This window comes from Triturus cristatus, chromosome 12 (assembly GCF_964204655.1).
Source record: "Triturus cristatus chromosome 12, aTriCri1.1, whole genome shotgun sequence".
NCBI lineage: Eukaryota > Metazoa > Chordata > Amphibia > Caudata > Salamandridae > Triturus > Triturus cristatus.
Window position 1 is genome coordinate 75589448 of NC_140595.1, and position 144179 is coordinate 75733626.

Below are 144179 nucleotides of genomic sequence, written 5' to 3' on the forward strand. Positions count from 1 at the left end.
CGCAAAGATCACTGTTCTTCATACCGCCCTATTGCTCTGCTGAACTTGGACGCCAAATTGTACTCCGGTATCCTGGCCGCCAGGCTCAATCCCCTTATGGCGGCATTGGTACACCCCGACCAATCGGGCTTTATTCCAGGGGCAGGCAAACCCACGACAACACGCGCCTTATTGTACACCTGATAGAAAAAGCCTCCAAAAAGCGTTTGCCGGCTCTACTAGTCGGTCTGGATGCAGAAAAAGCATTCGACCGGGTGGATTGGGGTTTCTTATTCTCCACCATGCGGCAGATGGGCTTTGCAGACTCATTCATTGCAATGCTTCAGGCCAACTATCGGACTCCCACCTCGCGCGTCCAAGTCAACGGGACATGTTCGGCTCCTTTTTCCCTTTCTAGAGGCACGAGGCAGGGTTGCCCCCTTTCCCCCTTTTGTTTGCCTTGAGCATAGAACCCTTCGCGCTGGCCATACGTCACAACCCACAGGTATCGGGCATACCATTTACGGGGGAAGAACACAAGATATCCCTTTTTGCGGATGACGTTCTCCTCTCCCTCACTCGACCATCTACTTCACTCCCGACTCTCCATGCAGAGTTGCAGCGCTTCGAACGGGCAGCGGGGTTCAAGATAAATTTAGACAAATCCTATATTCTAAACCTCACGATACCCAAGGAAGAGCTCCCGAGGCTGCAACGGAGCACGACTTTCCAATGGGCGACTAACTCACTCCAATACCTGGGCGTTCAGCTTACTCCGTTAGTGGAGGATTTGTACAAGGCCAATTTCCCCCCCCTTCTGGCTCAAATTAAGGCTGACCTAGTGCGTTGGAAACCGCTATTTATCTCTTGGCTGGGGCGCATACACTCGCTTAAAATGACGGTATTGCCGAAACTACTGCATTTATTTCAAGCCCTCCCCATTGAGGTCCCCCTCTCCTTCTTCTCGACCATGCGCTCTCTCTGTTCCCGTCATATCTGGCAGGGGGGAGAGCCCGCCTGTCCTATTCCCTGTTGCGGAGGCCCCGCTCTGCGGGCGGAGCGGGCCTTCCCGACTTCCACCTCTACTTTAAGGCGGCACAGCTGCGAGTGTTGGTTGAATGGTCTAAAAGAGAGTCTGATAAACATTGGTTACATATGGATAGGTCGGTTGCGGGACGGACAATCTGGGACCTGGTATGGCGCACCAAACAAGATAGGCCGGATAACACGTACATTAGTTTGCCCACCAGAACGACACTGCGGGTCTGGGATGCTATCTCCCATGATGATAGATGGACCACTTTCCCTTCCCCTAACACACCCATCCACGGGCATGCAGCCTTTCCACCAGCGCTCACCAGAGGGCCATTCAACGCCTGGGAAGAGGGGGGATGCTTAATGATTGGGCATTTACTTAGGGGCACTAGGATGATGACATTCTCGGAATGCAGGTCTGACTTTCGCCTTCCGCAAGCTGAACACTACAGATATCTCCAATTGCGACACTGGCTCCAGTCGTCTGCAGTGCAGGTGGCGATCAGCAGGCCCCTGACCCCGTTTGAAAAATTCATACGATCCAACACTACCATGAAGGGGGCAATTTCTTTCTTATACAGTCATCTTCTGGCCACTGCAGTCTCCCCGAACCCACGCTTCAATGTTAAATGGGAAGAGGTGGTGGATAGACCTATTGAGGAGCGGGAGTGGGAGGCCCTATGGTCCGACATCACAAAACACAACCACTCGATAGAACTAAGGGAAGCACACACGAAAGTGATGGTGGATTGGTACCCATACCCAGCTAAACTGAGGCGCATTTTCCCGGGCACCTCAGACCGCTGCTGGAGAGGGTGCGGGTTGCTGAGTGACTTTCAGCATATCTGGTGGACTTGTCCGACTATTCGCCCATTTTGGGAGGAGATACTAGCACAAATCAAGACTATTCTGGGCTACCCGATCTCCACCTCCATTGATACCGCACTATTGGGCCTTAGAGATCCCTCCCTGCGCTACCAAACCCGAGCAGATAAGGCCATTATGTGGCTTTGTCTAGGGGCGGCGAAAGTGGCTATCGCCGCCAACTGGAAGAAACAAGCGGCCCCCACGACCTCGATGTGGCATTCCCGACTCTGGAGGTTTCTGAGTTTGGAGAGATTGGCGGATATTTTTAGAGATGACGGCGCTGCGTTCGAGCTCAAATGGGGACCGCTGGTGACATTCCTTTCTCGGGGTCTGCCGGCGGCTCTTTGCCCGCCCCATATTAGGGGGTTGCAGCTGTTTCAATTGTAGCCCACTGAGGCCGCCACTGGTGAGTCCCCCTGGAAATCCATCTCGCAGTTAATACGCTGCCTAGGTGAGGAGTTGCCCTGGCCCCGCTCTTGGAGGGTCCGTTTCCAGTCCTGGTCCTCCGGGTTCCCTCCCCGAGACTCTCCTCTTTCTATCTTCCTACCATTCTCGCTTTCCTTTCTGTTCTTTCTTTCTTTTCCTCAACTGGGTACGTGGGGTGGGAGGGGGTGGGACTTTGGGGAGTTGGGTTTCCTATAAAACGAGTTTGATGCTCCATGGCGCGGAGGCTGCTTGAATGGACAATTCCTCTCTCAATGAACTGTGGACACTGGACTATTAGATTCTATGTCTTGCTCATTGGGGATCTCCAGGGCATGGTTGTCGGGCTTGCTTCGCCCCCTTTTTCGCACTACTGTACCCCTACATTAGCGTCTGTTGTTATTGGTGAAGCTTGTCTCTTCCACTTCCGTGTCTGGGGGGGAGAGTTCTTTGATCACAACTTGCCAGTCCATTCCGTTGTATCAAAGACGTCATGGCTTGTTCTTTCTTTCTGTTGCCAATAAATACAATTTTGACAAAAAAAAAAAAAGAGGTGGTGGGGAGCAGATCAGTCTCTTGTTCTTGCTCCCCACAGATAGGGTCCGCGGCCCGGCTGCGGGCCCATAACCTTTCTTTCTTTTGTATTACAGGTTGCTGCGTTCGGGAGGGAGGAACGTCTTATCTGTGGTCCGAGACGGTGGCTGCGTTCGGAGGAAGGCTTCGGTGCGGTTTCGGTGCGGAGCTGTCCTCACAGTGGTGCAGGCGAGTCCGTAGTCGGCGTGGTATTCGATGGTCAAAGGACCCCGTAAAAGGCGGTAAGCGCAGCGGTTCGTGGCGGGGGCTCTGCGGGCATCGGAGATCGTACGTATCTCTGTAGTGGCAGTATTAGGCGCGTAATCTCAGGGGTCGATTCCCGTTGCTTCTAATTCGGCGAGTGTCGGGGCTTGTGAGCAGCTGTGCAAGCACCGTATTTAAGCGCCGTAGTTAAGGACGCATAGGACGCGTATCGGGGGAGCGTTAAGGACGCATAGCAGAGGAGCGCATTGTGGAGGCTGTTTATCATCGGAGCACTGTGGCCTAATGGTTAAGGTTTGAGAATTCTTCTCTCAAGCTTACAGGTTCTATCCTCATTGATTCGTTTAAGTGAGATCGCGTGTAGGGCGTGAATCATGGTGATCTAATGTTTAAGGTCTGAGTTTATACTCGCAAGGTTACAGGTTCACTGCCATTGATTCTGCTCAGTTAGAGTGTGGCAGAAAGAAAAGGGGGTCTGGTCTTGGACTCGTACCCGGGTTAGGGGTTTCACTCCCAAAATTTTGCACGTTTAATGTGGGCTCAGGTGTAAGGTGTAGGCAATAGTATTTACCCCAGTAGGGTTAGGTAATATCTAAAAGGCGTCTGTATTTCACATTGGAATTTCTTTAATATTCCCTTTATTAACTGTTTAAGCATCCTATGTGCAGCGGGTCTCTCCCTTCACCCTTAATTGTCAAGGCACTGTTACTCAGTGTGTACGGAGGGCAATAGAACTGTTCTCCTAGTGGGAGGTTTATAAGCTAGCGGGACGTAGCGCAGCGCCACTGGTCTTTAATTTTGTTTCCACAGCTTCACCAGTACGGGAAGGACAAGAAGGGGCAAAGTTCCAACAAACCCGCTGGTGTTAATTGAAGGGACACGTCGGGGCGGCACCGGCTAGCCAGCATCTCATCGCTTCTGGGAGCCATAGAGGGTTTGAGCGGGCGGCTCACCTGAGCCTACTGGGTTAGCCAGTAGGTCGTGGCTCTGGTTGCATGGGTGCAAAGGTTGGCTGGTGGCTGCTGCTTCTACAGGTAAGGGGTGACACAGTCACCTATCTGGGGCTACGGTTACGCGAGTAGGCAGGTCCCATATACCTCTGCTAGCCATGGCCCCTCTGGTCCGGCAGCACGGAAGCGATCGCGCACGGACGTCCTGCTGGAGGCGTTAATGCAGCAAGTCCAGGTAATTAGGCAGACCCTCAACAGGTTGCAGGATAAGGTGGAAGGTCCTGAGGTCCCAGAGGGGAGGGGTAGGCGGCCTATTGTACCACCAAGACACTACTCACCGCCAAAGAGGTACAGGCGCAAGCCAGGGGGGAAAGGGGCAGCAGTCCCACCAAGACGTGAGCCTACACCCGCGACAAGCCCCCAGGGTGACCCAGTCCCACCGGTGGACACGCCGGCCCCCGTGGGCGAAGGGGGCCCAGGGGATGCTGTGCCAGCAGGACCCATTTTGGAACCCACTATCCCTCCAGTGGAGGGGGCGGGCGGAAATAATCCACCTGAACCTGACATAGCTGCCAATTTAGCGGTAGTCCTCCCCTGGCTGGAGACGGTGGGAACTGGTGTCACGCCGCAGGGGCGACAACGGGCGGGGGGATGCCATTGAAAGGGCAAAGAGACTGATGGCTGAACTAGCAAAGGGGAGGCCAGGCGAAGTGCCGGCAGTACCGGCAGGGGGCGTAGAACCCGTTGCCCCAGCACCGGACCCCGGTGGCGAAGTGCCGGCAGTACCGTCAGGGGGGCAGCGCTCATTCCCGCAGCACCAGCCCCCGGTGGCGAAGGTGTCCGGGAGAGTAGCGGCGACGGGAAGAACACAGACGCGGGCAAGACGGCTGATGCAGCAGCACCAGCAGGTACGAGGGCAACACTACCTCCACTAGGTTTGGGGGAGCTGCACTCCGGGTGGGAGCAGTTGGGGCAGCATTTGTCAAAGGAGACTAAGGAAAGTATCTGGAGAGGGGAGTACGTTAGCATGTTTTCACACTTGATTGATGAGGCAGACAGGGAAGAGGCGAAAAGGAACAAAGAATGGACACACTACAAGGAATGGTCCAATATTGTCCTGAAATACAGAGTTGAAGAGAACTTGGCCAATTGGATACAGGGTTTCACTATATTCATGGCTGTCATGTTAGAGCGTTTCCCAGAGGTTGGATCAGAAATGGCGTGTTATCAGAATAGGATCACAGTTGCCCACGCTACACAAGGTGGGGATGGGTGGAAAGAGTATGACAAGGAATTTAGAAGGGCGAAAGCGCAGGATCCAACCCTAAGATGGAGCCAGACAGACATGTTTATTCATCTGAGACATTTGGTGCAGGGCACAGTTGAGACTGGGCGGGGGCAGGTGCCTGACGCAGTGCGGTCTCAGCCCTTTAAGACAGGCCCCGCTGGTAACACGGGGGGGGCGTTCACGAGTAAGGCAGGGAGCAATAGAAAAAAAGGCGTCTGTTTTGACTTTAACAAACAGACCTGCAGTAGAGCACCAGGCACATGTAGGTTCAAACATTCCTGTGGTTACTGTGGTAATGCATCCCACCCAGAGTCCAGGTGTCACAAAAAGTCCAGAGGCAGATGGGAAAGAAAGAAGAATAGCAACCTGCTACTAGGGAAGGCTATTTCTCCTATTAACATTAGCACTATGATACCTTGGTTGGAGTCTTACAATTGCCACGAGGCAGCCAGGACGATCAGGGAGGGGTTTGTAGAAGGCTTCAGGATACCAGCCTTGGGTTACAATGGGGTGGCGCATTGTCGGAACCAACTGTCAGTGAGGTCCAATGTAGGGATAGCAACAGCAAAAATCCTTAAGGAAGTGAGCCTGGGTAGGGTGGCCAGCCCTTTTGATAACGTCCCAATGAAGGATTTTGTGTATTCCCCGCTAGGGGTAGTACCTAAGAAAGCGCCAGGCGAATACAGGCTGATTCACAATCTTTCTGCACCAAGGGGGAGTTCAGTGAACGATGCCATCTCTGACACACTCTGTAGCGTGAAGTATGCATCTTTTGACCAAGCGGAAGACATGCTTAGGTCTTTGGGGCAGGGGGCTTTGCTGGCAAAGGCGGACATTGAGTCGGCATTTAGATTGCTGCCAGTGCACCCCGCAGATTTTCACTTACTGGGTTTCCAGTTCCAGGGGAAGTATTATGTCGACAAATGCATGCCAATGGGTTGCTCAGTGTCCTGCGCCTATTTTGAGAAATTTAGCTCGTTTTAGGAATGGGCATTCAGACGGGAGTCAGGGCATCGCTGGGTGCTGCACTACCTGGACGATTTTCTGTTTCTGGGGGCACCACAATAGGGGGAGTGCAGGTCAGCATTGTCAAAATTCTGTACTTTGATGCAGGAGTTCGGTGTGCCTTTGGCACCTGGCAAAACAGTGGGCCCAAGCACAACAATCAAATTCTTGGGAATTGAATTAGATTCTGTCCAAGGAGTCTCGAGGTTGCCTGCTGACAAAGTCAGGGATTTCGGGGCGGCTCTGCAGCACTGCCTCAGGAAAGAGAAGGTTACATTGCACCAGCTACAGCAGGTGGTAGGGCAATTGAATTTTGCTTTCTCTTGCGCTATAACGCATGCCATGTCAGGCCTCAGGGAAAAGCATCACCACACCACGCTGTCCGGCGAAGTGAGGCAGGACATGTTGATTTGGAAGACATTTTTACGCGATTTTAATGGGAAAGTGGTGTGGCCCAGCCCACCTAAGTCCAGCCCGGAGTTGGGCCTCATGACTGATGCTGCAGGTAGCAAGGGTTTCGGGGCCATCCTGGGGCGCGAATGGATAGCTCAGCGTTGGCCAGACTGGTGGAGGGAATCTGGAATCACCACCAACATAAGTTTCCTAGAGCTTTTTCAAATTCTAGTGGCACTGATTGTGTGGGCAGAGGTTTTAAAGAATCAGTCTGTGATATTCTGGTCCGACAACATGGCAGTAGTAGACTGCGTGAATAGCCAAACAGCCAAGTGTAGCATGATACTGCGGTTGTTGAAGGAGTTTGTGTTGCAATGCATGAAATTGAATGTCCTTTTTAAAGCTAAACACGTGCCAGGTATTCTGAACCACGCGGCTGATGCACTGTCTCGTTTTAAAATGCAGGCTTTCAGGTCGCATATTCCAGAGGCAGCAGTGCACCCATCACCTTTCCCAGAACATCTCTGGCAGCTTGGTGCTCCCGAGTATCGAACCTCGTGACAGCGAGCCTAGCATCCAGAACCAGGAGTGCCTACGAAGGGGCGTTTGGGTCTTTTTGCTTGTTCTTGAGGGAACAGTGGGAGCACAAATGGCAGGACCATGAATCAGTAGTTGAATATCTGGTGTACATGAAGGAGCAGGGGCGCACGGTTGCAGCGGTGAGAAGGCATATCTCAGCCATATCATTTTTTGCAAAAATGAAAGGAAAGGGGGACCCCACAAAGAAATTCATAGTACGCCAGGCGCTGAAAGGGTGGCAACGCTTGCAGGGAGGGCAGCCGGATGTCAGGCGACCCATAGGTTTCGAGACATTAGGGAAGTTATTGGGGTCTCTGCAGCAGGTTTGCACTTCCTCAGACGAGGTCATTTTGTTTCAAGCTGCATTTTGCATTGTATTTTACGGGGCTCTTTCGGTAGGCGAGCTAGTCGCCAGGAATAAGGAAGATTGGCTGGGGGGCCTGCAAATGGGACACGTTAGCATCAAGAAGGATTCAGTGCTGATTTCCATCCGGAAATCAAAAACCGATCAAGAAGGTAAGGGTGAGAGCATAGTATTACACAGAGCAGGGAACACACAATGCTGCCCAATTTACAGGCTTGAGGTCTTTATGGCCCAATGGGCACGCACGCAGGGAGGGCCTCTCCTGATACATGGGGACGGGACACCACTCACGGTATTTCAGTTCAGGAAAATCATGCTCCTAGCGTTGAAGAGTGCCGGGCTAGACCCTGCCGATTTCGGGACTCATTCGTTTAGGATAGGAGCAGCCACCGAGGCAGCAGCAAGAGGGCTGGGGGACGAGAGTCTCAAAAGGATCGGTAGGTGGTCCTCTAATTGTTTTAAGAGATATGTGCGGGTGCACATGCTCTAATACGATGCGACTGTCCAACTGTTAGGTGCACAAGGGGGTTTTCCCACCTTTTTTTCTCCCTGTTACTCAGATATGCTGTACTAGAAACGGTCTGTAAAACATGGTATGCAGATCCGACAGATATGTTGCGATAATTAACCTATCTATTTTTATAGAAAGGCAGCTCTCTTAAATTTTATTATATATATAAATTGAACAAGAATGATGAATTTGGACCGCAACATATCTGTCGGATCTGCATACCATGTTTTACAGACCGTTTCTAGTACAGCATATCGGACCTCTGAAAACACGTGTCCTTGGTAGAGTTATAGACGCATGAAATACGTTTAAATTTCTTTTTGTTCCGGATTCTGATATATATTTAATTAAATAGACATAAAAAGATAATTTGTCAATAACCAAAAGCAAAAATTGAACTTTCGATGCCCTCTTCAAATAAATGATGGGGGAATGTAATATTAAAACAACACATTCTAAGATGGCACTCCATATGACGAGCCTAACCTTCTCTGAATGCCGTAGACACGTGACCGGACTCCGTAGCCTTTTAAAGATGGCCGTGGACCACAACGCGAATATACTTTGGTGGGAAGAACAAGCGCCTGAAATTATCCCGGGATTATGACTTTCAAGTAAGTGACCCTAAGGCCGCCTGTCTCTCGAACCTTTGATAATGGTTTTTTGACTCACAACGAGACGGACCCGCTTTACGATATAGGGTCTCGTATAAATAACGGTTCAAACAGTCTGAAATTATCCCGGTATTATGACTCTCAATGGTTTTTTGACTCGTAACGAGACGGACCTGTTTTACGATATAGGGTCTCGTATAAACAACGGTTCAAACAAATGAGAATATAGAGTATAACATCCTCCAATCAGCTACCTTTCTACTTATTTAAAATAATGTATTAAATTTCCTGTAGAGCTCTGTATGTCTTGCCCTATGAGATCAGGGAGTATATGATAATTTCTCTAGAGTATGAATTCCAAGTATGCCAAGGGCTAAATTATAGCCTCTCAAGTACTTAATACCATCCATAGTACAACATATTACAAGAACACAACCTGAACAATTTCTCTGGCATCCATACTTATTTCTCCCTTCTTTTTCTCTCCCCTTTTCCTCTTCTCCTTCTTCTTTTTTTCTTTTTTTCTCTTGTTTTATTCCGGCGCAGATATTTGACCTACTGTATTGTGCAGTGACTCTGAACAGTGAAAAGTGAAGCTAATATGCTATGTTGCATCCTTGAACATTAAGGTATACAACTGATTTAACACATATGTCATATTTGGTTACACCTACCTTTCTGAAGCATGATCAAACCATCTCAATTATGGGAATGATATAATTAATCCCTCTCCAAAGCCTGAAAGCATGTATTATATGAACAGCACCTGATTCTATAAACATATCTACAAATACTATATTGTCACTAAGGTTGCCTATTCTTTGAATTCAACAAGGTCCTCGTATGTTAAAATAATACTCTCACCAAGTGCCTTCATCACTGTTACACCTGAGAAAATACTAATTCTTTCCCTTATGTGAATAATGGGAATATTTCTCCTTTTCTTTCTTCCCCCTCACGTTCATTTGAGCACTTTTGTAGCGTCACTACTTTGTTTTTGTATATCACGGTTGCTTTATTTACATACCACCGGGTGACATTGGATAACTTTGAGATCCTAAACCATCTAATATTGTTTCATAAATATCTTCTTTCAGCCTTGAGAAAGCCCTGGCCCGATACTGAGCCATAAGGGTGAAACACGTGTCGGCTGTTCACTTCTGCTTCAAATATGCCTGTTCGCCTTATTTGAAAAATTAAGAAAGAAACAATACAGAATACAATCCTGAATGATTGGATTATCTGAAACAGAAGTCTTTCGTTTGAACAAATAAAATAATAATTTGGATTTATTAATCTATATTGATTTTCTTCACTTTTAAACTTAATTGAGAAGGAGTGAATTGACTCACAACTGAATGCATGTACTTTTTTGAGACCATAGAGGTCCAGTGTCTTGAGTCAACCTCCACAAGAAATAAGTCACATATAAATCGGGCAATTTCCTCCAGAATTGGGATCCCTGGACCTTGGTATTTCTGCAAGGCACTTACCCCCCCTTTTTTTTTTGTTTCATCGTCAGTTGCAGTTTCTTCATCCTGTGACTCAGGAGAGGAGTCTGGACTCTTTCGCACTCACAGAACGCAAGAGCAAGCAGTAGTACGGCGGGCGCCGAGTTACGGACAAACAGCAAACATGGTGGCGCAAGTTCACTCTTCGCACCAGGAGGAGCAACATGAGTGGCTGATAGGGCACTCATATGTCTGACGTTTGAAGAATTTCTTTTCAGGAGCTTCCAAGACTAGGACCACTCAGCTAGGGATAAACTTATCCTTTTTCGGTCAGGGTGGTTTGTGCGTAGGTCAATTCAGGGAGTTGGTGAACCGAGCTTTGAGAGCAAGTACGGGACCACCGGCAATCTGGATCCTGCACTTGGGGGGTAACGACTTGGCCCGTTTAGGCAGGAGAGTGTTGGTCGAGGATCTCCTCACAGAAGTTGGGTGACTAGCAAGGCAGTGTCCCCAGTCGATAATAGCGTGGTCACACATGATTCCCAGGTCGCACTGGAGGGGAGGTGAGTCAGTGAGAGCGTTGAATTATGCGGTAAAGCGGATCAACAACAAATTTGATAAACTATTTAGGCACCCTAGACTAGGGTCCATAGGACACAGATACATCAAGGGGAAAAAAAATTCTTCAGGACGGGGTGCACCTCTCACATAAAGGGAATCAGGCTTTCATAGAGGACATCCTAGCTTGGGTGGAGAGCGTAAGGCGCAGTGCATGACCTTAGGAGGAGAGGGGGAGACCAGGTAGTTGGGCAACTACGCTGGCCTGTGGCGGTAAGGTCATGATTGGTAAGCATAGTCTTCGGTCCTCAACGGTCAGCACCATATAACTCCAGGGGGTAGTGACAGCCGGTAGGTAGGCTGTCGGGGTGCACGCGCATGCGCATTAAGGCACCACTATGCAGAAGTCTGCAGCCCCCACGTAATGGAGTGTAAGGCACAGGACGTAGGGGGGGGCCCGGGGGAAAGTATCCATCCGATAAGCTGTAACCCCCTGCGCAACCTTATTAGTACACGGGGACCGGGGAAGCTGCCAGTCATTGACTTTGCCGTAGGCTCTAGATGGGACACGCAGAAAGTAAATAACATGTATTGATAGATTTACGGCAGGAGTGTCTTGTGTATTAGACTGTGTTAAGGTTAGCCGTGGAATATCTGACTATCAAAATGTATCTGTACTTTCTGCGTAAAGTTTCTGTATATAATGTTTTTAATTTGTTTTGTTAAATGTTAATAAATACGGCCGGGGGGGGGGGTTACTCACCCCTAATCCAAAAAGTAAAACTATCTGTGTGGTCTCACAAGTGTTACACTGAAGGGGAGGGAAATGTCATCCATAACCACAGGGTCAGTAGTTAAAGTAGGGGACATGGGTAAGTACCAGACCATATATGAGGTGACTGAGAGCTGTAACTGGTCCCTGCGAGTGTGGTAGGTGCGGGGTGCAACAACATTAACGCCGTCATCTGGGCCAAGAATTTCAAAACACCTGGCCAGTCGATTAAAATGTGTTTTGATATCATCTCCTCTGCTACAGCGCCACTCACGCCTGATAGGTAAAAGGCCTCAGTGTCTGTTAAAAATAAACAAACACACTACCAAAATCTGTTTGAAAAGAAAACAGATTACTTCAAAGTACCCATGGTTTGAGCCGCGCTCTAATTCCGTCCGTTGTGGTATTTCCTGGACTCCAATGGAAAGACAATATTTGATAAATGCGCAGCCCATATTCCAAAATGTCGGTCGTCTCCCCCAGCAGCATTGTCTCTGGCAAATAAACAACGTAGGTGAAGTCTGTAATACGGTCAACTACCTCAAAAGAGCAGGAATTATTACCAGGTGACAGGACAGGCAGAAAGAATAATGTGGGGTGGAAAAGCAATCAATTTGTTTCCTCAAGTTAGAAAGGACCCCCAACTCTACAGTGGCATTGAGAGAGAAGAGTTATGATTTAGAGGGAACGTTCTCGATCCCAGTGTGTTTTGTGTCGGGAAGCGTGTCTGTCTTTGCAACTAACAGCATGGGTGCACTAAAGGAGGTGGTGTCACCGGCTGGTGCTTAAAGAAAGCAAATGCGTGTCGTGCTACCGCTGAAGTGCGAGCAATCACAAACTAAATATAAATCTGAAACCACCAGGCCTTAGCCCTTGTTCCTCCTCTCCCATAAGGCATCCTTGCGTAATCCTAGAACGATCGCTTAATTTCACTGTGCTTGAGCCGGTAAAACGGCACAGCAAGCCAACCTCCCACTGCAGCAACCTGCAGATACAGGTCTGAATTCCCGCAGGTCTCCCCCGCCTTTCATCAATCGGAGGTCGATGAACTGGCCTCAGAGTGATGGGTTCATAGCAGTACCGTTATTTATAGCACTTTGGACCTGTAATCCTGTATCTGCACTAATAAGTGTCCTACAGATGCTACTGAATTTTAGGAGCTTAGAAGCAGTGTTACCTACAGCACTAAGCGCCGTGTGGTACAAAAACGTGCTATTGGGGAGGGAAGGAGGGGGTCGGCCAGGAACTGCCACTTATGCTTCTTTAGCAGATAGTAGGTAAAAGGAAATATGTTCACATGCGTGCACCGTTATCATACCATAATACGGATGTTCCTCTTCCGTGAGGCGTAAAAAACCGTGAATAAATCAATAAGCACCTTTCCCTCCCCCGGAGGAGTGAGGGGTTGTCTCAGGGCTAACATGCCATAAGTGTTCACATGACCGGGCTGGAATGACAGGCTGGGGTGGTAGGTGAGCGTGGGGGCGCTGAGACCCTGCAGCTGCTGCAGTCCCCTGGATGGAGCAGGCTGTGCATGTGCAGGGAGGGAAGGAAGTCATTAGGGCCGAGGAGGACAGTTTGGTGCTGCTGCAGGATTTCCGTCCAGGTTTTCCGGAGTGGGAATTTGCCGGTTCCTAGTTGTGTCTGGGATTGTGGAAGCCGCTTGGCTGTGTCTGACAAGTAAGCGCAGGCAATAGTGTCCTGGGAAAATGAGGAGGTGTCAGGCAGGGGAAAGCCCTCCTCCCTGTAGGGAGACCATCGGAATTTAGGAACATGAATCGGGGAGTTTGCGGTTCTCCGATTTCAGATCTGGACTCGTGATCTGACATCCAGTAGAGCAGGAGGTGACAGGGTCTGCCTTTGCCACCCTGAGAGTGGGCTTCTGAAACAGCTTCCGCTGGGCATGCAACGCGCAAAACAAAACGAGTGGTGCACGCGTGTGAGCCACAGCCAGTGCGAGAGGTGTTTTCTTGGCGCGTTAACACATAGACACGCCCACTGCCCAGTGTGAACAAGCCCGCGAGTGGTGCGCGCGAGAGCGAGCAGCAGACCAGGCCATCTGTTTTCAATTATCGCGCACTCGTCTGGGCACGATAATTGGAAACAGATGTCGCCCGTGCAGGTAACCGCAAGCATTAGGCCATGGGCGGAGTAAAGGCGGGACATGCACCCGCCTTCGCCCAATTGCGTGCTGTCTTTGTTAGAAAGATGCACGCTAAGGCCAATAGCCTGTGACAAAAACAAAAGCACACGCACAAGCGTGTGGTCAGATTTATGAAGCCCTTATATAAAGTCTCGCAGCGCATGTACGCTGTGCTAGGCTCGACCTAAAAAAGGGCACTAGTCACACCCCAGATAGCAGGGAAAGAAACTAGTGGAGTAGTGTAGGCCTTCCAACTGGCGTAAGGGAAGGGGAGCTGCTCCTCCCGGGAACCATCAGTGCCTACGACCACTGGGCTTAGACGGGCTGCGAGGGGATGGGGCTTTAGACAAGGGAAGTTAGGGAAGCATAATCCTCCACACCCTCCCCCACCCCCAGGGACAAGAGGACAGTCCCCCCCCCTCCCCAAAGGTCAGACCGACATTGCCAGCCCCCTGTAGGATATTAAACAGGCCCTCTCATGGGAAAGGAAAACAAGCAGCTGCCCCGCCTCTGACAGGGCGCAGAACCGCCGAACAGCAGGTGAGACACAAATCCCACTCCCTGCCCACTAGACAGCAGAAACCAAGTGACAGTAAATTCTGAGAACGGGTCATTTCTGTACACCTGACTCTGTGATATGATACGGAATGGGGTAGCAGTATGGCCATGAAGACTGTGTCAGAGGTGGGGAGGGGAGTGCCCATACTGCTGGGCGTGGGAGGCGAGTAGAGAGAACTGCCATGCACCTCTGGGTTGAGTTTGTAAAGCACTGGGAAAGAGGCATGGAACGATGGGACTAGCGCCTTACACCTGCAGGATAATGGAAGAAAGGCCTGCTATATACCTCTGGTAGGGGATATTGTACACCTGGAGTTGCATACATAGGGGAAGTGTACATACAGTTGAAAACAATGTCCTTCAGTGGGGTACAGATAAGTACTACATGACGCTAAAATTATGCCCCATCCCGGAAAAACTTTCTGTGGACGCCCATGCTTCTGACAGAGCCTTCCTACCTGTGCAGCCTCGAAGCCTCTGGAGAGTCAAGCTTGGTCGGTGAGTTAGAAGGCCCCGTGGATATAAGGTCGTACATGTCCTTGTGATAATGGCAACCCCTGTTGTCAAAAGTGCCACCTAGTAGAAGTTCTCTTGTGGTAAATGGCCCCCAGTTTTAAAATAATGACAAGTGTGTCTATGTTTAAAGATCGTGGGTGGTAAATGTTCCAGTGGTAAAGGTTGTGTTTGCAGTACTTTTACAGCCTGCGTGGAGAACATGCAAAGTGCGCCCGAGGCGGCTGGCCAAAGCGTCATGTGCACTTTAGCTGCTGCCACTACTCCTACCCCTGTGATGCGCGGGGAGTCCAGCCCCGCCCGCCTGGCTTCTGCTGCAAGCTGAAATGCAAGAAACAAAATGATAATAACGAATGTTATTCACATTTTATTTTTTTGCATTCATCTTGCAGCTGAAGCAGTGGGGCGACACTTCTCCGCCTTAGCGAAGGAGTCGCCACTGACACCCATGAGTGTGAAACATGGGTGGAGAGTGTATGAATACTTTTCATGCGTGAGATAGGGTGAGCCCGCAGCCTGTTGTAAACTTGACTGAGTAGGCACCGGGGCCCATTTAGGGATGTCCATGTGCTGATAGCAACTCAAAAGCAGGGGTGCTGTGAGGTTGTATTAGCCCTTTGTTTAACCTGGAACATAACAGAACTGTCCCCTTGAGGTGCGCTGGTGGGTCGGAGTGACGTATCCTCTGCATTATTATCTCCAAACATCCCATGTAACGTCCCTGCCCTTACCCCAGAAGTATCACTTTAGTAAAGTTTCCGCGGCGTGTGAAATTCCACACGCTTCCAGTTGAAGTCTAACCCCCTGTGGTGTTTAGCACACTCCCGGCTCTGTCCCTTCTTCCTGACTCTGCTTTGACCTTGCTGCGATGAACGCACCAAAACACAGAAAATGGCCCATTCTGATGCTCTCTTATTCTATCTGCTCTGCTTGGAGAAGCCCCTCGAAACTTGTGCACGGCTCAGAAAGTGGTTGGTCGGCTGTAGAATAAATGCTGAATAGTTAACCTGCTCTGGCTGCCAGGACACTTGAGGACAACTGTTGCCCTCCATCAGGACTCCTGCCTGGCTCTTCCAATGTGAGGTCCTCAACCAAAGAGGGGGTTCTCTGTGATTGAGAACTGGCTTGAGGACCAGTTGGAGTGCACTGACAATTTTTACTGTTTGTGCGTACCTTGCATTACCCAAGAAGAGGGGCTAGGATTACCTGTTTGTCTATGATCCTGTGGCAGGAACATGTTATTAGTGTTTCAGGGTGTTTGAATGCAATGTGTGTTTTATCAGAGGGCATTAAATTGTTTTTGAGTTCGTTTTCTGATACATTTTTCAGAAATAAATGTGGAAAATGATTTTGTTCTGAATTCCTTTATAATGTGAAATAAACTGAAAAACGTTCTTTGTTAGATCGGATTTTCCTTGAGTTCCGTTAGGGATTGCACAGGCAATGCTGCAGGCATGAATCCTGGAGCATGAAACCTGCAGCATGAAACCTGGAGCATTAAAGCTGGAGATGAAACCTGCAGCATGAAACCTCGACCATGAAACCTGCAGCATGAAACCTGGAGCATTAAAGCTGGGGGTGAAACCTGCTGCATCAAACCTACACCATCAAACCTGGAGCATGAAACCTGGAGCATGAAACCTGCAGCATGAAACCTGGAGCATTAAAGCTGGAGATGAAACCTGCAGCATGAAACCTCGACCATGAAACCTGCAGCATGAAACCTGGAGCATTAAAGCTGGGGGTGAAACCTGCTGCATCAAACCTACACCATCAAACCTGGAGCATGAAACCTGGAGCATGAAACCTGGAACATGAAACCTGCAGCATGAAACCTGGAGCATGAAACCTGCAGCATCAAACCTGGAGCATGAAACCTGCAGCATCAAACCTGGAGCATCAAACCTGGAGCATGAAACCTGGAACATGAAACCTGCAGCATGAAACCTGGAGCATGAAACCTGCAGCATCAAACCTGGAGCATGAAACCAGCAGCATGAAACCTGGAGCATCAAACCTGTAGCATCAAACCTGGAGCATGAAACCAGCAGCATGAAACCTGCAGCATGAAACCTAGAGCATCAAACCTGCAGCATGAAACCTGGAGCATCAAACCTGCAGCATCAAACCTGGAGCATGAAACCTGCAGCATCAAACCTGGAGCATCAAACCTGGAGCATGAAACCTGGAACATGAAACCTGCAGCATGAAACCTGGAGCATGAAACCTGCAGCATCAAACCTGGAGCATGAAACCTGCAGCATCAAACCTGGAGCATCAAACCTGGAGCATGAAACCTGGAACATGAAACCTGCAGCATGAAACCTGGAGCATGAAACCTGCAGCATCAAACCTGGAGCATGAAACCAGCAGCATGAAACCTGGAGCATGAAACCTGTAGCATCAAACCTGGAGCATGAAACCAGCAGCATGAAACCTGCAGCATGAAACCTAGAGCATCAAACCTGCAGCATCAAACCTGGAGCATCAAACCTGCAGCATCAAACCTGGAGCATGAAACCTGCAGCATCAAACCTGGAGCATCAAACCTGGAGCATGGAACCTGCAGCAGCAAACCTGCAGCATAAAACCTGCAGCATCAAACCTGGAGCCTGAAACCGGGAGCACAAAACCTGGATCATGAAACCTGTAGCATGAAACCTGGAACATGAAACTGCAGCATGAAACGTAGAGCATGAAACCTGCAGCATCAAACCTTGAGCATCAAACATAGAGCATCAAACCTGAAGCATCAAATCTGGAGCACCAAACCTGCAGTATCAAACCTGGAGCATGAAACCGGGAGCATCAAACCTGGAACATGACACCTGCAGCCTGGAACATGAAACCTGCAGCATGAAACCAGCAGCGTGAAACCTGGAGCATCAAACCTGCAGCGTGAAACCTGGAACATGAAACCTACAGCATGAAACCTGCAGCATGAAACCTGGACCATCAAACCTGCAGCATGAAACTTGCAGCATAAAACTTGAAGCATGAAACCTGCAGCATCAAACCTCGAGCATCAAAATTGCAGCATCAAACCTGAAGCATGAAACATAGAACATGAAACCTGCAGCATGAAACCTGAGACCTGAAATCTGGAACATGAAACCTGCAGCATCAAACCTGTAGCATGAAACCTGCAGCATTAACACAGGAATCCTGAAACCCTTTCAGGACCACGTGTTAGTGCTATAGTTTTCCTGTCTGCTGCATTACGCTCATGCTAATACTGTGGTTTTGGCACACTTGTGCATTACTCATAAGAGTGTGATAAGCAACTGCTCAGTATGGTATAGTACTGTTGTTTTATTCTTGTTTTAAGGATTGTGAATCTGAAGTGCACTTAGTTTCCAGTAATGCCCCTTTATTCTTCCGTCCCATACAGATATAATAATTCATTGTCTTATACATGTAGAGTGCCAGCTGCTGACTTTCCACATTTCCAAAATGGTGGAATAAGAAGGAAACTATTTCATTATTGAGCAGAAATTGACAGTGCATGGGATTTTGACACTTATTAGTGTGGTTATTCACATAATCAGATAGTAAGTAACCTATCAGTCTACATGCTGTTACCAGGCACAGGAAAGACCCATACTGCAAAACTTTACACATGAATATTCAAAGTAAGAATCAATGTTCGGCTAATTGTCAATATTGCTCATGGATTGGGTGGCAGAAGAAATAGACAATGATATGGAGGGTCAGGGAACATGCAAGGAGGCATAGGAGTTAATGTTAAAAGAAATGAGAAAAGGGTCTGTGGTGCAGAGAGAAGCAGAGATGTATGTGATTAAGGAATACACAAGTGAGAAAAGCTGACTGGCTGAACTACAGGATTCGGGCAAACTCAAAGACAAGTTTGCATAGATAATATGGTTGATGGTGCCTGAAGATAAAGGTATGAAACCAGTGAAAGTGAAATAAGTGCTTTTTAGGGAGGCATTTTGAGAGTTCTTGGGAAAATGTGGTAGGCAGGAAGCTGTTGCATGATAAGGATCCTGAAGACCAAGCATTTATGTCAAGGCCTGTAGTTTCATGCATAATGATCCAGTTTCTCTTTCTCTCCTGCTACTCAAGCCAATATCTACAAGCCTGAAAAAATCTTTGTATGAAGCAGTCAATTACAATAGGGACAAATCACGAAATTATTGACACTTTTGTACTGTTTGTCCTAGGTTCCAGAGGGCATCATCTGTAGCTCAAAATATTTTTGGCCTGCTATAAATGTAAACTTTCCTCGAAGGACTCCATCAGAGGCATAAATCATAATCATAAAGGGGGAATTAGATATATTCAACAATGACTTAGAAGTGTTCAATCTGGGATATTAGGCAGCTGGACTTGGCTTGCACCGAATCCTGAAGAGTATTTTAAATGCATCAGGGATCTTCATTGAATGCCTACACACCTCCGAGGCAGACTCCTTTTTTGACTTACAGTCCCAACTCTAATTTGATTCCTTACTCATCCAATTATGACCAGCTCTGATGAAGGCCTCATTAAGCCCTTCGCTGCTCGGCCTCCCCCTCCCCCGTGCTTGGCCTTTGTTTGGCTATATGGGGTTGTTCGCGCTTAGGCCCATGTAACATTTTGACCACATAAAGTATCCACGCCAACTTTGTGTGTTTTTCTTCCAACATCATGGGGATTCTAAAGGTAACCAGGGTTTGTGGATTCCCCTGGAGGGGACCCAGAAATTGGCCAAAATACAGCTAGATTTTGGGGGGGGATATGTGAAAAAAGTGCTGCAAATGAAAGTGTCTTTTATTTCCTGGAAATGGTATCAACAAAGGGTTTGTGGATCTGAAATCACCATTTCCCAGCTTTCAGAGACTGACAGACTTTTGTCAGAAAACCAACATTTTTTCACAGTTTTGGCATTTTACTTGGACATAGCCTATTTTTCCAATTTTTTGTGCTTTCAACCTTCTTCCCATTAATGGTAGAAACAGGTATGAAAACAATAATGGATCCTGGAAAGCTATACATTTTAGAAACGTAGCCAAAATTCTGAATTCAGCAAGGGGTCATTTGTGTAGATCCTTCAAGGTTTCTTTATAGAAACTAACCGTTGAAAATAGGAAAAACTGAAAATGAGTTGAAAAAAACAGTCATTTGTGCCAACGTTTTCATTTTGTAGGTGTATCTGGGCCAGAGTTTAAGTTTTAAGTTAATTAGGATGAAATATCCAAATCAATGCAGAGAGATCCGATGATATTAATCATATATTCGTGCTTTATTCGTCAGGTAGGAAAGGAAAAGAGATGGCACACCCAACACGTGTTTCGCCCCCTAACAAGCCATCAGGCCTAGGGCTTCCTCAGGGCTGCACATAGGCAGTGTTACAACATAGGTTATTTACAGAGGATTCGGTAAGTCATGTGCACATATTACACAAGGTTGTGGGTGGTAGGGAAAGAAAAGGGGGTTTAATCAAAGGAAAAGTGAAGGAGGAGAAAAGAAAAGAAAAAGGGCAGAGTTGAGGTGCGAGAGGTGAGCGAAAAATTATTTGCAGGAAGTTAGTGTGATAAGAAAGGAGAGTATATGGGTGGGGGATTAGCGGAAGGTATAGTGGAGGTGAGAAGGAGTGTGTTAGAACAAATGTGAAATTGTATTAAGTAACAGGGAAAAGACAGGAAGAGTGATTCGGGTATTGGTCGTAAGGAGTTATGGAGAAGTTTGTTTAGTTCATAATTTTACCAATTAGAATGCGTGGTATGTTAGTCAGAAGTATCAATAAGTGATGGGGAATAGATATGTAGAAAGTAACATATAGAAGAGACAAAAAATATTAATCAGAGAAGTTTGGCATTACAGAAAACCATGTCATACAATACAAATGTTGAAAAAACACGACAATTTTAGGAAAGTCATTTTAAACCATAATAACATCAGAGAAGGAAGAAAAGCAATATAGTGTAAATTGTCAGAGGGCCCCGATATGAGGAGAGTGCGCGTATGCGAGACAGAATGAAAACAATTACAGGTTTACAAAGTGCATGTTTCAGGTAACATAGTCATAGAGAAACATTTTTTGAAGGTTAAATTATAGGACGAGCGGTCATTTAGGGAGAGAGAGAAAAAAAGGTTTGCATATCGTATGAGAACAAGATGGTCAAGAGAGCAAGCATATTAAAGACGAGTCAATGCGGGTTGCAAAAGGTTTCAGGGTGAACATGCAATCAAACAAACGCAGGTAAAACAAAGCATATAGACATGAGTATAAATAATTAGCCACATTTGAAACCAGCGTTATGATTAAATGTTCAGTCAAAGACAGAAATATCAATTGAAATCAATTGTAAGAAGCGAGCATATATTTACAGTGTAATTGTAATTGCAGTGTCAGGGGCAGCACGGTCAGGTATAAGATGGAAAGAAGGAAATCAGCATTAGTTTCTTCTTACTAAAGCTTTGGTGGAGAACGTGGATAAAAAGGGGCGTGATGCAGTAATCAAAACGGTAGTGAGACGGTGATTAAGGTAAACCGAGAGAAAGCGCGTCATCAGAAAAGTAACCTCGGGCTTTAGGAGTTGGATGGATGCAGTATCATGCAATAACTAGGTTTGAATGTAATTATAACACGGATTACACATTGGTAGGTGCGGTCTAAAAAGGGAAGAATGCATGTGGTTATTAAAGTGGAACTATGCCAGGATGTGGAAGGTGCTCATAGTTACTCGACACACTGTAAGTCGTGAAGTAAGACGTGAATGCCACACTTAAGAGAAATATGGACATAGTCGGGGAGTGTTTAAAGCTAAAAAGTGCACTATGCTAAATAAGTGAGCATAGTCGTAGAAAGTGCACAGTAAGAACAAGAATCCCTTACCGGGTAATCACGTAATGGGGTATCTATGAAAGGATTGGGTTTTGTTAACCCAAGATTCTCCGGTCTCGGCTAATGCCAGATTCGGTGAGTTTCTGCGGCTTAGGTCGTAATGTGAAGCCGGAAGAAGCAGGCATTGATAAGGGAGTCGCGTGTGAGTACTTCCGGGTGGCAACCCGGAAGAGACGAGGTTCTAGCGCTCTGCGCCATATTGGGATGGTGTGATTAACGAGAAAAAAAAAAGAATGACAGGGGGGTGAGCGGGAAGGTATTAATCAACCACCATGTTAGAATGGGAAGAAATGTCAGAAAGAAACGGACAGGAAGGTAGATGTATTTAGTAGAAATCATAATTAAGAATAAGGTATTACCTATGGAAATTTATGAGTATTCGGCATTTCTTGGCATATTTACGTTACAACTGACAGAGGAAAATAAGAAAAATGGCACATTAAGACCCAATTGAACATATTGACGCAAACTTATGGTGTAGTATGCGTCTTTGGCAAGGACCCATACCCGAAAATAAGGCATTTTAAGAGAGGCAGGTTGTGTAATCTCCGGTAACATAGGGAGAGCCTCGGGTAGAGGGTATTTAGAAAGGTACAGAGGGAAAGTGGGGTGGTGGTGTCCTTAGGCTGAAAAAGGCGGGCTGTCAAGTATGTAGGAGCAAAGAGCAGCTAATCATCTCCTAACCATACATGCATTTCCGCATCTTTGTTTAGTCCCAGATTTGTAGTTTTGTAATTCATGATCAGTTCACTTTCGCGTCTCCGTAGTCTAAGTTCGCGGTTTCCCCCTCTCTTGGTTTGGTGTACAATCTCCAAACCGAAGAAACAGAAGTCCTTTTTGTGAGGGTGTCTGTCTTCAAAATGTTCAGTAAGAGGGGGGCCAGAAGTGTGTTTATGGATGTTACGATAGTGTTCCTGAATCCGGAACCGTAATGGTCGGATTGTACTACCGATATACGGAAGGTTGCAGGGGCAGATTATCACATAGATGCCGAATTTACTATTGCAGTCAATCCATTCTTTTACAATAAATTCCCTCCCTTGCGTTTTCACCTGTAACTTCTTCTAATTATGACAGATGTTTGAAAGCAATATACCATACATTTGCTGGACCTCTCTGGTTGTGCGGATATATAGGACTTGTAGGTTCACCAAGAACCCGACGAACCCAGTGCCAAAAACTGAGCAGGTTCTTGCATTGGTTTTTTGTTATGTACCCAGTATATAGCAAAATCATGTGGGAAAATATATACAGTGAAAAGTCGGGATGAAAGACACCTATGCATTTCTGAAATTGGAACAAAATATAGAGTTTAGAAACAGTAGCTATTTTCACATTTCGAAAATTGTGAGTACCCATACTAGCATGAGAATTATAGGACATTTTTCAAAGTGACTTCTTTTTATACATTGTCTTTCATTTGGAAAGCAGAAATGCATCAAAAGTCAATAGGTAATAACAGTTGCTCTACATTTCTGCGTTTCCCTGAGTCTCCCTATACAAATGGTACCTTACTTGTGTGGATAGGCCTAATGCCCACGACAGGAAACGGCTCAAAACGCAACGTGGACACACTTTATTTTTACTGTGAAAACTGACCCTTTTTTTGCAAAATGCCTAGCTGTAGATTTTGAACCCTATCTCTGCCGGCACCGAGGTAAACCTAGCAAACCTATACATTTTTAAAAACTAGACACCCAGAGAAATACAGGATGGGGTAAATTGTCTGGCTCTCACTAGGTTCTGTTACCCAGAATCCCTTGCATACCTCAAACTTTGTAAAAAAAAAAACATATTTTCCTCACATTTCTGTGGTGGAAAGTTCTGGAATCAGCCTGGATCCACAAAACTACACCCACCTCACATTCCCCAAAGTCTTCCGAGAAAAATGGTACCTCACTTGTGTGGGTAGGCCTAGTGCTAACGACAGGAAACGGCCCAAAACACAACATGGACACACAACATTTTCACTGTGAAAACTGACCCTTTTTTTGCAGAGTCCCTAGCTGTTGATTTTGAACCCTAGCTCTGCCGGCACCTAGGGAAACCGAGCAAACCTTTACATTTTCAAAAACTAGATACCCAACGGAATACAGGATGGGATGACTTAGCAGGCTCTCACGAGGGTTTGTTACCTAGAATCCCATGCAAACCTCAAACTTTGTAAAAAACAACACATTTTCCTCACATTTCTGTGGTGGAAAGTTCTGGAATCTGCAAAGATCCACAAATTTCCTACCACCGAGCGTTCCCCCAGGTCTCTCGATAAAAATTGGTACCTCACTCGCATGGGTGGGTCAAGTACCCACGACAGACAAGGGCCGAAAACGTATTGAGGAGACATCAAAATTACCTATGACAAAACAACCTGGTTTTGCAAGGGGGGTCACCTGGGTTTTTGGCCCCGGGCTCGGCAGCCATCTTTTGAAACCTACCAAATTTCTGAAAACTAGACATCTGGGGGAGTCTACCGAGGTATGGCTTGCATGGGCCCCCCAACATTTTACTACCCAGAATCACCTGCAAACCTCAAATGTAGCTGAAAAAATCTAATTTTTCTCAAATTTCTGTGTGGGAAATTTCTGGGATCTGCATGGATCCACAAATTTCCTATCACCCAGCGTTCCCCCAGATCTCTTGATAAAAATGGTACCTCACTTGCGTGGGTGGGTCAAGTACCCGTGACAGGCAAAGGCTCAAAACATATTGAGGAGACATCAAAATTACCTATCACAAAACAACCTAGTTTCGCAAGGGGGGTCACCTGGGTTTTTGGCCCCAGGCTCGGTGGCCATCTGGGGAAACCTACCAAACCCACATATTTATGAAAGCTAGACACCGGGGGGAGTCCAGTGAGGTATGGCTTGCGTGGGCCTCCCTAACGTTTTCCTACCCAGAAACCCCTGCAAACCTCAAATGTATCTGGAAAAATAAAAAAATTCCCAAATTTCAGTGTGGAAAAGTTTAGGAATGTGCATAGATTCACAAATTTCCTCCCACCCAGCGTTCCCCCAGGTCTCCCGATAAAAATGGTACCTCACTTGTGTGGGTGGGTCAAGTACCCGTGACAGGCAAGGGCCCGAAATGTATTGAGGAGACATCAAAATTACCTATCACAAAACAACCTGGTTTTGCAAAGGGGGGTCACCTGGGTTTTTGGCCCTAGGCTCGGCGGTCATCCTGAGAAACTACCCAACCCACACATTTCTGTAAACTAGACACCCGGGGGAGTCCAGCAAGGTATTGCTTGCGTGGATCCCCCAAAGTTTTCCTACCCAGAATCCCCCACAAACCTCAAATTTAGCTGAAAATAATGAATTTTCCACATACTTTGGTGTGGAATCACCGTGCCGGCACATATGTCCTACCCCACAGTGTTCTCCTCCGTCTCTCGAGTAAAATGTTGCAAACAGACTCTACATCTCCTACTTGGAAAGTCTTTTGAGGGCACCGGAGGAATGTGATCAGGAAAGTGGCGATCTTTCAATCTATCCACATCTTCCACCACTCCAAATCCAGGAACACTTACCTGTTCCACTACAGCAAGGCTACCTATTACAGACTCCTGAAACTTAGCAAAAGTCATCTTTCACTCAGGACAACAATCCTTAAATACAACAAAAGCATTAAAGGTTGCCAAATGCAAAAGATGGATAGCCAACTTCTTATACCTAATGCAAACCTTACAAAGAGCAGTGTACGGTTCCAACCTCTGATCTACTCTGTCAACACCACCCATGTGCCTATTATAGTCTAAAATGCACACAGGTTTGCGCGCTTAAGCAACCTGACCCAAAACAATTACAGGTGAAGTGCTTTCATCATGGATGGTAGTCAGCATGTGGACAGCTCTCCTGTCAGCAAACTTCACAGCTAGAAGTTCCTCGCTACGCAATGCACTGCACTGTCCCAGCACAAGCTTTTGCAAACAAGTTCTTTTGGGAAAACTTTACGGTGAGAGCGGATGGTGCCACAAGCAACAGTGTCCACTTTGACCAATTCCTTGAACAACTGCACACTAGTGTTGAAGTTTTCTACATATAAATCGTGACCTTTGTTAAACAGTCCTCTACCAAGTTCCTAAACAATTTTCTCAGTCAAGCCAAAAGTGGACGGACAATCAGGGGGGTCAATCCTGGAATCCCTACTGGTGTACCATTAGAGACATATCCAGTCTGCTGTCACACAGCATATAGCGTGCCCACTTGCTAGGAATGTATTGCCTAAAAATCAAGCGGCCCTTGAACAAGAATAAAGACTAATCCACTGCTATTTCTTTCCCTAGAGCATAGATCTCAGAAAATCGATTTACAAAGTGATCAATGACAGGCCGAATCTTAAAAAGATGGTCACAATCAGCGTGATCTCGTGGCAACGCTAAACCATTATCGACAAAATGCAGCATCCGAAGCAGAAGCAAATACCTATCACGACTCATGACTGCCAGAAATATAGCCGTTGCCATCAAGGGACTAGTGGACCAATATGAAGTCATTGGTGGCTTCCTTAGCAAGCCCATCAAAAATGTTAACCCCAAGAACTTCTTCAACTCATCCAGATTTGTGGGAGTTCACCGGGTAGCTCTAGAGTGGGGCCTAAGGCTGGCACTGTTGTCTCTCAAATACTGTTCAGCATACAAATTAGTCTGCTCAACAATCTCTGCCAAAAATACATCGTCCATAAACATATGAAAAAATGTATTGGCAAAAAGTTTTCAGTATCCACTCTACACCTTGGAATGCAATGCCAGCTGCACCAAGCCTGGGGAAACCCAGAGGTCAGCACTTCCAACGGGAAGCCTTGCAGCTCCAGGCTGCAGCCCAGATGCCTCTTGCTGCACTATTGGCATATCAATGTGCTCCTCTAAAACAGGCACTTCATCCGCACTAAGAGTAGCTTCATCCACTCTGAGAGAAGCTTCATCATCTGATGATTCCTTGGGGATAAAAAACTCACTGCCTGAATCTTCCACTCCATCATCTGCCTCAGATGCAGAGTCAGTCTCTGAACCATGGTCATAGGAAGGCTCAAAACGCATACCAACAACTGTGAACAGTAATCCAGCAACTAGCCATACTCCTCACTCAGAAAGGAGACTTCACAAACAAGTCAACAACAACCAACACTGTGCAAAATAAGTAATAAACAAAGAGTGGCTTTAGCACAACGATCTACATACTCAAAAACAATATGACTCACTTGCCAAAGATAGCTACACTCACCAGCACCTACTCCGCAGAGACACAGCAAAAAGCAACGATATCCCACTGGAAAGAAAAAACCAAACCAATTACTCATAAGACAACAAAGTACACATCGAGCATTAATGCATAAAGATTTTGACACTCAAAAAACAGAAGCCAAACATACTGCTATTATTACACCATTTGCAAAAATCACATTCATGGAGGGAAATTAAACTAATTTACAGTAAATAGTACAAAAAAGTATCTTACCAAACACATGCAACTGCACAAACTGCAGAACCACCAGTAACGAAACCGCAACCTGGAACAGTCTAAAGGGCAAAAGCCTTGAACTAGAATAAATTGGAGAAATAAAACATTACAATTGCAATTCACAAGAAATAAAACAATTAAAGTTATAACACACTATGTCACCACCCAAATGGTCAATCTGCCAGATGGGCTTTCAAGTAGGGCTGAGAAAAATAGGGATAGGTGGGATTTTCTGCCAGGCCAATCTGTCCCCCAGGTGTGGCAGAAAACAGCAGACAGAAATTTGCATCCATGCAAAAAAATAGATCCCTGGTGCCTGGTAGGGTTTTCTGCCTCCCCCTTCCCACCAATGGCAGAAAGGCCAAAAAAAGTGGAAGATGTGTCCATGGGGAGGGGCTGAAAATACATAAACATAATTTAACCCCCTTGGAAGCGACCCTTGGCCAAGGGGTCGCTTCCATTACATATAAAAGAAAATCCCTGGTGTCCAGTGGGGTTTTCTGCCCCTTCCACCCCAGGGGGCCGAAAGACTAAAAAAGGGCCGCTCTGCCCCAGCGGGGTGGGGGAGGGCAGAAAACAATCCACAAATTATGACCCTCTTTGGTAGCAAACCTGGCACCTAGTGGGTCGAGGAGGGGCAGAAAGGCCCAAAAAATGGGCCAATCTGACCCCGGGGGCAGAAAAACATGCACAAAACATGACCCCCTTTGGAAGTGACCCTTGCCCAAGAGGTCGCTTCAATTAAAAAAAAAAAAATACCATCCCTGGCGCCTAGTGGGGTTTTCTACCCCCCCCCCCCGGGGGTTTCAAAGGCCAAATAAATGGGCCGATCTGCCCCCTGGGCGGGGGCAGAATAAAGATCCCAGACATTTGAGCCCCTTTCGAAGCGACCCTTGCCCACGGGGTCGCTTCGATTTAAAAATAAATACCATCCCTGGTGGCTAGTTGGATCTGGGAGCAGAAAGGCCAAATAAAAGGCCCAGGGGGCGGGGGGTAGGTGAGGGGCAGAAAAAACATGCACACATTTTGAGCCCTTTTGGAAGCGACCCTTGTCCAAAGGGTCGCTCCAATTTAAATGAATTAATCCCTGGTTAATCCCTGGCGGCAGAAGGCCAAAAAAAGTGTGGGGCATAAAAAACATCCAAAACAATTGCTCTCCTTTGGAAGTGACCCTTGCCCAAGGGGTCGCTTCCATTTAGACAAAATTAATCCCTGGTGGGGGCATTTCTTCTGCACAATAGTGATGCTGTGCGCGATCGTGAAGCAGAAATGCCCTGCAAAGAAACATCAGGGGAAAGGAAAAACTCTTTCCTCTCCCCCGATGCCTCGATGTATGGAGGAAACCCCCCCAGGAACAAGGAAACCTACCTTGTTAGTCTGGACGCCTGGAAGCAAATGGCTTCCAGCGCATCTGGGACTTCCTGATGACGTCAGTGCGCGCCGACGTCATGAGATTCCAATGGGGGGGTCGGGTGGCAGCGGAAACTCTTCCGCTGCCATTCCCGTTTGTGGGCTCTAGATGGGCTGCCCATGGGGGGAGCCACTGTTTAAACTGATTTTTACATATAAATACAGACGGAAAAATATTTGTCTTCCTTCTGTATTTATAAATAGAAACGGAAAAATACGACCAAATCGGATTCTCGGATTCCCAGAATTGTTTGGCAATCCGTGCTCCAGCCCAGGGTTGCCTCACCTCGCCCCTCTTCCTGATTGCAGTGTATGCCTGCCCACTTTAACACCTGCTGGTCCATTAATCTTTGGTAGGCGCAGGAAAATGAGTGTGACCCAAAAAGGTCAGAAAGACTGGCGGCATAAACACATTAGGGAAATTAGGTCGTATTAGCTTTCAGATACTTTCAGGCCTTAAAATGTAAACTTTCCTCCTTGACTTGACGCAAACATTCCTGAGAGACAGAGACAGCTGGGGCATATCTGTAAGCCCTTTTTCAAGTTAAATCTTTTTTTCCCCACTGTGCGATGAACTGTGTGGGATTACTGTATTAAAGTAAATTGTTCAATTTCTACTAGGCAGTAGAAAGTAAAATAAGGCAAGTGATACACGCCCAATGTTTTCAAAGCAGAGACTGTTTAATTTATGGAAAATGTGTTTTACCATAAAGAAGGACTTAGTTTAAAAAAACTGAATTAAAATCTGCCAGCTCACATGGGTGTTGTTGGATATTTTAGGCCTCAGAAATGTGAGGGAAAAAGTGCCCTGCAGAACAAATGCAAGAGCCTTTAATTTATTTCTGAAATGAGAGCTTGCTGCTTCAGAGGAGGTTGTTTGCTCTCTCAGCTGTGGATAGTCAACACGCACCACAGAGCATGCTGCAGCGAGGAGCATGGAAATGAAAATAAGGAGAACGAGGCTTCCAATATCTCTAATTTATCATGAAAGTAGACAGCTCTTTCATGCCGTCTTTGGCCAGGTCACTGAAAGCGCTCCGGTGCACTCGCCTAAATTCAAATTGTGTTTACATCTAATAATCATGGCTAGTGACAGTGTTTTCAATATTGCAACACAGCAGAAGCTCACTGAGATTCCTGCAAGTAATCTCTGTGACACCACTGTGACTTGTATTACAATGGCAAAGTTTTCAGATGACCGTATTGTGTTTACTTAATTTGGTGCATATAAACATATAGCTAAACCTATAACAACCGTGTGCACTGTCTCTTTAAATAAATGTGAAAAAATGCTAGCTGCAACGTCTTTTTTTGCTAGCGACAAAAATAAATGCAGATATATACAGAAAAAATGACATAAAAATAAATATGGATAAATGCAGACGGAAATGTTAAAAAAATAAATACCATAAAACCAGAAGCCCTAATTATAATTAGCTTACCTGAGAGATATTGTAGTCAGCATCATGATATTTCATAATGAGTTGATCGTCGATTGTATCCCTGATTTGTAATTACAAAAGATAAGAGTAGAAAACCTATTGATCACTATTAGTATAGAATAATGTTTTTTGACTATGTTTGCTCGGTTACAGTCCTTGTTTCATACAGTCATTTTTTTCTAATATGGTAGGGAACTATGTTGGTAGGTACATTGATACTATACTGATATCTTGGTATGTTTTGAAATATTTAATAGATGTTCTGAAAGCACCTCAATGTCTATTTGATAACAAGTGTGGGAGTAAAACCTTCAAAAGTTGAACAATTACTACAAAATTATCTTTATTGAGAATGATGCTTCATGTAGAACAAATGGAGCCAGTCAGTTGCAAGAACTGGGCGGTGGAAATCTAACACATCCTATTTTGCTTCTCTCTAATGCTATTTCCGATTGTCCTCATTGGAAGATGACCCAGCAGATCTACTGAAACAGCACCATATCCTATTGGATTGATATTAGGTTGCAACAATTTAAGGTTTTCAGCACCAAAAATGGAACCCCAATTCCTGTCACCTTTTAGAGTGCATGGAAATCCAGAAGCAGTGAAAACATCAAATTCCTTCCGATTTATGTTGTCTTTACACCCAGGCATTCTTATGACACCACCATCATACTCTTCTACCATTCCCACATAATCAGTAACTCTAAAAATCACTTTACTAAGACCTTCTTCCAGCTCTGGAACTTGTTGAACATTAGCAGGACCTTTCTCATCTTGACTTTTGCAGACTCAGGCATAATGGCCTTTTTTGCCACACCTACGGCAAATGGGTAATTTGCCATAACAATTTGGACTGTTAGATCATGGTTGATGCTACCACAATGAAAACATTTAAATTTCATTGAAATTTGTTTTTGCATGTCCCAGGTTTTTTTCTCTTTGGGTGATTTATAATTCACCCTCGCTATCACAGATATAGTTGTCTCTGCCTTCCTCATTTCCTTAACTTAACCCAAAGCATATTCTGCACTTCCAACAGTAGAAAAAGCCTCCCTTAGGTTAGGATTCTTGGCTAATAATCTCTTCTGAATTCTCAAATTATTAGTAGACCGTACTAATTGGTCCCTTATGAGCGAGTCTGTGACTTCATCAAATTCACATGTTCTGACTAAGTAATTCAAACTGGCCCCAATATCTGATATCTCTTCCAGGTTTTCCAGGTTTCCAAAGACTTTATTCGGATAACAGCGTATCTATAAAAGTAAACATATACAAATAAAAAACACATTAGTAGCAATGTCAAAGTTCATAAGGTGGCAAAATACAATGAACATAGATAAAGTGCATATAATGAGTAGCAAAATACGATTAACTTCCTAGGTCGCACATCGTTTTCCGAGCACCGGTAGCTACTCTCAAAAAGGTGCCGCTTTGCCTTGCTGACATGAAAACCATGTCTCTCGCTCACTACAGTAATCTGAGCACACAAATGTTGCTCCAACATCTTAAGAGACATTTCATAAAGACTGCTGGTCCTCCTACCCCATGGGCAATAGGAATTTCACCAAGACTCTCATATACATTTCTACCTTCTATTCCCAGACTGTGAAGTAATATTAATTCACATTTGTAAAGCACGAACAATCACCCGTAAGGGTCTCTAGGGGCCGTCGGGAAGATTAAGCAAGCTTTTGCCCAAAGTCACATGGTGCTGGGCTAATCTGCCGCCGGCGCTGGGGATCGAACCGTGATCCCTAGATTCTGGAGTCTGTCGCCCTGGCCGCGGTGCCACACCTCTTCTCCCTGAAGTAAAATGCTTTGTTTCCTAGCTGGGGTAATTATATTCTCCTCTAATGGCAATCAAATATGAATCAAATACCTTCCTCCACCTTTTCCATTTTAAACCGGTGCTCCTGCCTCGGACAAGAAGGTAAGTGGTTGTGACGTACTGATAGCTGTCATGACTGCTTGACAAAACAATTAACGAAAGCAAAAAGTCAAAGAAGTGAGCTAAAACAAGAAAGTGATAAAAAAAAATGAATACAAGTTAACAAAAATATCCGAAAATATTTTAGTTCCTCGCACCTACGGGTATTCACTTCCTCTGTAATCTTGTATAGCATTCCAAAAGGCAATTACAAGTTGTTTACATAAGCAATGTTTCTGCTGAAGTAAGGCTTATATTCCTGAATATCAGGCTGATTAGAGCCTTATTGTAAAACATGCAGGGGCAGTTTTACAAGCCCCCTGCGCCACCAGTACATCACTTTTCGTGACGTACTGGTGGCACAGGGGGCTCCTCCATATTTACAAGGACAGGAAAAGCCACCGTGCGTGACTTTTCCTCTCCTTGCAAATATGGCCCCTTCACACGCAGCACTTTGCGTTGAAGGGGCGTTCCATGGGTTTTGCTGTGGGTGTTCCCATGTAACACCCATGGAACAAGACACATCTCCAGATTTACGAGAAATCGTAAATCTGGAGATGCGGCTGAATGCTGTGCATGGCTGCAGTTTGTGCACCAGCGCCTGGGAAAGCACAGAGATGCAACATATTCTTGTAAATATGTTCCATCCCTGTGCTTCGGAAGTGCCGCAAAGGGATTGCGGTGCCATGCTGCGGTACTCCCTTGTAGATCTGCCCCACAGTGTCCCGAAGTGGCCAGTCAATATCAAAAGTATATTTTTTCCCCGTTTCCTTCATGAGTAGCGTGTCGGCTTGAGCAATGGGATGCATTTTCATTTTTATGTAATTAAAAGCGCGGCATGATGGGATTACCATGCATGTACGGAGTCACGGTGCAGTATGGAGTCGTAAGTGGACATATTGACAGAATCTCACGTGGCAGTAGGCTACTAGCACTGGTGGATTTAAATCCAAGATGTCGCGATAGCCAGAACTGCCTTCCAATCAACAGTCGCTCATTCAAACAGTATGTATAACGAGTAAGTGCAGCAAACTCACCATGTATTTCATCCCGGGTATTCACTCATAGGGAGGCAGTATTTTGCCCTTTCATCTCTCCACTTTCTTGTGGGCCAGCATCTAGGCCTTTCCATTTCCTGGTAACTGTGTTAAGGACATATGTCCCAGAGAGGCGATGATAAATCCTGCTCCTACGCAGGTCACTTTTTGCCATGTGGTGTGTTCTGTTATAGAGCAGAATGCCTAGTGAGGCACATTCCACATAGCATGCAAGGTGAAACGACAACACTGCTATCAGTCTTTTGGGACCCCAATCCTGCTCTGAGGGTCTTGCTTAGTATCCATTGCCTTGTTTGTTCAAGCATCTTTCATTGGAAATGATATCACCATTTTAGCCCAAATAAAGAATTAAGGGCCTGATTAGGATGGCGGTGAGATCGCCACCGACAAGCTGTCGGTAGCGGTCTCACCGCCATCGGTACCAATTTTACCGCCCACCACATTAGGATGGCGGGCGGATGGGAGGCGATTGGAAAGACAGACCGCCGCGCATCTGACGGGCTCCTTGAGCCCGCTGGTGCTGTGAAGGGCCTCCCAATCCCTGCATTGGTGGTGATGCCTACCAGGCACCCGTAGGGATTACTATGTCCCTCCCCACCAGCCTTTTCATGGCAGTTAACCCACCATGAAAAAGCAGGCAGAAAAGGACATTGGGGGCCTGTAGCGGGCCCCCATTCCCCTCCTGGCCATAGGCTGGGGGCACCTATGGTGTCCCCTACATGTCCCTGCACCATGTGCAGCCAGCAGCACACGCCGCAATAAAAAAAAATAGGCAATGCGACCACCTCAGAGGCAGTCGCCTCGTAATTTCTACAGTATGGCTGCCGCCTTGTAGGCAGGCGGGCCCAAATAGGAAACGATGGTGAACGGACTGAAGTCCATCCGCCATGATAATCAGGCTCGAAGTTCCCGTAAATGGCTTTAGTAATTTACCGGATGTGGATGTGCTGCAGTGCAACTCTACCACATATTGTTGCACACACTGCAGCCATTGCTTGTAGATACTCTTTAGTTCTGGCACTGGATTCAATAGGATGTCTTGCTCAGTGTTAGAATGTTTGTTGGGATGACTGTCAGATAGGCCAGTTTGTTTGGGCCTGTGTGCAGGATTTCTTTTTGATCCTGTTGACTATGACAGGATTAAAAAATCGGTGAGCAGTCTATATATCGACTTTTTAATATCGAGGGACATAAATATCGAGTCAAAAATATCTAAAGTACAAAAAATCGAAATAGATAATATCGATGTGAAAAAAAATCGTTTTTTTTTTTTAATTATATGTCGATGTAAGTAATATCGTTAGTAATAATATCGACATGTTAAAATATCGTTATTGTATGTTTAGTAAATATTTTGAAGTTGTTTGTATAAATAGTTAAAATGTATATAATATGAGAAATATTTATATTGTTTTAGGGGCGGGATGTTGGGTTATAGGGGATAAGGGTGGGGAGTGTTTTAAAAAAGTTAATTTAATTTTTAATATATTGTTAAATTTAATTAGTAAATTTTATTTCAAATTTGAAATGTATACTTAATTTTAGGAGCGGGATGTTGGGTTACAGGGGATAAGGGTGGGAAGTGTTTTAAAAATGTTTATATATTTTAGAATTTTGACAAAAATTTATTTAGAAATTTTAAAATAAATTTAGAATTGTAAAATTATTTTTAGGAGCGGGATGTTGGGTTATAGGGGATAAGGGTGGGAAGTGTTTTAAAAATGTTTATATATTTTTGATTATAAAAAAAATAAATATTTAGAAGTTTTAAATTAAATTTAGAATTTTAAAATTATTTTTAGGAGCGGGATGTTGGGTTATAGGGAATAAGGGTGGGAAGTGTTTTAAAAATGTTTATATATTTTTGAATTTTTAAAAATAATTATTTAGAAAATGTAAATATAATTTAGAATTTTACAAATAATTGTAGGAGCGGGATGTTGGGTTATAGGGGATAAGGGTGGGAAGTGTTTTAAAAATGTTTATATTTTTTAGAATGTTTAAAAAAATTAATGTAGAAATTTTTTTTTTAATTATATGTCGATGTAAGTAATATCGTTAGTAATAATATCGACATGTTAAAATATCGTTATTGTATGTTTAGTAAATATTTTGAAGTTGTTTGTATAAATAGTTAAAATGTATATAATATGAGAAATATTTATATTGTTTTAGGGGCGGGATGTTGGGTTATAGGGGATAAGGGTGGGGAGTGTTTTAAAAAAGTTAATTTAATTTTTAATATATTGTTAAATTTAATTAGTAAATTTTATTTCAAATTTGAAATGTATATTTAATTTTAGGAGCGGGATGTTGGGTTACAGGGGATAAGGGTGGGAAGTGTTTTAAAAATGTTTATATATTTTAGAATTTTGACAAAAATTTATTTAGAAATTTTAAAATAAATTTAGAATTGTAAAATTATTTTTAGGAGCGGGATGTTGGGTTATAGGGGATAAGGGTGGGAAGTGTTTTAAAAATGTTTATATATTTTTGATTATAAAAAAAATAAATATTTAGAAGTTTTAAATTAAATTTAGAATTTTAAAATTATTTTTAGGAGCGGGATGTTGGGTTATAGGGAATAAGGGTGGGAAGTGTTTTAAAAATGTTTATATATTTTTGAATTTTTAAAAATAATTATTTAGAAAATGTAAATATAATTTAGAATTTTACAAATAATTGTAGGAGCGGGATGTTGGGTTATAGGGGATAAGGGTGGGAAGTGTTTTAAAAATGTTTATATTTTTTAGAATGTTTAAAAAAATTAATGTAGAAATTTTAAATTTAATTTAGAAATTTAAAATTAATTTTAGGAGCGGGAGGTTGGGTTATAGGGGATAATGGTGGGAAGTGTTTTAAAAATGTTTATATATTTTTGAATGTTTATAAAAAAAAATTTATAATTTTAAATGTAATTTAGAATTTTATTTTAAATTTTCGGAGTGGGATGTTGAGTTACAGGGGATGAGGGTGGGAAGTGTTGTTAAAAATTTTTTTTAATTTGGAATATTTAATAAATTTAATTTGAAATTTGGAATAAAAATATATTTTTTATATTATGTTTTAGGAGTGGGATGTTGGGTTATAGGGGATGAGGGTGGGGAGTGTTTTAAAAATTTTGATTTATGTAGGAATAATTTGTATACAAAATTTAGAATATTAGAATAAAAGTTCGAATGTTATATTTAATTTTAGGAGTGGGATGTTGTGTTATGGGGATAAGGGTGTGGAGTTTGATAAAAATTTGTAAAATGTTGGTCATATTGTATAAAAAGTATGTATAAATTTTGATTTTGATTGTACAATTTAAAATGTTTTTGGGGATTGGGATGTTGGCTTATAGGGGATAAGGGTGGGGAGTGTTTTAAAAATGTATTTTAAATTAGTAATATTGAGTAATTTATATTAAAAAAAAGATATTATAATATAATATTTTGGGATAAATTTTAGATTGGGGAGTTGTATTTGTAGAGGATAAGTGTGGGTATTGTTTTATGTAAAAATTTTAATAATGATTAAAACATATGTTTTTTTAAATATATTAAAATTTATATATTTGTATTGCAATTACTGTAATTAAATACATATTGGAGTGGGAATATAAAATTAATTAAGATCAGTATACATGATCTAGTCTAATTAAATATATTTATGAGTGGGATTACTAAATTAATGAAGTTTAGTGTTTTGCACCTACCATAATTAAATATAGATTTGAGTGAGAATAGTAAATTAATTAAGTTCAGTGTCCAGCACTTATCTTAATTAAATATAGACTGGAGTGGGAATAGTAAATTAATTAAGTTCATTGTCCAGCACCTACTGTAATTTAATATAGGTTGGAGTGAGGATAGTAAATTAATTAAGTTCAGTGTCCAGCACTTATCTTAATTAAATATAGACTGGAGTGGGAATAGTAAATTAATTCAGTTCAGTGTCCAGCACATACTATAATTAAATATAGGTTGGAGTGAGAATAGTAAATTTATTAAGTTCAGTGTCCAGCACTTATCTTAATTTAATATAGACTGGAGTGGGAATAGTAAATTAATTTAGTTCAGTGTCCAGCACCTACCCTAATTTAATATAGGTTGGAGTGAGAATAGTAAATTAATTAAGTTCAGTGTCCAGCAGTTATCTTAATTAAATATAAACTGGAGTGGGAATAGTACATTTTTTAAGTTCAGTGTCCAGCACCTACTCTAATTTAATATAGGTTGGAGTGAGAATAGTAAATTAATTATGTTCAGTGTCCAGCACTTATCTTAATTAAATATAGACTGGAGTGGGAATAGTAAATTAATTAAGTTCAGTGTCCAGCACCTACCCTAATTAAATATAGATTGGAGTGAGAATAGTAAATTAATTAAGTTCAGTGTCCAGCACTTATCTTAATTAAATATAGACTGGAGTGGGAATAGTAAATTAATTAAGTTCAGTGTCCAGTACATACTCTAATTAAATATAGGTTGGAGTGAGAATAGTAAATTAATTAACTTCAGTGTGCAGCACTTATCTTAATTAAATATAGAATGGAGTGGGAATAGTAAATTAATTAAGTTCAGTGTCCAGCACCTACTCTAATTTAATATAGGTTGGAGTAAGAATAGTAAATTAATTAAGTTCAGTGTCCAGCACTTATCTTAATTAAATATAGACTGGAGTGGGAATAGTAAATTAATTCAGTTCAGTGTCCAGCACATACTCTAATTAAATATAGGTTGGAGTGAGAATAGTAAATTAATTAAGTTCAGTGTCCAGCACTTATCTTAATTTAATATAGACTGGAGTGGGAATAGTAAATTAATTAAGTTCAGTGTCCAGCAGCTACTCTAATTTAATATAGGTTGGAGTGAGAATAGTACATTTATTAAGTTCAGTGTCCAGCACTTATCTTAATTAAATATAGACTGGAGTGGGAATAGTAAATTAATTCAGTTCAGTGTCCAGCACATACTCTAATTAAATATAGGTTGGAGTGAGAATAGTAAATTAATTAAGTTCAGTGTCCAGCATTTATCTTAATTAAATATAGACTGGAGTGGGAATAGTAAATAAATGTAGTTCAGTGTCCAGCACCTACCCTAATTTAATATAGTTTGGAGTGAGAATAGTAAATTAATTAAGTTCAGTGTCCAGCACTTATCTTAATTAAATATAGACTGGAGTGGGAATAGTAAATTAATTAAGTTCATTGTCCAGCACCTACTGTAATTTAATATAGGTTGGAGTGAGGATAGTAAATTAATTAAGTTCAGTGTCCAGCACTTATCTTAATTAAATATAGACTGGAGTGAGAATAGTAAATTAATTCAGTTCAGTGTCCAGCACATACTATAATTAAATAAAGGTTGGAGTGAGAATAGTAAATTTATTAAGTTCAGTGTCCAGCACTTAGCTTAATTAAATATAGACTGGAGTGGGAATAGTAAATTAATTCAGTTCAGTGTCTAGCACCTACCCTAATTAAATATATTTTGGAGTGAGAATAGTAAATTAATTACGTTCAGTCTGTAGTGGGAGTAGTATGTTAATTAAGTTTGGTAAATAGCAATTATTATAATTAAATATAGAGTTGAATAGGAACAGTTAAATTAATTTGTTTTAATATACTATAAATCTGTAGATTTTAGTTTTGGTTGGATAAAAGATAGAAGTTATATCAGAATGCAAATTCTAAATTGTTGTATAAAATAGTAGAAAGGAAAATAAGATTAGTTTTATAGTTGTTGGAATGTATATTAATTACAGAGAAAATATTGTTTATTATTACGTATATTATAATAATTAAATCATTGAAATAAACATGTAATAAAATAATTAATATTTAACATTTGTATTATTGTAATAATTTTTTTATAATGGATATATATTTGTTTAATGTATATTTTGGACATTAATATATGAACAGACAAAAATATAAAAAAACAAATCTGATTTTTATAGCTGTTTAATATTTTTAAATTTATATTGTGTACTCTCAATATTTTTAGACTTTATTTGAATTTATAAGAAATTGTATGTTTTGAAATATATGATAAATATATTTTAATTATTAATATTTATATTAGATAATTAATATTGAAAATGTTTACATTTTAGAATATTTCTTTTTATTTTTATTTTTGATATGTTGTAGATACAATATATTAATGATATCATGTTCATACATTTTTTTTGGTACTATATACAGTTTTGTTATTATATTAGTAAATATATATTTTTTATTATATTTATTTTTATAAGTTAAATAATTTTCACATATATAAAAAATATAGGTATTCTTTTTGAGTATTTTATTGTAATGTTTTACTAATTTTTAAAGTAATGTGTAATGTTAAATAAATAATTAGGGCATTTATTGGTATTTGTTTAGTTGTTATGTTTGTTTGGGTCTTTTATTTTGTAACCGCTCGCTGTTGTTTTGGGTTATTTTGGTAGAATCCAGGTCGCGGTCGGGAGCTGTTTCGCATTTGAGAAGGTAAGAGTTATTTTATTTATTATTAAATAGTTTTAAGTGTTTTGTGGAAGTAGTAATGTTGTAATAAGTGTGTATGGATTGATGTTTTAGAAGTTAGGGTATTAGTAATAGTATGTATACGGTTTTATAATTTACGTTGTGTTCCGTGTTTGTGGCTTTGTTAGTGTTTTGTTATTTAGGTGTGTTAAAGTTTTATAGTGTTTGAATAATGTTTGTAGTGATGTTTTTAGGTGCATTATGTGTGTTTGTGTGTGGGTGGGAATGTTTGTTTCTCTTTTGTAGGTTTTACGGAGAAGATATTTTCGTCTCTTTCAAACACCTTTTTTTTTTTAAAGGAAGTGTGTATTAGTTGTGTTTACTAATATTTATTTTACACTTCCTTTATTGTTCGGGTTTCCAGGAGCGGTTATTTACCTTTTTTATATTTTTCGGGATTTTTATGGTTAATGGATTGTCGTTTTTTGGCGTAGACGTTTTTTTCGAAAAACAGTTGTATTTTTCCATTTTATTTGGATTCATTTTTGATACCTATGGATTTTGAACTACCTGGATTTATTTGGAAGGAATGTTATTATCCCATTGGAGCAACTACACAGGTAAGTTCATTTAAATATTTTAATTGTGGGTGGGCAAATCTTATATCTTTAATATTGTTGTTGTGTACTTGGTTTGTTTAATTATGTTGTCTAAATATATGTAGATATAAATAATTTATATATTTTAGACCACATAATTAAATATGTGATATAATAAAGTGGTTTCTTTATGTTGTGATAGTTGTTTTAGTAGAATTGTGGGTTAATATTTTGGAAAGGGTTTAGAAGAGAGTTTGAGCTATTATATTTAAGTACTCAAGTCCTCTTGTGGATGGGTATAGCTGTACCTGTTGTTGTAGGTAATTATACATTTGAGTAGGTTGTCTAGATTGTTTTGGTTTTAATTGTAGGACAGATTGTTGCATTCTTAATTCTTGGAAACTTTGTTCCTTTTGTATGGCAATTAGTAGTTTTTGTAGTGTTGGAGTTGTTCTCCCAGTAGAAGTTAGGAATGCATTATGCCAGCCCTCGACGGCGTTGTTAGTTTTGGCTTGTTGGTTGAGTGTACTTACATATACATTCCACCAAGGTATTTGGAACTTGGGCTGACGTCTATGGCCTGATCTGTGTAGTCTCCCCACCCAGGTATCCTCAAAATAATCTAAGAGGGGAGATAACTTTACTTCATTTTGTTTGTAGAATGGACTTTCTAATAAAAGATTGTAATGTTCTGCAACATCTGTGGTTGGTACATAAGCTAGGGCTGTTAGAAGTTTTATTTGATGTGCAAAAGTAATGTTTGTGGCATATTCTACACTGAGGTGCCAATTACGATCCGGTAAAAAATGTCCCCGTACGACTCGTATCCGGTCTTTTTACCGTACGAATCGTACAAGTGCCGTACAAACTGGCAATCACGATTCGCATGGTAAAAAGTCCATACGAACCGCATTGGGAATCATTCCCCACACGTCCTCGGGTCGGAAAATGTGTCCGACACGTCCTCGGACGATTTACCGTACAAATGTGAAAAGTGAAGTCCGACCGCGGAATCACGATCCTACCCGTGCGGTAAAACACCGTCCGCACCGAACTCCCATTGCAACCATGGAGACATGTGCCCGCATACGCGCCCAACACTCCCCCCAGCACCCATACGTTCGAGTCGTACTCCCTGTGAATGTACACCCCCCCTTGTATGTACACCCATGTACGTGTCGAACCCCCACCCGTGTATGTACACCCCTGTACGTTCGAGTCGTACCCCCACCCCTGTACGTGTCGTACCCCCGTGTACCTACACCCCTGTACGTTCGAGTCGTACCCCCACCCCTTTACGTGTCGTACCCCCGTGTACCCACACTCCTGTACGTTCGAGTCGTACCCCCACCCCTGTACGTGTCGTACCCCCGTGTATGTACACCCCGGTACGTTCGAGTCCTACCCCCACCCCTGTACGTGTCGTACCCCCCTGTATGTACACCCGTGTACGTCAGAGTCGCACCCCCACCACAACCTCCTAAGTACGGAGCCCACCCCAGGCCCCAACATCACAACCGCATGTACGAGTCGTACCAAGCCACACACAAGGACAGCACCGTACAACCAAATGGCCCATGTACACACCGTACACACGCTAAAAACGCACGTACACAACCAGGACAAACCAAAACAACACAAGAATACACCATTCGAATGGCACAAAGCCACAAAACATGTCCAACAACCACTAAAATAACACATTCACTGACCTGCAACTGCCAAAAACAAACAGAGGCCCAAAACACCACCACTCCTTATAACACACCCACCCAAACTTCAAACACAGCCACACCCACCAATGGACCAATAAAAAGGGCCCACACACACAAACCATGAGCCTTTGCAACAGACTCACTGCTGCCAGACACCACAGACAACCTACAGCACCATACTACAAGCTTCACCACACCTTACACTTGCACACCTTCACACAACCACCTTCACAAACACTCCCTCATCACATTCACACACACACACACCTGCACAACCACACCCACACACCCACAACCATCCACACACCCCCCCCACCATCCACACCCACACCCCTCACCATGCCCACTAACAAGAATCCAAAGTTCAGTAACCGAGAGTTGGAGGTCCTTGTCGATGAAATCCTCAGAGTAGAGCCACAGCTCTTTGGAACATTGGTCAGACAGACCAGCATGGCAGCAAAAACAGCCATGTGGCAGACCATCGTCGATGCTGTGAATGCTGTTGCGGACACCAGAAGGACCAGGCATGAATGCCAAGCCAGGTGGTACGATCTGCGGAGGAGGGTCCGAGCCAAGATGCTGGAGGAACACAACCAGGCCAACGCCACTGGAGGAGGGCCGTCCCGCAGACCCGTACACTACCAGCCCTGGGAGGAGAGGGTGATGGCCATACAGCCGGTGCAGGCAGTCGAAGGATTAGGAGGACTCCGAGACCCGGGTAAGTACACAAACAACGCACCTCACATGGGGGGAACGTCATCCAGAACCAAAATCACTAACAGGCACGCAACCACCCCAAGCTATCGCATGACTCAACCACACTCCATGAACACGCACATGCCACTGCTGCCACCATGCCCCATGCACCCAGCTGGACAATGTCAAGTCACAGGCCACAGAAGACACCAACACATGACACGGTAACCCGGATGGCGGGAGGGTGGGCCCCTAAATTCACATAGTGCAACTCAGAAGCAGACAACAATGCCCTCTGCCCATATGGCCCAGGTCACAGCCAGACAAACAGTGTGTCCCCACACAGGAAAGACTCGCCAGCAAATGGCGGACGCCTTGCATCAACACATGGGGGTGAAGGCACTGTTTTGCACATGACAGCAGCTAATGAACAGCCAACATTGTGAACAGCCAACATTGTGTGGCAGCACACACCACCACAGCAGCAGCGCCGAGACACACACTACACCCAATGGGTGCCTGGAGATCAGAAACAAACTCACATCAACAAGCCAAGGGCCATTCAAAGATCTGCTAACAGTGTGTGCCCAGGAAGCTGGGCTGAGGTGACAGAGGGTGACACACAGAGGGAGGGAGAGGAGGACAGAGAGGGAGGGAGAGGGGGACAGAGAGGGAGGGAGAGGGGGACAGAGAGGGAGGGAGACACAGGGAGACGGACAGAGGGAGGAGGCTGACACCCCGAGGGAGGGAGAGGGGGATAGAGAGGGAGGGAGACACAGGGACACGGACAGAGGGAGGAGGCTGACACACGGAGGGAGGGAGAGGGGGACAGAGAGGGAGGGAGACACAGGGAGAGCAAATCAGCCGTGTGGTGTGTGGGAATGTCTGATCGTCAGCAGGTAGACTGCGTGCATGTAGCCAAGGGTGGCCAGTGCCAGAACCCCCCCTCTTCTCCATGGCAAAACACAGGGCCATGTCACAACCTGTTCACGAGCACAACGACAGCTACCTGCATTATATAACTGTGTGGATCCACTCCATGTGCACATGTACAGTGCTACACGGAAGGCGCCAATGCATGGCTCGCCACACCTGCCCACTCCACTGCTGACTGCAGTCACACTTGACGCAGCAAGTAAGACTGTGCCACACATAGTTAAAGGGGCCAAAGTGGTGCCCAAGGGACACACCCATGCACAAGTGCACTGTGAGTGGAATGCAAGACAGATCCTAATTCCAAGAGGAAATGTGCCAACTTTGAAACTGATGAAACATGGATGTTGCATGGACCAAAATTAACATTGTCTCTCTCACACACAGGTCAACCTCGTGGTTCACCCCCCCATCACTGGGGGGGAAGACTCACAGGACCCGGATCTGCGGGAGCCCGATCCCACCAGCAGCGACGACTCTCACCACTCTGTGGACGACCCCGACCAACCTGGCCCCTCTGGTGTCCAACCACCTGCAGCACCTGCGTCAGGTACAACGGGACCAACCACCACCCCCACTCCTGCCACATCCCAGGAGACACCCAGGATCCCTGCCCCACCACCACAAAGCAGCCAGGCTGGCCAGGAGGGACACGGTGTCCCGGGCACCCAGGAGGAGGCAGGCGACAACGCCAATGACACCCCTCAGGGGTCCCGGAGACCCGATGTGCCCACAAGGGCAGGCCAGGTGCAAGTGGGCAGGGGTGGTGGGAGTGGAGGACGGCGGAGGCGCCAGCCTGACCAGTTGGCTGGGGAACCGGTATATTCCCATGTCCGTAACATCCTGGACACATACCGGCAGGACACCACGGGCATGGCCCAGGTTGTGTCCACCCTCAATGAGATCAAGGGGACCCTCGATGAGATAAAGACCCAGCAGGCCCAGCAACATGCCTGTCTACTGCAACACCAACGGAGGATGGAGGACAGACAGGCTGAGCAAGTGACGGTGTTCCAGGGGATTCACAATACACTCCGTCGGATGGCCGACAACATGGGCAACCCTCCCTGTGCCAGAAGGCGTAGAACATCACCACCCACAGGGAGGGATCAGGAGGAGGAGGAAACATCCGATGGAGCATCCCAAACATCGTCACGGCCTGCTTCTGAGGGTCCCCGCAGGAGGCCGGGTCGTCCACGGAAAGGACAGTGAGGGTCGGCGCTACATCACCATCTCCCAGGACACCTGGCCTGGCACCTGGCCCACTGGAGCAACAGCATCACAGCATCAAGAGACATTCTCTGCCACATGGCCCTGCTGGTCACTGTCTGACCAATGTTGACAAAGACTGTGGCATGGACTCAGAGGATTTCCAATGGCAAGGACACCAACTCCCCTACTGAACTTTGGATTCCAAACTCCCGGAAAGCCCCTCACGTCATACCCCCCCCCCCCACCCCCCACAAAAATAAAAAATCACACCATGAAGAGAAGATGCCTGCTGGTTGCATTATTACCTTACATGTGTCTTGTAAAGTCTAAACATGCCTGAGTTATCTTTTGACTTCAACCATCCACACCCTGGGGCCTGAGTCTGGCACAGGACACACGGGTCACAGTGTATTAGGCAAGACAGACATGGAGCACCATACACACCCGTGATGGGCCCAACCAGCTGAGGGGGTGGCCGCACAACCGTGCTGACAGACACATTGAGTACAGCAACAGTCATGCGCAGAGGTCAGGGATCCAGTCCAGTGTCCTGGGGGGCACCCAGGTATGTGTAGACAGGTGGCAGAACCCTGTCCTGCAAGCTTGAGTCCGGTGGATGCAGAGAATGGGGGCCTGGCCAACGTTGGATGCATGGGGATGGCACATGTCACAATACCCACACAGTCATGGGCATCATGCACAATACACAGTCTCAGCCCACACACACAGCTTGCATCTTGCTACTCGACACATCGACACATAGCCACTACCCGGGAAAACCATGCCAGACATGCTGGATGCACCGTGGCAACACACCAGCATTGACTGAGAAGAGGCACCTTGGAGGCATAGGGACACCTTTATTAGTCATGTTTTCGGGATTGCAGAGGCAACTTGAAGTACACATGAACACTTCATGTGGAGTAACATGTGGGTCCAACACTGGCACCCCCCTTCTGCAGCACAAATGCGTGTTAGCCATGGAACTGGCACACAATTGTCGGGCACCAGCTAAACACCCACAGCTGCTCACGGAGAGACTGCCATACACCATTGATCCGCTGATGTAGAAGTCCCACACCATGTCAAGCCAATTCAAACCGTATGTGTCCGAGGGCAGTGTTACACACATTGATGCCATCATCACAATCCACTATCCCATCACTGATGACTGTCAACCAGTCAGACCATCTATTCAGGTGTACACAGCTGCATGTCGTGTCCCATGGTGATGCTACGTGGCTGCAGAGGAACCAAACATCGACAGGGGCAGTGTGCATACATCGTGAACAACTGCCACACCCAATACACCCCTGATGCATCCCTTACCCTAAGGAGACTTCCAAACTTGTCCGTGCGTGTAACGCTGAGTCAGCACACGATGACGTGTCCATGAGGAATAGCAGTGCCACAACAATGCAACCAGCAGACGGCATGCGCAAGTACCTGGGGATGAGAGACACACAAGAAGTCAGCCACAAAAAGCACAGCCACTTGCATGTGCATGAACTCGACACATGTATGGATGACAACATGCTAGTTCACAATTATGACTGGGGAAATACAACCATCACTGCCACCATCACTCCAGTGACACACCCACACACACCTCTGACTCACGTGCCATACATGCAGGTGGAGACACACATCACAACACATGCCACACGTGGAGCAATGTGTGCACACTCAGACACTGGTACTCACCACTAAGCAAAGAAGTCGCGTATGAGCCGAGTCCGGATGTCCTCTTGCGGCTCCACATCCTCCACATCACTAGCCCCATTGCCAAGCCCTTCGTCCTCCACGGGTGGATGGTCCTCGTCATCTTGATCCAGGATGAGTGGCACAGCTTTCTCAACTGCCATGTTGTGCAGCATCACAGCATCAAGAGACATTCTCTGCCACATGGCCCTGCTGGTCACTGTCTGACCAATGTTGACAAAGACTGTGGCATGGACTCAGAGGATTTCCAATGGCAAGGACACCAACTCCCCTACTGAACTTTGGATTCCAAACTCCCGGAAAGCCCCTCACGTCATACCCCCCCCCCCCCCACCCCCCACAAAAATAAAAAATCACACCATGAAGAGAAGATGCCTGCTGGTTGCATTATTACCTTACATGTGTCTTGTAAAGTCTAAACATGCCTGAGTTATCTTTTGACTTCAACCATCCACACCCTGGGGCCTGAGTCTGGCACAGGACACACGGGTCACAGTGTATTAGGCAAGACAGACATGGAGCACCATACACACCCGTGATGGGCCCAACCAGCTGAGGGGGTGGCCGCACAACCGTGCTGACAGACACATTGAGTACAGCAACAGTCATGCGCAGAGGTCAGGGATCCAGTCCAGTGTCCTGGGGGGCACCCAGGTATGTGTAGACAGGTGGCAGAACCCTGTCCTGCAAGCTTGAGTCCGGTGGATGCAGAGAATGGGGGCCTGGCCAACGTTGGATGCATGGGGATGGCACATGTCACAATACCCACACAGTCATGGGCATCATGCACAATACACAGTCTCAGCCCACACACACAGCTTGCATCTTGCTACTCGACACATCGACACATAGCCACTACCCGGGAAAACCATGCCAGACATGCTGGATGCACCGTGGCAACACACCAGCATTGACTGAGAAGAGGCACCTTGGAGGCATAGGGACACCTTTATTAGTCATGTTTTCGGGATTGCAGAGGCAACTTGAAGTACACATGAACACTTCATGTGGAGTAACATGTGGGTCCAACACTGGCACCCCCCTTCTGCAGCACAAATGCGTGTTAGCCATGGAACTGGCACACAATTGTCGGGCACCAGCTAAACACCCACAGCTGCTCACGGAGAGACTGCCATACACCATTGATCCGCTGATGTAGAAGTCCCACACCATGTCAAGCCAATTCAAACCGTATGTGTCCGAGGGCAGTGTTACACACATTGATGCCATCATCACAATCCACTATCCCATCACTGATGACTGTCAACCAGTCAGACCATCTATTCAGGTGTACACAGCTGCATGTCGTGTCCCATGGTGATGCTACGTGGCTGCAGAGGAACCAAACATCGACAGGGGCAGTGTGCATACATCGTGAACAACTGCCACACCCAATACACCCCTGATGCATCCCTTACCCTAAGGAGACTTCCAAACTTGTCCGTGCGTGTAACGCTGAGTCAGCACACGATGACGTGTCCATAAGGAATAGCAGTGCCACAACAATGCAACCAGCAGACGGCATGCGCAAGTACCTGGGGATGAGAGACACACAAGAAGTCAGCCACAAAAAGCACAGCATGTGCATGAACTCGACACATGTATGGATGACAACATGCTAGTTCACAATTATGACTGGGGAAATACACTCATCACTGCCACCATCACTCCAGTGACACATCCACACACACCTCTGACTCACGTGCCATACATGCAGATGGACACACACATCGCAACACATGCCACACGGGGACCAATGCGTGCACACTCAGATACTGGTACTCACCACTAAGCAAAGAAGTCGCATATGAGCCGAGTCCGGATGTCCTCTTGCGGCTCCACATCCTCCACATCACTAGCCCCATTGCCAAGCCCTTCGTCCTCCACGGGTGGATGGTCCTCGTCATCTTGATCCAGGATGAGTGGCACAGCTTTCTCAACTGCCATGTTGTGCAGCATGCAGCAGACCATGAAGATTTTGCAGACCTTCGCAGGGGCATATGGGAGCGCGCCACCGGTCTTGTGGAGGCACCTAAATCGGCTCTTCAGCAGGCCAAACGTCCTCTCTATCACTCGCCTTGTCCGGCCATGGGCGGTGTTGTAGCGGAGCTGGGCCGGCGTGATGGGGTTGCGGAGAGGTGTGAGCAGCCATGGCATGTTGGGATAGCCAGCGTCCCCTACATGGGAAGCACATGGACATCGTTAGAACTGGTGAAGCGGTCGTGCTGGTAGGCTATGCAAAAAACAGGACAGACAGACTGTACCCACCAACAACACATGCTCGTTCATTGCGCAGCTGCATCATCATTTCAGGCACCCTGCTACGCCTCATGATGTAGGCATCGTGTGCTGATCCTGGAAAACGAGCACAGACATGTGAAATCACCATGTTGGACAGACACACCACAAGGGCATTGATGGAGTGGTAGTGCTTCCGATTGCGGTACGCTACCTCCCGTGCGTGTGGTGGTACCAAAGCTACATGTGTCCCATCTATGGACCCAATGACATGGGGCATCCCTCCCAGGCCATAGAATCCACGCTTGACCCCAGTCAACATTTCAGGGGTTGGGAACTTGATGAAGTCATCCAGGTGAATCAACATGGCCTCTAAGAAATCATGCAGCACACGGCAGAACATGCTCTGGGACATGCCACCAACATGAGCTATGGTATTTTGAAAGGTACCCGTGGCTAGAAAATGTAGGGCTGCCATTACCTTCAGCTTGGGTGTCAGTGCCGTAGGATACCTGTGCAGCGGTTGCAGGTGTGGTGCCAGTCTCGCCGTCAACTCCAGAATCAACCATTGGGGGAAGCGGTAGCACCGGATACGATCGTTCTCCCGCATGGCAGCCAAGTCTGGAATTGCTCGGGGAAGAGGCGGCGCTCTGCAGGAATTTGGAAGTGAAAAGGAAGAGTGAGTGCCCCACAACAACAAATAATTTGTACTGAGCACATGTTAATCTGTCTATACACATATGCTACATACGGAGTAAAGGTATGTGCCACATGCCCTGGACACGTATGGCTGGCAGGTGACACTCCTACCAAGACCCAGCTACACACGGAGATTGAGAACCTCCACATGCCATGCCATGGGATTAGCTGTGTCCCAGTGCAAGTGAACAGCCAGACGCAACACAGGAGTGACATACACCCACACATCAGCAGAAGTAGGATGCCGATTGCAGAGACTGGTAGCGGAACACTAGAGACACAGGTCACATGACATTACACTAGGACAGCCCACACACCTTGCCATGAAGGTGCACATGTCATGACTCACCACACATTCATTGAGAGGATGCAGACATGTCCTTGTCACGCTACTTCGTGTCCCATGCATACATACGCACCTCACATCCGATACCACATGTGGCATGGTGTGCGGAACAGTGTCCAATGTCAATCTACACACATACACATGTTGGTTGCTGCAACAGCTGCAGCTTTTGAGGGTGCTCCAACAACAACCTAATGGGAAGCCCCCACACATACATGACATAGTCACATCATGCACCGTGGGTAGTGACAAGTCAGGTGTGGTAACCCCTGTACCGGGCATCAGGGGACACTTGCGTGTGTTGGTGTCCGTGCCATGCCAGTGACGCTCATCCCCAGTGTGCAGTACGACATGCACACATGTCAAAGGAGTCAAGGGCATGCCTGGCACACATTGCACCGTCACACATTACATCTGTACACATCTCATCATACATCTGGTGCCTTCTCGACTCAGGAGTAATGTTCAACATCACAGCCTGTCACACCTGTGCCCCACACATGTAGTAATGCACAGACAATGCCTTGATGTCCATCCATGGACAAGTATGTCCGCCCTATTCCTTCCTGTGTGCTACCTGTCACCACTGTGATGTGTGAAAACCGCCGTACTGCTGCTAAGAGGGCCTGTGTACGTTCCAATATCACTATGGGAGTGCTGCCGTATGTGTACCCATCGTGATGGTGAGCGTACAGGCATGTTTACGGTCCGTACCACTACGAGTATGCATACGCAAGAACACCCATAGTGGTAGGGCCGTACATGCGCCTGTACGCTCCCTATCAGTATGGGTGTCCTCGCGTATGCGTACTCGTAGTGGTACGGGCCGTACACGCGCCTGTACGCTCCCTATCACTACGTGTACGCATACGCGAGAACACCCATAGTGATATGGAGCGTACAGGCGCGTGTACGGCCCTACCACTATGGGTGTCCTCGCGTATGCGTACTCGTAGTGGTACGGACCGTACACACGCCTGTACGCTCCATATCACTCTGGGTGTTCTTGCGTATGCATACTCGTAGTGGTACGGACCGTACACACGCCTGTACGCTCCATATCACTATGGGTGTTCTCGCGTATGCGTACACGTAGTGATAGGGAGCGTACAGGCGCGTGTACGGCCCGTACCACTACGAGTACACATACGCGAGGACACCCAGAGTGATAGTGAACGTAGGCACGCGTGTACGGGCCGTTGCTATGCATTTGGGGTGCCCTAGGGCCCCGGAACGCACCGTACCTGTGTGTGAAGCTCCAAATTACATAGGGGACACATGAGGGACAAGTATTAAGGCCTACATGCATGCTGGTTGTCATGGAGACCAAGTTCAAATTTTGAATTTGTTCAGGAAGCTGCACGGCAGAAGTCAGTTGGAATGCATCTACTTTGTTGCAATGTGTTTGTGGGGCTGACATCATGCAGGAGAAAAAAACAGATTGAGAACCCACAGACTGCTAGGTTTGAAGGGATTGGAGGAAACATAGGATGCAAATGTGAGTGACCAATCACTCTGTACTCCTGTGCATGAGATGGGCCAGCAAGGCAGATATAAGGCAGCCAGGTTCCATGAGGCAGCACTTGCCTGCACATCTCTGTATTCCACGACCCAGCTGCTGCTACTGATTCCCTGGAACCATGTCAAGGGCTGTGGAGAGGTCACAGCCATTCACCCTGGAGGAGAACATGGCTTTGGTGGATGTGATCCTCCCACGGTACCCCATGCTGTACGGGCGACCAGGTTATCAGGTGAGTGCAGTGTCCACTGGCACAGACTGTGTCCCTTTTTAGTGACTGTGACTTCTGCCATTGTGTCCAGGTGTGACACACATGCTATGTACTGTAGGGGGGGTCCCGGGGGGGGAATGCCTGATGTCTCCCAGCAGTGCCCTGAGACAGGAGGGGTGTGTGCAGAGTCCTCCCAGCAGTGCCCTGAGACAGGAGGGGTGGGGGCCTATCACTCCCAGCAGTGCCCTGAGACAGGAGGGGTGTGTGCAGAGTCCTCCCAGCAGTGCCCTGAGACAGGAGGGGTGGGGGCCTATGACTCCCAGCAGTGCCCTGAGACAGGAGGGGTGTGTGCAGAGTCCTCCCAGCAGTGCCCTGAGACAGGAGGGGTGTGTGCAGAGTCCTCCCAGCAGTGCCCTGAGACAGGAGGGGTGGGTGCCTAACACTCCCAGCAGTGCCCTGAGACAGGAGGGGTGGGGGCCTATCACTCCCAGCAGTGCCCTGAGACAGGAGGGGTGGGGGCCTATCACTCCAAACAGTGCCCTGAGACAGGAGGGGTGGGGGCCTATCACTCCCAGCAGTGCCCTGAGACAGGAGGGGTGGGGGCCTATCACTCCAAACAGTGCCCTGAGACAGGAGGGGTGGGGGCCTATCACTCCCAGCAGTGCCCTGAGACAGGAGGGGTGGGGGCCTATCACTCCAAACAGTGCCCTGAGACAGGAGGGGTGGGTCCTATCACTCCCAGCAGTGCCCTGAGACAGGAGGGGTGGGTGTGATGCACAGTGTGAGCCTGGATCATTGATTGTGTTGTGGTAAATAAAATATCACGCTCTCATAATTTCATAATATCAATAAGATCATGCATAAAGCAAGAGGCTGAGTCTGTGGTATCAGGTTCATAAAGGGATTTATTCCAATAACTCGAGTCAAAGGGAGAATATTTCCATCACCAAAATTGGATCTGGAAAGGGGCTCAAAAGTATTCTCAATATTCTCAAAACATTATTCACAGAGTACAGTATATATACATTTCTCAATTGTACGTAAGCAAAAGAGCAAGAGAGAATGAGATAAGAGCATGTGGGCGTGTAAGTAGGCGTGAAGGTGGGCGTCCATGTGGGCGTCCACTTGATGATAATGGGTAATTTGTCATGTGTGGGTGGATACCTGGAGAATCCTGCAATGTCAGCAGAAATATTTGGCAGAGATGCGTGCGCAGTCGCATGACGTGTGATAGACGTGCAACTAGAGGGAGAAAGGGACTTGACATTTAGCTCTACATGTGGAGACAAAAGTCTGGGGTTATGTCAACCTAATCCCAAATCATATCTAATATCCTATGTTTAAAGAACTGTGTTATCCAAAAAGAAAGGTCTCTTAGGATAGAACCTTATTCTATACTGACTATACTGACTAGTGCGTGTACAAGCGTCTAAGTGTCTACACTAAATGCGAGGGGGTAGGAATATTCCATGGTAACAGGGCTATGAATTACTTGCATGAGGACAGAGAAGCCGGGCCTTTTGCTCGGTAGCTGGAAGAATGTTTACTTAAACTGCTAGACAGGAATGCATTGGGCAGGGAGCGGAGCAGATAATTTCCGAAGGTGAAATACAGTTCTTGGCAGGCGACGGGCTGGATCAGGCATCGTTAGCCGCGCAGGGAGTGAGACAAAGTTCATGGTCACAGATGCAGGCTCAGACTGGAGCTTTCAGAGGCAGAAGGCAAGAAAAGCTTGATGACAGAATCAGGGCCTACTTGCCTGGACTGTAAAATGGCATAAGTGAACCATATAAAGGCGGTGGCCTTTCGTACTTAGGAATGGAATATCCGGCCCATTCATGGCGGATCAACAGAGGACATGTTAACGGTGGACGCACATGTATTTGCGTCTTCATAACTGGAACTGGAGGGAACATACATGTACTTGTAACATGCACATAGAACCGTTGGGGTCCAAGATAGGGGACATAACTGACCAGAAAAATCCATATTTCCACATTCCCTCCTTGTCCCCTACTTGCCCGTCAAGAGATATCAATCTTCATTAATCCATTGATCTGTTCATATAGCATCATTTGTTCTTCTTTCTTCTTCCGGGATCTTGAATGAAAATCTTGATGTGGAATGCACGATGTGGCACACAGACCACAGATCGCTGGTCCACATTGTAGACATAGACAGCAACTGAATAGTATGAGAAGGCCAATACCTAGGAAAGATAGGACCTTCCATCCAAAGGTAGATAATACACTCCAAAACCAACCGGACCAAGTCCAGGTGCCTGGATTCTGGTGTATCTGGCTTACAATCTTATGAAGGCGAGTTATGGCTTTATATACAGATGGCGAATTTTCTGGTATGAAAAATGCAACAGCTTGATTTGATGACCCTACAAGCTCCGCCCCTATCGGCCAGGATAACGTCAAGGACAAGACTATTTTGAAGCACAACAATCCGCATAGCAGACTGCTCTTCTGTTAAATTGCCTAAGGCGGAAATAATTTCGTTCACTACTGCTTCAAGGGTTCTGGTTAATCTACGTATCAGCTTACTATTGGTAACTGTACCTATATAGGGAAAGAAACCTTTATTGAAATCTGTGTATTTTTCCCATGCTGTTTCAGTGTAATCGACAATTGGGAGATCTCTCTGCTGTCTATTGTGTACTAAATGAGTATTTCTATGATAATCAGGAGGAGCTAGGAAAACAGGTGGCAAAAGGAATCCGATGTAGCAGGTACCATCCCAATCTAGAGGTAGGCGTACATATGCGGTCTGGCCACATATAAAGTAGGAATGACGAGAAGCTCTAAATGTAGACTTGCCTTGATCACTGAATTTTATTACAGTGGTGCATTTACTATGGCCCATGTGTATGGAGCCATTCTTTCTTATACATAATTCCCCTTTTACTGGGAATACGGACATGGCGGGCAAGATTGGTGTAGCTTCAGATTCAACATTCAGGATCATGAGGTTAAGTGTAAAATTACCTAATCCATATACTTCATGTTCTAGATCAGGTCCTGTTCTTTTGGGAAGTCCCTCCTTGTTAGGGTAGCAGACTTTAAGCAAAACTAAGTTCAGGTTTCCCCATACCCAGTTGTCTTGATAAACTGCGGAATTCGAATCTAGGGAATTAATCAAACTAAACCATGCTCCACAGGAGCCATTGTGTGTGAACGGATAGAGAAAGAGGGGCAAAACTCCCTTATAGTTCTGATAGGGGGGGAGTCGGCCACAGACCCAGCAGTCTGTAGCATTGCTAGTCTGATGTGAATGGTGCAGCATCTGAATAAAGGTATTGTTGCGTAAGGCAAGTCGATATGATAGCTCATAGGATGGCAGATCACTAAATGTGTGCTTTATGGTATCATTAGTGGAGGAGTATAAGAGTGAGGCAATAGGAGGAAAAATAGCATGTAGTATTAAGCTGATACATATTATCGTGATGCACAGAAGAGATTGAAAAATTACAGTCACTATACATCTATTTGCTTCTTATCTTGCTCTCTTATTTTTGCTTTATGTTATTGTCCAAGATCTTATGCGAGCCAGAATACATGTTCAACCGCTTCACCACCTAGTGGACTTAATTGATCAAACGGGTTCTGACTTCTTATATCAAAGTTTAGCTTTGCGGAAACTGCTGGGGAGTCTCCTCTAGAAAATGGTGTTCAAAATCCAAAATCCAAGTTTAAAGTCTTTTTCCTTTGTAAAAGAGTGGTGAAGGTGCACTTTGACTTTAACGGCCGTCCCCGTGGTCCAGAGCACTGACTTTGGCGCCTTTCATCCAGGAGCGATGGAGTATTCTTTGACCTGGGTGTTCTCAGGGAAGGCGGCAGCAACCTGCGAACAACAAGAGAGTAGTGCAGACATCAAGGAAGCCAGGTAATCTGTCAGCATCAGTAATCTTTTAGGCATTGGAGTGCCCACATATTTGGTGGTCTACCAAAGACCACTTCATAGGGAGATAAGCCTGTTCTAGAATGAGCTACCATTTGCATGTAAAAGAGGGCAACCGGCAGGGCTACCATCCCATCTACACCTTTGTCTGCGCACATTTTTAATGTCTGTTTATGTCTTTCTACAAGGCCTGCTGCTTCAGGATGTCGCACACAATGGAATTTCCAGGTATACCCTAACAGAAGGGACACCTGCTTCATTAGTACCAGGACATATTTGTAACCTCTACATCTGTTTATTTGGATATAATCCATTTGGAGCACTTCAAAAGGGTGGTCAGGTGGATGGAATCCACCTTGTTCCATCGGAATGCCTTTACCTGGATTGAATTGGCAACAGATCATACATGTTCTGACCTTTTGTTTCGCTGCTGCACGCAGGTGCTTGTTGAACCATATATTCTGTAAGCTATCTATCATTGCTTTCTCTCCTAAGTGTGCAGGACTATGTGCGGTATTTATAATCACTTGTACCATAGAATCAGGAAGAAACCATATGGATTTGCCCTTATTCATCCAACCCTGATCAGTCAGTACCCCTCCTTGTTCCGATCATTTCTTTAATTCGTCTACAGTAGCATGTGTCTGTATGTCTTGTACATCCTTGGAAGGATCCCTAACTGTCATGGCTTTGGACACTTATTGAACCTGTAACTTTGTCATGTCTAGTGGGGTCTGAGCTGTCTGTTTAGCTGTTCGGTCTGCCAGATCATTGCCTTGGGAAATGGTATCTGTGGCTCTAGTATGTGCTTTACATTTTAGGATAGCTATGGCTGTTGGTAAATGTATTGCTTCCAGTAGGGCTTGAATATGGGGGCCATGCTGTATCTTGGCCCCATGAGAGGTCAAGAAACCTCTTTCTCGCCAGAGAATCGGTGTAAATGTTTACTCTTAGGTGCTTAGCTCTTATGCACGCTTGTGTCAGGGCGATGAGCTCTGCTGCTTGTGCTGACAATATGTCTATTCTTTTAGTCTCTATTATTACAGTATCAGTAGTCACTGCATATGCTGCCACTAATTCTCCCGCCCCTGTCCTCATGCATGAGCCGTCAACATATAGTGTTAGGTCGGGGTCTGGGAGTGCAACGTCTGTCAAGTCTTGTCTTGGTTTAGTCACGGTATGTATTACTTCAACACAGTCGTGTGGTGAAACGCTTTCTGTACTGGAGGGCAAAAGGGTAGCAGGATTCAGTATGTTGCATCGTCTGATCTCTATGTGTTGTTGAAATAACGTTGGCTCATAGCCTGTCAGTCTAGCTACAGTCAGGTGTTGTGTTTGTGTCCGGTTCAAGAGAACCTCTACTGCGTGTGGTACTTGTACTGTCAGAGGGTGGCCCAGCACTATCAAGTCACTTTGTCTTATGGCTAAGGCCGTTGCTGCAACTGATTTTAGGCACGCAGGCAAAGCCTGTGCTACTGGGTCTAATGTACTAGAAAAATAAGCACAGGGCTCGTGTTTTCCTGCATGATCTTGTGTTAGAACAGATAGTGCTGTTCCATCCCGCTCTGTCACAAAAAACATAAACGATTTGTTGTAATCAGGGTTTGCTAAAACTGGTGCTTGACATAAAGCTCTCTTTAATTCTTCAAATGCCACAGTGTGTTCTTGTGTCCAAGGGAGGACTTTAGTAGAAGCTGTATTAGGGGCTTGGACTAATTCCCCTGAAAGATCACAATAAAACATGAGAAAAAGGGGAAAACACCATACCTATTTCCTTGGCTTAATTTCTAAGGGGGCTAATTTCTAAGGGGCTTAATTTCTTAAGGGGCTAGCGGGAAGCGAACCTCCTCAGGGGCCAGCAGAAAGCCAATATTCTCCTCCTTCCCCCCCTTTTTGACAGGAGGAAATCTGAAACAGATTTCACTGCTGTCAAACACTATCAAACCCTGTGTCTTGTCAACACTATTAATCCCTGTGTGTAGCTACTGGGCGTAAGCAAAATTATAGGAGATACACAGCGTATTTGAAACGGCGAGAAATCCTTCAAATTAATGTACAAACCTCATTGTGTTAGCTCATAAGCTAGCCAAATGACATCTCATATGCAAATGTCCCTATTACATGAACCTACACCAACCTGAAGTCAATATTAATGCTAGTAGGCCCTAATAGGAATGCTAAATTACCTAAATATTCGGAAAACCAAGTTTAAGAACAGTTGTTAATGTTGATAATTAATAATTTATCTGCTAAAGAAATCAGTCATTTTGCAATAATTTCCACCTATACAATAAATAGCCTAATTTAAAAACAAGTCAACTTTTGGGGCCACCACTTACAAGAATGAGCTTACTAAAGCAAACTTTAAAAAGGAAATCCTGTCAGATATTTTCTCATTACCCTAAATACCGAGCCTTATTTGTCACTCTGTGGTGGCAGTCCTTATTTAAAACAGGCCTTTCAAGAGTTAAGATGCGAGTGCACAGATCATAATTGTTCCTTAATGTCCAATCTGGAAACATATGACCGAGGCTGCCTGTCTATAAGAGAAAGGCAGTCATGTGAAAAATATTTTAGTCTTGCATAATTTTTCCATTTATTTCATTCATCACCAACACCAATTAGACATACACTGATAACGTGTTGTCTGCTATTTTGACAGCATGATAAAGGTAATATCACGTCTGTGAAATTTAGTAATTGTGAACAAGTTCCAGCCAAGCGCTGTGCAAAGATCGCCGTCGTCACGACTATCTCTGTACTTGCACAGGAGAACTTGGTATTAAACGCTAAACAGACTGGTCAATACAACACAAAAACAAAACATATATAAAATACATATGCCAAGCCATCAGTATACCAAGCACAGAAAGCATAAACAGTTGCACTAACATATATAAATGAGCAGCGATGCGCAATTACAGTACCTACAGCTCAGAGGCGAACATTCTGGCCTGCTTAATTTGTCAGGCTTATAATCAATAATTCGTTTACCTGCCCTATACACCCCCATCTGAAATCACCGTGTCAAGTCTGACACACAGAATCAGCAATAATAATAAAAAACGAAGAACACACGAACCTGTTTGTTTTCTTTTATAAAAACGGAATCAGCAATAATAATCAAAAACGAAGAACACACGAACCTGTTTGTTTTCTTTTATAAAAATGAGCTATGCATCTTCGTCAACACAATGTACCCTAATGTCCCAGACGAAGACGCACCTCTCATCTCTCCTCACAGACTGTTAACCACTGGATCATTTATCCAATGCAACTGGTGGCAGCTTGTGGCCACAATTCAAAAATGTCTGAATTTGAAAATCGTTTTTATATAGGCACATAGCCCTTAAAATTCCAAGCAAGAGCAACATTTTACTTTCTGGCCAGAAGCAATATAGCATTTGCTAAAAAATAAAACAAATCTTCTCCATAGACATTTCCTCGGGGCACTTGTTTTGCACAGAATAGAACAAGGGAATCTTTCTCGACTTACATTTCTCAGCTGCCCTGTCTTATCAGAGAAGTTAAAAATAGCCCCTCAGCGCGGCCTGAGCCTGGGCTGCCAGCCAACTTTTTTTCGTTGTTCCGGCTGCAGGCATTACACAGATGCGATGTCAGAGAAGCTGTCTAAGCAGTGCCTCTGTTCTGCTCCTCTCACCGGCCCCCACCTACACTGGCTACAAGGTCAGAATCTGTCTCCGATTTCTGTATCACATACTGCTCTACACAGCCCCCACCTTCTCCTCACTCTGAAGCTGTCAAAGACAAAAAGACTACTCCATTCCAGAAAAAGTGCAATAATTCGCCCAATTGAAAAATTATTTTTATATACAATTTGCACTCAGGGGGTCATAATCTTACCGACTTGACCCAGCACATTGGCTCACTGGACCATCAAGAACACAAACCTGTATTCTTGAACAATTTGCAAATTCGAAATACCCACAATTCTTTTTTTTTTTTTTTTTATTTTTTTTTTTTTTTTCAAGCTAAACTTTTCAAAAATTACTCTTTCATAAGAGTGGTTCGTTGTCCATCTACTTGTTCTGCTTTTACTCGGATACCTTCCTCAACTAACATATTTTCTCGAACTTTATTTGAATTCTCCTTACTCTTCTCTTCCTGTCTACGTGCTTTTTCCCTACGTCTATACGATTCTTTTCGCCATAAATCAATGACGTCTTTCTGTTACTGTCCGGCTATCTTTTTCCATAATTCTTCTTCTACTCTCATGATGCAATCTGCATCCCATGTCCCAACTGCGGGCCACCTCTGACTTTCTGGTAAATCTTTGGTGTAGTCCACCCATAAATCAAGAAATAGTATGGCGTCTAAGCCATGTTTGTGATACATGAAGTGCCCTGGAGTGTCCCTAGGAGGAATAGGAACAGCTTCTTCGAGTACCCCTTTTCTAGTTGTGATCTGTCTTAATTTCGAAAAGAGCGGCATATTGACAACTGATCTGATACTTAATCTTGAACACACTTAATACAAAAAGCACAACAATGAACAATCATTCATACCACAATATGCAGGACGTTTTAACACATTAAACATTTAACATTTAAATGAACAACAATGATGATCGTCTGCAAAACTAAATCACCAAGCATAATTCTCGACAATAACTAGATACTTCGGAATACTTGATATACTGCTAAACAGTACATATACACTGCTGAAACAGTGCAGACCGGATTTGTGTACCCAAATCCGTCTTGACCGGCACAACCTATGTGCACGTCAGAACGCCTCCCCGGCAATGGTACTCACCGGGTAGCTCGGAACGGAAGGCCTCGGAAACTGAACTGAACTTGAACCGGACTGGACTCGACTCGAAAACTTCGGACACTCTGGACACTTGGTGGGCCTCTGTATACCTCGGACACAGCTCTCTCGCAGGTGGGCTCTGGGTAGGACAATCTGCGTTCCTCACCGCCTCGTATGGATGCCTGGTCGCAGTCTGTCCCCTTCGTTGGCCTGAGGGAGTTGGCGGGAAGACCCGCGACATGCGCGCTTGAAGTCCATCACGGCTGTGGAAGGGGCAAAACTGGACCTTCATCTCCGGCGTGTGGGGAAAGAGATTAAACTGTTCGGGCGCCATTATGTGGTAAATAAAATATCACGCTCTCATAATTTCATAATATCAATAAGATCATGCATAAAGCAAGAGGCTGAGTCTGTGGTATCAGGTTCATAAAGGGATTTATTCCAATAACTCGAGTCAAAGGGAGAATATTTCCATCACCAAAATTGGATCTGGAAAGGGGCTCAAAAGTATTCTCAATATTCTCAAAACATTATTCACAGAGTACAGTATATATACATTTCTCAATTGTACGTAAGCAAAAGAGCAAGAGAGAATGAGATAAGAGCATGTGGGCGTGTAAGTAGGCGTGAAGGTGGGCGTCCATGTGGGCGTCCACTTGATGATAATGGGTAATTTGTCATGTGTGGGTGGATACCTGGAGAATCCTGCAATGTCAGCAGAAATATTTGGCAGAGATGCGTGCGCAGTCGCATGACGTGTGATAGACGTGCAACTAGAGGGAGAAAGGGACTTGACATTTAGCTCTACATGTGGAGACAAAAGTCTGGGGTTATGTCAACCTAATCCCAAATCATATCTAATATCCTATGTTTAAAGAACTGTGTTATCCAAAAAGAAAGGTCTCTTAGGATAGAACCTTATTCTATACTGACTATACTGACTAGTGCGTGTACAAGCGTCTAAGTGTCTACACTAAATGCGAGGGGGTAGGAATATTCCATGGTAACAGGGCTATGAATTACTTGCATGAGGACAGAGAAGCCGGGCCTTTTGCTCGGTAGCTGGAAGAATGTTTACTTAAACTGCTAGACAGGAATGCATTGGGCAGGGAGCGGAGCAGATAATTTCCGAAGGTGAAATACAGTTCTTGGCAGGCGACGGGCTGGATCAGGCATCGTTAGCCGCGCAGGGAGTGAGACAAAGTTCATGGTCACAGATGCAGGCTCAGACTGGAGCTTTCAGAGGCAGAAGGCAAGAAAAGCTTGATGACAGAATCAGGGCCTACTTGCCTGGACTGTAAAATGGCATAAGTGAACCATATAAAGGCGGTGGCCTTTCGTACTTAGGAATGGAATATCCGGCCCATTCATGGCGGATCAACAGAGGACATGTTAACGGTGGACGCACATGTATTTGCGTCTTCATAACTGGAACTGGAGGGAACATACATGTACTTGTAACATGCACATAGAACCGTTGGGGTCCAAGATAGGGGACATAACTGACCAGAAAAATCCATATTTCCACAGTGTAGTTGCCCTCATTCCACCTGTGTCCTTTCAATGGCACGTACTGCTTTTGGCCTTCCCCCAGAGGATCATGTCCCTATGACAAAGGTGCAATGCGTTGGATGCATACTATGCCTTGTTGTAAACAGCGAATGTGTTCTAATCTGTGTCCCTGTGACATGTGCCAGGTGTATTGATGTAGTGTCACTTGTCCATCCTCACAGGTAGACGCCTCTGCCAAGGAGCAGATATGGCTGGACGCCGTCAGCGCCGAGAGGAGTGCGGATGGTCGGAAGCGGCGCCTGTCCCAGGTGAGGAAACGCTGGCAGGATATCCGGTGCTGGACGCGGACGATCGCACGGGTCCTGCTGGGGGACTCACCTGAGAGCCATAAGAACCGCGGGCGCTGCCGTCTCTCCCACATCCAGAAACGTGTGCTGGCGGTGGTCTTTCCTGACTTGGACAGGCGCCTACAGGAGATGCAGCAGCCGGAAGGGGGTAGGTACATGTGTGTGTTTGTTGTGTTTCACCAGCATTTGTAAGTGCACTGTTCCATGGATACACTTCCATGGTTTATGGTGCTGTGCAGATCCTGTTACCCACAGTGTTGCAGGGCTCTCCTGCCTCCCTTCCCCACCTTGCAATGTGTTCCCTGGTCTCTGTGTAGTCACTCCATCACAAAGTTATGTAGCCTGACACCTTCTCCAAGTGTACAATGCCTGCAGCATCATGTGTGGGGGTGGTGTGTAACAGGTTTAGTGACCTTGCCTGTGCCCTGTCCAGTTCTGGACTTGTGGGTTCCATGTCAGTTGGAACTAATGCTGATTCCAGACATGGGAGTTAATCTCTCGAGTGCGAGGCCTTCCAGTAGGCATGTCCCATGTGGTGGCCTGTGACATGATGTGCATGATTGTGCCTTACGCATAGTGCAGGGATGTTAGCGTGTGTTGCAGTCATTCCCATTCAGGAGCATGGAGTTGTGTGGCCACTACTGTCCCCAGGAGCATCTTTTCCTAGGTATCATGTGTGTAATCCGAGAATGTCGACAATCTCTGTGTCTACAGCATAGGTTGTGCTCTGTGCCATTGTCCCCTGGCACCATGTATATTGACGTGGGATGTATTACAAGTGTCCACTGTACAGCCTGACCTGATTTTCCTATTACATACTCACGGTGGCCATTGCCTTTGTGTCTTGTTGCAATCATCTGATGATGCCCATTTGTACATGATAATTTGGACAGCCGCACCTTGGGTAGTTTGTGTGCAATATTGAAGTTTTGCATCCCATGTGTATTTCACCCTGACTAAGAGATGTAAGTGGTTCCTGTGTCTCCACAGATTTGTCTCATGTAGGGAGTGGGTGGTGCGGGCATGGCCTACATGTCAAGACCTGTCATCTCCTTGCTAGGACTGGCCAGTGTGTGATGTTTGTCTGGACATACACTCAAGGTGCATTGTGCCAGTCAGGGTGGGCATGTTCTCAGTATTACCTATGCTGCATGTGCCTCTAGTTCCTGGATGTGGTCCCTGCTCATCCCTATTGCCTGCCACGCTGTGTGGTGCAGATGCAGTGCTGGATTGTCCCCAGGGCCTTGCTCCTCAGTCAAAATTCCATATCATCTCATTTGCTATTGTGTCATGCTCTCCATAGTTTTTCCATGGCATGGTGGGTCACACAACTGTGTCTTGCAGGGCCTACATATGTACCTTGTTTTGTAGTTGTAACTCTTCCTTTGTTTCAGGCTATGCACTGTGACCTAAGTAGATTTGACTCATGTGACATATGTATACAGGTGTATGATTAATTTCTGTCTCTTCACCCTGCCCACAGCATCGTCGGGGGACACGTAGGGAGACATGGACACAGACGGCGCGGAGGGACCGAGCACCAGTGCCAGCGGTGGCATCGTGCCTGGCACTTCGAGTGGGACAGAGGCGGAGGAGAGTGAACCCGGGGACCTGTCGACTGGCACAACAGAGTATGAAGCTGACGGGTCCGAGGATGATCTCTCCGAGTGGGCGGTGGCTGCACCACCATCTGACAGCAGCCCTACATCTCGCACCGCCCCCTCCATTGGCATCAGCCGCCTCCCACTTGCTCATGTCCCTTCCCAACGTGCCCGGTCACCACATGTCTCCTTCCTGCCAGGCACCGCACCCCCTGCCCCTGTCTCCACTGCTGCCGCCAATGCTGAGTCTGTGGACATCCAGCGGCAGTTGCAGATTGGTCAGACTGCGATCCTTAATGTCCTCCATGCCCACAGCCAGGTCCTCAACAACATGGAGGCATACTTGGAGGGCATTCATTCATCGCAGGCTGACCAACGCAACTTGCTGAGGTCCATAGACTCCACACTGACTGCAGCAGTGGGTCTCCTGCAGCGCTACGTCCCACCCCCTACCCCTGCTCCTTCCACACTTCCCACTCCCATGCCTGTCCCACATACACACAGACGTAAGCATGCACCCACCACAACAGACACAGGCACCACACCAGCAGGGAAGGTCAAACGCACACCTCCTGACACGCACACACAGGGTGAAGTAGGCACAACCACTGGGTCAGGGGGCAAACGTGTGACACGCAGCCAGAGTGGGAGTCCGCATTCCACCCAATCCACTCCCTCCAAATCCCCTCCCCTCAGCTCTCCTGGCCACATCTCCCCCAAAGACTCCTTCATGGCTGCTCTGTCCCTGAGCCCCACAGTGACACCACCCCGCAAGCGGTCAAGGAAGTCCACGGTCAGGGTGCTTGAGTCCCCCCCCTGTCCACACACTCCCCCAGTGGCACTGCGACCCATCCCTCTGACCCCCCCCCCCCCTCCTTGGGGCCTGTGGTTCCTTCGGGTGCAGGGGAGTCCCTGGAGGACCTTGCCGAGGTGTGCAGCGCGCTCCTAGAATCCACCTTTGGCCCTGCCCCACCCCCTGTGGTGGAGTCTTCCATCCCTGCACCCACGTCGCCTACCCTTTGCCCTCCTGTCCCTGCGGTGCCTGTTCATTCCCCCCCACTTGATGCCCTCACCCCTGTGGAAGACAACGGCTTGTAACTGTGCAGGCAAGCTAGGGGACACGCATCCCACTGTGTCCCCCATCCAGCTGTGACTCCTGGACTGCCCTATGGGCTTTGTAAATATTGAACTTCCTACATACCAGTTTTTGGATCATGCTGAATAAAGCTATTTATTTTTTGCCCTTGGAACACTCCTGCTTTGCTGGCATTGCTGGCGGTGGGGCTGCTACATGGTTGTGGGTGGTGTTCATGTGTTGGGTGTGTGGGAAATGTAGTAGTGTGCTGCTCATAGGGGGGACCATGGGATCTGTGTGCCATCACACGGTGTTAGCTAGCTTTCTCAATCAATGTAAGCAGTTGCTGCATGTTGCAATTGTCCCAAGGTGTTTTCCTTCCTCTGTGTACCCTGACTTCTTCCCTGCAGGGTGTTCCCAATATTTAGCGCCGAGCTGTGTGTACATTAGCTGGGTGTGTGACGGACTCCTTCAACTTTGCACATGCATGCTGAGCCATTCTCCACCTGCATCATTCGTGGCATCCTTGGTAGTCATTGTACTTGTGTATGTGGACTATTGACATGACTTCATGTGTTCATGTTTTCTTTTTGGCCCTATGCATGCGTATACTCCCAGCCTCGCACACATGTGGTATATGTACTGCAGGGTCTTTGTGCACCTGACTGACATTTGTGGGCATGGTATCTGTGGCTACTCCACCCTTTGCGTTCCATGGGCACTGCTGGGAGTGATAGGCACCCACCCCTCCTGTCTCTGGGCACTGCTGGGAGTGTCAGGCACCCACCCCTCCTGTCTCTGGGCACTGCTGGGAGTGTCAGGCACCCACCCCTCCTGTCTCAGGGCACTGCTGGGAGGACTCTGCACACACCCCTCCTGTTTCAGGGCCCTGCTGGGAGGACTCTGCACACACCCCTCCTGTCTCAGGGCACTGCTGGGAGGACTCTGCACACACCCCTCCTGTATCTGGGCACTGCTGGGAGGACTCTGCACCCACCCCTCCTGTGTCAGGGCACTGCTGGGAGGACTCTGCACCCACCCCTCCTGTCTCAGGGCACTGCTGGGAGGACTCTGCACACACCCCTCCTGTCTCAGGGCCCTGCTGGGAGGACTCTGCACACACCCCTCCTGTCTCAGGGCACTGCTGGGAGGACTCTGCACACACCCCTCCTGTCTCAGGGCACTGCTGGGAGTGTTAGGCACCCACCCCTCCTGTCTCAGGGCACTGCTGGGAGGACTCTGCACACACCTCTCCTGTCTCAGGGCCCTGCTGGGAGGACTCTGCACACACCCCTCCTGTCTCAGGGCACTGCTGGGAGGACTCTGCACACACCCCTCCTGTCTCAGGGCACTGCTGGGAGTGTTAGGCACCCACCCCTCCTGTCTCAGGGCACTGCTGGGAGGACTCTGCACCCACCCCTCCTGTCTCAGGGCACTGTTGGGAGTGTTAGGCAACCACCCCTCCTGTCTCAGGGCACTGCTGGGAGGACTCTGCACCCACCCCTCCTGTCTCTGGGCACTGCTGTGAGTGTTAGGCACCCACCCCTCCTGTCTCAGGGCACTGCTGGGAGGACTCTGCACCCACCCCTCCTGTCTCAGGGCACTGCTGGGAGGACTCTGCACACACCCCTCCTGTCTCAGGGCACTGCTGGGAGGACTCTGCACACACCCCTCCTGTCGCAGGGCACTGCTGGGAGTAATAGGCCCCCACCCCTCCTGTCTCAGGGCACTGCTGGGAGTGTTAGGCACCCACCCCTCTTGTCTCAGGGCACTGCTGGGAGGACTCTGCACACACCCCTCCTGTCTCAGGGCCCTGCTGGGAGGACTCTGCACACACCCCTCCTGTCTCAGGGCACTGCTGGGGGGACTCTGAACACACCCCTCCTGTCTCAGGGCACTGCTGGGAGTGTTAGGCACCCACCCCTCCTGTCTCAGGGCACTGCTGGGAGGACTCTGCACCCACCCCTCCTGTCTCAGGGCACTGCTGGGAGTGTTAGGCAACCACCCCTCCTGTCTCAGGGCACTGCTGGGAGGACTCTGCACCCACCCCTCCTGTCTCAGGGCACTGCTGGGAGTGATAGGCCCCCACCCCTCCTGTCTCAGGGCACTGCTGGGAGTGTTAGGCACCCACCCCTCCTGTGTCAGGGCACTGCTGGGAGGACTCTGCATACACCCCTCCTGTCTCAGGGCACTGCTGGGAGGACTCTGCACACACCCCTCCTATTTCACAATATGTACGCTCATGACATACACGGATGTGGGTACGCTCCATGCATTCGAGGTGGGGGTACGTGTCGTACTTACACTGTTGGGGTGGGGGTACGCTCCATACATCCGCGGGTGAGGGTACGTGTCGTACGTACAATGTTTGCATGGGGGGTACGCTCCATGCATTCGAGGTGAGGGTACGGATCGTACTTACACTGTTGGGGTGGGGGTACGCTTCATACGTACGCGGGTGGGGGTACTTGTCGTACGTACAATTTTTGCATGGGGGGTACGCTCCATGCATTCGAGGTGAGGGTACGGATCGTACTTACACTGTTGGGGTGGGGGTACGCTCCATACGTACGCGGGTGGGGGTACGGGTCATACTTACACTGTTGGGGTTGGTGGTACGCTCCTTGCATACGCGGGTGGGGGTACGTGTCGTACTTACACTGTTGGCATGGGGGGTACGCTGCTTGCATACGCAGGTGAGGGTACGGGTCGTACTTACACTGTTGGGATGGGGGTACGCTCCATGCATACGGGGTGGGGGTACGGTCCGTACATAACCATCCCCACGCTATGTGATGCTTGTGCGGCCCGTTCCCAGGCCTTTGCCACGTGGGTACGAGCCGTCCCGCCATTGTTGGGGTGACGTAGGTGTGGGCGTGGTACGACTCGTACCCACGCTCTTAAGGCGTGGGTACGGGACGTACCTGTCTGGTTGTGTTGCCGGTTCGCGTCGTCAAGAACTTCCGTTGTGGCGGTCGCTGGCTTAGCTGGACACGCCCCCACCCCCTCGTAGTGACCAGGGCCTGGGAGTCAGGTATGTCCAGGGCTTGTGTGCTGTGTGACTTTGGTGGGGGGTTTGTGGCCTGCCCTGGTCCTGCCACCCCCCCCCTTTCCCCCCTCCCTTAGTTGTTCTGACCTTCTGCGGCGTCTGCGGCGTAACCTGTAGAGGAGGTCGACTGCTATGAGGGCCGGGATGACACGTAGGTTCGGGTCCATGTCTGTCCGTCGCATACGGGTACTCCTTGTTCGCGTCGTCCTGTCTGTCCGTCGCGTACTGGTACTCCTTGTTCGCGTCGTCCTGATTTCCCGGCAGTTTTTGGCTGCCGGATAATATTCACCGTGCGGGATGACGTCGGTGCGAATCGTAATTCCTGGTTTGTGAATGGCAGGCTGCGAGCGTCCCGACTTCAGGTCGGCGCTTTCCCAGATCGCATTTGTATTTTTTTTTTCGTCGGTCGGGGTTTTGTACGATTCGTACGGAAATGGTGTTTCCGTGCGAATCGTAATTCCATGTTGGTAGATTTTGACGACCGGGTACGCATCGGACGGAGAATATGCTCCGTCCGACGGTTCGTACCCGGTTTTTACAGGATCGTGATCGGCGCCTAAGTGAAGATTTTTGTAAATGTCTCCATATACATTGGTTTAGATGGAAGTAACATCCTTGGATAGCTGTATGGGGGTACAGTTTTAGAATGCAATTTATCATGGCTTGCTCAAAGTCTATGATAATTCTTTGAGGGTAAAAATCATTTGATTCTTGTTTTAGTTTTCCTAGCATTTCATTATATGTTGTGTTTTGTTTGTTAGGTAATAGTGCATAAATTAAAGGTATGGAAGTGTTGTGATATTGACCGTGTATTGTGTAAAGCTGGTAGAATGGTTTTGGGCATATTGTAAAGGTGCCATCCATCATCCATGTTTGGCATTGTTGGAGTTTAGTTATATTGTTTGCAGTAGCAAACATTATGATTCTTTTTTCTGTGCTTTTGTTATCAAAAAAAATAAAAGGTTCATTACTGTGGGTGATAGTTAATTCTGGTGGAATGATGATATCTTGAAAAGTTTTAGGGGATGGTATAGTTGTCGTGGTTGATCTTTTGGTCCTAGCAATTGTTCTTTTTATAGAAGCAATTGATGGTAATTGGCCTCTTGCTTCTTTGGGCACTCTAGGTAATAGTTCTTTTAGGATTACACTTGTAGCAGTTTGTGAACCAGTGCTTAATTCTTTTATATTTTCAAGGGTTGATCTGACTTCTATTTCAGAGAGATTGGGTGGATGGTTATGCTCTCTTGTATATAGTACAGTTGTTTCTCTTGTTGTTGCTCGTCCGTAGCATTTGTTAGAATAATATTTCGAACACTTCCAGTTCACTTTTCGGTCCGTCTGCTTTTCTTGGGTGTATGTGTAACCCATGTAACACAATAGGAATTTTCCTTTCTGCGATGTTATAAATTGGGCTTCTTCTGTCATCGTGATGTGTTAGAAAGCTGGAAAAAATGTATATGAAAATATATGCAATAGTATTTTATATATTTCTATGAAAATAGGAAACAAAAAACGTTTTTATATATACTTACCAAGTGTTTTTGGTTGTATTTGAATGAAGATGTTCTTTGTAGACAAAATGCTGTTTAGTTGATGTAGTCTCTGAAAGTTAAAGAACATATATTGTTTTGGTTGGTTTAGTTTTTTTAAGTGGGGTGGTATTGCTGTTTGGTATAGACTATATTTTTTTTGGTAGAAACGTTTTTTATTGTTTTCCAAATCAACAACTCAACAAACATCCCCCCGCCTTCACCCGTACAGGAAGTACCACACATTTATCATCAAGACCAATTATTCAGGAGAAGGAACAACCTTCCCACCCAGTCCTCTACCCCCCCTCCCCCACCCAATGTCAGTGTACCTCCGTCCCCTACCCGTCTTCCGATGTGCCCCTCCTCCCTAATAAATAAGATACAGTAGCCCAACCTCTCCCTAAGCAAACGGAGCCTTCCCTCATGCCGAGTGGTATAGACTATAGGTGTTAATTTATACAGGTTTTTAAAAACTTAAAAAAGAGAACATGGATTTGTTTAGGGGTTTAGGATGTTTTGGGGTTTGAGTAGGATTTAATTAATATTTTAGAAAGTATTTTGATAGTATACTTACTTTTTTAGTGAGTCCTTTCTGGCAATGTTCAATATTTTCTTTAGCTGTTTTGAGTAATATCTGTAGTGGAAACATAAAGAGATGGAATATATAAGTTAGTTATTTATTTGAGTAAAGATAAATTAGTGTTTTAGTTTAATTTGGCAGTTTAGTTAGAAAAGATAATTTACTTACGTTTTTAGAATAGTAGTAGGATGTAGGTTTCTTCTGTTTAGCAGAGTTTCTTCTTCGTTCAATGCTTTGGTTTAAGGCACAGTAGAAGACTTGTTTTAATTGGTTTATATAGTGGTTTTAAATTGTTTCTTGAATGTTATTGGTTGTTTTCTGTATGTGGCCTTTCTATTGGATGTTTTGAATTTTTTTTAGTTAATTGGTTTCCTTTTATGGAAAATGCTAAGTAAGAGTATATTTAGTTTTAAAGGAGGAGAGTTTTAAATAATTATATAGAAAATGATTGTTTATAATGTGTTTTAATTTTTTTAAATGTGTTCGAAATGCCTATGTGATAATTATTTCAGTGTTTTTTTATTATGTTGTTAAATATTTTTATCGTTATAAATGTTATGTTTATGTTTAAGTAGAATATAATTGGAAAATGTATGTTTTCGGAAAATATTGTATTTCTGTTGTTTAAAGTATTGGTTTTATTAGTATTAGAATTGTCGATATATTAAAGAAAAATGATATTATTGATGTCTATATTGTGGTTATCGATATTTGTTACATGTGTTATATTTATTTATTTATGTCGATATTTAGTATTGCGATATTGATGTGTGCGATTTTTGTGTGATCGATATAATTGTATTACGATATTGTAGTGTCGATATTAGTGTAGTTTTTTAATTAAGTATACAATGTCGATAATTTTGATGTCGATATTTTTGAAGCGATATTTGTGTAGTTCGATAATGTGTCTTTCGATAATATGTCAGAGATCCTAAAAAATCACCCTACACACCGACCCTGTCAAACTGGCGCATCTGGCAGCGCAGAATGCCAGACTGCCTACAGGCCAAACCAATGCTGCTCTTGGTATGTGTAAGAGAGTGGATTATTATTTGTGGCGGCCAGTAGCCCCGCTCATGGAATGATAACACTAACTTTACAGGAAGAATCCCTAAGTCACTAAATTATTCTGAGATGAACCGCCTGGTCTCTGTGGCACACAATTGACAGGTTCATCTTATGGAAATGGGTAAAGTGAGTGACTGCTGGTCCAGTATACTGGAGGGAACCGAAGACAACAAATTAGACGTCAACAATTAAACCAGTCCCTTGAGTGGGTCTTTCAAATGCAAGGGTAGTTCGGCCTACAACGATTTAAGGGAGTAGGGAAGAATGAACATTCTTGCAGAGGTGCTTGTTTTTGGTAGCAAACGTTTTGTTTTGTGTTTCCACAATAAATATTGTAGTTTTCTAAAACATCGTATTAGAGGCTAGCATAAACTTTTCTGTAAAGAATGCCGTAAGATGGCCTTCTAATTAGTGATTGTAGATGATAAAGAAATAGTTAGTGGACACCTAGGGCCTTATGTAGGTAAATTACATTTACCACTTCATAAATACCGAATTTTACCGATTCGGTATTTATGAATCGGTAAATGTAATGTAGGGAAAAAAATACCGATTCGGTAAGTGTCGGTATTTTAGAGTCGGTATTTACCGATTCGGTAATGGCAACCTGTATCTCATTGATTCCTATGGGCCAGGAGGCCCATAGGAATCAATGGGAAGCCAGTTACCATTACCGAATCGGTAAATACCGAATCGGTAATGGGGGGAGCTCAATCAAGGGTGGCAGGGTGTCACATTGACACCCTGTTGCACCCCTGATTTCTGCATGTGTGCACATGTGGCACACATACATGCCCTGAGGGCATGTGTGTCTGCCACATTGCACACATCTAAGGGCCAAAAAATGCATTTCCTGAGTCATTTGTCATTTACCACCAACTTACAGTTGGTGGTAAATAACGAATCCCCACACCCACCACACGCTCCCCCTACATCTCATTTCTGTATTCGGTGTTTACCGAATCGGTAAAATTACCGATTCGGTAATTTTACCGATTCGGTAAATTACCGAATACAGAAATGAGCCCCCTACATGTCAAAAGCCTAAATACCGGTCGGTAACGGTATAATTACCGAAAATCAGCCGTTACCGACCGGTATTAGGCTACGTACATATGGCCCCTAGTCACCTGAGTCATGCAATGGTGGATATAAAATAGTACTCCATTTTTATAAAGGATATTTTTTTCCCCTTGGATGGTGATCCTTGTCCTATTTTTGTTGGTCCCTCAACAGGGAGAAATCATTTTGGCTTTGTAGTTAAGGATTTGATTTCATTTTGTAGTTGCTGGAGCAGAGTTTTCATTTAGAAAATTCAGGGGCTTTTGAAGCTCTAGTATGTCTATGCGTTTTTATTCAATATTAATAAATAACAAATTAATTATTTGTCTTGTGCAAGTGTGTTTTTATTAATCAATTCGTTTGTCTTAACATAAGAGAAAGTTACACGAGGGTTAGCATGTGTGTGCTGTTTCTGTTTTCTAGAAAAATAACGTGCAAGTTTTCATGTTTAAACGTTGCTGTGTGCTGTTTATTTTAAGCACAAAATGCTGTCTGAATTAATGCTTTCCTATGTCGCAAAAGCTAGATAAATGCATACACATAAGGGTATTAGTGGGGTTAACACTGTTTAATCATTATGCTGTAGTAACGTTGTTTTATTTCTTTTAATTGAGATGGTCTATTGTGGCCTATGGAGGCCTAATCCATGATGGCTAATTTTGAAGCCTGGTCTCGAGTGAATATGTGAAAGACGTGACGAGGGAGACCCCTGCTGGAAATGGTCTTGAAGTTGACTGACCATGGTCCTTCTATAAAACTTTCCATGAGGACAGCAGCAGTTTTTGGGAGTTCTCCAAGAAAAGTGAAAGTGTCCTTGGCAATCTCGAAAGACAAAGGAGCCTTAGAGGGAAACTCTGAACTGTGGCTCGATGACCGAGGAGAAGCCGGATTAAATGTGATACATGTTTTATTTTCTTGGTTCCTGTTCCGTAGTCTTCGCTATGTGTATTTTTCCTGAGCGGAGGTTCACAAATGTTGCAATGTTGCATCCTTTCCTTCTCGCTCTGCTCAGTGATTCAGTGTATTCTGCAAACTTAATGAGTGTTTCCATTGTAATTTTTACTATAAAAACTGTTAGCTTAGAGAGGGTTCTTGCCACCCTTTTGCCACTTGCCATTTTACCTTTGCCGCGTGAGGTTGCGTTGCTGAGGATCGTGCTGAGGACTTCGTCTTGAAAGACTTTACTGAGAGACTTGTCCTGACCCGTTCTGACACTTAGTTAGAATAGGTAACTATGAGAAATGATTTATTCTGATTAATTTTACCTTGATTAATTTTAGATAAAGCAATATAATTTTAAACATGGTGTTGAATTTTCTTTCTTGTCAATTATTGGGTTTATATTTTTGATCATTATTGTATATGTTGTGTAGATTATGTTATTGATTAGGACAGTCACTAAACCAGATCTGATCGACCTGATATTGATGCAGGGTGTTTAGGTGTTTTCTTTCCACAGGTTTATTGCTGGTAGAGTATTTGAGCGTATGTTAGTGAAATGGGCCCTAGCGTATGATGAATGTATGTGCGTGTAACTGTGTGATTACTCTATCCATGGTAGTGGGCATATTTTAGATACCCTGATCTCTATCAATTTCCTGGTAGCAGAGGATGGTTTTAGATGGTTGTCTTGATCTGATAAGATTGCTTGTACATTGGCTTATTGATTATTGATTTTATTTTGTCAATATCGGTATATGTACTAATATTATATGTTGAAGTCGTCATGTTGAGTTATATGTAGTGCTTCTGGAACTTGGAAGCTGTTGTAGCAGTTCCGTAGTAGGGCAGAGGGAAGTATATGCTGCTCTCGGGAAAGACGGGATTGTAAGGAATAACGTGTGACAATTGAAGTTGCGCGTTCACATTGTCTGTGTTCGGAATCAGTGACATCGTCGTATGTTACTATTAGATATTTCTGGTATGTAAGGAGTGTGTATCGTAGTGAAGGTTATCTTTGAAACTCTGGTCTTAAGTCCCAGGGATCCGTAAGGATTTCCGTTAAAGCTTATCGCGGGAGGAGTAATAGGTATTCTCTGAGCTTGTTTGAGGAACTGGGCGAAGTTGCTTAGTTAATGTATGTTATAATTCTGTAGTGGAGCAGATTGTCTGTTCTCGGGAAAACAGGATTCTGTGCGTATGTACTATATTTTTCTTGTATGAATGTGCGTGAATGTTTGTACATTTAGTTGATTGTAAGACTCTTTGGACAAGTCCTAGAGGAAACAGTTAATGAATGTATGTTAGTAGGGCAGAGTAGAAGAAGTGCTACTGTGTCAATGAAAGGTTTCTTATGAAAATAGACTCTCTTTTACTATTCTGTGGTTAGCGAAGCAGACAATGGAGATGTTTTTATGTTGTAACTAATAGATTTTGTAGAAATCTTGACACGAAGTCTACTGAGAGATTTTGTAAAGGAGGGGTAGACGAGTGACAGAAGACAGAGACAAACTGCAGCGACTGTTGACGTCAGAAAGTCCGCGCTCTGATTGGATAGTGGATCAGAATAGGGTTCGCACTAGGATTGGTGCGTTAGTGTGAGTCGCGCAGGGATTGGAAGAGCTGTTTAATGACGTAGACGCTCCAGGATTGGTGCGTTAGTGTGAGTCGCGCTGCTATTGGTTGAGAAGCTCGTATTGTATATTTATAATACGGAAAGAGTAGAGAGTTTAGTAAGCGCTAAAATGTATTATCAAGAGGAGAAAAAGAAAAAAACGTTCTTTGGGAGAGTTAAAAAGTGGTTTACCAAGGATAAAGAGGTTAAAACAAGAGAGGGTGAGTTGCTACCTCCAGCGAAAACACCTGCATCCTTCATGGTTGCGAAATATGGATTACATACCTGTATATGGTTGCAGAATTGGGTTAGGTATACTAAAGAAGATGGTGTTTTAGCATTTCCAGAACATGGTTCATTTAATTTGGCCGTGTTGAGAAATTTACGGGAAAAGATGGTACGTCTGGACCCAAAGCCAAGACCTACACAGTTCGAGGCTTTAGTGGAATGGGAAGAGGAAGTTCATGAGCGAGAAAAGCAAAGATCTGGAGGGTATTACAGGAACATGTTTGGGAGGAGACATGATCGTGAAACACATCATGATCGGATGAAAAGATGGCGAGATGTTAATATGTCAGAGGGATTATATCCTATGAGAACAATTGAAGAGGGAGCAGTTGGAGTTAATGAGTATGATGATGAGGTCTTAAATGACATGATTTACAAGAGACCACCTCCATATAGACCAGAACCAGATGAGAGTACACCAGTTGTTTCTCCGATAAGAGATACAGTCTGTATTATTGAAAAAGAAAAAGTGACACCTGAATCAAGAAGTAATAGTTCTTTCAGGGAGAAAGAGAATCGAAGTAGTGAAGAAAATGCTAGAAAATTAGCAAAAACGACAACAGAACTGACTGAGAAAATTAGGGAGTTAACGAAGAATCTGGAAGCTGTTACGGTGCCTGTAACAATAGGTCCAGTTATGCCTGTGTTTGACAAACAGAGAGCAGGTAAGAATGGACTGGTGATTCCATATGTTGGGAATAATCTGACAAATTCAGTTGGTCCTTCAGGAGATTCAGATAAAAGAGCAGAAAGAAGTGACCTGAGACAAACAAGACATGACACATGTAGTGAACTATTGGATACTAGTGAACCTAGTTGTTCAGGGATGCCAATTTTAGAACCGCAGAAAAGAGTGGTTCCAGTGAGAAAAACTGCTGAAATAACAGTTGATGATTTGAATGATTGGATGAAGGTTCTTCAGAAAAAGGATAAGGATTCACAAGTTATTGATGTGGCTAGGTTACGTATAGAATTAGAAGAGCTTGTGACAGGAACAGTTCCAATAGAAATACTGAAGAGTCATCATGATGGTGAGCTGTTGTTTATGTGCAAAAGTGTTACCTGGAGAGCAAGGAATACACATGATAGGCTAAGAGCAATAGCAAATGAGCAAGGAGTTGACATTGATAAAGTAAAAGCTCTACAGAGAACTTACAGGATGGATTTTACTGAAAAAGACATTGAAAATTTGAATGCTTCTGGTAGAACTGGACAGATTAAAGAAATGGTGGCATTACTGCGAAGATGGGGTGATGTTGAAAAGTGGAAGGATAGGTGGTATAAGAAAAGAGAGGAATCTGTAGATAGAACAACTTATTCAGCATTTCCAGTGAGAGAAAAAGAGAAACCAGTGGATAATTATCCTATGAGAGAAATACCTGGAGGAGGATATGTACATGTTCCATGGACCAGACAGGATATTTTATCATTTACGAATGATTTCCCTCGATTGAGAGAAAAGCCCGTCGAGTGGTATAGGCAGGTAGATAGATTTGTGAAATTGTCAAAAGTGCTGTGGGTTGATCTGAATAGTCTGTTTGATATAATTGTTCCAGCAGACTTGTGGACTGAGTGTAAAATAGTTGTGAGTTGGCCTACTGAGGAATATCCAAGAGATCCAAGAACAGAGGCACCAGATCCAGAAGTAATGAGGAAGTATGATCAGGTGATGGTATACCTGAAGAGTAAAGTTCCTCCGAAAGAGACAGACTGGGTTAAGATAGATCGAACACAACAGGAAGCAAAAGAATCAGTTCATGCTTTTTACGAGAGGCTGATACTGGCTTTTAAACAATTCAGTGGAGATGAACACCTGGGTGACAAAGACTTGAGTCACTTTGTATACAGATTTGTATATGGCCTAAGACCTGAAATTGGTGAGAGAATTCGTGAACACACAGTGGATTGGCAGAGTAAAAAAGTAGATGAGATTCTGAGACATGCAAAATACTTCAGTGATGAAATTGAAGCAAAACAAAGAAAGCTGAAAGAGAAAGCAATGTGGGCACAGGTGAAAGTTGCAGAAAGACAGGAAGCACAGTTAGTGGAACAGGCGAATAATCCAGGAAATAATGCAGGAAATAGACCCAGATATGCAGGAAAAGGGAAAGGAAGTCTTGAGGAAGCAAAGAAAAAGTTCCCTTGTCACAACTGTGGCCAGCTGGGACATTGGAGATCTGAATGTCCTAATCCACCATTAGTGAGTAATGAGAGTAAACCTTTAAATCAACAGGTGCAGAACCAGAATGAAGGGAATAATCAACAGCAACAACAGAAAGTTGTGAGACAGCAGAGTCAAGAGCCAAAACCGCCCTTGCCGCAGAATAGAGGGGTACAAAAGTATAATCAGGACTCAGGATTTTACAATGATGAGCAGGTAAACAAACCAAGACGTTCTAACAAAGTACAGCAGTACTTGTTAAAGAGTGAAGGGAGTGAGTCTGAGGGTGATTATTGACGGTGCCGAAGAGAGGAGGAAGAGTGCATACTTGGTGCAACTCTAGAAATAGACCAGGCAGGACCATTTGTGGATGGGAAAATAAATGAGGAGAGTGTTACTTTTTTGGTAGACACAGGTGCGACAAGATCAACTGTCAGGTCAACAGATGTTAAAAATCTTCCTCTCTCGGATGAAGCAATCCAAGTAGTTGGTGTAGCCAATACACAAATCAGAACACGTCTTACTGAACCAGTAAGAGTACAGATAGGGAAATTTTCAGACATGCACAGATTTATTGTCTGTGACACGAGTCCAGTGAACCTGTTAGGTAGGGATTTATTGTGTAAGATGAACTGCACAATTTTTTGTACACCAGATGGAATAGCTTTTGAGACACCAGATGATGATGTTTTCTACCGAATGACTCTCGAAAATAGAGAAAGTGAGTTAATTGGTGCATTTGCTGTGTTTAATCCGGAGGATTTGCCTCAAGAGCTGAGAGACACAGTGAAAAGAGCAGTTTGGGATTTTACTGGAGAGGATGTGGGATTGATGAATAATGTAGATCCAGTGAAAATTGCAGTGAAAGAGGGAATTACATATCCTAACATTCCTCAGTACAAAATGACACCAGAAATAATTGAAGGGATAACTCCTATAATTGAGAAAATGATTCAGCAAGGAGTTCTGAGAGAACTACTGAGTAGTCCGTGTAATTCACCGATAATGGGACTGAAAAAGCCCAATGGTAAATTTAGGATCGTGCAAGATCTGAGAAAAGTTAATCAAATTGTGGTGGCATGTTGTCCTATTGTGCCAAATCCATCAGTGATTCTGTATCAAATTCCACATGATGCTGAGTGGTATACAGTGATTGATTTGTGTCATGCGTTCTTTTCAATTCCATTGCATCATGACAGCCAGCCGATTTTTGCATTTAGGTTTGGCCAGCGTATCTTAGCATGGTGTCGAATCCCACAGGGGTATACAGAAAGTCCTTCGATATTCAATCAGTTATTGAAGAAATCGTTGGAAAGTTTGATCATGCCCGAAAACTCAGTGTTAGTGCAGTACATTGATGACCTACTGGTGGCATCAAAGACACGTGAAGCTTGTGAAGTGGATACCATAGCTTTACTGAATCATCTGGCAGATGGAGGGTTAAAGGTATCTCCAGCCAAATTGCAATTTTGCAAGAAAGAGGTTCATTATCTTGGACACAATATTGAAAAAGGTCTGAGAAAAGTGACTACTGACAGGATCAGAATAATCAGAGAAATGAAAGCTCCAAAGACCCAGAGAGAAGTGAGAATGTTCCTGGGTATGGTGGGATATTGTCGTCAGTGGATAATTAATTTTTCTCTGATAGCAAAGCCACTGATTAAATTGACAAAAAGTGAAATGACAGATCCATTGGATCTAGATGCAGAACAAATGGCAGCATTTGAAGAGCTCAAAAGTAAAATGTGTGAGGCTCCAGCTTTGGGTATGCCTGACTATGAGAAAGAATTCGAGCTGTACTGCAGTGAGAGAAATGGATGTGCACTTTCAGTGCTAATCCAGAAACATGGACAATTGAGAAGGCCTATTGCGTACTTCTCATCGACACTTGACCCTGTAGCTGTGGGTTTACCAGGTTGTCTGAAATCTGTGGCTGCAACATGCAGGAGCCTGGAACAGAGTGAGGGAATCATAATGGGATATCCTGTAAGGGTATTCGTACCTCACAATGTGGCAATTCTTTTGACAAGAAGCAGAACTCAGTACATGTCACATAGTCGGTTGACTAAGTACGAAAAAGTGATTCTGGGAGCATCAAATGTGACTCTTGAGAGATGTGTTAATGTGAATCCAGCGACACTCTTGCCAGACATTGAAAATGTGGGTATAAAGATGGAAGATGATCATGATTGTTTGGATGTGCTTGAGTACTGTACGAAACCAAGACCGGACATAAGGGATATTCCCTTACCTGAAAATGACCATGTGTTGTTTGTGGATGGATCATGCTTGAGGAATGATGATGGTGTGCTATGTGCAGCATATGCGGTGTGTAAAGTTTCAGAGGTCATGGAAGCATCACCATTGAAAGGAGTGAAATCTGCGCAAGTTGCTGAATTAATAGCATTGACAAAAGCTTGTGAGATTGGGAAAGATTTGAGGACGACTGTGTTGACTGATAGTCAGTATGGATTTGGAGTGGTGCATGATTTTGGCCAACTTTGGCTACAAAGAGGTTTCTTGACATCGAGTGGAACTCCAATAAAGAATGCTGAAATGATTGAAAAATTGCTTGAGGCGATACAGCTGCCTAAGGAGTTAGCAGTTGTAAAGTGTGCTGCCCATGGTCCAGGGGAGGATTTTATAACGATTGGAAATAGGTACGCAAATGATGTTGCACAGTATTGTGCCAAGACCAATCAGTCCATTAACAGGGAAAGAGAGAGGGAAATGTCTTTTCTTTCTGTGATGTTTACTAATGTCCTAGAAACCTGGGATGAAGTGAAACAGTTACAAGATGAGACAGGAGATGAAGAGAAACAAGATTGGATTAAGGCAGGATGTGCTCCAAGAGAAACAGACCATGTTTGGGTCTACAGAGATGGCAGACCAGTGATGCCTAACTCCATCTTGTCGTCAATGGCAAGGATGTATCATGGCCAGGGACATTTGGGGAGAGACGCGATGGTTAGGTCGTTTAAACAGACCTGGTACAATGCAAAGTTCAGGACAATCGCAGAGAGCATCTGTCAGAGGTGTTTAGTTTGTCAGCAATTTAACACTGGGAAAAAGACAGTGGTGACTTTGGGAACAATAGGCAGAGAAGGAGGTCCTTTTACAAGAATGCAGATTGATTTCATTGAAATGCCCCAAGTGAACAGACTGAGGTATGTTCTAGTGGTAGTCTGTTTGTTTTCAAGGTGGGTGGAAGCTTACCCGACTAGAAGAAATGATGGATTAACAGTGGCAAAGTTACTGTTGAGGGAGTTGATTCCTAGGTACGGGTTTCCAGTTACAGTTGAGTCTGATAGAGGTAGACACTTTCAGAATGAGCTCATGGGTTTGATTTGTGAAGCATTGAAAATACAGCAGAAGCTACATTGTGCATACCGACCAGAGGCTTCTGGTGTGGTTGAGCAGATTAATGGCACGATCAAGAATAGGATTGGAAAAATGTGCTTAGCCACTGGCATGAAATGGCCAGATGTTTTGCCTTTAGTTCTGATGACAATGAGATCTACTCCAGATAGAACTACTGGTTTGAGCCCGCATGAAATAATCATGGGAGGTGCTATGCGCCATGCATTCGTGCCTGTCAATAAGTTGGTGACAATAACTGATGACATGATTTTGGATTACTGTAAAGGCCTGGCTGACGCAGTTCATTCTGTGTTTCACCAGGTTGGAGAAGAAGCTACCACACTTGAGAAGAAGCAAGCCCATGATCTGAGTCCAGGAGACTGGGTGAGGATTAAGGTACACAGAAGAAGAAATTGCTTGATTCCAAGGTGGGGAAGGCCGAGACAAGTCATTCTGACTACAACGACTGCAGTAAAGTGTGCTGGAGTGAAGCACTGGGTACATGCAAGTCATACTCTGAGAGTTCCAAACCCAAAAGAAGGGACTGGTAAAGAGTATTTTGAAGAGTCAGATTCCAGTGATGATGAAGATACTGAAGATACGGAATCAGTGAGAAAAGAAGCAGAGAGAGCTTCAAGAGAATCACTGCGAGTATCAGAGAAAAGATCAGATTCTGTAAGAGAGCCTGAAGTTTCAAACAGCAGTGAAGGAAAAAGAAAAGAAAAAAGAAATCACACAGAAATTACTCCTGAATCAGAAGAGGAGGAGATTGAAGAACCACTTGAGATTATACTTGAAGAAGTAGGGTCAGAAGAAGATAGAGAGGGACAGATTGCGGAAGACCCCCGAGGAGGTGTAGGGAACATTCATGAGGAGCTAGGTGAAGGGACAAGTAGACAGCAAGAAGATTGCGTGTCGGAGACCCGAGGAGGGACAGGAGTAGGGAAGTCTCAAACAGTGGTGAAAAAATCTGTGGAGAAGAAGAAAGCTGCTGGAAAACGGAAACAAGAGGCACTTGAAACAGATGATGAGGATGAACAAACAGAGGGTCGAGTTCTGAGAAAGAGAACTTGGATTGGAGAAAGGAGTAATAAAGAAATAAAGCCAAAAAAGGTGTTAAGAGGAGACCGTTGGCCTAACAACAGAGTTAAGAGGCTGAGATACAGAGTAATAAGAGCAAATTCATCGAAAGCTGAACAAGTGAATGAAGTTTCGAGTCAAAGTTCAAAAGCTGAAGGAGAAGAATCAAAGGAATCAAACGAACCAGTGGAAATAAAAAGAGTAAGAAGACCCAACCAAAAGTACAGATCACCGGAATGGTCTTATGTGGCACTGTCTGAAGGAGGAGAAGAAGAAACAGTGACTCGGGATAATCCGGAAGTGGTCTTGAGAAAAGTGGTTGAGGAAGATACTGGTGAAATTCTGAAAGTACTCTTGACTGACATTGGAGAAGAGTCGAGTACTGAGGATCTTGATGTTGGAGATCTAATACAATTTGATGTTGAAGAAATTGAAGTAAAGAATGACAAGTATCCAAACTGAGTGAAAGAAGGATTCACTTGGATCAAGTGAACGAAGAGATCATTTGGATAAACTGAAAGCTGAAGAATTGCTGAAGAATTGAAGAAGTTCAAACAGTAGTGGAGTAGTAGAGGCTAAACTAAAACTAAAATGGCTAACATAGAGGATAATAGAAATAGATGTGCCTTCTTTAAGAGGTGGTGTAGAATGTGCTGCTGTTGTACTGGATTATTAATGCTTCTATGGGGTGTTTTAGTTTTATTAGTTACTTTTAGAGTAGAGTTTGAAATGAATATAGAAAATGTGACAAATGTAGAGAAGAATTCACAAGAAGTAGTTCCAATTAGAAGTAGTAGTTACATACACAAAGATAGGTCAATTAATAATTTTTCTAGTAATGTTTTTTCTAAACTGTTATATGAATATGTGAAGACAATGGAAGTAAGGGATTGCTACGTCTGTATGCAATTACCTGCATCCGTCTCAGAGGGTGTTACTTATCACCATTTACCAGCTACATATGGTATTTCTTGTAGTATTTTAAGTAGTGTTTTTTATTTGTTAGGGAAAATAGATTATAAGATGTCTAACAGAGATAGTATTTTTGGGCACTTGCCAATGAACAAAGAGCTGAATCCAGCTAAAGAAGCTAACACTTTTGGTGAGTTTTTTATTGAAGAAAAAGGATTAACATTAGATTACATTTTTAAGAATAATTTAACTTGCAGTTTGAAAGAAGAGGAGAGAGCTTTCCTAGATATGGTAGAAGAAAGGAGAGTGAACATGCATGAGAAAGGGGGAAAATATGAAGTGAGTGAGACAATTTGGGACATTGAGATGGGAAAAGAGTTGAAGAAAGGGGCTAGTCCAACTTTAGCTCTAGATGCGCCACAGAAGGGTAAACTTTGCATTACCAGAAGGAAATCCCAATATGATACATATTTTGTGGGAACTAGTGAGTGCCATGATACATACTTCATTGCGACAGGTTGGGGTTTCAGAGGTGGAGAAAATACGATTTTTCCAGGAGTGTACTATGTTTGTGGGAACAAGGCTTATTACAAGTTGCCTGACCATTGGTATGGCACGTGTTATGTGGGCCTGGTTTTTCCTAAGATTTTTCATACAGATAAAATAAGAGATGTAGAAGATATTAACTTATTAACACGTTTTAAGAGAGAAACTTGGTCTGAAATTGTGGGTGATATTTTTGGGGTTTTGATTCCAGCAGTGGGAATTTCTTTAAATGCTTATGGAATTCGGAAACTGTCCACAGTGGTTGATCGCTTATCGACAAATACCGCAGGAGGGTTTCTTTTGGTGAATACGGAATTAAGTGCCGTACGTGCCATGTCTATGCAAAATCGACTTGCCCTTGATATTCTATTGGCCAAGGAGGGTGGAGTTTGTGGAATATTGAAAGTTCAACATTGTTGCACTTACATTCCTGACGAAAGTAAAGACCTGAAGGTCTATATCAAAAATATTACTGATTTGCATGAAGAATTAGTACCACTTGAAGCTGGGAGTTTGTGGACTAAAATAGCTAATAAAATGATAGCTGTTAAGGATTTTATTGCAAAAATAGGTAGTACAATTATAGGTAGAATATTGTTTCCCTTGTCTTGTATAATTGTGGCTTTATTAATAATAAGATTGGTGTGTGTGTGTTGTAAAAACAGGGGAGGGAAAAAGAAATTGAATAAGGAAAAGAAAAATAAGAAGTTGAAAAGAGACCTCAAGAAATTGAACTAGAAGAATTGAGGGAGAGTGTTTACTTAGAGACAAAGAGAGATGATGAAAGAGTGACTAGTGTTTAATGTTGTGTAAGGGGAAAAGACATTTCTGATTTCTCCTAAAATGGGACTACATTTTCACTAATTTTTTTTTTTTTTGGGTTTATTTGGTGATAAAATCACCAAAGGGGGGATTGCTGGAGCAGAGTTTTCATTTAGAAAATTCAGGGGCTTTTGAAGCTCTAGTATGTCTATGCGTTTTTATTAAATATTAATAAATAACAAATTAATTATTTGTCTTGTGCAAGTGTGTTTTTATTAATCAATTCGTTTGTCTTAACATAAGAGAAAGTTACACGAGGGTTAGCATGTGTGTGCTGTTTCTGTTTTCTAGAAAAATAACGTGCAAGTTTTCATGTTTAAACGTTGCTGTGTGCTGTTTATTTTAAGCACAAAACGCTGTCTGAATTAATGCTTTCCTATGTCGCAAAAGCTAGATAAATGCATACACATAAGGGTATTAGTGGGGTTAACACTGTTTAATCATTATGCTGTAGTAACGTTGTTTTATTTCTTTTAATTGAGATGGTCTATTGTGGCCTATGGAGGCCTAATCCATGATGGCTAATTTTGAAGCCTGGTCTCGAGTGAATATGTGAAAGACGTGACGAGGGAGACCCCTGCTGGAAATGGTCTTGAAGTTGACTGACCATGGTCCTTCTATAAAACTTTCCATGAGGACAGCAGCAGTTTTTGGGAGTTCTCCAAGAAAAGTGAAAGTGTCCTTGGCAATCTCGAAAGACAAAGGAGCCTTAGAGGGAAACTCTGAACTGTGGCTCGATGACCGAGGAGAAGCCGGATTAAATGTGATACATGTTTTATTTTCTTGGTTCCTGTTCCGTAGTCTTCGCTATGTGTATTTTTCCTGAGCGGAGGTTCACAAATGTTGCAATGTTGCATCCTTTCCTTCTCGCTCTGCTCAGTGATTCAGTGTATTCTGCAAACTTAATGAGTGTTTCCATTGTAATTTTTACTATAAAAACTGTTAGCTTAGAGAGGGTTCTTGCCACCCTTTTGCCACTTGCCATTTTACCTTTGCCGCGTAAGGTTGCGTTGCTGAGGATCGTGCTGAGGACTTCGTCTTGAAAGACTTTACCGAGAGACTTGTCCTGACCCGTTCTGACACTTAGTTAGAATAGGTAACTATGAGAAATGATTTATTCTGATTAATTTTACCTTGATTAATTTTAGATAAAGCAATATAATTTTAAACATGGTGTTGAATTTTCTTTCTTGTCAATTATTGGGTTTATATTTTTGATCATTATTGTATATGTTGTGTAGATTATGTTATTGATTAGGACAGTCACTAAACCAGATCTGATCGACCTGATATTGATGCAGGGTGTTTAGGTGTTTTCTTTCCACAGGTTTATTGCTGGTAGAGTATTTGAGCGTATGTTAGTGAAATGGGCCCTAGCGTATGATGAATGTATGTGCGTGTAACTGTGTGATTACTCTATCCATGGTAGTGGGCATATTTTAGATACCCTGATCTCTATCATAGTCATTAGTCAATGTATTTGCCACTGACTGATAGGTATTGTTAGTTAGAGATGGCATGAGGCTGCCTTTGCTGTGCATTTTGGGCTGCAGCAAATCATTGTGAGGGTTTTTATTATTTCCAATTCAGAGTTTAAATGCTTTTTTCATGCAGATTGTTTGTTATTGATGGATTTGGTGGAGTAATATGGAAGGCAGCTCATTCTGAAAAAGTGACCTACTGAGCCAGAATTCTAAGAAATGAATTCTGTCACTAAGTAGGATGCTGTACCCAGTAGGAGGTGTGCTAGGAATGATTTAGTGAAGTAGAGGATTGTGGTGTATCCAGGTTGTTTTGGGCCCCAATGAAATTTTGTATTGCAGCCCTCCATTCCCGCAGTTGGACAGTAGAACACACATAATAAATGTCTGTTGGGAGGTCTGTTGGCCTAACAGTACTACATCAAACACATTAATATCTACAACGTCATCATCGGGTCAGTGGATGCCATGACCTCCACTCAACTGGTAGAGAGCCTGCCACCGGATTTAGAAATTAGGCATTGATTTATATCATGATGGTTAGAGTTTACTTCCTCAGGATGATGGAGTAAATTGCTCTGTTACCATGACAGAACCATCACCTGCCAAATTTAGAAATGCCAACATAACGGAACTGTGCGTCAAACATACACTTTTTTTTATTTCCAAAATGGAAATTTCAAAGTGGGATTTTCTTTTTTTAAATAAAAAAGATCCCACCCCACCATGGGAGTTATCTCCCATGGTTAGGAGGGCACTAGCCAGTTTTCACTGACCCTTACCCCCACAGCTTTCCTGGCAGTGACGGCCAATGAAAACGGACCTATATGTTTGCCCATGTAAATTAGGTGGGAGGACCGAGAGGTCCGCCTCCGATGACCCTTACTCCGTTGGGCTGTCGGAGTGAGTTACCATTGTGGAGACAGATTAGTCTCCATCATGGTTACACCAAGGGTCCTCCAGCATCTAAATTCCATGGGTGGACCATCGTATTGGTGGTAATGATTCTCCATCACCGTGGCAATGGAGTATGCTTAGTGCCAATAGAGAAACAGACCCTTAGTGCTATAAATTCAGTTAGAAACAACTCGTGATATTTTCACTTACTGATAATAAATCTAATAAGCTTATCTAGGCTAATCAGGGTGGTGGGCTTATTCACAAACTGATGAATGAGTGGTTCATTTCTATCCTGATGGGTGACATGCCTGAACACCACCAGTGGTTACGCCCTGACCATATTGAGAAAGTCCTGCTGGTTGGCACGGACCTCTGTGCCTACAATGCATCCACAGTGAGGCTGATTTACTGCAGACTCTGCTCACTTTTGAATGAGCACCTTGGCCCTATTACTAAGGGCTTGCTCTGTCATTGCATCATGCAAGGCGACAGAAGCACCTAAGTCAGAATTACTAAGTCAGGCAAAGTCGCCTTGCATGGTAATTCTAGAGTAACGCAAGGCAGAGCAAGCTGAGAATAGTCTAAGAATAGTAAACCTGGGAATGCGTCCAAATGCTACGCCGTCCCAACAGAAGCGTATCATGGAAAAATATGTTTCTGTCTCCTTGTTAATACCTTTTACCATGAGTGCTTCATTCCGAGGAGGACAATGCCTCTGAGCATGGTTTATGTGCAGGAAGGTGTCCCTTCCTGCACAAAAACAATCCTGCCTGTAACAGAGGCACCCTTACACTCTGGCACAAGAGTGCCAGTAATGGCCCTAGGCAGCACTCAGTGCACCAACAGAGAGAGAGAGCAGAAATGTGCCATATCTTAGTAAATATGGCAAATTCCTGCTCTCTCCATTTGATGCAGGCGCAACAAGTCGTCTTGTTGCATTGTGTTGTGACAAATGTTAGTAAATCTGGGCCCATATCTTATGAGCTGCTCAACAAACTTTTTAAGTTTTTCATGCAAACTCCAGTCAGGTTCATTATTTTTGTTTTGATTTTCAACAAAAAACTTATTCTTTGGGTGTTTGATTTTGAAAAACAAAAGATTAATGGCCCTGACAGTAAAGGAATTTTCTCCCTGCTCTTCAAGGTAACTGTTTAATTTTGCTGCCTGTGACTTCTATGCCTCCCAGGGTAGTACTGGGCTGGAAGATCTAGTGTGGGTCACCCTGCACTAGGCAAGGGGGGTGGTTTGTAAGTCTGGGCAGTGACTCCGCTCCGCTCGTGGAGTTTTGTAGAGTTTTCCACACTCCGTGTTATGCAGAGTTCTGAAAAATTCCTCGCTTGCGTTCAACGTCTAGTTGGCGAGCGTAGGCGAGGAAAATCCACCTTCCGGCGAGATTTTTCCTCGTTCGCGATCATCAACATCAAGTTGGCGAGCGTGGAAAATCAACCTCCCGGCGAGATTTCTCAATGCGGGCGGTCAGATTTCTCATTGCGAGTGGTCGCGTACACTCGTGTACCCTTGCGTTGAGAAACCGTCCGTTCGCTTTGAGAAAGCTTCTGCTCGAGTTAAAATCTACTTGAGCAGCAGAAAGGAAGCAGCGCCCGCTTGCACTGTGCATGGTGCCGTTTCGCGATGATTGTACAGTGCGGACAAGCATCTGGCACTGAAAATCACCGCGAACGGCATTTATTTAACCCACTCTGCTGCTTTCGGAGCCGCGTAGCGCGGCAGAGTTTTTTTTGCACTTCACGGAACTCCTCAAACTCCGCCTAGGCTTAGTGGTTTGTCACTGTGACCTGGAGGCCTAGTGGAGGAAGGTCTGTCTAATCAAAGGTTTCCACTGGGGAGACAGTAAATGCTCCACTGTTGGCAAACCTGACGTTCCCCAGTCTTCGCTGTTGGAAGAACTTCCATTCCCCCATCACTAACCACGAGTTTGGAACAAATTGCCAATTTATGCCAAATTGCTTAATGTTTACTATATTTCTTTAGCAAAGGAGTTTTTATCTTCCTCTGTCTAGGTTGGTTTTGCAGATGTACATTTAATTTCAATTGGAATAAAACTGTGACCTACTTCGTTGTTTAGTTTCCTGTTGTAGATATGGCTCTGGGCCTGTTGTGGCATACACAAGAAACCCCATGATTAATTGCACAAATTACTCACCTTCTGATCTGTCTGAGCATCAATAAGAACTCTGGCTTGGATGACCTCTACCTATGTGATTGTCGCTCCTTTGTCAATAGTCCTGGGAAAATCTAACCATGTGCATCACAATTGTGAAAATATAACCTGGAGCTGTTTCTTGTTGGCCTGCGCTGGCTCAGCATGAAGCTGATCAAAAGTTAATGTGCCTGTTGTGTGTAAAGTGAATTATTTTAACCCAATTTCAACTCTATTTTTTCTGAGTTATAGTTTGATTTACAGACAGCACAGCTTGGAAACTGTATGCAGGATCTGTTTCTCAGCCACCCTATTTGAAATAATTCCCTAACTGGGGTTAATATCAGATTACAGTAATTTACTTTTAACACTGCAGAGGCTTAAAAACAAGTGCTGAGCGAGTGCAACCTAAAATGAAATGCGCTAGTTATAATGGACACGGATTCCACAATAGATGATTCTGTACACTAATTAATATGAAATAGTTGTAAATGCAATGTTTATATTGTCTTCAATGTGATGAAGTTCTTTAGGCTTGTACAGCATCCATTTTAGGACATCCTCATTCCTCACTCCTCATCCTTACTTCGCATCCATTATCCCTACTTCTCATTCATCACTACTACTTCTCATCCCTACTTCTCATCTTTTATCCTTGCTTCTTATCAATCACCCCTACTTCTCATCCCTATTTCTTATCCATCATTCCTACTTCTCATCCCTACTTCTCATCCATAGTCCACACTTCTCACCCTTCATCTCTACTTCTCATCCATCATCCCTACTTCTGATCCCTCCATCTCATCCCTACGTTTCATCCATCATCCTTATTTCTCATCCATTATTTCTACTTCCCATCCACCATCCCTACTTCTCATTCCTACTCCTCATCCATCATACCTACTCTTCAACCATCATCCCTATGTCTCATCCATCATACCTACTTCTCATGCTTAGTTCCTACTTCTCATCTATAAACCCTACATCTCATCTATCATCCCTACTTCTCACCCATCACCCCAATTCTCATCCATCATCCCTACTTCTCATCCATCATTCCAACTTCTCATCCATCATAAATTATACATATTTCTCATCCATACTTCCCATCCATCATCCCTACTTCTCATCCATCATCGCTACTTCTCATCCCTACTTCTCTTCCATCATCCTTACTTCTCATCCACCATCAGTATTTCTCATCCATCATCTTACTTTTCATCCACCATTCCTATTTCTCATCCATTATCCCTACTTCTCATACATCATTCATAATCTTTACTTCTCATCCATCATCCCCACTTCTCATCTCAACTTCTCATTCATCATTTTACCTCTTTGGGTTGTTTAGATAGTGTTGTGTGGCTGATGGTCTAATAAATATTAGAACATTGGAATGTTGGGAGCTCGATTGTACACAATGGAGTGCGCCATGCTTTTACGGGCCGGGAAAGGCCCGCAAAGCAACATTCCAATGTTTTTTTCACAGGCCTCTCGGAGCCTTGAGTGAGTTTATACCCCTAGAAACTCCAAAAGGCCTTTGTTTTATTTGTTGGAACATTCTGCTCTCTAGTGGCAGAATGTTCTAATAGCCTTATAGCCCTTCGTAGCTGGGCTATACCGGCCCCCTCCTAAGTCTGCTGTTTTTAAAATTCTGTGTCAATGTATTTGCTGCTATTTCTCAATTTTATTAATAAAATAACTGATACCCACAGAAAACAAAGAAATTCCGTGTGGCTTTTAAATGATGTGTTTTGATGTATCCATTCAGTTTTACAGACCATGGTCCAAATCAACTGATTTTTATTACTACTACTATTTGAGATATTTACTATTCTTGACAGGCTACATTTGTGCAAAAGTATTGTCTATATTTTATTGTATAGTGCCTTTGTTGCATGTGAATACAATATAGTTCTTTTAGATGCTGTGGTGGATATTTATATTGCCAGTGAGTTTGTTCTCACTATACCAATATCTGAAAAAATCATGATTCTTTAGCTCACACAGCCACCCCAGTTCAGACATGACCATATGCAAATCAGTCTGACCCTGTGCCTCATGGGAACAGTCCAGCCCGAACTGAAGAATGATGATGGATTAAACCCAGATCAGTTGACTGGGGGTGAGTACTTGCAATGTTCAACACTCCATCCATCATCCCCTTTGGTTTTTCTTTGTTCGCCCTAAGTTGGCAGGGTATGCCCAGACGTGCGTTCCTTGCTCACTTTGCCACTAGATTCAAGCTATCCTGGCTGATGACGGCTGATTAGCCAGAAACTGGTCCCAGGATGCTTGTTTCCGATCCAGGGAAGACATGGCTTGGCAGTTCAGGCTGGACTGTTCCCATGAGGCACAGGGTCAGACTGATTTGCATATGGCCATGTCTGAACTGGGGTGGCGGAGGGAGCTAAAGAATGATGATGGGTTAAACCCAGATCAGTTGACTGGGGGTGAGTGCTTGCAGTGTTCAACACTCCGTCCATCAACCCCTTTGGTTTTTCTTCATTATTTCTCTATCAGTTCAAATATTTAAATAGACACCTCTTTCTTAGGGACCTCTAATCCAAGGTTTCTAAGCAGATAACAATCACTGATTTATTAATGCAATTACCTTTGTTTAATTCCTGTAAGAAAGTACTTTCTGATGCCAAGAGACAAAGGGCTGGTTTCTAACTGATCTTTATGTCAGTAATTTTTATAAAAATACCATTGCACTCATGATTGGATATGTATTTTTGTGTATATATTATTTATGGCAGATTTGTTTTGTGATGCACATTATGCATGAAAATAATATGTGTTTGGAAACTACCAATAAGTTTTTTTTCAAGTCAAATTATTGTTGATGATTTTGAGATATAACGCCAATTTCAGCTGAGGTTGTTTTTGGGACTTAGTGAATTTTTGTAAGCAGATGAGTAAAGCTGAGAGCTATAATATTCTGTAACAGAAGACCACACAATGGGGCCCCCCATAGATAGCCTGAGTCTACACAGTACACAGTGGGAATGGCAGAGGAAGAGTAAAGCCAGCTAATCACTGCTAACCTCAATATGTTAGGAGATTTATAAAAATGAGAAGATATGCAACAAGACTACCCTCCACATAACCAAAACCTAGCAAAGAATGACAAGGTGACACATGGTACAAGTTGACAATGTGTTATGCTTTGATATGTTGCCCTATACACTTGAAAATATTGACACACAATTCTGTAATGTTAGAGTTTGCAGTTGTATTTGCCGAACTCAATAAAACGAAATAAAAAAATGTAAACTCACAGATAAAGTATCTTATTGTATTTGTAATAAAACAACAGGTCTTTCTTCTTTTTTCAGCAAAACATTATTGAGAACCTGTCAATGTACCTCTAAACTTCTTGAATGCCTCTTTGACATCATTATTTCTGACACTATAAACAAATGGGTTCAGCATAGAAGTCAACATGCAGTATGTTATACTTATCCATATGCCCTTATCAAGCGAGATGACTGAGGATGGACGGAGATATATAAAAATTATTGGCCCAAAGAAAATTACTGTGGATGTGAGATGGGAGAAACAGGTAGAAAAGGCTTTCTTCCTACCTTGGGAAGACTTTATTCTCAAAATGACTATAATGATATGACCATAAGAAATTAATATACAAAGGAGGGGGGATACCGCAGCTGCAGTGGACTCAGTGGAGAGAACAAGCACATTAAGGGAGATGTCTGAACAGGATAGCTTTAGAAGAGCTGGAAGATCACAAAAGTAGTGCTGGATTTCATTAGAGTCACAATAGATTAGCTTGGCGGCTAAGCCACTATGCAATGCTGAATGTAGAGAGGCGATCACCCAGGTACAACTCACGGTCAAAGCACAGAACCGCTTTGTCATAACCTGCGCATAATGTAGTGGATGACAAATTGCCATGTAGCGATCACCGCCCATTACTGCCAGCATGAAAGTGTCCATATTGCCAAATGAAAGGAAAAGAAATAACTGGGTGATGCAAGCAGAGAAAGATATGGTACTCTTCACAGATAGGAGGTCCACCAGCAACTTTGGCACTGTCACAGATGTGAAACCGACATCTACAAAAGCCAGGATGCTCAAAAAGAAATACATTGGTGTGTGAAGTCGAGAGTCCATCCTGATGATTATAAATATTGTTAGGTTTCCAAGCAAGGTGACTGTATAGATAGTGAGGAAGATGAAGAAGAGAAGAAGCTGCTGCTCTGGGCGAACCGGGAATCCCAAGAGGATGAATTCTGTGGCAGAGCTCTGGTTTCTTATCTCCATATTGAAGCAAATCTGTAAGGAACAAAACAGTGTTTTGTAGCCCAGCAACTGTTTGCCATTATCACTTGTCTTCAGCATCTGTTGTGAACCCTACTTCTCAGGGGGCATTCCTGGGTAGATCTCCTAAGCCCCAAAAGGATTTATGGGTAACATACCCTCTTCAGAGAAAAGGAGAATGGGCAGATGTCTCTCATTCAACACTAAAAGCAGTGCTTAATTTGTAAACAAATAAGTGCCAGGGCCCAAATTAGGAGGCCACCACAGCTTGCTCCACACTTCTCTGGGTCAGCGCAGCCATCACAGCACCTACAAAACTACTAATCATCACATTGCTAAAGTGTAATAATTCAGACTGTTCGAGGCCCCTAAAGCTATAAAAATGGCTTGGGCGGCAGGTATTAGTGGTTTTAATGTATATTGAATTAATAAAACAACCCACAGCAGCCAAGGGGACTTCTTTCCCCAACCAGTAGTGCGCAAGGAGGCCGTCTTAGCAATCCAGCTATGGGGGACTTACTTGTTACAACAATAGGGGTTACTGGCCCCCAACGACCCTCACTTGCCAAGTAGTGCACCAGGAGGCCTGTGTGCAGAGTGGTTGAGAAAGGATGAGGGGCCTCCGATGACATCTCAGGAATGGGGCTATGAGGGACTTACTTGTCGCAACAGTAGGGGTTCTCGACCCCCACCGACCATTAGCAGCCAAGCGGACTTTGTCCCCCAACCAGTAGTGCGCCAGGAGGCATCTGTGCCCTTAATTAGGGGTGGCCGAGCAATACTCCACCTGCTCACGGAACTTTCCAGAATTTGGCAGTGTTTTTCAGCAACTCCACGGAATTCTACAAACTCCGTCCATGCCTAGTTTTATCTACACTATCTCTCGAATCTGCTGTGCTCAAGCGCACAGGGATTTTAATGTTCCGCTAGCAACAATAGGAGAAGTTAAAATCAGAAGCCTACTGTGTTCACTGATCAACTAAAATCAAAGCTAAAAGTTCAGATGTATAAATGGATGCGCATCCTCATTGATTGATAAGCTTTTGTGTGGTATTATGGATGGGCAAGAGGATGAATGCAAGAACAAGTCAATGTGCAGATGAATAGATTCATAAGTGCAAGGATGAATGATGGAAGCATCCATTTATCCACCCATTGAATAATTCTTGCATGTATTCATATATTCATCCACCTATCCTAATAATAAAATGATAGGCTCAGTTTACGATCAACCTATTGGGAACTTCTCAATTTTTAAATCTTTTTCATCTACTTATAGTAGGAGGTGCAGGAAGTGTAAGAGGTGCAGTAGGGCTAAAAGACCAGCAAGAACCGGAAGGAAAAACCCTTCAATTACTATACTATATTGAATATTAGAATTGTGGAGCCGGTGGTCTACTATCATCATCAAAATAAAGAGAGAACTATGCGTTCAGGTAAAGAGAGGGTGACAGGCCCTTCCGCAAGACGAACAAACAAAATACAAATACCAAAAGTGTTAAAAAAGGCAAAAGCTAATGCAATAGGATTGAATCAATCATGTTTGAAAAATCCACAAAAGTCCCAGATAAATTTGATTTTATGAAAGATCTGTCTTGAGCCCTAATTACAATGCAAATAGAATTGGAAAAGATTAAATTACAAAACTCCAATTAAACCAATTAGCAATGAGCTACAATGCATACAAAGCATACAAACCAGTCAACAAGAGGAGGAGCGACACTCACAAGACATGACATAACACACTGTTGATGATGAACCTCAAATTACCGACCAGGAAATGCTAAATATAACATCACCTATTGATGTAAGTAAAAAAGATATGGATATGACAGGAAGACGGCAGGATGAGACATATCAGGGAGAAGTATATCAAAGAAAGTTGACCCCAAGGACCATGTTACCTTTAGAAGTGAATGTAGAAATGCGGAAAAAAATACAAACAACTGATGACATCATAACGCATAGGCAATTACTCAACCAAAAACGTGGCCTGGGGGTAATTGATCCAACTCAGGATAATCAAGGTGAAAATCAGGCCAATGACAACTCGGAGGCTGCCTCAACAATGAAATCAAAGGGAGGAACCAATTCAAAAATAATAAATGAGGACATGGAGGGTCATCAAAACTTAGTGACCACTGAAGATCAAAGGGTAGAACCTATGCAAGATAGCAAACCAAGAATAATTGAAAATTTAGGAATAAAAGCAGATATATCTAATAATAGCAGAAATAATAGTAAAATACAATATAACGGACAAGAACAAGAGTTCAGCAAATATATTGATATGGATAACTTCACTAAAATATCTGCAGTGCAAGAAACCCCGAGTATTCTACTCAAAGATACTACTAATAGTGCTCATGAGCAACTAAATGAACAAAAGACACAAACTACAGGCAACCAGGATTTGGGGTCTATCTGCGATATCTTCTACCAAACCTCATCATTAACGTTGGAAGCACTAACATATCAATCAAAAGAAAATGGACATACAAATAGACCTACTTAGAATGATGGCAAATGCAGTTGCTGGAATAGGCCAAAAACTTGCCCAGCTGAATGGCTTGATAGTGAGAGCTCAAAGCGAAAGTGCCAAAATAAGCACCGATTGTACTTGTGCACCTATAATAGACAAATTGGCCACAATACTGGAGGTTCTTAATACCATACTAGAAGATGTCAAAATGACAATTTGGAGGGAAAAAAAATAGGACAGTGGTAGAATAAAAGAAAGGAACAATACCACTATAGTTACCGATATGGAACATTTTAGTCATCTAGAAGATGTGGATGGCCTCGACCAAATAACCCCTAAAAAATTGCGGATCTTGCAACAAGCTGACCACGAATTAATAACACCGACAAAACTGCGGACCTGGGGTCAGGAAGGTGAAAAGATGATGGGTATAAACTCTTCGGCTGCTCGAATGGAAAATATAATGGATGATCAAGAAAGCAAAGAGCTAGTTTCCCCATTATTTATCATGTCAAAAAGACATAGGAAAAAACTACGTAAAGCGAGAAAAAAGGCTAAACAGAAAAATACAGTACCAACACAGTCCGAAGATAAAATACCATCAGATGTAGACAGCCAAGGAAACGATTTATAGAAGGAAACATCTAGGAAAGAAGAAAAAGTCTTGAACAGAAAGTGGCTATATTCACAAACAAAGAACAAACTATTGACCAAATGAGTTCTCAGAGAAATATACTTACTACAACAGACAATATAAAACAAACTGGGAATGAATTGGAAATAATGGAGGAATGTATGAGTGAGAAGAAACAGAAACCACTGGGAAATGGGTGCCTCATAGATCAGGCACCAGAGTATATAAAAAGTGAGCCACCAGAAGAGTTGGTGAAGTTAAAGAACGTACCTATTCCTCTCAAATCTAAAGAGAGGGTACAAGAAAAAGAGGAGAAAGAAACCTATATCGTTCCGATAGTACATAGGCCTCAGAGGAGCATTAGTTCGGTGATTCTCTGCAGTTTAAGAGTGCAACAAGTTAGAGGAGGTGTAGAATCAAAAAGCCCCTCTACCCTCGTGAACAAATGGACACAGGAGAGTGTACAAGAAAGAGAATACATAATTAAGGCATTTTAATACAGTATCCCCTCGGCAGGAAATTGAAGCAAAACCCTCCAATCCCTTGCCCTTTGTCTATTGATCAAGTCCACCACTGCCAGGTTGTCCACATTGAATAATACCAACCTGTTTGCCAGTACTTTCCCCCACGTAGTCAGAGCCACGAACGATGGGAAAAACTTCAGGAAGGCTATGCTCTGTCCCTGTTGTAGCCAGTGTGCTGGCAACCTTTCTGCCCACCACCTTGCGACCCAGAACAAACCAGAGCCATGAGCTCCTGCTGCATCTGAGAAAATATGCTTCCGCCACTTCATGTTCTACTCATAAAATATTATGGACACACCATTGAAACATACCAAAAAGTCTTCCAGATGCAGAGATCCACTCTAACTGCCAGAGAGATCCATACCCTGTGATAGAGCAAAACTGCCCCCAACACCGTCAAGCCCAAACGCCTGCAAAACTTTCTTCCTCCCCTCACCACTCTGCATGCAAAATTCAGAAATCCCAACAACTTCTGCACCTTCCTCAACTAATCACCTTGACCAAAAACTGCTGAATCTCCTGTGCCTTCATCTGAGGCAACCTGCCCACCAACAACTCCGTATCCAGCTCAATTCCCAAAAATAGCAATACCACACTGTGGCCATCTGTCTTTTTGGGGGCCAATGGCATGCCCAGATCCAAAGCCAACTGCTCAAAATGCACCAGTGCCCTGCGGCAATCTCTGGAGTCCTTCCTGTCAACAAACAAAAACTCATCTAGATAAGATAACACCTCCCGATGTCCACTCCGTTTGGTAAACACCCACCCCAAAAAGGTGCCGGAGGTCTCAAACAGTGCGCACGAAATGACACAGTCCATGAGCAACACCCTGTCCACATAAATGCCCCACCCCCCTAATTGCATGCCTTCCAACGAAAAGTCCTCCGATGAATGGGCAATAACTGTAAAGCAGATTTGATATCGCATTTTAGAACATTGGAATGTTGGAAACTCCAATGCAAACAATGGAGTAGCTCTGGGGTTATAATGGCTGGTATAAGCCCGGAGCTCCAACATTCCAATGCTTCTTTGTGGCTGTGAACAAAGGCTTGAGGGAGCCTGAGGGGATTTCAATCCCCTCACGCTCCCTGAAGCATTTGTTTAATTTGTTAGAACATTCTGCCCTCTAGTGGCAGAATGTTCTAATAGCCTTATAGCCCTTCGTAGCAGGGCTATACCGGCTATTAAAGTCCTGTTCCCTTGTTAAAGTCCCTCGCCTTCGGTTCGGGCCTTTAATCCCGGGAGCGGGCCTTTAATAGCCAGTATGGCCCGTTACGGCGGGCTATAAGGCTTTATTGTTAGCTTCGCCCCTTGCCCACAGCAAATCACCAACCAGATAACTTCATCCACTGATGCATACACTACTCTAGTGTGTTCTGCGGCAATGAAATCATTGACGGAAACACATTCCGGCCATAACAATTGGTGAATCATTCTGAACTTTCCCACCCCTTTCTTAGGTACCAGCCTTAGTGGCGAAACCATCAAATCTGGTAAAGGCCAATAAAAAAACAGACCAACAACCCTCCCTTCATCAACCTCCTTTCAAAAATTTCAGAGCCACCAGCTCGGGGGCTTCTTTAGCTGACAGTAGATTATCTGTCCATTGGCATTCCCTAGGACCCTGGTATCCAACTTGGAACCCCTCCCTGAAACCCACTCCAACTTCAAAGCTGCCTCCCTGTCTAGGTATACAGCGAGCCATGGAAGGACACCCCCTACTTTAATGGGTATAGGAGCCCTTTAGTCCAGCTGGGCGCTTATGTCCCCTGTCTCTGGCTCCCCGCCACTGCTCTGTGAGGCTGGCCAGCATAAAACACTGAGTAAGGGGGTGTCGTCCCTACATTTTGAACACTCATGTTTAAACTTTCACAGGTGTCTGGAGCAGCAAACCTTAATAAAATTCCAACATGCCCCAACACTGAATCCTGCTGACTTTGGCACATAACCTGCCCCAAATTATCGGAAGACCGCTAACTGTATGTGTCGATGCTGTGGACTGTGTTGACGATATCCACTGCTTCCATAACTCCAAGTCCTCCTCCCTTCAAGGTTTGTCTGGGTTAAAGCTCACCCGCCTCTGAACTCCTCATAGTAGCTGAGCCAAGCATACACTCCAAAATGCATTTGAGCCTTCCTAATGATGTCCATGTACTTAAAAAGTGCTAGTGTCCTATCTGCATGCTTCTCGCAGTACACACTGGCATAGATTAGGAAAGCCGATTTCCAGTTTTCCATATTATTGGGCACCCTGAGCCTCCTAGTCAGTTCCCATTCCTCCTCTTTGCACCCTTCTTTCACCTGAATGTCCCTATGCAAGAGTTTGAAAACATCAATGTACTCATACTTCCATATCCTTTTTTGAGTCCTGTCAGAAATATGTAACCCCAGGGGCATCGCCAATCCCATTTAACTCAGCCGTTTCTTATAGGTCTCCTTGTTTTTGGTCTCGTCATCCCCTACCCCCATCTGTCTCTTTCGTTCCGTCCATCTGGATCCCTTTCCCTTCTTTCACCATGTCAGCTCCCATCTCTTTGGGCATCACTGTCTTTTTTGCGACCACTTAATCTTTTGCCCCCCTTTCGCCACTCATCCTATCACCTACCCCCAGCGACTTACACGCTTTTCCCTCAGTCCGTTTCTCATGGACATCCAACACAGCCCACCAATCTTTTTTACCTGCCAATACTTCGCTCTTGTCCTTGCGAAGTCCACCGCACGCTTGGGCCTTCTTTCCAGTGGTGCTTTCCTTGTCCGCACTTGACCTGTGAAAGACACCAACTGCACTTCTGGTTGCCTTTCCTCTCCAGCACAACTGCATCACCATCATCCTGCAGCTCATCTTTCTCCCATTCATCGCTGCCCTCCTCATAGTCCAACGGCAGCTCATCTTCTCCAGTGCCAGCATCACACAACTCTCGACCCACACTTACACCACTCTTACTCACAGGCATAGCTCTTGCCACCTTAATGAATCATTCCAGGTGGTAGCCATTGGACTGAGCCCACAGTGGAGGGAGGGCCACCGTAGACCCCCACCCCTTCATGCCAAAGTCCTGAGGCCGTTGTGCACCCGATTGTCTTTGCCAGCTGTCTGCCAACCTCACCTGCTGGCATCATAGTTCCATCATCTGCCAAGCTTCACCAACCTGAGAGGCCCTTTGCACCACCGTGAACATGAGCCCCATCAGCTCCATCGTTCCCTGACCCTACCTCTGTGACTGGCACCCACTGCCATCGACCTCACTCAGCAGGCCTGTCCCCCTGTGCCAGCACCCCTGTGTCAGCTGCCCAAGCACTGCCGAGACTCTGGTCAAAAGCCACCTCCCTAGCCCTGCAGAGGCGCTCCCACCTCTCCTCTGTCACTTGAATCAGCATCCACTGCTCCCTGATGTGCGCCTCTAAATATACCCCTTGCCGGTTTGCAATCTTCATGGGCCCCAGCCCTGCTGACCGCTGCTCAGTCTTCACCTGCTGGGCATAAGCCTGTGCTTGTACATGCTCCTCCACTCCCTCATCCCTCACCTGCCCTGCGTGCCCATCCTTCTTCATCTTTTTTAAGGTAGGGCCTTCTCAGGTATAAGCTTTGGCCCCATTTCCCCAGTGGCCGGCCTGGCTGACAAGTCTAATGGCAATAGGGTCGCAGGAGGATCCAGTACCTCATAGGCGGCGTGCTGCTTTCCTCGTGAAAACGCACGGCTGGCTCTTCTAGACCCTGCCCCCTCAATGGGCTCTAATGGTCCCTCTGCTCCTTCATTCCTCGACTTAGTGGGGAGGCTGTGACAACTCCCCGGCAACCTCTCTCGTGCAGCACAACAATGTGCTCCTCTGTCCTGCCCCGCCCCTGCGATTATTCTTAGATTTCACCCACGGGGTGAACAAGCAGCATTGGTGGCCGTGACATTGCCCAATGCGCTCCACATTGGGCAGTCCATTCCCATGTTGCAATAGGTCAGCCTGCCCTGCTGCACCTAAAGTGCGCAGGGCATTAAGAACTGCCTCTGCATCTTCACCTGACATCTCGCTGATCGGAACCACATTACCCTACCTTCACAAATATCCTCAACTATTGTGTTCCGTACCCTCCGGTGGTGCTGAAGGAGTCAGGAAGAGGCTGAACCCACCTCTTCTGGAAGCCCATGCAACCTTCAAAGCCGCGGTCACCACACACCACCTCCTCCTCAAAACCACAAAGAAAATGGCCCTCCAAAACAGAATTAACGCCAATGCACACAACAGCAAAGAACTCTTCGCCATCATCAAGGAGCTTGCCAGGCCCAACAGCGAGACCACAGACATCCCACTCTCAAGACCTCTGCAACAAACTCAGCGCCTTCTTCCACCACAAGATCAGGCAGATCTATGACAGCTTTGACACCCAAGACCCTCCCACCATGCCCACCACCACAGCACCCAACGCCGCCGCACCCTAACAGATCATTCTCAACTGGACCCGCTCACTACAGACGGCACACTCAAGACCATGGAGAGCATCCACTCCGGACCCCCTCGGAGATATGCCCGCACCACATCCTCCATAGAGCCACCACCTCCATCGCCCCAAAGCTAGGCTGTACCATTAATTGCTCCATCGAGACCACCACCTTCTCCGATGACTGGAAACACGCTGAGACCAACCCCCTGCTGAAGAAGCCTTCCGCCGACCCGACAGACCTCAAGAACTTCAGACCCATCTCCCTGCTCCTCTTCCCAGCCAATGTCATCGGGAAGGCCATCAACGCTCAACTCTCCGAGTTCATTGAAGCCAACCATGTCCTGGACATCTCCCAATCCGGCTTCCGAAGCTACCACAGCACAGAGACCAGCCGCCTCATCGCTACCAATGACATTCGCTCCCTACTTGACAGGGGTGACACAGCAGCCCTCATCCTTTTAGACCTCTCGGCCACCTTCAACGCCATCTCCCACCGCACCTTAATCATGAGACCATGGAGCTGGCATCCACGACAAGGCCCTTGTCTGTATGCACACCTTCCTCACTGGTCAATCACAGTGAATCAAACTACCACCGTTCCTCTCAGAACTCACAGAGATCTGCTGCGGAGTGCCCCAGGGCCATTTACTGAGCCCGACTGTCTTCAACGTCTACATGGCCCCACTCACAGCCATTGTCAGGAGCCATGGCCTCAACATCGTCTCCTACGCCAAAGACATCCAGCTTATCCTCTCCCTCACCAACAAACCCACAGTCGCCAGAATCAACTTTCACAGCGGGATGAAGGCCGTCGCCACCTGGATGAAAGACAGTTGCCTCAAACTCAACTAAGACAAGACCAAAGTCCTCATCCTGGGTCCCAACCCCCCACCGTGCCCCAGGCACACCCTTGTTAGCTCTTTATACAGAACTTGGATGTACCCCAATAGAGGTGGTTGCATCTCTCACACCAGTGTTATATTGGATTATGCTGATGAAAAGTTCAAAGGCAGAAATACATCGAAGAACACTGGAAGATGCAGCCTCAGAAGGCGGATGTGGTAGGAATATCTGGTTGTTTCATGTAATGAATATCTTGAATGAAGTGCAGTTGGGGGTTTCTCTGGACTGAACCGAGTAGAGTAAGGTGGGATAGTGCTGATCTGATTAGGTACCGTTACAATGATTACAAGCAGATGAATTAGCACATAGTGTTGAAGCCAGGGTTCTTATCGCATAATTATTTCAGCAGAAAGCATGGCCTCAATTGTATGTTCTATCTGGATTTGATTTACCCTGAGCTTAAACGGACATTGTACATAATATGTAGATTGGGTACCTTGCCAACCAGGGGATATCTAGCCAGAAGCTATGGCTTGCTGCTGGTTCTGACCACTGTAGTTGTGAATTTGGAGGGAAAGATAATCTTCAACATTTTCTGTTGCTTTGCACAATTTACAATTCTGCACGCAGGTGCGGGCTTCTTTCCCACTCAAGACTACATGGGGATAATTGTGCTAAATCACCATTGTTGCTCTGTCTTAGAACTGATGATGAGTATGTTCTTAATTCTGTAACATGATTCATATGGGCTAATTGTCCACGTTTGATAGAGTTGCCTGTTGTTTTAGGTATAAAGTCAACTGGATGATCCACAATGGAGGGTCAACCACTGTTGGGTCTCCTTACTAAGTCCTTATGCACATGCACTTTTATCAACAGGACGTTATTTCTGCTTTTTATACATTATATGGATGATTTATTTTTTGTATTATTGATTGTATGTGCTCGTGCCGTTAGCAGGATGTTGACGTGTAGTTATTGATCCCATACGCATTACTGCCTTGTGCTGAAAGTTGGTGACTTGTTGTTAGATTGCATTTTATTTGATTTTATGTATTATTTATTATGTTCTTACATCTCTTTGCACGTGCATTTTATCTTCATGCTTCCTCCTACACGTAATATTATTGATTTGCCTTTATGTCATTTGTTTGATTGCACTATATATATTTTAGATTTATGAACTAAGGGGCACATGCATGAAGCAATTTTGTATTCGCAAACGGGCCGATTCGCAGAATCGGGCCATTTGAGAATACAAAAAAGGCTTTTCACATGCATCAAACCTAAATTGCGATGCGGTAACCTGTTACCGAATCGCAAATTGGACTTTGCGATTCGGTATTTTGAAGGGGCGTGTTAAGGGCGTCCCTTCCAAATAACGAACCCTAAACAGTATGCATGAATGTTTTGTGACCGTGAATGCGGTCGCAAAACATTCGCATATTACCACCTACTTCAAGTAGGTGGTAACCCATCCGCAAATGGGGAGGGGTCCCCGAGGGACCCCTACCCTCTGTGAATGGTTGTAAAAGCATTTTTAAGAGCAGGCAGTGGTCCCACTTTTTATTTTACTTTTTTGTAAAAGCATCTCGTTTTCCTTTAAGGAAAATGGGGTGCTTTACAAAAAAAGGTTGCTTTATTAAAAACTTCAGCAGGCCACCGTCACCGTGATTTTTGCGATTTCTAGGGGGTCGCAAATTGCGATTTACCTCATTATTATTAATGAGGTCGAGCAATTTGCGACCCCCTAGGAATCGCAATCTGAAACTCTTTGAGTTTCATGCATTGTAAATTGCGATTACCTAATTCGCAATTATGATGCATGTGCCCCTCTGTTACTAATCAATGTTTTTCTCCATTGTAAGGCTGACAGCTGAAACAATAAACCTTGAACTGTTAGACTAATTACAACTAGTGTCTCGCTAGCATCAGCATTTGAGGATAGTGCCAATCACTTCATCAAATTGTACAGTGATTTCCTATTACACAAAGTGAAGTGTACTGCACATAGTCAGTTGTACCCAGAGTCTGTCAGTTGTCACCAACTTGTTTTTATCAACTGACAGGATCTGTAGTGACATGCAGTAACTCAGTATACTTGGGAAGGTCAGCAATAGAAGGAGTGGCCAGCACTCTGGAAGTTGATGTGCTGCAGAGTGCGCAGTAGGTGCAGAGGCACGTGACCCTGTGACTATAAACACATTTTGAATACATGTGCAAATTTCAGCTGGATGCTCTATAATAAACGGAGAATGCCTCCTACAAGGAGGTCAAAGGAATATAGATTCCATATCTCTCTTGTTTATTTATGCACTGTATAGCAAAGAAAACTGGACAATTTAAAACAATGGAAATTCTGTTTTGAACAGTATTAACAGTTGATGAAGAATTTACAACAGAAACTAAAAACAAGTTCTGCATTGGCAATTTAATGGTTTCCTATTACACTGGTACAAACGTGCTAATTATGTATCATTAGCACAACTTATTAGCATTAAAAAATAATGTATAGTTTGTTGGTTATGGTACTGATGCTGTTTCCCACCACCTTGGTGTTGGGTCAGATATTGATCTATACCCCCACCAGTTGAAAACAGATTTGCTCCTGCCTTTGAGAGGAGTCGATCACTGACCATTTTCAGGGTGGGAACCCAACACCAAATGATTTGTTGACCTCTAAAATGTTATGAGTGTTCTGTTTTTCATATGTGCCTTTGCTGCACCACGCCGCTTGCTAGCTGATGAACCATACGAGCTCAGATGCCTACATAGGCTTGGATACTATTTGCTGATGACAGTTCAGAAGAAGGAACAGTGGAGTTTTGAAATACAAAACGTTAAATATTCCTATATTATTAGGACTAGACACAGAATGCACAAGAAGACCTGGCACTCTGGAAAGGCTAAAAAATGCTACAAATAACGCTAACATTGTTGTGAGTTTCTCTCTCTATGTGATACGTGTGCCTACATCACACTAAGCCCTGAAGAAGTCTCTGTTAAGGGATGAAACACGTTGGATACAGGAAGAAAACGTTTTAAAAGAACAAGAAGATGTGAATAAAGAAATTCTTTTAGAAAATCCGGGAAGGAGTCTAGGCACTGTATAATTGGGACAAGGACTGAACCAGAGCTAGGCATTAGACTCGACCCGCACTTGAGCCTTGTCGGCTTCCGTAGCTCTACTCACACCATGAACAGATGCACACAGACACACATCCCGCCCTTTCTCTCTCTCTTATTTCTTTCTCTCTCTCACTCTCTCTATCTTTCTTTCTTCTTTCTCTCTTTCTATCTTTCTCTCTCTCTTGTCCCTTTCCACAATGGTAGAAACACAGCTTAAACCAACCATGCTTCTCAACTGTTAGCAAAAGGGACAGTTTGTGTTAATAAATATGTGCCTTACCTAGGTTCATAAAGAACGCCTTTTAAATGGCCTATTGGGCATGTGTAAAACACATTTTGATAGGACGCACCCTTCATAGACCCACATCAATAGTCCTGTAGTTAGTGTAGAGCTGATTTTCAGGGATCCACTGGGACAAAATGTAGGCCCTGGCACTAAACTAAAAGTGGCCCCCATTAGGGAGTCCGATAGCTAAACAAAAAGTGCGCCAAGTAAGCAAATTTCAGCAGTTTTCAGCAGTTTTGTTTTTGTAAAAACAAGCTGCAGAAGTGTTTTGCAAGGTGTGGAAGTCTAAATGTTTTAGGTAATATCAGAAAAACCTACAACCATAAACAAGCATTGGCAATGCCAATAGGTGCGACTTTTAAGGAATGTTGTATGGAAATATGAAGCATTACAAGTAAGTAGCATGAGAATAGATATGCACTTGTACGGAAGCAAAAGACTGTAGAATAATATTGAGTTTGGCCAAAAGGTCAGGTGACAGTTGCACTGTCAAGCCAGATCTAAACATCTATGTAGGCTAATGACTGCCCTCTCTCATCAGTGCTGCTGGCAGAGAAAAACAACGCAATGTATCTAGTTATCTAAGACATTTTAATGGCAATTAAAATGTCACGTGTGTGCCCCTGAAGGTTTGAGATTAGGCAGCTGGATAATAAATAAACAAAATTATCACAAATGCATGGAGGGAAAGCACTTTTTTGTGAAGCACACAACGTCTGCCCATTGAAAAATGTGTTCCTGGCTCCCAACATGTGGGAAGAGCCAAAGTCCCTCTCTAGTGATGCCCACATCATTTTCTGGTGACAGCAGAGCTCTCAAGCCAGACAATAAAAGCGACCAACCAGAACATAAAGCAGGCCTACAAACAGACAAAACACTAGTCCACACCCTATTTGACTGGCCCTTCTGGCACTGTCAGATTGCCCTGTAGCCTAGGCTGATCCTGGTGATTGCCCCTAATTAATCCTGCCACATGTGTGGAATTGATGGTATAGAGAACCCGTCCCAGGGAACCGCAGCACATGTGCAGCGTAGACTGTGTACACACAACACTCCCTCCGTGTGCAACACAGGAAATTGTGGGAAGTTGTGTTAACAGTTTTCAGAGCAGAGGGTCAGCTCTCACAAGTCCTGCACACCCTGTACATTATTGAAAATGGCAGAAAAGACATCGTATTGTTAACCCTCCGCCTCAGACCCTGCAGCCCTGGTGCATTTCCAAAAGTGTACAAAGGCACCCCACATTGACCAATGCATCCCATGTGGTCTGATAAATATGTACAGCTGACCGCACTGCCGGTGCCATCCTTCACTGACTACTCAATGACTCCTCCTCCCCTTCTACACCTGGCACCCCTCATCAGAGGTCCAAGAGGGCAGGAGAATGAGGGAACCACTTTGCCAAGCTTTATTAATTTGATCTGAACAGTTCCCTTACTTTTTATTAAAAAACACACCTGTCCCTACGCGGTTGAGTTCCCCCAGGGAGAAAGAGGGAAGGATGCCCTCCTCTACTGTGAAGTGAGAGCAGAGAGAGGTAGCCGAAGAAGAAGCAGGCCTTCTCTCCAGGGCCCCCTGCTCCTGGACGAAATGTAGATGTGGGCCATTAGTTAATCATCACATCTGAAGGCTGCTTGGAAGCCAGCATAGGCTTTAAGTGATGGAATCTGGAATTTGTCCTTTTAATGGAAATCTCTCAAAAAGATTTGCTCTCGGTCCAGGCAGCATATTACTAAAATCATAACATTTGAAACTACTGTAAACCTATAAATACAATATTTTTGCACTTTTTGCGGCAGTCTATGTATGGTGGGTGTAATATGTGTTTCAAATGAAAGGACTTGCATATTCAGAGAACTCTGTCACATTCTTGGAGCTCTTAGCACTATATATACACACGTCACTATTTGCCCAGTACACTGACCAGGATTCAAATCAGAGACTGTTCAGTCACACCCACAGACATCTGAAGTGTTTGCATTAACCAACTGAGCTTTCCTACTGGAAAAATGTTTTTCCCACATATAAATATAAATTGCATTTATTTTCCTTTAAGGTGTGTGTATTGCCTTTTATATGGAGTTATCCGTAGGTGAAAGGTCAACAAAATAGTCACAGATTATTTTGTTCTTATTAGCCGCGTCTCTCACCATGCCCCACACTCACGGACCTAGACCTCATTGTACTCAGAGTCACAGTTCCCACACGTTCCTTTATGCACTTTGATTCCCGCTGTCCCTCATGGAGTCCAAAAACAAGTCTTGTGCATATTGTATTATCACGTGTTTGAGTGGAAAACACAAGGGAGGGGCCCCTGGAGCTAGTTACCTTACCATGGATTGTACAAGGACCACGATGAATGCCAGGTTTAGGGCAAACATTTATGCTTCATTTCTTGTCTCACAGCTATGTTCCTACTAGGGGGCATGGGAAACTCCTTTGTTCCTCCATCTTTCCTGGGAGTAACTGTTGTGGTAGCAGCACAATGTCTGGAGGTAATGGACTGCGTGTAAATTCCTGGGTAATTCTACATAGAGGTATGGAGAGTGAAGGGAGAGTCTTCACATAGTTGAGTCAGAAATGGGCCTGGGTGAAATTACTGTTACACAGACAGAATTGAGTAATTTCTTGTTACACAAAATTGCCAAAATGACCCTGTTGCACCACTGTGCAGCATGAGCGAACAGTACAACACAAACAGCCATCATGCTAGTGGATATTGTTTGCAGTGCCTGTGCGTTCTGTGCTATTTTGTAGCACAAACTGCTTATCTTGTGTCCAATTTAAATGTTGTTCCAAATGTTGATTTTGTATTTCACTTGTTAGTTGATATTTATTTCAGAATTTTCATTCCTTAAAATATACAATAATTTGTTTCTATTTAAAACAATGAAGAAGCACATGTTAATTGAAATGAATACAAATTTGAACTGTCATGGGCAAATTATGTCAACCATTCAGAGAAAAGTGTCCTATGAGGTACAATTGCTATGTTCTCTGCATGCTGACTGGTTGCTCAGACTTCCTAAAGAATCTTGTGGAGAGATTATAATAGTATGCGCCAAGTGTTAGCTTATAAACACTTTAGCAAATTGTGCAAGCTTGGGCTATTCTGTGGAAGAACTGGCCAGAGGAAAGTAAGTATTACTTTTAGGCAAACCGGAAAAATGATGAGCCAGGCAGCTCGCCTCTGCAGTGTCAGTGTGCAAGATAAAATGAGGAGAAACAAACTATATTGCACATTACATCGTTTTCGATAATTTTTCAAAATTGTGCCTAGTTATAAGAAGCACATTATGCGGATTTCGTACACCCCTGGCTAAAATCCACGTAAGTAGAAAGGAAGAAGTTTTATTACAGGTTGAATCTGCATTGCCTCACAGCTGAATAGCTCCTGTAAGGTCTGCATCCTCTTCGAGCAACCAGTAACTGCCAGAAGTACATCAGCACACACAAAGCAACATTCCATTCCATCACCACATGCTCTCGTTCACCCTCACACCTCAATTTAGCAGCTCACACATGCCTAAAGGGAAATATACAAGACATAAAACAAGCCCCCTCTATTATTAGAATGACATCGCAAAGGTAAACTGTTATATTAGCCTAACATGTAATCTTATTCTGCTCCATGTGTATCTTCTTAAATTTAAGTTCATCTGACAAGCCTTTCTCCAGCCTGCAAGACTCTGTTTGGCATTCTCTGCTGCATACTTGACTAAATTACTCAGCCTTGTACCATCACCCATATCCTTCATGAGCGAAGGTCCTCTTATGATGGTCCATGGCAACCATGATGGCTTTCATGGACATGTGAACCTCTTACCTGCTGTTCCCCATCACTTGCAGCCAGCCTGTTATCTACTGTCGGCCAGCTGCTCTGCAGAGCTTCTGTTTCAGTATTGCTTAATCAGTCCAACTATTTAACGATTTCTCTTCCCTAAGGGACCTCTCTATTCAAATCTCCAAGCGGATAACCTATGCTGCATTGTTAACTCAGTTGTTTCTCATTATTCCTTTGAGGAGGGACTTCCTGAGACCTAGAGGCAACTGGTTAATTGCTGTTTACTCTCTATGTTTTAAATTATTATGACTAAGTTTCTCATGGCTGTCCCATTTAACCATTGTGATTACTACAAACAAATTGATTGCCATAGAGTTGATCTGTGCTGCTGCATGAATTCATAAAACTGATACTTGGTTGGGAATCTTTCAATAAAATGTAATATTCTAAATACAATTAATATTCTCACAAATAGCCTGGTTTGGAATTCACATCTAAGCTTTCAAGAATAATATTACATTGAACATATAATGACACTTGGGTGCCGATTCCAATCCTGGAAAAACCGGGTACGAATGGTCGGACGGAGTGTTTTTCCCGTCCGAATGGTATCCGGGAAAAACACCTTACAAACTCGCAAGTACCATTCGCACAGAAACACCATCATCGCCCGGGTCGGAAAAAACACCGACCGGCAAAAATTGTACATACGAATCACTGTCGGGACGGCGCACATGCGACGTCCGGACGGAGTCAGGCAGCTGTTCACGGACCAGCAAGTACGAATCGTGCCGACGTCACTCCGCACGCTGCAGTTTTTACGGGAGCCAAAAACTGCCGGGAAAGTGAGGACGCCGCGAACAAGGAGCCCCTGCACGCCAGGCACAGCGATGGACCCCAACCTACGCGTCGTCCCGGCCCTCATAGCCTACCACCTCGTATACAGAAACCGACGCAGACGCCGCAGAAGGTCAGAACAACCCTCACGGGCAAAGGGGGGGTGTTGGAAAACCACTCCCACACTAGAAAGGGTGGTGGTGGTCTTCCGGACACACTGTGGTAGCTTGGCTCGAGTGGTCAGGAAACAGGCGCAGTGCTAAGCATACAATATACCCATACAATAACCATGCGTGCATCCGTTCCAAAAACGACTCTACACCGTAAAAATTATGAAAATATTCTTCTTTATCTTTTTCTCTTAGTTGCTGATTGGAAAAATAAATAGGTCAATCACAATATACAAGTTTCAATTAGTGCAGGTCAAATAAATACTGGCTGTTTGATGAAATAAATAGGGGTGATCATAAATAACAGGGCATAAATACAAGTGCAATATATACAGACAATTAAATACTTTGAGGCAATAAATACTGTACCAATAAATATTGTACACCATCAAGTCCTGTGGACCTATAAATATAGTGCAGCAATAAATAGGTAAAAACTCAATAAATACAGTATCCCCAATAAATAATTAACAGTATACAGCAACACTCATATAATCAGATGACACTTCACTTCTCAAGGGCTGATTTGGCCCAGGCACAGCTTGTAGGGTTGTGGAAGGCTTGAGGGGGGGCTACTCCCTGGCTGGGACAAGGCTGAGGCCTAAGCTGAGGTAGATCAAAGGGGGGAATACCAGTGCCCTGGCTTTCTCTCTCCACACAACCTCTCTAGGTTAGTCCCAGTTCACCCCAGGCACAGTCAGGTGGGTTTCAGCACCTCCCTAGCCCCTTAGAGTAGTCTCTCAGGTCTCCACGGGGCCTTAGGCGCCCTCTACTCCACTTACTGCCCTTTTTCTGATGTTCCGACGCCGCTGGAGTCGTGTCGACGCCGTGAGGCGGTTCCGGTTCGGTCTCGGCGGCCTCGGCACAATGTCAGTTCTTTGACGACGCCGGTAGGCGGTTCCGGTCCGATGTCGGTGGCCTCGGTTCGATCTCGACCTCCGATTCGACGGCGTCGGGCAGTCTCTTCACGATGTCGACTTCGGGCGGCTCCGGTCCGATGGCGCTCTCGGCTCCGATGACGTCAGCCGGCCTGGCCTCGATGTCGACTTCCGGCGACTCCGGGGTGCGATCCTCACCCCCGACCTCCGGTGCTCCTCCACACAGGTTCCGGGCGACTCCGGAGTGCGATCCTCACTCCCGACCTCCGGTGCTCCTCTACCTCGGTCTCCGACGACTCCGGAGGGCGGACTTCACTCCTCCGATGACGCCGCTCGCTCGACCTCGGTTCACTTCCTCCTCGACCTCTGGTATTCCTCACGACCTCCGTCGGCGCCCTCTCACGACCTCAGGCGGCTCCGGGTACGACGTCTGCTACTTCAGTCAGCGCCGCTTCTCCACCTCGGGCTCCAGGTCTTCAGGCTACTCGACGCCGGACTCCAGGGAAACCAGTTCTCAGGTCAGAATCTTGCTGTTTTCTTGGTTCTAAGGCCTGTTCCTGCTGTCCAGGTCCTTAGGATAAGTTTCTTCTGTCTTCTTCCCACACAGGGCTATAGGCTGGGATCCATCAGTAGGGACAAGTATCAAGGGTGGGTTTATGGACCCCACTCCAGGCACAAGTTTCCACCCCTGCTGCTTCACTCCTTCCTCCTTCACTGTTGTGCTCCTCTCTCTTCACCAGTCAGGTGCCAACTGCCAGCTCCAACTGCCAACTGCCTCTCTTATCCTCCCAACATTCTAAACGGTTTCCAACTGTCACACAGTTCTGGAATCTCCTGGAAGGTTCTGGAAGGTGCTGGTAGGTTCCAGTGGATGCTGGTGATGTCACAGGAGGCCACCATTTTGTGCTTCAGGCCCTCAGACAGAAGTTTCAGGGGTAGCTAAGATGGCTCCCTGAATCTGCAGCAACACTAAAAAGTCTGGTGGTTCCCAAAAAGGAAAAAATTCAAACAGGGTTTGAGGCAAAAGTGGGACAAAATAAATAATGATGAGGAGGGACCACCCAAAGGGCTGACAGGTCTAACACGCGTCCCCCCCAGCTGAAAGTGGGGAGAGCTACCCAACCCCTTGGGAGTTCTCATCACTAAGGCGGAAATACCTTGAGAGACCGTCTGCATTGGCGTGGTCCACTCCAGGCCGATGTTCCACCTGAAAGTCCATCCCCTGTAGGGAAATAGACCACCTCAACAACTTGGGATTCTCCCCCTTCATTTGCATCAGCCAACGAAGGGGTCGGTGGTCGGTCTGAACTAGGAAGTGCGAGCCAAACAGGTATGGCCGCAACTTCTTCAGAGCCCATACCACTGCAAAGGCTTCACGCTCTATTGCACTCCACTTCTGTTCCCTGGGAAGTAGTCTCCTGGATAGGAAGACCACGGGTTGATCCAGACCCTCTTCGTTGAGTTGCGATAACACTGCCCCAATGCCATGTTCTGATGCATCTGTCTGGACAATGAACTTCCTGGAAAAGTCTGGGGCCCTTAAGACCGGGGCCTCGCACATGGCTTTCTTCAATCTCTCAAAGGCTTGCTGACAAGCCTCCGTCCAGACTACCCGTCGAGGTTGTTTCTTGGACGTGAGCTCCGTGAGAGGGGCTACGATGGTACCGTACCCCTTCACGAAGCGGCGATAGTAACCCGTGAGGCCCAAAAATGCTCGGACCTCAGTCTGTGTCTTGGGGGGTTCCCAGGCCATGATGGCCTCGATCTTCGCCTGGAGGGGTTGCACCGTTCCCCTACCCACCAAGTGTCCAAGGTACACTACCGACCCCTGCCCGATCTGGCACTTGCTGGCCTTGATCGTCAATCCAGCTTGTCTCAGGGCCTGGAGAACAGCTTGCAGGTGACGCAAGTGATCCTCCCAGCTGTTACTGAAGACGGCTATGTCATCCAGATAAGCAGCAGAGAAACTCTCCATCCCGGTGAGGATCTGGTTTACCAGGCGCTGAAACGTGGCAGGTGCGTTCTTGAGCCCAAAGGGCATCACACAGAACTGGTAGTGGCCATTGGGCGTGGAGAAGGCTGACCTTTCCCTTGCTCCATCAGTCAACGAGATCTGCCAGTACCCCGAAGTAAGGTCAAAGGTACTTAGATATTGGGCAGCTCCCAGCCGGTCAATCAATTCATCCGCCCTAGGGATCGGATGAGCATCAGTCCTTGTCACTGAATTCAGTCCCCGGTAGTCCACACAGAACCTCAGTTCTGGTTGGGCACCCGGTGGTGCAGCTTTTGGTACTAGCACCACCGGACTGGACCAGGGGCTGCTAGAAGGTTCAACCACTCCTAGCTCCAGCATCTTAGTGACTTCACTATGAATGCTGGCCTTCACCTTGTCAGACATCCGGTAGATCTTGGACTTCACAGGTGGGCTGTCTCCTGTGTCCACGTCATGGACGCACAGGTGAGTCCTACCCGGGACAAGGGAGAACAACGAAGAGTACTGCCCCAAGACCTGGCGACAGTCCTCCTGCTGTTCAGGAGTTAGAGATGGGGAGAGAATCACTCCCTCCACCGACCCATCCTTTTCTTGAGACGCAAACAGATCAGGGAGAGGCTCGCTTTCCACGTCCTCTCCTCCGTCAGTCACCATCATCAAGATGACTTCGGGCCTCTCGTGGTGGGGTTTGAGGCGGTTGGCATGCAGCACCCGCAGGGGCTGACGAGGGGTCTTCAGGTCCACCAAGTAGGTAGCCTTACCCTTCTTCTCCAACACCTCAAAGGGTCCTGACCAGCGATCCTGGAGGGCGCTAAGCTCTCCTGGTTCGATCACCCACACCTTCTGGCCAGGCTCCAACTCCACCGGGTGAGCGTTGTGGTCATACCACGCCTTCATTACTGCTTGGCTGGCTTCCAAGTTGTCAGAAGCTTGCTTCCACAACTTAGCCATTTGGCTCCGGAAGGCCAGCATGTAGCTCACCACATCCTGGGGGAGCTTCCTGGGAGTTCTTTCCCATCCGTCTCTCACCAGGTTAAGAGGTCCGCGTACAGGGTGCCCATACAGAAGCTCGAAGGGGCTGAAGCCCACTCCCTTCTGTGGCACTTCCCTGTAAGAAAAGAGCAAACAGGGTAGGAGGACGTCCCATTTCCTCCGCAGGCTTTCAGGCAGACTTCTGATCATGCCTTTCAAGGTTTTGTTAAACCTTTCCACCAGACCATTGGTCTGGGGGTGGTAAGGAGTTGTGAACCGGTAGGTCACTCCACACTCCTTCCACATCGCCCGCATATACGCTGACATGAAGTTGGTCCCCCTGTCGGACACAACTTCCTTGGGAAAACCCACTCGGGTAAAGATTCCCATCAGGGCCCTAGCCACAACAGGTGCTGTTATGGTCCTCAGAGGTATCGCCTCTGGGTACCGTGTGGCATGATCCACCAGAACCAGGATAAACCTGTGACCAGCTGTAGTCGGTGGATCTAATGGACCCACAATGTCGATGCCCACCCTTTCAAAGGGGGTGCTAACGACAGGAAGTGGTTCCAGGGGAGCTTTCAGCTTCACCCCTGTTTTCCCACTGGCCTGGCAAGACACACATGTCCGGCAGTAGGTATCGGACGACACTTTCATCTGAGGCCAATAAAAGTGTGGGACAAGACGGGCGAAGGTCTTGTCTTGCCCCAGGTGTCCTGCCAAGGGGATCTCGTGAGCCAACTCTAAAAGGAAGGCTCGATAACGTTGAGGAACTACCAAGGCTCGTGACGATCCATGTAGGGGTGCCTTGGGTTCACTGTAGAGGAGGCCATCCTCCCAGTAGACACTGTAGTTCCCTTCAACGTTCCCTGCTGCCTGGGCTTCGGCCTGTCGCCTCAGCCCCTCAAGGGTAGGGCACTCCCTCTGGCCCTGGCAGAATTCCTCCCTGGACGGGCCTCCCTCCACGTGCCACTCGGCCGGGATGGGTAAGTCCTCCAGGTTGGTAACGTCCCCCTCCGCAGACTCCTGGTCCACCACCTCCGGTGGCCTATCCGTCCTACGGGGTGGAGACGCCGAGGCAGGCTCCTCCTGTCCTCGGTTCTTCCCTTGACTGGCAGCTGGCTGGGCCTTTGTTCCAGGCTCCAGCCGGAATGAACTCCCTCTTCGGGTAGTCACGGACCTTGTGCTAACACAGGCCCAGTCAGGTGTACCCAGCATCTCGGTGTGAGTCCGGTATTCCACCTCCTTCCAAGCGTTGTGCTCCATGTCATTGCCCAGCAGACAATCGACTGGCACGGCAGGGCTTACGGCAACTCGAAGTGAACCTGCAACCCCCCCCCATTCAAAGGGAACCTCAGCCACGGGATAGTGACCGGTTCTGCCGTCAGCCATCGCGGCTGGGTGGAGTACATCGGGAATGACTTGCTCTGGAGACACCAGTTGGCTACGTACCATAGTCATACTGGCTCCTGTGTCTCTCAGAGCCTCCCCTCTTTGGCCATTGATGGTGATCCACTGCCCATACTTTGCAGTATTTGCGGGCACCTGGATCTTAGGAACCATCTCCCGTTCCCCCAGGGACACTAAAGTGACACCCGCCCACTCCCTTCCCTTAGTTAAGGGCATCTCCTCCCCGAGCACTACACTAGCTACTCCGGGGGTCTTTCCTCCAGTGGGAGGGGGTGATCGTTTCTGACACTTCGGATCTCCTTTATAGTGTCCAACGCCACCGCACTCGTAGCAATGGACAACCCTTGGCTGCTGACTCTGGCCAGGATTAGGGTTTCTGGGTGGGTTAGCCTTAGAGGTGAATCCTGTTCCCTTCCCTTGGAAGTTATTTTGGGGGCCTTTGGAGAACTCCTTTTTCTTTTCCCCTCCTTCTTTCTTCTGGGGGGCGCCCTGTCCGGCCTTTTGAGTATCCCCTCCAGTCCCCCTTGTGGACACCCGGGTACTAGCCCAAATGTCCGCCTCCTCAGCAAGCTTCCGGGGGCTGGTCAGCTTGCTATCCACCAGGTGTTGCCGCAGTTCAGGGAAACATTTCTCGAGTAGGTGTTCCTTCAATACCAGGTCAAACAGCTCCTCGTAGTTCCTGACTTCACTGCCCTGAATCCAACCTTCCAGTGCCTTCTTTGCATAGTCCAGGAAGTCCACCCAATTCTGTGTGCCCAGTTTGTGACTACCCCTGAACTTCTGCCTGTACTTTTCCGGAGTTAGTCCAAACTTCCTGATGAGCGCCAGTTTCATGGTGGGGTAGTGGGTTTGCTCCTCCTCTTCGAGGGCCAATAAAGCATCCCTACCAGCTGGAGGCATGTATTTGTACAATCCCCCTCCCCAATACTTCACTGGAACCCCATGGGCCCTCAATGAGACCTCATAGGCTGCGAGCCATTTGGCGATGTCATCACCTGCCCCATAGCTTGCTACAATGTCCTTTGGCAGGTAAGGTTTGGATTCCCTGGTGGACTCTTGGATTTGGCTGCCACCATTAGGAACAGTTGGTGCCCCAATTCTGAGGATCTGAAGCTCTATCTCCTTCAGTCTTATCTCATGAGCCATCCTCTCTTTCTCCGTCTCATGAGCCAACCTCTGTTCCTCCTTCTCCTTCTCCAGCTTTGCTAAATCCAATGTGAGCTGTCTTTTCTCTCTCCGATCTGCTAACTCCACGCTGGATAAGCCCCCACTAGAGGCACGGCTGCCCCCCCTAGAAAGTGTCCTGGGCCCTGCTGACAGGTTCCCCACCTCAGGTTGGTACATCTCAGCCCCCTCGGGGTCAGGCTCTCCATCCCTGTCTTCCTCCTCAGCCTTGCCTTCCCTGTGTGCCTCCCCCCAAGCCCTTAAGCTGGTTTGAAGTGCACCCTTCTTTGCTCCTGGGGGACAGTACACCCCCTCTCGCTGGCAAAACTCCCTGAGTTGGGCCACAGTGTATGTTTCTAAATCTTCAAGAACAAACTCCATCTTGCCCACTCAGGTTAGAGGTCAGGTTTTGTGCAGTAACAATGCAGGGGGGTACCTTTAGTAATACCTCCTCCCACCACCAGAGTAAATTTGGAAAAAACAAAACAGGCGCAGTGCTAAGCATACAATATACCCATACAATAACCATGCGTGCATCCGTTCCAAAAACGACTCTACACCGTAAAAATTATGAAAATATTCTTCTTTATCTTTTTCTCTTAGTTGCTGATTGGAAAAATAAATAGGTCAATCACAATATACAAGTTTCAATTAGTGCAGGTCAAATAAATACTGGCTGTTTGATGAAATAAATAGGGGTGATCATAAATAACAGGGCATAAATACAAGTGCAATATATACAGACAATTAAATACTTTGAGGCAATAAATACTGTACCAATAAATATTGTACACCATCAAGTCCTGTGGACCTATAAATATAGTGCAGCAATAAATAGGTAAAAACTCAATAAATACAGTATCCCCAATAAATAATTAACAGTATACAGCAACACTCATATAATCAGATGACACTTCACTTCTCAAGGGCTGATTTGGCCCAGGCACAGCTTGTAGGGTTGTGGAAGGCTTGAGGGGGGGCTACTCCCTGGCTGGGACAAGGCTGAGGCCTAAGCTGAGGTAGATCAAAGGGGGGAATACCAGTGCCCTGGCTTTCTCTCTCCACACAACCTCTCTAGGTTAGTCCCAGTTCACCCCAGGCACAGTCAGGTGGGTTTCAGCACCTCCCTAGCCCCTTAGAGTAGTCTCTCAGGTCTCCACGGGGCCTTAGGCGCCCTCTACTCCACTTACTGCCCTTTTTCTGATGTTCCGACGCCGCTGGAGTCGTGTCGACGCCGTGAGGCGGTTCCGGTTCGGTCTCGGCGGCCTCGGCACAATGTCAGTTCTTTGACGACGCCGGTAGGCGGTTCCGGTCCGATGTCGGTGGCCTCGGTTCGATCTCGACCTCCGATTCGACGGCGTCGGGCAGTCTCTTCACGATGTCGACTTCGGGCGGCTCCGGTCCGATGGCGCTCTCGGCTCCGATGACGTCAGCCGGCCTGGCCTCGATGTCGACTTCCGGCGACTCCGGGGTGCGATCCTCACCCCCGACCTCCGGTGCTCCTCCACACAGGTTCCGGGCGACTCCGGAGTGCGATCCTCACTCCCGACCTCCGGTGCTCCTCTACCTCGGTCTCCGACGACTCCGGAGGGCGGACTTCACTCCTCCGATGACGCCGCTCGCTCGACCTCGGTTCACTTCCTCCTCGACCTCTGGTATTCCTCACGACCTCCGTCGGCGCCCTCTCACGACCTCAGGCGGCTCCGGGTACGACGTCTGCTACTTCAGTCAGCGCCGCTTCTCCACCTCGGGCTCCAGGTCTTCAGGCTACTCGACGCCGGACTCCAGGGAAACCAGTTCTCAGGTCAGAATCTTGCTGTTTTCTTGGTTCTAAGGCCTGTTCCTGCTGTCCAGGTCCTTAGGATAAGTTTCTTCTGTCTTCTTCCCACACAGGGCTATAGGCTGGGATCCATCAGTAGGGACAAGTATCAAGGGTGGGTTTATGGACCCCACTCCAGGCACAAGTTTCCACCCCTGCTGCTTCACTCCTTCCTCCTTCACTGTTGTGCTCCTCTCTCTTCACCAGTCAGGTGCCAACTGCCAGCTCCAACTGCCAACTGCCTCTCTTATCCTCCCAACATTCTAAACGGTTTCCAACTGTCACACAGTTCTGGAATCTCCTGGAAGGTTCTGGAAGGTGCTGGTAGGTTCCAGTGGATGCTGGTGATGTCACAGGAGGCCACCATTTTGTGCTTCAGGCCCTCAGACAGAAGTTTCAGGGGTAGCTAAGATGGCTCCCTGAATCTGCAGCAACACTAAAAAGTCTGGTGGTTCCCAAAAAGGAAAAAATTCAAACAGGGTTTGAGGCAAAAGTGGGACAAAATAAATAATGATGAGGAGGGACCACCCAAAGGGCTGACAGGTCTAACAGGGGGGGTGTGTGCAAGGGCCAGGAATCATAACCCACACCCCACAAATAACTACAACAGCATGCACAGCAATTGCCACCATGGACTGGTGACTTTGGGGGGCGTGTCCACCAATCCCACGTCCCGCCACAACGGAAGTGGACGTGGACACGTACCCGTCACCACCACAATGGTGGCACGGCACATACCACACCCACCCCTACGTCACACGAACCATGCCGGTACGGCCGCACCCACGTCCCAAAGGAATGTGTACGGGCCGCACCCCCAAAGTTGGGGTGCCCTAGGGGCACGAGCCCCACCCAGGCCATCAGCGCGTGGATACGGCACATACCACGCCCACCCCTACGTCACACGAACCATGCCGGTACGGCCGCACCCACGTCCCAAAGGCATGTGTATGGGCTGCACCCCCAAAGTTGGGGCGCCCTAGGGGCACGGGCCCCACCCAGGCCATCAGCGCGTGGATACGGCACATATCACGCCCACCCCTACGTCACACGAACCACGCCGGTACGGCCGCACCCAGGTCCCAAAGGAATGTGTACGGGCCGCACCCCCAAAGTTGGGGCGCCCTAGGGGCACGGGCCCCACCCAGGCCATCAGCGCGTGGATACGGCACATACCACAACAGTGGACAGATACATAGGGGTGTGTGCCTATCACTCCCAAAAGTGCCCAGACATATGAGGGGTGGGTGCCGAGGAGCCCCAGCAGTGGACAGAGACATGGGGGGGCCAACATAATTATCAGATGACCACAGCTCCATGGGTGAATGTACGTATCCTAAACTCAGGACAATGACGATAGTGCCATAACAACACATCACTGACAGCAGTGTCCCACTCCCAGGAGGATGGTCGGCCTACCCCCACTGCATGACACACCACATGTGGGTGTGAGGACAAATTACACATGCATACCCACCCCTGGCGGAGGCAGCACAATACACACACTGAGATTTTGCCACAAGACTGCACCCTCATGTCAAACACCACTAAACAATGCGAGCCAAAGGGAACACACACTGTCACGCACAGTCCACGAATGAGAGGAATGCACAGGTGCCGGGGCAGCCAACAAGCAGTTGGCCCCCATGGAAGTGAAAGGGTGGAGTACACACAGATACAATGCCCACAAATTTCAGGCAGGTGCCCAAATACTCTGCAGAACACGCAACACATGTGTGTGAGGCAGGGAGTACACACATGCAAAGTGCGGAAAACGGAAAATGTACACATGAAGTCATGTCAACATACGCCATACACAAGTACAGTGACCAGCAAGGATGCCACAAACGATGCAGGTGGAGACATTGCAGAGCATGCATGGCCAAAGTCGAAGGGACGTGTCACACACCGAGGCAATGTTGACACAGCTCAGCACAACAATTGGGAAACACCATGCAGGGAAGATTACAGGTGCCACAGAGGAAGGAACACACCTTGGGACAATGTCACCATGCAGTAAGAGCCAACGTGACCCACGAATATATGCAGACACCATGTGACGGCATGCAGATACCAGGGTCCACCCCTTGAGCAGGACACAACAACATTTACCAGACACCCAACACATCATCACCACCCCAACCCAGGGAGCAGCAGCACCAGCAGCAACAGCAGAATAGAAATAGTGTGCAAACGAGAAAATAACAACCACATGCAGCATCACGAAGGAAAGTAGCCACAGTACACCATTCCACAAGCCCATAGGCCACACCAGATGCGAAGCACCGGGGGGGACACGTAGGGACGCGTCTCCCCATGCTCGCCTGCACAGTACACTGTACCATATTATCCACAGAAGTGGGGGCATCATGTGGGGGGAAGAACCAGACACCGCAGGGACAGGAGGGGCATGGGTAGGTGTCATGGCTGCAGGGACGGACGACCCCACCACAGGGGGTGCGGTGCCTGGCACGAAGGAGATATGTTTGGCGTACCACAAACTCCCCTCAGAACCCAGAACCCCACATCCGACAAGCTAACTGTCCCATTCGATTTCCGAGGTTGGGCCCGGCAGTCCCAATGTATAGACAAGCCAGAACAAGCGACTAACAACATCCCCATGAATGGTGTGAATCAGACATAGCTGTGCGTCATGCTTCACAGATCAGTCTACAACAGAATAGACACAGTCAAGGTAAAGTTTAATGAGTACACTCAATGAACCTCGCGTCCTAAGATGCAGGACTGTGGCCAACATAAGCAGACAAATGGTCAAGGCCAGTAACATCAGCATTGTTGCAAGATCAGAGACATTGAAAGGAGCAAACTTAAGAAACTGACAGTGGAAACAGCAATCTTCCTGTCGGCAGTAAACTAATAGTAGTATCATTGGAGTAATAGCAGGTCCCTAAGCTAGAAGGGGGGACCCCCCCACCGCACAGATCAGCTCAGTGGTATCACATCACAGGATCATCTAGTCCCATCTCCTGCAAAAGTCATCCATCCATTAGGGGCGCAAATTCGAGAACGCAGAGTTCAAGTTTGATAGAACGGAACCAAGGGCATGAACTGGAAGTCCATAGAAGGGAAGCGAAAAAGTCAGAAAAGAAATGTCAATTATGAACGATGTTGAAGGGCAAGTAACCATGTAAAAGGGGAGAAAAATATCACATCGACGGATGCACCATGAAATGAGCAGGGCTAAAGTCAATCCATCAAGGCATAGGCACTATAAGTTGCAACAGCTTCGAAGAGGAAATCATCTGCACGTTCCGAAAAATTGTCTGCCATCCAGTTAAGCAGGGGGAAACAACACACGTGTTCCTCAACAATCGGGCCATCCAGCACAACTTGTGGACAACAGATGGGGACATCAAGATAACTCCTGGTTAAGAACTTATTTGCTGCTGTTCGGATGTCCCAATTCCCCAGGACTCCATGTGCAGCAGCACAGGCCATGACACTGACGCCAGAACAGTCCAACTCATGAGCCACTAAGGGGCTCATCAGTCGATCAAAATCCAGCTCAGGAGCCACCGAGTTAGACAGGCACAAATCCAGAGCCCATTCGAATGGACAATCTAGGCAATGGAAGACAGGTTGCACGCAGGTAAAGAAGGGAAACCGGAAGGACAATCCATAGGCACTGCTTAAGGTCGCCAGCGGCAGAGTGCCGTAGAATTGAAGCATCATGTTCCGAAGATGGAGCAGCCGGTGCATGCTGTCTTGTAACGCAAGTTGTGAAGCCACAGCGTAGTACGCAGATCTATTATGGCACCCCAGCTACGAGGGCGAGAAGCAAAGGGACACCTCCGAAGACGGTAGCCAAAATTGAATGATGAAATGCGGGGATCACACCAAACAGAGTTTGGAAGGAGGTCACGAGGCCGGAGCCCACAATGTTGAAAAAAACAGCCAGCCCACTTGTTGACGAGGCATGAAAGATAGTCTGAATCCGAGTCCCTAATATGTAGTGGGAGATCAGTGTTAAAAAGCGCAAGCACCTCTGTGCGCGTGTGATCTACGTGAAGGCCAAATGTTTCTCGGGATGAAGTCAACACGACTTGTTTTTGAGACAATGGAGCCCTAACACTGCTCATCTTGTTGTACTCCGCTTTCAAGGTTGGAATGGAGGCCAGATGGATACATCCAGCCGGCCATGCGGGGGTGGGAAAAGGTCGTAATGACAGAAAAGCACTCGTAGTGATACAGTCACGATGTCAGGATTTGCCGGAAGCATCCCACAGCAAGCAACTGCATTGAATAGCACATAATTACCGTTAGCAAGCAGCGCACAAGAAGAGGTCATGACTGGCACACGAATCCCTTACAGAATACAAGCTACATCATGAGCGTGCATGTAACATGCACCATGCACTTGAATGTGCCTACACACCACAGAATGATCCGGAGTGGAAGTGCACCCTTCAACCCTTGAATACACCTCCTTGCCGTCACTCACGCACCTGTTGTCGCCTAGCACGGACACAAGGGACCCGAGCAACTGGGGGGGCGGTGATGAGAATGGAGGGTGCGCCGAGGGTTGGAGTGCTGCCTTCAGCACTGGTGGCAGCCCCCGCCCCCTCTGGGGGCTCAGCCCCGGCGCGGTCAGCGTCATAGTCGGTGTTGGGACTGGACGAGTCTTCCGCCTGACTCCCCTCTGACGCCGTGCCACATGCTGCGCCAGACTCCCCAGCACTGGTGGCCCCGGTGCTGGATACCTCCCCCACGTCCGTGCCAGTGTCTCCCTCTGTTACCCCCGATGATGCTGTGGCCAAGGTGAAGAGACAGGAAAAGACCAGACACCTGTATACACATGACACATGAGTCCAATCTACATAGGACACAGCGCATAGCATTAACGCCAACATGGGTGACATCTACAAAACTACCAACATAAGTAGGCCCTGCACCACACAGTTGGTTTACCCACCATGCCACTGGGAAACAATGGGGAGCATGACACAACATAAATTTACTTATCCGAAATCGATACAGAGGTGCTACTCACTGGGGACAGTCGAGCACTGCATCACTGGCATGCCACGGCTACCTACACCCGCAACTGTCCACCTATGCCAGGGACACGGTTAATTACACCTCAAATGTTACTACCGGCGTTGCACGTTGTGACCATGTCATGTGAGTGTCATGTGATCCCATGAGCCAGCTGTATGAGTTCCGTGACATGCATCTGCATTTCCTGCATCCAACAGGTGTGTGCGTGTCGATGGGCATGGCACACTATTACGCACACCAGGCCACATGTGGAATCAGACGTAACGTGTGCATGTGTGCATCGCACATGCACTTGCGAGATTAGGACTATTCTGCATAGTCTCAATGTATGTGTCATCATACCTGACATGTCCCCCTTCCTGCCAAGGTGTGTGGACTGTCCTGTTTCAAGGACATGCGACCTGTGCCTCTAGTGTCCCACAACCAGTCTGTGTGATAATACATCCTTCTAATGCACATATGTGGATGTCTGTCACTCCTGTTTTGCGTCAGCCTCTTCACTTACACTGGCCCACAGCTAGTTCCATGTCATGTAATGTTGAGCCTGCACACCCACGTGTGTAGCTGACTGTTGTTAGGGGTGTTACCTGGCTGGCATACGTGTCCTGGATGCATTGCACAGTACAGACTCTGTATGTAGCATATGTGTATTAGCTGTTGAACATGTGCTCAGTTCATTGACAGTGGTGTATTGCTGTACTCAATCTTCGTTATTCCTTCCAAATTTCTGCAGGGCACCGCCTCTCCCCCGACCAATGCCAGACCTGGCTGCCATGAGGGAACGTGACTGTATACGCCGCTACCGCTTCACCCAACCATTGATTGACGACTTGACCACAAGGCTCGAGCCACACCTCCAACCGCTACACAGGTATCCTACTGCACTGACACCCAAGATGAAGGTGATGGCAGCCCTACATTTCTTTGCCACCGGTACGTTTCAATTGACTATAGCTGATGTAGGTGGCATGTCCCAGACCATGTTCAGCCGTGTCCTGCATGATGTGTTAGAGGCCATGTTGGTACACCTTGATGAATTCATTGCCTTTCCAACTCGTCAGCAGTTGACAGGTGTCAAGGGTGAGTTCTATGCCCTGGGAGGGATGTCCCATGTCATTGGGGCCACTGATGGGACACATGTGGCTTTGGTGCCACCACATGCACAGGAGGTAGCCTTCCGTAACCGCAAGCATTACCACTCCATCAATGCCCTTGTGGTATGTCTTGCCAACATGATGATATCCCATGTCTGTTCACGTTTTCCAGGATCAGCACACGATGCCTACATCATGAGGCGTAGCAGGGTGCCCGAAATGATGCTGCAGCTGCGCAACGAACGTGCATGTCTTGCTGGTGGGTATGATCTGTTAGTCCTGTATTTAGCCGTTTCTTCATGTCTTACTGCTTCTCCTGACCCACTTCTGTCCATGATGTTTCCATGTAGGGGACGCTGGCTATCCCAACATGCCATGGCTGATGACGCCTCTCCGCCACCCCAGAACAGCCGCAGAACACCGACACCCATGGGCAGACGAGGCGCGTGATCGAGAGGACGTTTGGACCGGCGGCGCCCTCCCATATGCCCCGGTGAAGGTCTGCAAAATCTTCCTTGTGTGCTGCATGCTGCACAACATGGCAGTGGAGAAGGCCGTGCCACTCATCCTGGATCCTGATGAGCAAGATCATCCACCCGTGGAGGATGTAGGGCTTGGGCACGGGGCAAGTGAGGATGAGGATGAGGACATCTGGAGTCAGCTGATCCGCAACTTCTTCTCATAATGGTGAGTTCCAGTGTCTGAGTGGGCACGCCTAGTGCCTTGTGTGGCATGTGTTGCAATGTGTGTGTCGAGCTGACTGTGTGCCAAGTAACTTGGAGGTGTGTTCTGATGTGTCATACAAGTGCAAATGTCACTCCCCATATTTGTGCAGGTGCACATAAATCATTATTCCCATTGTGACAACATCAATCCTGTAGGGTGCATGTACATGTGTGCGGATTACTAGCTCCTCGCTGACTTGTTGTGTGTCTGTCCTCCCCAGGTTCCTGCGGCTGTTGTCTGCTCATGTCATCATTGCACTCCTGCTATTCCTCATGATTTTTCCAACGTGTGCTGGATCAGAGTTACATGCAAAGAGATGGTGAGAAGTCTGTTTTTGGTAAGGAGTGCAGCAAGGCCTTTTGTGGGTGGTACGAGTTTGTGATATGTGGGTACTGCTCCTGTGCATGTTGTGTTACCATGCATACATGTCGACTCACCATGGGCCACGTGACGTGTTGCATGGCCCCCATTAATTGATAGTCAACCTTCCTGACAGTCATCTGTCATGGATTGTGGATTCTGAGGAAGGAATCAATGTGTGTCTAACGTCCCTCAGGAACATACGGGATGGTCATGCTGGCCATGGTGTGGGACATCCCCATATGAGGCTCAATGTGGAATTGTAGACTCGCCGTGTGCAGCAAGGGGTGTGAGTTCAACCCCTTCACTTGTGTGCCAGCTCAGTAGGATTTACCGCATCTGTGTGTTGCAGGGGGTGTCCAGTGTGGGTCACACATGTTCAGCCGAATGACCTGTGATTCTGTTCCAATGGATGCAACTCCATTAGTGTGAGGCTGATTAATAAAGGTGTTCGTCATACTCCAAGGTGCCTCGTCTCTGTCAATGCAGGTCTCTTGCCACTTGGCATGCGGCATCTCTGGCATACTTGCTGTAGATAATGCATAGGAGTCCTTGTGTAGTTTAGCGACATGCATGCAGTTGCTCATGGATTTGGCTCCCTATTGGGCATGTAGTACATGGTATTTTTTTTACATTTTTTGTTTTTAGCGAGGTCAAACACACAATGGGCCATCACCAGTTGCTGAGGGTGTGTCTCCAGTGCGCAGGTCGACCTTCAGTTTCCTGATCCTGTGTAATGGTTCTTTGGGGATTGGGCATGCATTGTCTCTGGGTGTGCCATGTGACACTGGACACTCCTCACTTAACACACGCGCCTGTTGTAGTTGCCCTTCTGACATCCTAGTGTTTGTGTGCAAGATGGGCCATTTGGCAGGGGGATGGCGCCTGCTGCTGCAGGCCCTGCACAGGCACACAGTGGCCACACTCACAGGATGTTGTGCATCATGTTTTGCTCGCTCACATTTGCCATGCTAGTCCACAGCATCTGTTCCCCATGCTGCAACGCACTCTGCATCATGCACATGATCCACAGATGGATCCACTCCAAGTTACGACAGGCCATCCCCCAGGTCCATGACGACATCCATCTCATATACTGCCCTGCCCTCTACAGAGCAAGTACATCCACACTCCAAGGACACTGGTCCACTTCCAGGGGGCATCTGCACACCTCAGCTTCTATGCCCTGCGCCCCAGCCACCTCACCGTCCACCATAGCTGGCTGCAATGGATCACTGTCTGCTGCAGGATGTCCTCCGCACACCCCACCCACACTCAGGAGGCAGTCCACAAACCCGACCCCACACCAACCTTGTACGTCTGACATCCTACATCCCGTTGGTCCATCTCCGTGCATCTGACCTTTCCCTGTCCCCCGTTCTTCTCATCCACCGTACTCCAGCATACAGGACATATTTCTCCCACCTGGCCACAAATTCCTGGGACTCCCTCCCCGGGTACCTCCACATGGGCCATGACCTCTACGCCTTGATGATGATCTCCCAAATCGGTCTGTCCGCACAGTTTAGCAAGCCCCCCCTCAGCAGCCAGAGACCATCACAGGTGAGTGTTGTGCTCCATGCCTACAGTGACTGATACTTGTGACCCATGTGTGTCCTGTACCAGACTGTTCCCAGGGGATGGATGGCTGGAGTTGGGTCAACACTCACGCATAGTTAGACATTTCCACACACATATGTCGTAGAATAATGCAAAATGACAGCAACATCTCATGTGCAGAACAATGTGACTTTATTTTAGGTGGGGTGTGTCTTTTGGTAGATGTGCTAAGGTGCACTGCCGGGGGAATAGAATCCAAAGTTCACTGGGGGCGATGGCAGCCTTGGCATTGGAAGTCATCAGAGTCCTGACCACAGTGTTGGTCATCATTGGTCAGACTGGGACCAGCAAGTCCATGTGGCAGAGAATATCATTGGGTGAGGTGTTGCTGTTGCGCCCGAGGGCCAGGTGCCAGGCCAGGTGACCTGGGAGATGGGGATGGTCCGCTGACTCTCACGGTCTCTTACGTGGACGACCCACTTTCCTACGGGGACCCTCAGATGCAGGCCTTGACGATGCTAGGGACGCTCCGTCAGATGAATCCTCCTCCTCCTCCCTCCCTGTGTCTGGTGCTGGTCTACGCCTGGTGGCACAGGGAGGGTTTGCCAGACTTTGGGCGATCTGATGGAGTGATTGGCTCACGTCCCTGTGCACCGCCAGGAGCTCAGCCTGTCTTGCCTCTATTCGTCCTAGTAGTTGTTGGTGACTGGCATGATGCTCGACCTGCAGGTTCTTGATCTCATCGAGGGTCCCCTGCATCCCGGAAAGTATGACCACGACCTGGTCGATGTCTCTGGTGTCACGCCGGTATGAGTCCAGGATGTTGCGTAGGTGGGCCATACCGGGCTCCTTAGCTGGCTGGTCAGGTTCGCGCCTCCCCCTGCCTCCACTCCCACCACCCCTGCCCACACGTGCCTGGCCTGCCGTTGTGGGCACATCTGGTCTACCGGACCCCTGAGGGATGGCATCGGCAGGGTTGTCTGCCTCCTCCTGGGTGCCCGCGGAACGTTGTCCCTCCCGGTCAGACTGGCTGTGTTGTTCAGTGCGAGCAGGGATCCTGGGTGTGTCCTGGGATGTGGCGGGAATGGGGGTGGTGGTTGGCACAGAAGTACCTGACGCAGGTGCTGCAGGAGCTTGTACACCAGAGGGGCCAGGTTGGTCGGGGTCATCCACGGAGTGGTGAGAGTCGTCGCTGCCGGTGGGATCGTCGTCACGCGGTGCCTGGGACTGTGAATCTTCCCCCCCAGTGTTGGGGGGAGATCGTCGACGTCGCCCTGTGTGTGAGAGAGGGACAATGTTAATGCTGTTTCATGCCACATCCATGTTTCATAAATATTCAAGTTGACACAGTTCCCCCAGGTATTTGGATGTCCCTGGCATTCCTCTCAGTGTCCACTTGGGGATGGGTATGTTGCGGGGGTCAGATTGGGATGTTCTCCTGAGTGTGTGGCCTGTAGATAGTTGGCTCTGATCAGGCGCGCAACACCCATTGGGCTAACCGGGTTTGTGCCCCCCCCTCGTCATGTGTGTCAGCCCGGCTGAGGCAGCCTCGCGGGCTGGCGTCCGTCTAATTGCATCCGGACCCGAGGACTTCACAGGTGTTTGGTAGGCCATTTACTCGTACACTCAGCTTTTGTTGTGTTTTCACCCATTCTTACAGCCACTCTGCCTAGGGCTGGTTGATTTGCCCCCCCCCCCAATCTTTTACTGCCCCCCCCGGAAGTTGGCTGTAGTTGCCCGCCTGGCTCTGATGCTTACTTGGCTCCGGCTTGGTCAAGTTGTGGCACATGTCCATTGTGGGAGTGGGTGTATCAGTTGCCTGCCCCGGGGGTGTGTGCTTGTGGGGGGGGGGTGACGTGGCGTGCTGTGGTGTGCTGTGTGAGTCGTCATTGGGTCTCCCAGGTGATGTGTGTGTCCCCTCATGGTGTGTACTGGCATGACTGTGTGTGTGGGTTCCTGTGCTGGATGCCTGTGCTTGTGGATTTGGTGTTTGAGTGTACAGTGGTCCCAGGAGGGCCTTGTGCTGCATACAGCAGGGCCCAGTGTCAGCGACCTTGTTAGTAGTTTGCCAGTCCCTGTACATTGTGCATGGGTATGTCCCTATGCCATATGGGCAGGGACATTGGTGTCTGCGTCTCATTTTCACGATGTGTTGTGTGGGGCCCACCCTCCCAACCTCCAGGACATCCTGTCTTGTGTTTGTGGTTGTTGTGGCCTTGGACATGGCCTTGCCTTGATTTGTGAAGGGTGAATGTTGACGTTCGTGGCATGGCCATGGTTATTGAGTGTGGTTGTGTGCGGTGAGTGCTTGGGGGTGGGTGCGTGCATTTGTTGTGGTTGGCAGGCGCACAACACCCATTGGACTCACAGGGCTTCAGCCCCACCCCCATCGTGTGTGGCAGCTCGGGATGAGACAGCTTCCCGGTGCACTCACAGCCGCACCCGAACACTTCACAGGTCTTTCAGGGGCCATTTGCGTGTTTATTAGGCCTCGCGGTTGTTTCACCCCTTTGACAGCCCCTGCAGCTCCACTCTGCCTATGGCTTACAGGATGCATCCCCCCACGGCAATTTTCTTAGCCTCCCCCGAAATTTTGCTATAGTTGCGCCTCTGGTGGTTGGGGTGTGGGTGCCATTCCCCCAAGTTACATGAGTTGTTTGTGTACTCACCAGGCTCTGCGACTCCGTCCACTCCGTGTACTCCCAACGGCGGTAGCATGGACATCACCTTCTCCTCCCAGGGATGGTACTGTACACGTCTGCGGGGCGGCCCACCTCCAGTGATGTTGGCCTGGGCATGTTCTTCATTCATCTTTCTCTTGACCGCCCTGCGCAGATCGTACCACCTGGCTTGGCATTCATGCCTGGTCCTTCGAACGGGCGCAACAGCATTCACCTTGTCGACGATCCTCTGCCACATGTCAGATTTTTCAGATATGCTGGTCTGTCTGACCATTGTTCCAAACAGCTGTGGCTCGACTCTGATGACTTAGTCGACGAGGAGCTCCAGCTTCGCCGTAGTGAACTTTGGATTCTTGTCTGTGGGCATGGTGTGGGGTGTGGGCGGTTGTGGGTGTGTGGGTGTGAATGTGTGTGTGTGTGACTGTGAAGAGGGGGATGTTTGTGGGGGAGGTTGTGTGAAGGTGTGTGAGTGGCGGGGTGGCAAAGCTATGAGTTCTGTGGGTTGGTTTGTGTGTGAGCTCTGTCCGCAGTAGGTCTGTTGCAAAGGCTCATGGTTTGTGTGTGTGGGCCCTTTTTATTGGTCCATTGTTGGGTGTGGCTGTGTTTGAATTTTGGTGGGTGTGTTATAAGAGGTGGTTGTGTTTGGGGCCTCTGTTGGCCAGTTTGGATGTGGCAGGTCAGTCATTGAGTTGTGTTTTTTAGTGTGAACGTGTTTTGTGTGTTTGTGCGAGACGCTTAGGACCTCCTTGTGCTGTTTTCCACTGTCCTGGTTCTGTATGTGTGATTTTCGCGTTGGTGGGCGCCGTACATTCGCAATGGTGTGTGAGGGTGCTGGGTTCGGGGTTGGTGTACGGCAAGTTAATGCGGTGGGGGGGCTGGGGGTACAGTGCGGACAGGGTGGTGTACGGTGCAGACGTATTGGGGGGGCTGTGCGGCTCGTACACGGGCATGAATTTACCCGTGTACTTGTGTGCTTCAGCGTTGGCTCTGTACGGGCCTTTTTCCGTGCAATTGGGTTTTCGGACGGGCGGTCGGGATCGTACTTGCGCGCTCGGACTCGTGTTTTACGATTTGTACGTGGAACTGTCCGGATCACTTTCGTACACTTTTCCAGTCGATATTCGGACGTGGTCACTTTCCGACGCACGCTCGTAAACTTTTCCCAACAATATTCGTAGTTATTTTTCACGTCCCATTCATACTTGCCAGTTTGTACGGTACTTGTGCGACTCGTACGTAAAAAAGTACGGATGCGAGTCGTACGTTTTTTTTTTTTCCCGGATCGGAATCGACACCTTGATGTAGTCGCATTTAAGACTAACACCTGCCTTTGAACTACACTGTTGGATGAGTTAGAAGGGACTTGTTTTTGGAGAAGAATAGCAGAAAAGATACTAAAGGTTAATGTAACTATTGAATGTTGGCATACTGTAGACAATCAACCTTTTCTATGCTTTACCTTTTTAAGGGTCCTATTTTTTGCCAGCATCAGCACTCTCTGTGCTTCACCCTGCTAAATAGGAGTAAAATGTTTGTGCTCCCACTTTAAATATGATTTCATTAGACTACCCCTGATTTGCTTATCTAACATGCCTGAAAGCCCCTAGTATATGGTGTAGAAAATGCATCCATGACCTGAAATTTAAATGCCACCTGTGAACTGCAGCACCTATGCTGCCATCATCAGTGCTGGCCTGTACAACATGGCTTCAGATCTACGGTGTAGTGTGAATGCAGCAGCCTAAAAACAAGATTTAAGACCTGTCAATCACAGTTTCGGAAGCCCTGCTTTAAAGAAATTGATGTCACTCACCTTTAAATATTAATAGGTCACCCCCAAAATACACATTGTTGCCCACAAGGTAGGGTCTCTGGTTTTTAAAAGTAAATTGTGCAACCTTAAATTAAAATTGGCATTTTCCTTCAGTGATTAACCCTCAGAATCTATTTTTACTGGCAGGGATGTAGCTGAAGCCACAAAAATCTGTAACGTTTAACAGGAACAATACTCATTCAAATACTATTTTGCATATTTGTTAACCATTCAATTCATTAGTGAAATTGTACTTTTAGTAAATATTAAGGAAAGAAGCGTTTAAAAAGTAAGATTTTCTCTTACTAAAGTTTCAGACGGTAATTTACCTGCCCGTACTTGCCCAACCTGTGCCTTACCTTAATTATGTGTGAAAACTGCTTCCACAGCAGAACACATTCGTTTCTGCCTGGTGAGAGGATGGACAGTGGGTGGAGAGTATTAAACCTAGCAACTCAAGAAAGGCAGAGGGGAAGGCTCCAGGAGCTTCTTTAATGTGGAAGGTACAAAGGCAAAGCCTGAACACTCATAGCTTATAATAAGGGGAGACCTAAGGAAAGGGCCATTTTTGTTCTTTAGTCCCAAGGTAGCCAGTTGCGCAACAGAAGGAGGGAGCTGCTCATTTCCCTAAAAACACCTTGGACTGGCAGCCAAGCTCCCTCCAAACGCAGAAGGCCTTGTCTGTTTGATTTCCTTTAGAATGGTGCAGTGGGGATAGTTTGCAGCATATGCTTCAAACGTGTGTAGGGTTGCTTCCTTGAACTTTTTGGGGAATTGGGTATGGGGTGTCCAGGAGTCAAACCACTCACTGACTGGTGGAAATCATAAACATGCCACCCCAAGGAACCCTCCGCAGAACACTTTCTGGAGCTGTGGAGGATCAGAAGGGAACTGGACCTACTGTATATGACCAGAGAGGAACCCTAATGGACTGGGCCTGCTCCCTCTTGTACCTATGACCAAAACGTGGACTTCAGGGGTCAGTTAAAGGACTTCCTGTGTGGCTATAGGGAAACAACAAGCTGCAAAACGCCTTTTTCCTAAAGGGACCAGTTGACCAGTACCAACTGGACCTTGACTAGACCTTGCTGCTGGCTTCTACAGGCATGAGTCCTGGCCCCTAAGTGCTGTCCCTGAAGTCCTGGGGGTCCTATAAGTGACCAGGATTTACTGCTGTAGAAACCTTGAAAAGCTGGGCCTTATAATTGTTTGAACTTCCAAGAACACCTGAGCTCTCAGCTGCACCTAGCGGCACATGTGTCCGATTTCGCTACAACTTCCTCGGGTACACCTTCAGCAGTGCACTGCTTGTGTACTCCATGAAATGGACTAAGTCAGAAGGTAAAATCTTTGACCAGCACAAACCCCAGTGGTGTATATGACCTGTGCTCTTTCGCGGGATCTCAGTCAACTAAAGGATTATTTCTTATTTGTTTTGGTGTCATTTACAATTTTTGTAATCCATTTTAGATTTTTACTGTTTTGTGCTTTGACTTTATTACTTTACACATTGCAGTCATATAAGCCTGTCAACTCTGTGCCATGGATACTGGGTGGTTGAACTCCGGTGAATTGCTGGTTTTGGGATTCTTCATGAAAAGTTAATGTTAACATTCCTTGATGTGGGCTACTGCCCAGTATAAATAATAATCCACTTTTTTACACATACCAACACCGGTATTGGTTTTGCCTGTCGGGAATTCTGGCATTCTACGGTGCCAGATGGGCCACATTGACAGGGTCAGGATGTGGGGTGATTTTCTGGTTTTATCATGGCCCACAGGACATACATGAAACCCCACACACAGGCCTAATCAAGCGGGCCTATATCTGACAGTGTGAGATTTCCCGTCAGACCAACAAGACATTCTAAAACTGACCAAGACAATCTACTGCATTCAGTGGCAGAACTAAAGTGTATCTACAAGCATAGTGGTGTGTGCAACAAACACTGTAGGCCTGATTCACAAAGGGCCCCTGCACTCATGCCGAGACCTCGCAGTCGTGGGGAATCTCTGCACTCTGGCCTGAATCTCCACAATGAGAATTCTCACTGTGGAGATTCTGGCCCAAGTGTGGAGAATCCCCCACGACTGTGGGGCCGCGGCCACGAGGCCAAAGACCCTTTGTGAATCAGACCTTTTGTGTCTGTGGTAGAATTACACTGAAGCACATCCTCCTGGAAGTTACTAAGGCCAATCACAGAAAAATAATTTGTTACTTAAGCTAAGATGGTGATGTCATCTCCATGCAAAGATACTAGAACAAACATGGCAGTAGTTACTTAGTGAGAACCTCAGAGACCCAGACTGAGAGCAGAAAGGACCTAATTCAGACCTGGCAAAATCTTTCAAACCAACCCCACACTGTATTGACTAAGTGAGCGTAGGAATGGAGCCTATCAATATATTGCCAGGATTGGTGGTATTCTTGACCAAAGGAAATCTGGGAAAACTTTTAGTTTAAATGTTGCATTTTACAGCATAACTTTTGATAAATTGGGTAAACAGCTATTGCTTCTACAAGCATTTCTGAAGGGTACCAGTCCAATAATTTCTCAATTGTAGTGACTCGTGCATGTGCTGATAGTGAAACTGAGTGCTCTGTGTAAAACCCTGGGTGCAAAGTAGTCAAAAATATTTGTCATAGAATACACAATACATATAGAGCAAACCGTGTCTAACTGACACCAAAAGAGTTGTCACAGTAGACCGCTGTACATATAATGACACTTGATGTAGTCGCATTTAAGACTAACATCTGCCTTTGAACTACACTGTTGGCCGACTGAGAAAGGATTTGTTCTTTAAAAAAAAATAGCAAAAAAAGGTACTTAGCAGTATGCAATCACCCACAGCTCTTTTGCATGCACCAAACACTGACATCATTTTATTTGATATTTTTTCCAGTTTTTTTGTATAGAGCAAACTCGACCAGAAGGTATTGGAGCACTATAGATGGGCACCAGTTATGTTACACAAGGACACACTCATTTTTGGTAGGCACGAGGAGATTACGTGATTTTCCCAGAATCACAGGATGCTTAGTCAACACCGAGGCTTGAACCTGGGTCCCCAGCTCCAAATTCAGCAGCTCTGGCCATTACACCACATGCTCTTCATCTTCCATCCTTGTATGAAAAGATATGTAAAAAACTTTTATAGTGTGTATTATGTCTGACCTGCACCAGAGATAGCTTTCCAACTATTGAGACATCCAGATAACGCACCAGTGACTTCTGGCAAATTTATTTTAAAAGGAGTGTTGTCTAAATTCCTATGCCAAATTATGCCAAGTGCGCAAACAATGCAAAAGCCCCAGCTTCTTCTATGCTAGGTTCCAACTTTTTACAAAAGTAAACTTTAAAAAAGAAATAAGAAGATTTCCAAACATTGCCTAATTGGTCACATGTTAAGGAAGAGCACATAGAAACTATTCAAATAAATAAAAACTCTGCCTAGTAATCCTAACCGACTGCAAGAAAAAAAACCTCTGTATCATTATCAGTTTTCTCATCCACTCTATCCAAAAGCAATCTTGACAATCAGCCTGTACATTAATTCAGATTTTTCATATTCATATGCCAGTTTTGCATTGTGGGTCTTTTTGGTTCCAGGTAACAGCTTGTTATACCAATAGGTTACTTACTGTCCTGAATATGTGAATTTTCCACCTTAATAAATGTCAAAAAAGGCCATCAATTCAAGCTCAATAATGAAATATTTTCCTTTTCACTCCATATTTTTACTTTAACCAGTACTGAAAACATGATCTTTATCCCCATCCCTTTAGCTAACACTACCACTCTTCTACGACTTGTGGAATCAACAGCTATTATTCACTAATAATCCAACTAGGTCTATGGAATGCTACATGCAGCTTTCTTACCAGAATTCCGCCATATTCAATTTTGTAACATTCCAGAACTTTTCCAAAAAGATTTCAAAGCAATACAGTACATTCCTCCAAGTCAACCATCTCATCAATTACTCTTTCATAAATGCACACTGCAAAATGTAGCAAATTTCTACACTATGTTTTTTTTTTAGGAAGGTACTCCCGAAATACTCATCACAGACAATGGGGTACAGTTCACCTCTGAACCCATGAAAGATTTCCTAAGGAAATCTGCTATTCGCCTTCACCAGACAGCCTTGCATTGCCCACTTGCTAATGGGTTGGTAGAGAGAATCAACAGGCTAGTCAAAGAATATCTTCAGAGAGCAGAAGTCATGAAAACACCAGCCAAGGAAGCTTTGCAAGAAACTATATGGGTCTACCGCACAACACCTAATGCTGTTACTAGCATGTCCCCCTTTTTGTCTCTTAACCCCTTCGCTGCGGCGGGAATTCCGCCGCAGCGCTGGGGGGTGCGGGGGGGTAGCGCGGTGGCGCTGTGCTCATGACGGAGCCACTCCGTCATGAGCCACGGTTGAGCTGTGCTCATGACGGAGCGGTTCCGTCATGACTCCGCCCAGTTGCGTTGTCCCCCCGCACAGGCGGGGAAACAGCGCCGCGTAGGCGGAGCGGCCGCCAACGGTCGTGGCATGACGGAACCGCTCCGTCATGAGCACACGGCAACCGTGGCTCATGACGGAGCGGTTCCGTCATGAGCGGGGAAGGGGTTAAAGGAAGGCTATCGAAAACATCCATCACACCTGCCTGGATCAGAAGGGAGAGTTATGTAAAAATAGACAGAAAAATGATCCGGTAAAGAATCCAGTCACATCAAGAGTGGAACAAGGAAAGATAGGATAAGTTGAACAGTGTAAAAGTGGTAATTTAAGATAAAATTACCTAAGACTCGCAAAGAAGGGAGTAGTAAATACTCATGTCCCTACCAAATTGTTCAAATGGGCTGCAATGTGGTGAAACTGAGTGACAGACAGGAGTGTTGTTGATAGTTTATCCCAAGACATCAGTGATGTTCAACCAGGTAGCCATTGTGCTCCATGTCCTTCCAAGTAAGAATCCCTAAGGAGTGAGAGAGCACCTCCTTTTGGCACAAAGAATTTATTCTGGATTGAGTATCGCATATTCCCCTATCCCCTATCCCCTATTTGCTTTAATGCGTTTATTTTCATAAAGTGTATTTCTCCTTAGGTTCTTTTCCCTTTGGTTTCTTGTTCCTTGTTCACACTATTATTTTGTTCAGTTTACTTCTTAAACCATGCTATTATGTATACTGTGACACATATTGTTTGCTGTTTCATCACCTTGAAAGGGAAAGATGTGTTGTAATCTGCCATTTATACTGCAAAGTCTCATGGTTTCATTTATTCATTACTGTTGTTATTCGCACCTGTGCTCCCAACACAGGACGGTACCATTTTCCTACTGCATTCCATTTCTTATACCCTGCCTCCTCTTGCCTCTTTACATGTTTGGAACATTCCACCTGCCAGCTGTCTTGAGAGAACCTTGTTAGTGGTTACACCTGATTGGAATTGGTGATGCATGCGTAATAAACTCACCTTGTTCATACTCAGACGTTTTTCTCATGACTATATCAGCTTTATTCTTGAAATGTATTGTCAAATATTTAATTGCATTAGTTATCAGTGTCATGCTTTATTAACATACATATAAAATATACAATAATGTCATTTGTTAAAAAATGAATCAATGGTCAAATATGTATACTATTTTTAAGCTTTTTGTTATTACAAATTCAGTTTTTGCAAGGAATGTTTGAAATGATACAGCAAGCAGTTGAAGCAAATGTGTTAATTTCATTTTATTTATGAAAAAGTTATAAAAAAGATCATTAAAAACATATTTAAAACATCATACCTAATACATAGCTATTTATTTTTGAAGCCATTCATGTATTATCAGAGCTTCCAACTACAGCTTATACGTTTGTGACAAAACAACTCTTCTCTACAAATTCAGTTTGTTTTTTTGATTCTGAAAGTGTTTATTAGGATCAAAGATAAGCACAACATAAGTAACATCACAATGAATTAAAAGGATACAGTAGCTATGTAAATGAGATCAAATCAGTCATGTGCCCATTTTATTATAGTGCTTGTACAGAATCCTGTCATACATTGTTAAATTACAAACAGTTTCAGATAGATATTCAAATGGAGCATGTTCTAAAACAATGTTGGCATATTTTTGTTGTTGTTAGATTTATAGCTGTCAAAATCTTTATAGATTCACTTGATGTAATATGCAAATTTGAAAATAAAAAATTGTATGATACAAATAAATATCCCACCTTAACAAATTCATCTTCTTTATCCAAACGTATTTCTTAGGATCTACTATGGGTGGAACTTGTGATCATGGTCTTGTCTTTGCATCTTATACCAGTTTTACCTTTTAGTGTTCACATAACTAAACCTCTCTGAGAAGTGCTGAGGTGAAAAATCCATCTCAATGGCAGGCTTTGTAGAAATCATTTTAAGCCAACTATGAAAATAAAGCGAACACACACACAAGCCAATCTATATTATATAGGCTTATTGTGTTTTCTTCATAATCCTTTTCAATAGGCCTTCTTACTTCACTCTACATCTATTTCTAAATGTCACAAAAGAGAAACAGGACCTGACTTACAGGAGGGAGGCAATTTGATTTCAGCGATAAAATTCCAGTGAGTTCTCCTCTGTGAGCCCCATCTTATTACATGGTTGCTAATAATTAGCAACCCCACGGCGTGCAATCCACTTGCTCTACCTTAGTGTCTGGGATTGGACAGTGGAGACGCGACTGAAGATGTTGTTGAAATGGCTCACCTATTTAGGCTGGTCAGTCCATCACCACATTTATGTGTATCACTTTACTGGAAGACTGCCATGCAACTCATGGCAATTCTTCACAGAATGCCATACCTATGTCTCTGGCTGATAAGGGGTGATACCCCGAAACCAATCCTAGGAGGCTTGTTTCTGGTCCAGGGAGGACCTCGCTTGGCAGTTCGGGCTGGACTGTTCTCATGAGGAGTAGGGACAAGACTGATTTGCATATGGCTGGGTCTAAACTGGGGTGGCATGGTGAGCAAAAAAACACAATGGATTCAACCCCGATATCTTGACTGGGGGGGTGAATGTTTGATTTGTTCCACATTGCGTCCATCATTTGAGTGTCTTTTGCTTTCTCATACCTATTCCTCTGACATGTTGGAAGAATACTCCCAGCATCACATATTTACTGGACAGTATTCTGGATCACAGATCAGAACCCAAAGCATGTGCAGTATGATAGAACAATGGACAATTACATGTGACAAGCTTAAACACACCTTAAAACAAGTACCATGTGCACTGGAAATAGTATGAAGCTGTGGGATCAAAACAGGGAGGAGAAGGAAGTGTGAGGGGCACCAGATTTGAGAATTTTAGGCAAGACGTTATAATCCTATATCCAGTGGAAGTTGGTAATGGGTGAGTGTCATGTATGTAGGTATGTAAATAGGTATGTAAGCCTAAATAGAGGTAAGCCTAGAAGCTCAGTGAGATTAGGAGTAAGTTTAGAGCGATATAAAAAGTTAAAAAAGGAATAAAACAGAAGAGTGTAATATGTGTCCTGCATGCATGTCTCACTTCTGTGTTATACCTTTAAGCTTTCTAGCAGATGTTGTGAGCATGCACTCCAATTGGAATCATTGTTAAATCAAACTGAGAAATTAACAGAAAATTGTTGTAGTAAAAGTGTTGAGTTACCTAACTCAATGGGACTCTTTTTCATGACTTTGGAAGGATGAAAGACTAAGGGCCAGATGTACAACCATTGGCTTTTGCGACTCGCAAATTGCGAAAAATTGCGAGTCGCAATTTGCCACTCACAAAAGCCAATGTACAACAGTGTCAGAGACACTGTTAGTGATTCCCAATGGGGTCGCAAAATGCTAGGCTCATTAATATTAATGAGCCACTCGCAATTGTGACCCCATTGGGAATGGCTGGCCCCCCAGGGAAGGTGGCCTGCTGGGCTCAGCAAAAAAAAGTTTTAGTTTCATTTTTTAAGGGCAGGCAGTGGTCCCTGGGACCACTGCCTGCCATTAAAAAATATTTTCTCATTCATTTCCAGAGGGAAAGGGGCCCCTTCCCATTTGTGATTGCTTTACCACCTACTTAAAGTAGGTGGTAAATTGCAACTGCTTTGCGACCGCAATTGCAGTCACAAAACAGTCATACATAGGGCTCAGACCCGCTGTTAGGAAGAGGCGCCCTTGAAATGCCCCTTCCTAATAGCGAGTTGCAAATCCTAATTAGCGAGTCGCAAATAAATTGTGACTCACTAATTAAGGTTCGTACATGGCCCTTAGGTATTTTTGCATGCGCAAACAGGTCGCAAACTCATTTGCGTATGCAAAAATATGTCGTACATCTAGCCCTTAGTGGATCAGCTATGATTCAAACCTGTGCCCATGGGTTCAGACATACATCCAATCCCTGGAGTGGAAGTATTAGTTCAATGAGCCACAAAAAACTGCTTATTAGTACCTGGGCCTAAGCCCACTGTGAAATCATGACATCACAGTTGGTCCAAAAATATACACTGTTTACCACAACCGCTCTGCATATGTTCTACTGTAAGGCTATAACAAGTTAAATAAAGTCTCAAATGGACTTAAAATAGGGAAAAATTGACTCTAGGTTGCTAAATTAGAATGTCCAAGTGGCCGCAAAGCAACACCTTGGCATTTTTTTGACACTTAAATGAGTCTAAGGTCGGCCCTAGACAACCTTAAGGACAGGGTACAGTGTATTTAAAAAGTTGGATATCAAATAAGGAGGGTGACTGGGGTATCCTCCAAACCGAATTTATGTCGAAAATTGTAAACCCAGTTTTGAGAAACAAGGGTAATAACTCTCTGCTTGAAGAAAAAGAAAATCTTTGAAACCCTTCACCCACCGGGGTTACCGCTTGGTGGCATGCTTCATCATTGGGTCCATCCCATTCCGCTGCAGAGTGTGGCGTGCTGCGACATACAGAATATGCGGGAGCACTTTTGGTTGGATATACATATGATAAAAGAAGTGGTGTTTATAAAAAGGAGAGGAGGGTTGTTGTGCTGGACTGTGTTTTTAAAAATACCTGGCTAGTAGGTGTGTCCTATTTCTTCTGACCTCTAGTCAGTATGATGAAAAAAAGGGAGAAGATTAGGAAATAAAGTTTGTGATGTACCTAATTTTCTAAGCGGTCAACATGTTTCAGGCTGTGCCCCTATTGGCTTTTCATCAGGACCTAGGGAACTAACCTCCCTGGTATCACTTCTGTAGTATTACAATGGATGCATAATCATTGCATGCTAGTTGAAGGGAATATATACATTTACCACCTGTTTGGAGATTATTGTCTCTGTGTATGTATGATTTTATTTTCTGTCATGTTTCCTCTGGGGGAGAGGGAAAACTGTAGTCACACTCACTTCAAGCTCTCTCCTCTGTTGGTTCACCTACTCGGTACTAACGTCGGGGACTGCATATTTTAATCATACCGACAAAAGTCAGAATAAATAGGATAGACCTACTAGCCAGGTATTTTCAATAATGTAATGCCAATCTCTCCCTTAGGAGAACATTGAATTTACCTTATTATATTTTGTAAATATAATTTTCAAATGGGAAGAGAAACCCCTTTAAAATTTGGTGTCTTAAAAACCACAAGTTAAAATATTAACTTGAGGTGAGCGTGGATTTTAAATTGCATTTCTGAAAATGCCACTTTTAGAAAGTTGGTGCTTTCTTGCCTTAGCCTTTTGGTTCCTGCAGTCAGTCTCTAGTCACATGACTGAGTGTAGTTGGCAGATGGAGCTTTGTGTATTCCTCCTTGAAGGCCACATAGAATGGGACTGTAGGTGTGACTGAGTGGGCCATCATTGGCAGGATGAGAGGGAAGAGCTGGGCCCAGCCTCACACCTGAATAGGTTGTTCCCTGTCGCCACACAAAAGGCTGCATGCCCCCTGTAGTTAGTCTGGGGCTAGGGCAGGGAAGGCAGAGCATATGTGCACTTCAAAGGCATGCCCCTAGAAGCTTCTCCCCACTTCAAGGGCACAATTGTGCATAAAAGAAGTACCTCAGACACCACCACTTGAGTACACCTCTGGACCTGTGGATACTCTGCCAGGGTGAAGGACTGTTGTGCTGCTTGTGCTGCTGAAGTACTGTCACTCTGCTGGACTGCTGTTCTGAAGGAACTGCTGCCCTGCTGTGCTGCCATGCTGTCTGCTGCCCTCTTGCCTGGGTGAAAAGGACTGGACCTGCATGTCTTGAACGCAGAACCCAGAGTGTCTACAAGAGCCAGTTTGCTAATCTGAAGCCTCAAGAACATATCAGGCTTCCAAGAACCTTGAACGTGCCCCCAGACTCTGCCATCTGTGAGTCTACCCTGCCAAGTGGTGCCCCCTGGTACAGGACCCTTTGAAGTGGGCATAAGGTGCTTAGCAGCGGAGCTGATGCATCTCTGCTGAGCGGCGCATCTCCAGGCTGAACTGATACATCGCCACTGCTGTGTGAATTGGACCTGTTGCAAAGCCTCACATTGTCTCTGCATTCCTCGGAACCGCGCATCGCCCCAACAGTCCGGTGCATCCACAGCCCAGGGATTGCATCTCTGGACGACAGCAGCCTCGATAATGACAATGGACTCGACATCTAAGCCTCACAACTCCTCAGAACGGATGCATTACCAGCTGCAGCTGCATCCCCGACACTAGATTTCACATCACAAGCCCCGTCGACTGTATCCTCAAAAATAACGCAACAGGACCTTGCAACGCCGAATCTCGGGACCTATGCATCGCTCCGGCTGTGCGGCACATCTTTGACGTGGATCCACGCAATGCTCTGCAACCAAGATTTAAGGTACTTTATTCAGTGGGCCTAAATGAGTCCCTGTAGCCCTTAACGTGTAACTTTGTGCCGTGTTGTTGTGTGTTGATACAAACACTAGTTGAGTAGTCTTTACTATGGTTTGAGTAGAATGCTCAGGTCATTGTCACATGATAGCTGCGGTTGCCATGTCATGTGCACACCTCATACAGTGTAAGGTGCTAAGCTGTGCTTGACGTGTACAACGCACAGGACATAGCTGCAGGTCATGATGTTTGTAAACTGCAAACCAACAATATCTATGATGTCATTTAGGATGTAATATCATATTACTAATTAAGGAATTTGTGATGTCATCAGTGATGTCATGTGTACAGTTATGAACAGTGCATTTGGGATAAAGATGATTGTGTTCCTGTGTGAGCTACTGGGTCTAAATTGTGAAAAACTAACCCAACTCCATCTTGCCAAAATTATATGAATGGATTACTACAGGCCAAATGTACGCTTAAGCTTCAGCAACTACAAATTAAAGGCATTTTGCAGAGGTCATCTTCAGATGGCAGGGGAAATTAGATGTTATGTTCTTGTTCTGATATTTGCAAACGTTTCTCACGGTTGTATCCTCAATGGGAAGAATGCTCTGTTTAACAATTGGTATCATATTTACCTGAATGGAGCTGGCAAACCTATAATGCATGACTGGTTGATCTGCCTGGGAACTGAACTGTTGGGTAATTATAGTTTTTCTATTGCCATCTTAAATGTCAATTTTTACTCATCAAAGGCCTGCAATTCCACACTTGTTTGTTTGTGTGTTATACGTTTTTCCATTGCAGATGCTGCATTTTTCCGGGTGACTTCTGTTAGCTAAAGAATAGTTCATTGTTCTGTATTAGACAACTGATAGTGAGGTTCTCATCGGAAGGAGGTGAAGATGCCAGGATGAGAGGGCAACTCGTGGAGGAGCTGACTGTAGCTGACAGTCTGTGCAGTGTAACAATTCAAGGACATAGCCATGCATGGATCATTGTTTAGATATGAGCAAGTGGAAAGTATACCTGCTCCCGGAGTCTGGTGAAAACTGATTGGCCCCTTAGAGTGGGAACAAGCTGAAGTGTTGCTGACTTCGAGATGAGAAGACCCTTCTCAACTCTGCTGATCTCCACAGCCGGGTGCAAATGCTTCATGCCTTCCTATTCTTTTGTTCAGAGACCTTTTTTGTGTTTCTAAAGCTGACATCTTTCCTTATTTGGCTAACTGAATGCCCTTTTTCCCAAACCATACCAGCTAATTTAGATTAGGGATCTCCTTTATGGAATACACTTTCTGGATATGCTGAAGATTTTATGTAAAGTTCTATTTTTCCTTATTCTGAAATATGGAATCTTGGACCACTTAAACATGTAACTAATGATGCTTGGATTAGAATTGTTAATCCATTAATGTCATTGCTTTAATCAAATGTGCTAATAAATCCTTTTTTAATTTATTTAAATTCTCCTTGTTTCCTTTGGTGCCTAATGGGTTCACTGTTTATGGAAATGTATTTAAATGCTAGCTCCTAAGTTCCTCTTTTTGACAGGTAACAAAAGACCATACCCCCAGTGGCGGGGTTTGTATGACGAATATACGCACAGACAGTGGCGGTTCGTAGAGGTAATGCTGTGGGGTGGTGAGGCGGGACAGTGGCTGGGTGGGGGGGTAGTGGAGTCTGACATACGGCGGCAGGTATTTATTTATGTATTTATGTTCACCTTTGCCGTTGTATGTCGGAGTCCACTACCTCCCCACCCATCCCCTCCACTGCCCGCCTCACCGTCCCACAGCATTACCTCTGCGAGCTGCCGCTGCCCACAGATTAAGATTCAAGAACGCCCGCTCCATCAAGTGGTAGCAGAATGATTGTCATGTCATGGAAGAGAAGGAGTTAGAAAGGACGTGTCTGCTTGAGCAATGTGATCCCTTTTTATTTTTATGTAAACAAAAATGTCAGCATGCTGGAGTTACCGTGCATGTATGGGATCACAGTGCGGCGTGGTGTTGCCATTGGACATTTTGACAGTCTCATGAGGCAGTAGGTTGCTTGCGCTGGTGCAATCAAAGTTGCTCGCGCTAGTGGATTTCAATCCAAGATGTCGTAAGAGCCAGAGCTGCCTTCCAATCAACCGTTGCTCATTCAAACCGTTTGTATTAACGAGTAAGGGCAGCAATCTCACCATGTATTTCTATTTCGTTCCGAGTATTCAGTCATGATGGAACGCTCACAGGGAGCCAGTATTTTGGCTTTTCTTCACACTACCTTCAGCGCGGGCCAGCGGCTCTGCCTTTCCAGTTCCTGGTAATCGAGTTAAGGATATACGTCCCTGGGATAGTATTGATAAATCCTGAACCTAGCGCAGGTCACTTGTTGCCACATAGTGT

The 144179-nt window shown here is 45.7% G+C and overlaps 1 pseudogene; it reads right to left on the bottom strand.

Moving 5' to 3' along the window:
• Positions 1-30969: 30969 nt before the first annotated feature.
• LOC146772593 (olfactory receptor 1J1-like) lies at positions 30970-92357 on the bottom strand (annotated as a pseudogene).
• Positions 92358-144179: the final 51822 nt, after the last annotated feature.